Here is a 139,648-nt window from a genome sequence, read left to right on the forward strand (position 1 = left end):
AGTCATTAGATGTGTTCAAGAATTTCAAAGCTGAAGTTAAGAACCAACTAAGAAAGAAAATAAAGGCCGTCAGATATGACCGTGGAGGTGAATACTATGGTAGATATGACGGATCAGGTGAACAACGTCTAGGGCTATTCACCAAATATTTGATGGAGTGTGGTATCGTTCCTCAATACACCATGCCAGGGACTCCAAGCCAAAATGATGTAGCAGAGAGGCGAAAGCGTACTCTTAAGGATATGGTAAGAAGTATGATTAGTCATTCCACCTTACCAAAATCACTTTGGGGCGAAGCTATCAAAACTGCAGTTTACATTTTGAATAGAGTACCAAGCAAAGCAGTAGCCAAAACCCTATATGAGTTATGGACTAGCAAGAAACCTAGTATTAGGCACTTGCATGTTTGGGGTTGTCCAGCTGAAGCTAGGCCTTACAAGCCAAATGAAAATATATTGGACTCCAGAACAGTGAGCTGTTACTTTGTAGGGTATTTTAAAAGGTCAAGAGGTTTCAAATTTTATGACCCCTCATCTAGATCCTTCTTTGAAATAGGTAATGCTAAGTTCATTGAGGATGTTGAGTTAAGTGGGAGAGAACCATTAAGAAATGTGGTCTTTGAAGAGGAATCTGTTAGTATTCCTACGACTGGACATGGTCATATTATGTTTGATGACACTATTCAGAATGTACAGTCGATAACAGAAATTCAAGACACACCTGAAATTCCTCCTGCTCAAGTTATGGAACCGATTCAAGTTCATGAAGAGGTAACTCAAGAACTTCAAGAACCTCAAGTACAAGTGCCACTGAGGAGATCCACTAGAGAAAGGAGAAGTACAATTTCAGATGATTATGTTATATATCTCCAAGAACATGAGTTTGACATGGGTCTAGAAGACGATCCAATTTCAATTAGTCAAGTCAAACAAAGTTCTAACTTTGAAAAGTGGATAAAAGCCATGAAGGAAGATGAAATCAATGAAAGACAATGGTGTTTAGGACCTCGTAGAGTTGCTTGAAGGTGTAAAACCGATTGGTTGTAAATGGATTTTTAAGACCAAACGGGATTCAAAAGGCAATATTGTTAGGTATAAGGCGCGCCTAATTGCAAAAGGTTTCACTCAAAAGGAAGGCATTGATTATAAAGGAGACCTTTTCACCGGTTTCGTCAAAGGACTCCTTTAGAATCATCATGGCACTTGTAGCTCATTATGATTTAGAGCTGCATCAAATGGACGTTAAAACTGCATTTCTTAATGGTAACATTGATGAAACAATATACATGGTGCAACCGAAGAACTTTGAGTCTAATGATTCAAAGCAACTTGTATGTAGATTAAAAAGGTCCATATATGGTTTAAAGCAAGCATCCCGACAATGGTACTGAAAGTTTGATCAGGTGATTACTTCATTTGGTTTTAGGGAGAACACCGTTGATCAATGCATATACCTTAAGTTCAGTGGGAGAAAATTCATTATCTTGATGCTATATGTTGATGATATTCTACTTGCAAGTAGTGATGTGGGACTTTTGCATGAAACCAAGCGATTTCTATCTAGTAAATTTGATATGAAAAATCTTGGTGATGCATCTTTTGTGCTAGGTATACAGATCTATAGGGATCATCCAAGAGGTATACTTGGGTTATCACAAAAGGCCTACATTGATAAAGTGTTGAGTAGATTTGGCATGAGCAATTGTGCACCAGGAGACACACCTGTAGCAAAAGGCGATAAATTTAGTTTGCACCAATGTCCGAAAAATGAACTTGAGAAAAAGGATATGGAGAGGTTTCCCTATGCCTCGGCAATAGGAAGTCTCATGTATGCACAAGTTTGTACGCGTTCGGATATTGCGTACTGTTAGGAATTTGAGGCTAATCCAACCTATGATAATCACCCTAGAGGGGGGGTGAATAGGGTGATGGTCTCTTTTTCAAATTTAAACTAAGTAAAAATAAGAGACAATTTATATGCAAGTATATGATAAGCAAAATAAAGACAATTGCATATAAATTAAAAGAGTTAGGGAAGAGAGAGTGCAAACACGAGAGTTATAGTGGTTCGGCGCAACCCGGCCTACATCCACTCTCCTCAACCTCCTAACCGAGTGAGGGTTCCACTAGCTTGAAGCTTCAACCAAGCTTCCAATCTTCTTACAATTGGATTATGGTTCCAATTCACCCTCTTGGACTTTTGGCTCCAAGCACCCTTTACAATTCTCAAGAGATATCCCTCTCTTGAAACTTCCTCTCAAGGTTTACAAATAATAATCTCAAAGGTTTACAAAAATCCTAGCACAAGAACTTTAAGCTCAAATGATACAAGAAAAGCTAGGATTGAATGGTGCACTAAAGATATGCAAGTTATGAAATAATGGTGCACTCAAAAACACTCTTCCAAGGCTCAAATATAATCAAGAATGATTTGGGAAGGTTAAGCTCTTTAAACAATGAAGATTGGAGCCTTTTTATAGAAGAAAAAAACCAAACTAGCCGTTTGGGGTTCGACCGGTCGAGCTGGGGGTCGACCGGTTGACTAGCCGTTAGCATTTAATGCTTGGCAGGAGACCGTTGGGCCTCGACCGGGCCTCGACGGGGTCTCGACCGGACCTCGACCGGACGAGGTTTGACCTTGACCGGTTGAACAACCGTTCTGGAAGAAAGAGAATTTTTGCATTTTCGAACGGTCGACCGGTTACTGTTCATCCGGTTCACCCGATTTAGCCAATTGAGCCGTTTTTTGCTCAACAACCAACTTTTCCAACTTATAACCTTTTAAACAAGTTTGAAACAACATTTAACACAAGGTTTTAGTTGAAAACATGAAATCATCCAATTTTAAAGATATTTAAAACAAAATAACTCTTGGATGATTTAGGTGCATAAGTAAAGAAAATAATGCATGGAAATCCTAGTGCACCAACAACCTTACAAAGAGACTTAAGAAGCTTTGGTCTTGAAAAACTCTTCTCTTTGAGGTGGTCTTCTTCTTCATGATTTCTCCTTGGCTTGATTTGTCTTTGGATTGCCACTTTAGAAGTCATCTTGCCTAATCACACTTAAAATGTAGTCATTAGTTCTAAACCTTGTTTTGTTATCATCAAAATCAATATTAACCAAACCTTGGTTTCACACGTACATTGTTGGAATGTTAGGCAAATATTTGAGTAACCCAGGTATGGAGCACTAGAAAAAGGCAAAACGGGTTATGCGATATTTACAAAGAACTAAAGATTATATGCTCACATGCCGTAGATCCAGTCATTTAGAAATCGTGGGATATTCGGACTCCGATTTCGCAAGATGTCTTGACAGTAGGAGATCCACTTCAGGCTACATCTTCATGTTGGCTGGAGGAGCAGTTTCATGGAAAAGTGTTAAATAAACACTTATTACTTCTTCCATCATGGAGGCAGAATTCATAGCTTGCTACGAGGCATCAAACCATGGGATATGGCTACGAAATTTTATCACTCGGTTGCGAATTGTTGATGGGATTGAGAAACCATTGAGAATCAACTGTGATAATAAAGCTGCAAAATTGTATTCTAAGAACAACCGAAGTTCGTCAAAGTCCAAACACATTGACATTAAGTTCTTGGTTGTGAAAGAAATAGTTCAGAGTCTTCAAGTATTGATTGAACACATAAGCACAAACTCCATGATTGCAGATCCACTCACTAAGGGTTTGCCACCCAAAGTATATCATGAGCATGTCACACATATGGGTGTTGTACACATTGATGATGTGCTAGTATAGTGGGAGTTTGTATTTAGATTTTGTGTTTGTTTTTTTGATGTGATATTATGTTATGTTATCTGTACAGACTTTGTTTTTTTAAAAAAACACCATTGTGTTTGAATACTCTGAATTAAAATGATGACTTTCAAAAGCAGTTTAGCATCAAGTGTTGAAAGTGGAATTTGACTATTTTTAGTCATAAAGTAGGACCAATTGAAAATAAACATATTAAATATCACATTCTATGTAATTTCCATGCTACACATCCATACTTGATCCATGTTGCTAATTTTGTTAATGTTGTGATCATTGATGGGTCTAGTTAAATTATGATTAACGAAGGCCGCTTTGATCCTATGTTAACATAATTAGTAGATCGGATTGTTTAAGGATATTAAGATAGAATAGCAAGATGAGCTCAATAAAGTACTATCATGAACATTGTTTTGTAATATATGTGGTCCAAGTGGGAGATTGTTAAGATATGGACTCACATATCTCACAATAATTCATGATTATGCTATTCACATTTTCATTTGTTTTCTGTTCGTTCAAAAGTATGGGACACCTATGTGTAGAGCCCAAACGCCATCACGAGCCTTAGATAATGGGCCTAAGACTCGTGAGGCCCAATAGCCCCATGGGTATGGTCCCTAAGGCAGGAGGGTATAAAAAAGTCAAGTTTCTGTTCATTTTGGAATCAATAAGTTAATTGTTTTTATTTATCACTTAAAGTTATTATTAATTTTAAGTTATATTATTAAATTATTTTATCAAATATACTTAATTTATTTAATAATTTAAATTAAATTATTAAATCACTTTAAGTTATTAAGTCAATTTACCAAACACATTAAATGTTAGTTAAAATTCTTTTAATGTTAATATATAATTTGTTGACATTTATATTTGATATTACTCATTTTAAAATTAATATAAGATTTAAACCTAATATTATAAATATAATTACAAATAAGTTTACTTGAATTCATTAAAAAAGGAAAAAAAGAAAAAGAAAAAGAGAAGAATATGAGGATGATGATGAGATAGATATATAATCTTTATTACTCTTTAACCCAAACTTTTTATATTTACCCCTACATTTTTATATATAAATAATTCCCGGCATGCACCAAATGTGCACGTGTATGCCACTTGTAATCATATCATATATGAAATAGACACGTGTATGCCACCCGTAAATTCCATATGAATGTACAAATATTAATTTTTTCTCTTTAAGTATATTAAAATTTTAATTTAGCCATGCTTATCCCTCAGAAGTCAGGAATACACCAAAACAGAACCACTGGGTTACACAATTGTTTTTTTTTTTTTTTTTTCCTTCTTCAAATAGGATAGACATTGAAATCTAAGGTAGTCATGTCTACACGTAAGATGAGTACAACTTAGCCACGTGTGCATGTGAAAGAGCCACGTGTAAACAAACAAGGATGTTTTTGAGTATGACTGGGAGCTTCAAGCTGGGCTGACCCCAACTGAACAAGCACTTTGTAGATGACAGCTTTGATACGAGGCTGGCGAAAGATTCCAAAGGGATTTGGATTTTGGAATGGAATGTGTGGCACGTGGGTCGCGTTCCAGATCCCAGTCATCATTCAAGATCCTAGTCATCATTCACACACCCCTTCTCTTGACACGTCTCACCCACAGGTCCATCCCTCGTTCTTCCGTTTCTTCTCCCAATTAAATTCCTATGACACTCCTCTCTGTTTAATTACCAAATTGCCCTCCAGAATGTCCACATCACTCAATTATTTTTTTCATCAACTTGAAAAAGACAAGGGAATAGTGTCATTAAAATCAAATTAATTTGTCAAAGGATTTCATAAAATAATCCCCATTTTAAAATTTTAAAAAAAAAAAATATCACGCACCATTGAATCTATCAACATAACCAATTTAGAAATAAAATAAAAAAACATTTATATCAAAAGACAAAATAATCCCCTATTTGAAAAAATAACCCCATCTTTTTTTCATCAAATAAAAATAATATTATTTAAAAAAAATAAATTCACCTTTTTTCAACTTTGACAAATTAATTGGAATATTAGAAAAATAATATTTTCTAACAATAATAATATTTTCCGGTTAACGTATTACAAAAATGCATGCGAAAATTGGAGTAGCCGCATTAGACGGCGAGGATCGCGTTGACATGGGATCAGTTTATGACAGCCGTCCGATTGGCAAGGGCATACCAACACCTCCCTTTCTTTGGTCGAAGACTGACATAAATCCGTGGGCCATGCCATCACCTTGTCCTAACAGAAGGGTAAAATAGTAATTTTATCTTTAAGATCAGGAATCTCAAATGTGCCGGCGCCGTTATTTTAATGTCTGATTTATTTTTTCTGATTGTGGGCGCCGTAATTTAACACGAGATTATATTTTTGTACTATTTTTAAATAATTAATATTAGGTATATTTTAAGTTATTCCCTTAAAAGCATTAAAAAAAATTAAAATGAAGAAAAAATTTATATATTCATTTTAGTATTTTATTATAAAAAAAATAAAAATAATTATTGTAATAATTTTGTTTTACCCAAGGCAAATTGCTTCCCTGAAGGTGGGAAGCAGTGGGATTGGCTGAAAAAGGCATGACCCTGCTGTCTATTACAAATCTCTGCCGATTAGAGAGTAAATATATATGAAAATTATTTTTAAAAAAAAATTATTTGACAGTGTTCTAATTCTGGAAAATAAAGTTTCTTGAAGAGGCAAAAGCTCTGCTAACCGTTACTCCCACCACTCCTAGGGTTTCTGTATATGGTAATCTCACCTCTTTCCCTGCAAATTTTTGTTGTTTTCTCTTTGTTTAGTGTTTTTGTCCAGAGAAGAGAGAGGCGGTGGGCGGAACGCGGTGGGATGAAGGAGTTGAGGCGGTGGGATGAAGGCGGTGAGGCGATGGTTGTGGAGTTCCGATGCAGCAGAGCTAGGGTTAGGGTTTTGTGTATCTTCGATGAATTGCGGCGGAATCTTTCATGTGGTGTTGCGTTTGTTTGAGTTTGAATAATTGGTCGGATTGTAGGTGGTTTCTTGGCTTTTCTTGAACCTAGGGTTTTGTTGATTGAAATCTCTGGAATTTTGTTGCAGGATTGAGCGTCGGGGAGTGTGTATTCGGTGATAGAGCTCTCTTCCAGGTCGGTGTTTGTTTATTGATTTTCTGTTTCCCTGTTCTGGAGAATTCATTTCTTGATTTGATTTCGAATGGATTGTAATTGGTTGCTGGTTTAGGCGCTGTTTGGTCGCATCGAATTGGACAATTGTTGAATGTTAATTTAATTTCGAGTTTGAGCTTAATTGGTTGTGATTTAGGCAATGTTTGGTTGGATCAAATTGGACAAGTTCTTGGATTTTGAGTTCAGGTGTCATGCGTGAAAATTCAAAAATTCAAAAATATGTTGATAGATATTGGAATTATGTTGGTTGACGATATGATTTTGTGGAACCAAGCATGGTCTTAATCTTATTTATTTGTCAAATCCTGTATTGCATTTTAGTATAAATTGGAGTACTAGGGAGTGTCATTGTCATCTGTGGGTAGTACAGGTTTTCTAGTGAGTTATAGATCAATTAGGACTCTTTGTGTGTTGAAAATGAGGGTTTTAGGTGTGAGGAGTGAGATATTGTTGGAAAAGAGAAAATTGTGTCTTAGTGTTGGTTGAAGGTAAGGTTTTGGGAGTGAGAAGTGAAATATTGTAGCAATAGAGAAAATTGTGTCCAAGTATAGATCAATTAAGACATTTTGGGTTGGTGGAAAGGGTTTTGGGTGTGAAAAGTGAAAGTCTGTTGTAAGTGAGAAAATTATGTCTAAATAAAGCTCAATTAGGATTTTCAAGGTTGAGATAAGGTTTTTAGGTGTGAGATAAGGTTGGGAATTATTTTGGGTGAGAGATTGTAAATTTAGTTGCAGTTCAGTTTTTTTGAGTCTTTTGAAAATGGAAAATTCTTCGAGTTATTGGGATGGTGCTCAATCAGAGAGTTTGACACTATTGGATAATGATGCCAGGAATTCAATTTTGGAGCAACCAGTAAACAATATTCCAGAGGATCTTCTTCACGATATTCCAGAGCTAATGAATTTTGACGCATCTACTGGATGGTGCAACAACCCCACAATGGAGCAGTCGTATGCCTCTTATGAAATGTCACCTCTCCAATCAATGCCTTACTCTGATGTATTTAATTTCAGTGATCAAAATGTTGCTACTAACAGTGTTAGTGATGGCAGAGGTACTTTTAATGTTGCTGGGAGTTCTTTTAGCTCTGGAGATAAGATGCCTTTTCAACCCATGGATTCTCAATTTGGTTTTTCATTGAATTCCACAGAAGCAGACAATTCAAATGCTACAAGAAGTAACAACAGTCCTTTTCAACAGAACTTTGTTTCAGAAATTGGGTCAGATGCTAGGAGAAGTATCAGTTGTTTCCAACAGAATGTTGGTTCTGATATGGAGAATTGTTCTGATATGGGGAATTGTATGATTTCCAGGCCATTAGGACGTCCACTTGCTGAGAAGATGCTCACGGCTCTGTCTTTTTTTAAACAGTCATGTGAAGGAGGCATTCTTGCACAAGTTTGGGTTCCAATTAGAACAGGAGATCACTACATGTTAAGCACTTACGAGCAACCATACTTGCTTGACCAAACACTTGCAGGTTATCGTGAAGTCTCAAGGGCATTCACCTTCTCTGCAGAAGACAAATCAGGGCTTTTGCCAGGACTTCCTGGTCGAGTATTCATGTCTAAAGTTCCAGAGTGGACTTCAAATGTAGGCTATTACAACTTGGAGGAGTATTTGCGGGTAAAGCATGCTGCTCATCATGACGTTCGTGGATCTATTGCATTACCTGTTTTTGATCCTCCTGAGATGTCATGTTGCGCTGTTTTAGAGCTCGTGACTGTAGAAGAGAAATCTAATTTTGATTCAGAGATGGAAATGGTTTGTCAGGCCCTCGAGGTTAGTTACTTCATCCTTTTATATATTCATGTTTGATTATTCTTTTCATGTTGAAATCATATCATGCACCTAGAAGACGACATGCTACTTTTCTTTACCTCTTTTAAACACCTTTTCAATGCCTACATATCAACTTATTTCCCCAAGAATTTGTCTGCAATAAAAAAATCTATTCTTTTTGCCTGCTCAATTACATATTCTATCACATTCCTTAGAATTAGAGTTTATTTTCTTTCATGTGTTTCTAGTTCCAAACACCATTCATGTTATTTATGAACCATTTAAATTGATTGAAAATGTAATATTATACCAAAAATTTGTGTGAAACTAAATCAAGAACAACCTCAAAAGCTGTTGAATGTTTTGATATTCAAGCCAACTTTTTAGCTTAGATACCTCCAGTGTTGTGCACTAGTCAAACCACACTAACCTATATAAAGTAAGGCTCAATTGAAGTAGGCATTAAATGTGATTATGAGTTTATTTATATGTTTTTTTCCTTGTTTACAGGCTGTGAACTTAAAGAGCACCACACCACCTCGACTTCAACAACAAGTATTTATCATACCCCTCCATCTCAAGAAGGAAAAGAAAAAATAATTTCTCATGTTTGATGTTTAATAAGGAGGTTGTACTTCCTTCTTATGCTATTTCTTGTTTTGCAGTACTCAAATAACCAGAGAGCTGCCTTGGCAGAGATCACTGATGTTTTACGAGCAGTATGTCATGCTCATAGATTGCCATTGGCTTTGACATGGATTCCATGTAATTTCATCAGGGGAGATGCTGATGAAATAATAAGAGTACGTATTAAACAGAGTAACACAAGTTCAAGTGGAAAATGCATGCTATGCATAGAGGAGACAGCTTGCTATGTAAATGATAGAGAGATGCAAGGTTTTGTGCATGCATGCATGAAGCATTATATTGAGGAAGGGCAAGGTGTTTCTGGAAAAGCACTCCAATCAAATCATCCCTTCTTCTTCCAGGATGTAAAGAAGTATGACATCAGTGAGTATCCACTTGTTCATCATGCACGCAAGTTTGGCCTGAATGCTGCTGTCGCAATTAGGTTGAGAAGCACCTTCACTGGTAATGATGATTATATATTGGAGTTCTTTCTCCCCCTTAGCATGAAAGGGAGTCCAGAACAGCAACTTTTGTTAAACAACCTCTCAGGCACCATGCAAAAGATGTGTAGGAGCTTGAGGAGAGTTTCAGACACAGAGTTGCTTGGAGTAGAATGTTCTAAATTTGGGATTGAAAGGGGAGCACTTACAAATTTACCCCCAATGCCTGTATCCGGAAGTAACTCTCAATTGGAATCGTCAGAATTTGAATTCAATTTGGACAGGATGGCTTTGGATGCATCTAACCTAGGAGTTGAGGGAATGGTGGCAAGTGTTCCCCGTGAAAAGGTATATATTCATCTCAGCGCATACGCTATTTTTGTTTCTTCTCTCTTCTTAAGTGATATGCATTAGCATTTTGAATTATTGTTCGTGACTTATTATTATGAGGAACTCATATGATTCCTGTTTCATGCATTGCAATGATGACATACGCGATTTTCTTGTTTAACATTGTGGATTGTGAGCAGACCACAGTCTAATCATTTGATTTAGGCTTAATATTACATTACACACTATTTGATAAACTCTTTTGCTAAAGAATATGTCAATGTGATTCTGATAGATAATGTGTTTGTTTCTTTTCTTTTTTCTTTCTTTTCATTTTTCCCCTCAAATATATGATTGAAATGTCATATGCAAATTTCTGTTAATGATGTGCAGCTGTAACTCTTCTGATTAGCATAGGGAATTATTTGGACTGCTTTTGTCCCTAAGCAGTTTATGAAGGGAAATCACCGGTCCTTGGAATATGGTTCTGAGAACAAAAATGTATAGGAGATGAGCCTCACACTCTAGGATCTTATTATAATTACTCCTCCATCTTAATTTCTTCATTAATCATAGTTATTCGTGGGATGAGCATTTCATCCATCATAAAAAGCAAAAAAAAAATATGTTTTAGTCTATAAGATAAAACAGAGGGCATTAAGCTTCCCTATTTTGTTTCTTAATTCCCTGCATTGAGTTGTCTAAGTGTCTTACAGAAAACAAGTGGATCAAGAAGACAGCAGGATAAAAGACGGACAGTGGCTGAGAAAAATGTGAGCCTCAGCCTCCTTCAGCAGTACTTTTCTGGGAGTCTCAAGGATGCAGCAAAAAGCATCGGAGGTAAGATTCTGCATAATGCCCTTCTTATGTTAACATTTTTAATTAATAGATTATGGAAAATGAAAATGGTAAAAAACCCTTCTGGAGGGGTGTAAATGTAAAACAGTTTGGAAACTTCAGGAGACAATATGGAGTAGTCCCAACAACTAGTATAAATAAGATGTTATTTGGAAGAAGAAGTTGGCAAACTGTGTAGTCTGATATTGATTTTGATTTTATCTTTGTTTTACAGTTTGCCCCACTACACTCAAAAGAATCTGCAGACAACATGGGATATCAAGATGGCCGTCCCGCAAGATCAACAAGGTGAACAGATCACTGAGGAAGATACAGACTGTCCTCAGTTCTGTTCAGGGAGTCGAAGGCGGATTGAAGTTCGACCCAGCCACTGGGGGGCTCGTAGCTGCAGGCTCCGTAATCCAAGACTTCGGTGCAGGTCCCAACATCCTTGTCCAGGACCTGCCCGTTCTGCACCCTGGGCCAGCTTCCCAAGCAGCACCCTCAGCACCTCCGGCAATAGTTGTTGATGGTGAGGTGAAGCTGGAGGAAGATGATTGTTACGTGGTTGGAACCCAGGGGTCCTCCAGGAGCTTGCAGCAGAACCTGAACCCGCCCAGGCGAGAGCAGAAGACATCCAACATCGCTCTGGTCGACTGTAGCGAAGACTCCAGATCCATGGATTTGGAAAGCGGATCGTTCCGGTCAGCAGCCAGCCTCGACGCCATGCCTTGGGCTCTTGCTGATAACCCCATGCTCGGTTCCTACTTCGCCCAAACATGCAGCACATGGGGGGCCAGGAGCTCAACCACAACCTTCCCGGCTGCTGCTGCCGTTGCCGCAGCCAATGAGATGGACACCGTAGTCGACGGTGATCAACCCACGTCTTCGGGCATGACAGCCTCGTCCAACAGCTCTGCCTCAATGGTTCATGCGAGTTCCTCAAGCTCGCCAAGTTTCGAGAGGCAGCTGCCGGCGAGGGGGAAGACAAAGGTGGAAGACGGTGGGTCGAAGATCACCGTAAAGGCTACATACAAAGAAGACACCATCAGATTCAAGTTTGAGCCTTCTGCTGGTTGCTTCCAACTATACGACGAAGTAGCCAGAAGGTTCGGACTTCAGATCGGCACATTCCAGCTCAAGTACCTTGATGATGAAGAAGAGTGGGTGATGCTGGTAAATGACGCCGATCTACAAGAGTGTCTTGACATTCTGGAGGATGTTGGATCCCGGAGCGTCAAGTTTCTCGTCCGGGACACTCCAGCCGCCATGGGTAGCTCCGGAAGCAGCAACTGCTTCCTGATCGGTGGATCTTAGCGGGGGCAGGAAGGTGGGAGGAAGAAGACGGCCATAGGAGGAAAAATTTTGAGGGATCCAGACCGAATTCCGCGGCAAATAAGGAGTTGGAATTCGGGCATGGAAGGGGCATACCATATCCTGAAAACCCTCCTTCTCTTTGTCCGCTCCGTTCCAGCAGATGCCAAGCAGGTCGCAGATGCTTGGCTCTTGCCGGATCCGAGATCGGGAGAGATGAAGGGGAGAAGGTTGGATGACAAGGGCGCAGAGGATTGAGCCCCTGATGAAATCCCATGTTGTGAAATATATAGTGAGGGGAGGCGGTGGAAATACTGAGTGTAGTGTTGTAACAAAATCCATGTACAGTGTTTAGTCAAATAATGAATGAAAATACAAGTTTTTTTATGCAACAATCTCTTCATTTTCTTCCTGCCCTCATCCACTTCACTTCATGAGAATCTGAGTCCAACAGAAAATGATAAAAAAATAAATTAATTAAATTTATTTTCATGTCTCGAAAGCCTCGAAGCGGTAGTGAATGACTTCGCATGCGCAGAAGGCTTGGAGTTTACTCATTTATGAAGACAAGTTTGGATTCAAAAAAGTACATGGAGACTCGTTTCTTGACGTGAAATTTAAAAAATAAATAAATAAATAAAATAGAGGTTGGTTTTTAAATCTAAAACTTTAAGATTAATAATTATATTTTTATATTTAAAAAGGGGATATTATTATTATTTTTTTGGTTTTCTAATTTAGTTTAAATAATTTTTAAACCGAAAGATTCACCTGCTCATTCTTTTTATTCTTCATTATCAAATTAATATAAGAAATTCATTGAAAATTATTAAAAAAAAATCCCGAATTAATCAAATGAGGAATCTAATATCAATACATAATTTTGGGACATGCTCCTGCCTTGTTTCAAATATTTGACAAATTTTTAAAAATCATTTGAAGTAATTTCTTTTTTATATATATATAATATCTAAAGTGTTTCCAACCAAAATCACACTTAAATGAAAAGCTCATTTGATAGTGATTTTAAGAAGCGTTTTTAAATTTTTTAATATTTATATTTTTTTATTATTTAAATACTAGATATATTAAAAATGTATTTTATCATTACAAAACACAACTAAAATATAAGAATGTGTATGATAGTGATTTTAATAAGTATTTTTATTTTTTTAACACTTAAATATTGCATTAAAAAAAAAATTAGAATCACCACTAAACACATTCTTAAGTCTATGATATATAATAGGTGTTTTGAATGTATAACAGGAGTTTTGCATCCCCATGGGTGGATCCAAATAATCCACGTGATGCCATCGAAGATAGATTTCATTTCTTTCGTCTTTATATGCAGAGATAATTATGCTTTAGTCTCAAATTCCATATAATGGCGTTCAAAGGCTCTGCAAGTTGCGCGTAATTCAATCCAAAACGGAGGAGTTGGTATAAAAGTGGTTTATTATTAAAAACAAACTTTATGTTTAAATTAATATTAAAAAGGAAATGTTTGTATTTAAAAATTGTATTCTAAAAATTCTGAAAATGATTAAGGTTGAATTTTTATTATTATTATTAATAACCGAGAAACCTTCCGTGTTCAAAGCCCTTAAGACTCTCCATAGGGATCAAAACCTTATATGGCATGAGAAAACATTTATAGCTTATCAAGATTGGATTAATAAAAATTATTGGGCTTAGAGAAGGTTTTATGCTAGCAAAAAAATTAAAGATACATAGAAATATTAAGATAGAAGGGAATTCAAAACCAGTGATCAAGCGTTCATTAAGTGAGAATATTGTTCCTTGGAATATCCATGTACGATCAAAAAAGACTATCTTAGCCGAGGCTTCTGGGAATCAAAACGAAGCCCGGAAAGGTTCTCCCTCTGGGTCCAGCACACATGGCTCAGAGCTACGTTGCAGAACTGAAGGCTGCACCAAATAGGCCAGATGACATCGCAATGACAAGAATCCAGGGAGTAAGAAATAGAAAGCCAAAGATGGCATTGCGATGACGGATTTCCAGGGACTAAGAGATAGAAGACCAAGGATGGTGTCAATGATGACGGAAATCCATAGACTAAGAAACAAAAGACTAAGGATGACACTGTTCGGGGAAACGACGCGTGCAGTGGCCACTAACATAGTTTAGGTAAACATGAACGGTTCCCTCTCTGTGTAGAGTGGACACTGCCTGAGCTTGGATAAACGTGTACAGTTTTTCTCTTAGTTTGCAGAGAGTGAACACTGCCAGAGTTCAAATACACGTGAAGAAAAAATGAAAAACACAATTATATCCTATTTTGAATGCATTTTTCGATACAATGTGCAATTGTATAGCTTTTGCAAACTCTATATCATATTTTGCTTTGTGGCTCATAGTGCAGAGTCTGCAGACTAGTCAAGGAAGATATTGAGACATCGGCTTGAGCATGTATTATTGTCTATACTTGCAGATGAAAATTCGTATGTAAATCGCTATATCAAATGCTTATCATAGAAAAGTGTTAGAAAAGAAACCTGGACAGCTTCCACCCATTTGTAGAATGTCATACTGGTGTTGAGAGCCTTACCACCTTGCTGAGCAGTCTTGAAGAGAAAAACATGGCTCCATGGCAGGCAAAGAATTTGATTTTGAGCTTTGCCGTTGCTGAAGCCGTTGTTGTTGATGAAAAGATTGAGTACCCAGAAAGGTTTTCAACAATATTTCCTGTAAAACAGAAGACCAGATGCATTTACAGCAAGAGGTAGTCTTAAATCCTGGACATGTAGGGAGACTCCAACCATCTTGAAGAAGCAAAATGGTATTGTATGGACAGGTTCTATTTTCTCTTTGATCTGAAGAGTGAATAATATCATTCAAGTTTAATAAGAAACAGAATTTCAAATATCAACCAAACGTAATTACTTCCATTACTTGAATCATGGTAAATAATATCATTCAGATTTGATGTGTGAGGTTCTTAAGATTTCTATGTACCAAGTACCAGAGATCAAATTTCAAGGAATAAAAACCTCCAGAACAGATTCACCAGCTAATCCAACATTTTTACAATGTAAGCCTATCAACCAAACCCTAGTTAGGACCAAATTGGTTCTTTGAAGGGGTTAAGGACTTGAAGAAGGCACCACTCATTAGCATTCTCATTTTCTCGCCATCTTTCCACTCTTAATCAAACAATCAAACACCATAAGACCTTTCGGTGCATGCAACACTACCATCAGCAGGTGTGCGGTTCCTAGTGAGCTTGATCCTTGGAAGTTGGATGTAGAAAAAGACACAGAAAAGCAAATCATGAGGTTATGTACATGCAAAACCTCATCAGCAGAGTTTCTTATTCCTAATGAGCTTGATCCTTCGATATCAGATGTAGAGAAGCCATGGAAAAAGTCCAACAAGTTCATATGGGCTTTTCTCGATAACCTCTTGTTCATTTCCTCCAGCAACCACATGACAGGGGCCACTTCCAGTCGGCTTAGTGAAGGAAACCTTGGCTGACTTGTGGAAGACCTCCCACAGGTTCACGATACCTAGATTGTTCTACACACAATTGCACATTTGAATGCAAGATGTTTGAACTGCTGAAGACAAGATAATATGCATTTCTGCTTCCCATTCTTAAGATACTTCAATTAGGGCCTCTAGTCATTATAATAAGCCAAGCAGCTGCAAGAGATCAGACCCCGACCTCAGAACAAATGGTCATGCCAACTCCCATGTTGAGGAGGGTGTGTTTGTTTTTTCACACACCCAAGATGCTGGGCTCTTTGCACGGTATCTCCCACACGTCCTCATCAGAACCAGATTGGAGAGGAAATTATACTTTGATCACTACAATAGCCTTTCCAGATACTCCTCTTGGCTAGTCAGGTATCACCCAGCAAAGCCATGAAAACATGCTAATGATGAACTACTGTAAGCCCATCAACTCCTTCACTTTCTCTATTTTACTGCAAGTATAAGCAGACAATGTAAATGATGGTAGATTAACAAAAAGATTTAAAATGGTCACTGTATTATTGTTTGATGACTTCAAGAAACCATCCATACTACAAGTCCTGTGAAGTGTGTCTATTTAACCTTGTCCCATGTTCCAGTTAATATGGTCAGTCGCCCTCTACATTGAACTCAATTAACCACAACTTCAAATCTAGTAAAATAAAAGATAAAAGTATTTGACGCCAAAACATACTAATTGAAATTTGAAATTAAGACCTTAGACAATATAAATGGACATATTAATACGAAAAATCAATACTACATGCAAAGCATCCAATTGGAAAAGCTTTAATACCTCTTAGGAAGTGAAGGCATTAGCTCTTCAACTACCTGAACCACAGCTGAACCATGCATATTATCCTCAGAGGAAGTTTGCTTTGTCTTTGCATCTGTACAAATTATCAAAATCATTTACATAATTACACAATAAAACAATTTAGACAGACCACTTTCAAAATTACAGAATCAAATAATGGCCTCTCTCCTTCCATGACTACTGGTCATACCAGAATCCTGAAATCAAAATTAGCTAGATGGATCATCCTGTAGTCTATAGTTTCCCCAGAACTTTTATATAGTTTTCCAAGTAAATGAACCATAACTCAGGTGCTCAGAGCCATGCTTGGTGCTTGCCTATGTGGGACAGTACTGTTGCATTATAATGACTTTTTGCATAAACTGATGTTACTACAACATGTGAGAAGAAATCCCAACTTTTTTTCACAATTTTCAGTTTGTTGAGTTTCTACTTTTCAGCATGGAAAAAGCATGAATCCACCATATCCCATCTATTTGGATTTGGCTACACAGTCTTTCATTGCAATCATAAATAATTTGGAATGAATTAATTAAACTTATGGCGGTTCTCCATCATGGAAAATCTTGCCAGCATTTTATAAACTTAATATGTCAGAGAGATTCAGAACTCCTTCACACCATAGTACATGCGTGCATGCCCCCCAATGAATCAACCTCAACTGCCAGGAGGGCAGGCAGTGGAGGTCCTGAAGTTTATTTTAAGCGCCACACTCAATAGTTGAACCCTTCCCTTTTTTTTTTTTGTTCCCGCAATTCTAGGAAGTTATTATAGGTCTAGTCACCACATTACCGGACTACTTTGTCTTCCCTCTCAAATGCTGGGATGGTCTTGTCCAGAAAACAGTTTAACTTGCAAAATTGCAAACAAGAACAAAAAAAATTGTTACAATGAGTGGGTCTAGTTCCACTGCACCTTTTAGTTATCCATCCCACATCCTTCATTTTGATGTTGATATGCATCTCACAATATGGAGTGGATAAACAAATGGAGTAGAAAAGACCCATGGATAAAATAATAGTTGCACAAATCCTTTTCCACTGTAGTTTATTTCCTAGTTTAACAAGGTGTGCTGAATAAAGAGTACTTTTAATACCTTGAGAATCTTCTGGAATTGACTTGTCACCTTTGAGATACAATTCGTCAATCCTGTCCAAATCTAAGCCATCCATCTGTGCAAACTCATATAATAGATGACCAATAAAGTTGTAAGCAACCATACTTGTTTCATCACAAATTTCTTGAACAGCAAGGAATCTGTTTCTTTTCTCACATTGCATATTATGCATGAATCTTGCCTGCATAAATTTTGCTTCTTCGCTTGAGAAATCCAAAGGGGAAAAATCAAGTGGATTTGCTGAATCAACTTTAGATTCTTGTCCCTCAGCATAAGTTCCAGCACCATTTCCTTTAGGCATAGATGCAAATGAAATGGAATCAACTGGTTCTACTTTAACCATACTTCTGTGGTACTGAGTTCCATCTTGATTTATTGGGCTATTCAGAAATTTAGATTCCCAACATGGAGAGGAACAGACATTTTCATTAACTACTGAGGTAGGTGACTTGTAATCAACTAGTTGTGCATGCCCTATACTTTCTGCTAGGTACTGAGTTCCATCTTGATTTATTTGGCTGTTCAGAAATTTAGATTCCCAACATGGAGACGAATAGACATTTTCATTAACTGCTGAGGTAGGCGACTTGTAATCGATTAGTTGTGTATGCCCTATACTTTCTGCTAGGCTATTTGAATTGTTGCAATCAAATCTACAACTCTTTGGGAGTCCCATCTGCTCATCATCGCCACCATCATCACTTTCTTCTAAATCTTCCACATATGCATCTGCATAGTCTTCATCAAACTCTTGCTCAGGAAGCAAGTCCCACATAATCTGCTTCATCTGAGCACTCACACCCAGTACACATTCTATCTCTTCTTCCTTTTCCTCTTTCGAAAGAAATCTAGGTGGAGTACCTTGAGAGCTTCTGTTAATAATAGCAATAGCATCTAATAAAGACTTTGGAATGGTGTCCATATCACTGCACTCAAAAAGATATTCAGTCAACAGTTTCTTTATTGCAAATCGCAAAGACCCGTTTGAGATTTCAGCACTTGGATCTAGCAAAAGTTGCAAGTTCTTCAGCATCGGAAATCTTATTTTATTTTCAATTAACCAAATGGCGTTTCTTATATCTTTCTGCAGTTCTTCTATCTCTGGTGAGAACTGAAGAAACTCCGTAGCAGAGGCATTCTGATGGCCAAATTCTAGATTCAATGATAGATCTCCAATGGCCATTGCTTTGGCCAATGGTTCTTGTAGCTCATCCCCATTACCAAGATCTGAAAGCATCTTCAAACTAGTTTTCCTCACTTGTTTTATTAAACCTTTCCGAGACCATCCTGATCTGTGAGGTTTTAACTGAAGCATGCCTGGAATGCCTCTAAGCCTCCTGTGCATTGCCATCAGGGCCTGAGAAGGCATGCTCTCAAGTCTTCCCAGTACCTTGGTAACTGCAGGATGATGAGACTGGAAGGTGATTCTCAAAGGAATTGGACAATTCTCTTGAAAATTATGTGGATCCTTCAGCAATTGATATATTTGTTTAGACACACTAATCTGGTGACTATTGGTACTCTGATTTCTAAGTACTTTTCGGAGGTGTTCTTTAATCACCCTTTTCATCTTTCTGCGAGTTTTGTCAAACTTCAATAAGCCTCCTGTAAGTATCTTAGCTAGAAGGTAAAGCCCATTGTTTGTCATATTATCAAGCAGGTTGGAAAGTACCCTTCCAATACTAAACAAATCAAACTGTTGTTCATTATCTTGGACTGCATGATGCTCTGTTTCAGCACTACATGCGCCAAAGCCTTTTTCAACAAAATTTTTAACAGTCTCATAGAATACCTGAAAAGAACAAGAAAAAATTGGCTAACTAAAAGGAGAGCATTAAGATGTGCAACATCATCTGAGTCTGTTTAAATCTAACAAGATATACATGCGGCCAGGCTGGAAAGATGGAGGAAGTTTAAAACTACCAATACCAATATTTTACCAAAGACATATACTATATATCCATTGGGTGCATTTCATCTGAGTCTGTGGGCAGGACTACTTTCATGAGTACCTTAGGTTACCCAATAAACTTGTCCAATAGAGAAACTTCTTTCTCCGAATGTTGATATTTAACTGTGTACAAATGGATTATGCCCCCTTGTACTTTTTAATAAAAGATTACATGTAAAAATATGGTTGGTATGTGTAAGAATTGAAAAAGGAAGCCATTTCTTGATCAAGCTTTGATCTACAGGCAAGTTAGAGGCACCTAAAGTAGAGGCAAGGTAGAGGAAAACCAAAAGCAAAGAGCCAAAGTCCACAAACATAGAAGCAGTGAAGAGAATGTTAAGATGTTAAGGGATTGAGAGGTTGATTCTTAAGGTTTTACAGGATAACATAATTGTTGTATGAAACCAACAAGTATTTTCAAATTTCACAGGTAATACAAAGTAGAAGATGACAAGGGGTTCTCATCAAATGGGCATGGGATAGAATGAGGAAAAAGAACTTAATGTTATTTTTCAAAATTCTTCACCTCCATTGTACCAATATTTAATATAGACTTATGTCATCACTGCAATGCCCAAAATTACCCTGACCAGAAAACTATGATACACAAATCAAGGTCTCTTGTGAAATTATTATCAAGATATCACAGCCAGACATGTTATATCTAAACAACAAATGGTAAAATTTTTGCATTTACAACTAAAGTGGGATATATTGCTAATTTGCTATTATCATTTTAAAGTTTAGACGGAATCATCTATATACAGCATAAGTACCCATCCTAGCCTTTTAACCATTCCACTAATATTTTTATTTTCTTAAAACAAAGGAAATAACTTACATCATCCTCCCGGAGCAATGATTCAGACAATGACCTGCAGGCACCAAAACCATCAGTCATAGTTGAATAAGGATAATCCAAAATTTTACAGATAAATCATAATATGTAGTGTTTTATTTTATAGAATAAATATATTAGGTAGTGTTGGAAAGTCAAGTCAAAAGTTAAATTTAAAAATCAATTCAAATTTAAATTGGACTCAATTCATTTATAATGAAGAAGACGAATCTGAATAATGTACAAACTTTGCTGATAAATATTAATATAAAAATATTTCAATAATGGATATTATTAATTATTGTTTCTAAATAGCATGCAAGGGTCAGAATTAAGTCAAAATTAAATTGCACACAACCATCCTCAAGATGAAATTAGGGAACATCTAAATCAGCTGTTCAGATATAATTAAAATAATCCACATCAAAAGGGTAGAAAACACAATTCATCCATAATTCTTATATCATACAGACAAATCAAGAATCTTTTTTATCTGCCTTCATGAATGAAGAAGGTAAATCCATGGTACCAAGACAATTTTGTGGGGGTTTTGGCAAACACCTGACTTGAATGCATTTGGGTCATCATCACTTGTATAGCAGAGGCAAAGGAAAAGATTCAGCCAGCCCTCCTTCCCTAGAAAATTATCAGTGGTCATTGGAAGGGCATCAACATCATTATTGATGAATTTCTGCAACATCCTTACCAATGAACTCAAGAAGAGTCAGACCTACAATTGAAATTTTGCAAAATCAAAAGCTTTTTATGGATTCCTGCAATTTTCAACAAGAGTGGGTTGAAATCCATGAGTTATGCACCTAGGGAACTCGAGCCTAAAGAAGAAAAAGAAGCGAAACAAAGAAGAAAAACACTAAAATTTGTTCTCTTAAAAAGCCAAGTTCTTCTATATTGCAATGTAGTTTGTGTGTGTAAACTTTTATACTTTTTTCACCATTTTTTTTTTTTTTTTAACTTTTGATAGGTACCTTCCTTTTTCTGCATGGAATCAAACCTGAAACCGCCCTAACTCAATCACATCTAAGCCAGGTCTCGGGGGCATAGTTTTCCTCCAAGTTATTTGTCTTTTATTTAGTGGCTAACAAACCCATAACAATTTTGGCCCAGCCCATGATGATATAACATCAACCCAGTTCTAGAATTAGCAAATTTCCTAGCATACTTTTTTTTTTGGTAGGCAGCAAATTTCCTAGCACACACCTAATAGACTAAATTCAAAGCAAAAGTAAAACTAAAATAAATTTTGAAAGTGTTACCAAAGCTAGACTTAAACAAATCAACCCCCTCATTTACGATATTTTTCTCTTGGATAAGTGCTTTTCTCATCCAAAGGCTCCACTCACCACAATCTCAATTGCTTCAGCTTTAGAGTAACTAAGGAGTTCAAGTGGCATTTCTACCTTCTATGCTGTGCAGTTTATTTTCTTATGTGGTTGCTTATATGTTCCCAGGACTTTCTGCTTTCCTTGTTGTCTCCAACAGGAATACTCTTCCTTCAGTATTGTATTATTTGCATTTTTACTTAATAATTAGTACTTCCTCTTTTGCTTTCCCATGTTCATAGCATGTGTGCTACCTTTTTCTTTTTTGATAAGAATAGCATGTGTGCTACTTCACTGGCTATTACTAAAAGGAATTATATTTCAGCTGCAGAAGATCACAATCACTATATTCCACATGATTCACACATTTGAGCAAGATGAAAACCATATTGCATGAGTATAGAATCTATCCATTGTTATGGATCTCATTTTGTAATATGAGGAAAACTGACTTTTATTGTCAGTTCAGAATTTGAGATATTAGAAGCGTTCAACATGGCAATAGAAACGGGTCATCTGTGACTTTGAAAAAATAGCACTACACACTGAATTAGTGGCAAAAGGCATTCTTTCAAAAAAGGGAATTTAGGATCCCAGTTCACCTATCTGGACCATGTACAATGCAACAGAATAAAAATCCACTAAACCTAACAATGCAAGTATATAATCTCCTTCATATTTGATATGTTAAAATAAACTACACATTAATGGGACCCACAATAGTTATTGCGTTTATTAGAGGCTGTATCATAAGAATCAATAAGACATTGCAGTCAAAGGGGGAAAAAGGATGTGGAAAGCACTTTTTTTAATCAAAAACAAACTATTGTTAATATGAATTTTAAGTACAAGCAAAGGATAAGAAATCCTCTAAAAATACAAAGGATGATTAAAAAAAAGAGGAAATAACTAAGAGCAGTAAGATATTTATACAAATCATGGATGAAACAATAACATACACAAAATATAGCAATAATGTACAACTAAAGGGGATAAAAAAAATCCTCTACAAAGGAAATCATCTCCCTGGCTTGACATTTAACGAATCAATTTGCATCTTCATCAGGTAAATGAGAGGGCCAAGAGAAGGAACAACCCAAGCTGCTAGCTAGATTTAGGATTTAATGGACCTACATCTCATACTTCCTTCCGATAACCTCTCTTCAACTTAAACACCCATGAGATCTCTACAGATCTCCCTCCACAAATAAATTGCTAAGATCCAAAGTCCTAGCCTGCAGTAAGCCCTCCGCAAGAGCTAAGATTCATTGATATAAATCTTATGCAGTTAGCTATACTAGTCGTTCATATTTTGAGAAATTGCATATGATCAAGACAACAATTATTGATCATGTGCAGAATACAGAGATGAAAGCTGTTTAAGGTTTTAGATGTCAGAGAAGCTTCCATAAAACAATGGACTGTTGAAGGGGGGAAATCTAAAGCAAACATGTTCCTTAGTTTAAAATGTTACAATATATTTCCTAAAAGATCAACTCATCAACCTCAAGTTGATAACCCAAAGTCGTGAAAGAAATAACCTAACTGCAACTATTATTACTCATAGCCAACATCAACAATATTTCATATTGGAACCATGAAGATCTTGGTCTTAGTAACAGCTAGGAGAATGCCTTGGGGGCACTATATTATTGTGAGAAGCTGCAGGAGGAATTCAAATGGGAAGAAATCCAACACACATGCCTCAATAATGTGTCTACTTATTATAGTAAATGTTCCACAGTATCATATATACTGGCCCTAGCTGTCGTATCTGATTTTTTTTTTTTTTTTATCAGACTGTCGTATCTGATTTTTCCATCAACACCTGATGAACCAGCACATCTATTTGCAACTCCTTTTTTCCTATATGCAACCAAGGATATGTGAAACAGTGCCTAGCAAAAATGGACACACGTATGTATATGCAAGAGGCACCAAAAAGGGAAAAAGAAACAGAAAACACAAAGACAAAACAGCCAAGCTCAAACCAACTATCTACATGTTAGGCTGTCTAAGAAGTTCAACAATGAAGAATTTTTCATTTCAATGGAGCTCTAGAAAAATTTAGAAGGGGATTTAATAAGGTTGTTTTCAATTTCTGATCAGAAGCTCTTCCTCATTGAAATTGTGGCCATAACACTCCCTCCATATGCACCAAAACAAGCAAAAGGGAGCCTTTCACCATGCTTTCTTCCGCACCTTATTCAAGCCCTGAACCTTCATCCCAATAGGAGATACTTTCACTGAATAAGGGAAAACCCACTGCAGCTCAAAAATTGCTAATAATTTGTCCCACAATTTTTTGGTTCTATCACAAGGATTAGAATGTCATTTTATACTTCTTCACTAACTTTACAAAGACTACATTAATTTGCCACTCCTTGAAAATATTAGCACACAGATTGACCAGGACTTTGTCTATTTAAACACAAGTTCAAGCTTGATTGGTGAAGAATCTTTGGCATCTTGCCTTTCCTCCTTTTTGACCTGATCATGGAGGGTTGGTCTCAATTGTTAGTTTTTTTTTTCTTCACAGTGATGCTAGAATTTCATAAATTTAAATTTCAGGCATATAGCTGTAATGAGGTTGAAATTGATGAGATCCTAGGCTAGTTGTAGTTTCAGTTGTCTATTAGTTCGATTCCTCTCTGACCAACAGGTCCAGTATTAGATTCCAGTGGCTTGCTCTCAGTGAGATCCGTATTCTACTTGTGTTAGCCTGCACCAACCATCTTCAAAAACTGGTGTTGTTAAGGAGCTAGGGCTGCAATGCAGGTCTGTTAGTAAGCGCATGGTCACCAAAGCTTGTTATTGAGAGTAAACATGGTCAACCAAAGCTTGTTATTGAGAGTAAAAACACTCTACCTAGGTCCTAGCCAAACCCAACATGAATTGTTTAGCTCAGTACAGCCTAGTGGTGGGGAGAATGAAAACAATATTTGGATAGAATAGCAAGCATAGACTTCTCAGTCTTCTCTTAAATTAGACAAAACTGGAGGAGCTTTTCTGAAGATAGCAGGAAAGAGACCAAAAAATTGTTTGAAAACCTTAACATTTAAAGGTTGAAGATTACAGCACCTGGGATTTGAAGCCCACATTTTAAGGTTTTTGGAAGTGCATTGAAAAGGAATAGCCTGCATGATGAGACTCACAAGAGACGTACTTGACAAGGGTTTACAAGAAGGTGTAGAACTTTTGAGGGGTTGATGTTATCTGCATTTTGGTAGGGGGAACACATACTATAACAAGAAGATCTTAGAAAAGCAAGTTACCATTCATGCTGCTACCTCAACTTCCACATTAATGTTCTTGCTTTGCAGGAGGAAAAATAAATAAAAGGAAACACCAATAGAGTGCCTCAAAATGCACCGGAAGTATACAACAGTCATCTTAAGGCTCAACCAAAAGAAAGGAAGGGCTCCAGAAAACAACAACACTCACCCACAACAAGAACCCAACCAATTACCAAAGCCGATATATGAGTAATAAGATTTGTTTTTATTTTCTCGTAATTTTCTACATTGAGAGTGCAAATTGCACAGATTTGATTCTTAATCACAACCATTTCATGCACAAATGCCAGGGTTAGGACCATATCCAGGTCACCTTTCCTAGGAACCAAATTTAGCAAGACCTCACTGCATAGTGGCCCTTTTTCAGTTTCTATTACAAGTTTAGTTAAAGGGAAAACATATGGATTCTATATCTCATATACAAATTTACATGTTTTATATCAGTGGATATCGATAAATTGCTGAATTAACCTGATGCTAGTACATGGCAATAGAAACAGGAACACCAGAAGAAACAGGATGATAATATTAGTTTCTTCTATTCTGTTGTTCTACGAGAAATTCTCTTCAACACTCTTATCTATTTATTTTTGTAATATGTATTACATGATTACAAATACCTCACTACCTTCCTTTTAAAATAGGCCTAAGCCCCAGGGCAACAAAGACCATTCTACATGTGTGTGTGTGTGTGTGAGAGAGAGAGAGAGGGCATATAGCTTTAATAGGAATACAGACAACAGATATCCCAACATCTTTCAAGCTATTAGTGTACAATTACAAAAGAAATTAACCAGTTAACCCACTTACCAATTTTTTATGAACTTTGATACTTTTAACTGCCTTCTTTTAGATTTGGATGTTTCATGGATTCCCATCAACCACCTGCATGAAATTTAGATGACAGTTTTTATTTATGAGCAAAAACCAAAAAGGAAATATCATGAATAAATTACAAACCAAATTGACAACCAATTCAAGAAAATATGTTATATGTCAGGTTGAGGCTATGCTAAACCTGCATCTGTGCCCCCATAAGGTGTAATTAGGAGTAATATTTTAATTCAATCTTCTTTGGTTCATATCCCCACATAAGACTTGTCAACATTCAAGACTTCAGTTATCTTGATTCATCAATGTTGAAATGGAAGAGAGAGAAAGACCTAGTGAGAGAGTGTGTGAGAACGATGGAGAAGAAAGCTGGTCCCAAGGTGCGAATGGGGACTCAGCGACTCATCTCCAGTCAGGGGGTAGGAAAAGGAGTTTTGGGATAGAATCCAAGACTTTTCTGGTCGAGACAGAGAAGAAGAAGGGCAGGATGCAAATCTTTATAGTGGAAAGAAAGGGAGATGTTTCCTCTTGGATCAAGTTGGGGCCGGCAAGTTTAGGGCCGCTCATTGAAGGCTTGGTCTCTTGTTCAAAGGACATGAGAACTGGCTATTGGGAGAAACGCTGGCAAGAGAAGGGGAGATTTTTCTCCTTAGTACGAGGCGAAAATAAGGGGGGATGTTTCCTTCGATTGGGGGTTATTGATAGGGCAAAGAACAGGTTCAGTATCTTTGTCCCCAAAGGCAGAGGAGCAAAAGGAGGTTGGGTCCTCTTGGCGGAGGCGCTGCGTGAGATGGAGTCTAGCCCAGGCGGGCAAGCGAGACAAGAGGACAAGGACAAATTTTGGGTACCCATGTTGGGAAAACCCTTTGCGGAGGTGGTCAAGCAAAAATGCAGCACCGGAGACGAGGTGGTTAGGGTGAAAGTGGATAACGGAGCTATAAGTGCGAATTTGGAGAAGTTGAACCAGTGCCTTGTCGGTTGCTGGACCCTAAGGCACGGAGAGGGGGAAGATTTAAGGAGCTGGGGGACCCAAATGTCAAAAGTGTGGGGATTAAAGGGCAATTTAGGCTTGGCCAAATTGAACGACGGAAAGGTATTATTGGAATTTGAGATGGTAAAAGAAGCCGAGAAAGCCCTAGCTGATGGGGAAATAGAGGTCAGCGGCTTCGTCATGCGACTGGAAAAATGGAGCCAAAGGACGGGATGTTTGTCGGAGGAAGAGAAAGAAGGAGAGGCCTGGGTAAGGATTGTGGGTCTTCCCATTTCTCTATGGAGTCGAGACATTCTGAGCAAGATAGGAAAGGGGTGTGGGGGTTTTGTGGATATAGATGAGAAAACGGAGAGGAAGGAGGAGCTACAGTGGGCTAGAATTCGGGTAAGGATAAATGGAGGGAAAATCCCTAAAATGGTGGAAATATGGGTTGAGAATCTGTGCTATTCCCTTTCTTTGTGGTGGGAGACGAGGCCGACGATGCGAGTGACGTCGACCGTCGAGAAAGGTAAACCCATCGGAGCAGATGAAGAGGTTGAGGGCGTCGGAGCAGATGGAGAGGTTGAGGGTGAGTTACAGCCACGCGAGGGAAAGCGCGTGAGGGAGGCCGAGGGAGGCTCGAGGCTCGAGGAGCAGTTGCAGACTGTGGATGGGACGCGAAGATTGACTCCTGGGTCGGGGCGGTCCACGGAGTGCTCTCGTGGGTTGGGTGCGCTGCAACTAAGGCCCAAGGGCGTGGGGATCATGCAGAGTGGGCCTTCAGAGATGGGCTTTGTGGTGAAGCCTCGTGGGTCGGAGGGTTTAAGCCCATCTTCTTCCTCTGTGGTCTCTTTTGGGCAAAAGGAGAAGGTGGATTCCAGACGGATTAAGGCCTGGAAGCCCACGGTGGACATAGGTCTGGTAGCAGATGGTCAAAGGCCAATGAGGGAGCCAAGTGACCATCTTGTTGAGGCCCAAAGCTGCGGCCCAAGCGCGGGAAGCCCAATCTATGAATGTTCTCTGTTTTGGGAAAAGGATGGGCTGCGGAGGCTGAGAGAGGCAGAGTCCTTCCACACAGAGCAAACGAAGACTGATCTCGCCCTTGTAGAGGAAGCAAAGAGGTACGTTCAGCCCGATTGCTTAATCCCTGAGCCTCCTCTTTCCCCTTCTTTTCTTTTTGGTCGGACTCCAGTGGGGGAGTTTTGCGACCTTTCTGGGCCTGGAAAGAAGCGTGATGAGGATGAAAATCCGCTCCAAATGATCATGGGATTGGAGTCCCCATTGAGAGAAGCTGGAGAATGTTGGGATTTGGTGGAGGTTAGCAAAAGCAGCACTGTTGATATTGGAAAGGATTTGGGCTCTGATCAAATAGTGCCACGAGTAAATAAGGCAGGGGGGGAGCTTAGCTGGGAGAACAGCGATTTGGCCAAGTTCAGTAATTTCCTGGGGTTTTCGACAGAAGGATTGGAGAAGGACATTATGGAATTTTTGGTTAAAATTCGGAAGAGAAGGGAAAGAGTCCATAGCAAGAACATTCTGGAGAAATCCAAATTTGAGAGGGAGTTGAAAAGATTAGAGTGCTCCATTAACTATGAAGGGGGGAAGAAGCAAAATGTTGGGGGGCAAGTAAGGGGGTGCCAAATTATGGAATTTAAATGAAGCTACGAATACTGAGTTGGAATGTCCGTGGGGCCAATGACAGCACCAAAAGAAGAGTCATTAAGGCAGTGATCAGAAGTCAGAGGGTGGATCTTTTTTGTCTTCAGGAGACCAAAATACAGACATTGTCGGAGGGCGTGGTGAGAAGCTTGGGTTCTGGTAGGTGGGCAAATTGGGAGGCTTTAGATGCTCTGGGCACTGCGGGAGGGATTCTGGTGTGTTGGGATAAGAGGTCTCTGGAGGTGATGGAGACAGAGGTGGGGAAATTCTCAGTCTTGTGTAGGATTAGGAATGTGAAAAATGGGATGACATGGATATTTACTGGGGTGTATGGTCCTTTCCCCAAAGAAGACAGGGATTGTCTGTGGGAAGAGCTAGGGGCAATTAGAAGCTTGTGGGAAGAGCCATGGTGTTTAGGGGGGGATTTCAATGTCATCTTGTCCCAGAGTGAAAGGAGTAGACAGGGAAGGTTGTTGAGGGCCATGAGAAGTTTTGCCCAAACTGTGGATGACTTAGAGCTCATTGATCTTCCTATGCAAGGGGGTATTGCCACTTGGAGTGGGGGAAGGAATAACCAATCCTGGGCAAGACTAGATAGGTTTTTGGTGACTCAGCAGTGGCTAGATATGTTCAGTGGGGTAGCCCAATGCAGAATGCATAGACCCACTTCCGACCACTTTCCTATTTTATTGATGGGTGGGGGGTTAAGGAGGGGCCCAACTCCGTTTAGATTCGAGAATATGCGGCTGAAAGTGGACGACTTTAAGGGTCTTCTCCGGGGGTGGTGGCAAGGGATTGAGGCAAGAGGTAGGGCCAGCTTCAGATTGGCCTACAAGATGAAGGTTGTGAAACAAAATATTAAAGTTTGGAATAGGGAGGTGTTTGGAAGGGTGGAAGTCAATAAAAATTCTGCCCTTCAGCAGCTGGAGTACTGGGATGGAGTGGAAAGTGAGAGGAGTCTGTCCATAGCTGAAGCTGAGCAGAAAAAAGAAGCCAAGGATGCATTTCATAAATGGGTGCTAATGGAGGAAATTCATTGGAGGCAGAAATCTAGGGAGCTGTGGCTAAAGGAAGGGGATAGGAATACCGGTTATTTTCATCGTATGGCCAATGCCCATCGTAGGAATAATTCTTTGGACAGGATTACAATTAATGGGGAGATGCTGACCGAGGATCAAGAGGTGAGAGAGGGGATAGTGAATGCTTTTCAGAAGTTACTCTCAGAGGAGCCGGGGTGGAGAGCGGATATTGAGGGCCTGCAGCTCAAACATCTTAATTCCCGGGAAGCTGAAAATTTGGAGGTGCCTTTCTCTGAGGAGGAAATTCATTTTGCACTAATGGAGATGAGGGGAGACAAAGCTCCAGGCCCGGACGGGTTCACAATGGCCTTTTGGCAAGACTGCTGGGATTTGGTGAAGGAGGAGGTGATGGACTTGTTTAAGGAATTCTTTGAGTATGGATCCTTTGCCAAGTCTCTTAATACCACCTTCTTGGTCCTTATTCCCAAGAAAGGAGGAGCTGATGACTTGGGGGACTTTAGGCCAATCAGTTTGCTTGGGAGTTTGTATAAACTTTTAGCCAAAGTCCTAGCAAATAGGCTAAAGAAAGTGCTGGATAGGGTGGTCTCAGTTGACCAAAATGCCTTTGTGAGAGGGAGACAGATTTTGGATGCTTCTCTAGTAGCTAATGAGGTGATTGATTATTGGTATAAAAGAAAAGAGAAAGGGTTGATATGTAAGTTGGACATCGAAAAAGCTTATGATAGTATCAATTGGAACTTCCTTATGAAGGTGCTTCGGAAGATGGGATTTGGGTCTCGGTGGATGGATTGGATGAGGTGGTGTATTTCTACCGCCAAATTCTCTATATTAATCAATGGGGTTCCAACTGGCTTCTTTTCGAATTCAAAGGGGTTGCGGCAAGGAGACCCCCTCTCTCCTTATCTTTTTGTATTGGGTATGGAAGTGCTTAGCACCATGATTAGACGAGCTGGTGAAGGGGGCTTTATTTCAGGCTGTAGGATGCGGGGGAGAGAGGGGGAAGAGCTGACTGTTTCGCACCTCCTCTTTGCTGACGACACTCTAATTTTCTGCAAAGCTAGAAGAGAGCAACTGTCCAATCTAAGCTGGATTTTGGTGTGGTTTGAGGCTGCCTCCGGCTTGAGAATTAATCTGGCTAAGAGTGTCCTTATTCCGGTGGGGGAAGTGGATGAGATGGAGGAGTTGGCGGCTGAGCTAGGTTGTAAATTGGGGGCTTTACCCACTGTTTATTTGGGGCTGCCCCTTGGAGCCAATCATAAAACCTCTTCTTCTTGGGATGGGGTGGAAGAGAGAATGAGAAGAAGACTTGCCCAGTGGAAAAGGCAATATATATCGAAGGGGGGTAGCATTACTCTTATTAAGAGCACTTTGGCCAGCATACCCATCTACCTCCTTTCACTTATTCGCATTCCTAAGGCTGTGGCAAAAAGGATTGAAAAAATCCAAAGAGATTTCTTGTGGGGGGGAGGAAGTGTGGAGGGGAAAGTTCATTTGATTAATTGGCAAGTGGTTTGCAGCCCTAAGGAGGAGGGGGGATTAGGCATCCGAAAGATAGATTTGTTGAACAAAACACTGTTGGGCAAATGGGTTTGGAGATATGCCTATGAGAAGGATAACCTATGGAAAAAGGCGATAGGGGTGAAATATGGTCAAGAGGGATGTGGGTGGAGGACTAAGGAAGTTTGTGGGCCTTATGGGGTGGGGTTGTGGAAGGAGATAATGAAGGAGGCTGATTGGTGTTGGGAGAGCATGGACCTTAAGGTTGGGAAGGGGAATAGAGTTTTGTTTTGAATGGATAAGTGGTGTGGCAATGAGGCGCTTTCTCAATCTTTTCCTCAGTTGTTTACTTTGGCGGGTCATAAGAATGCCAAAGTTTGCGAAGTGTGGGATTCTAGTCCGGGTCAAGGAGGTTGGAATCTCAGTCTGGCTAGAGATTTCAATGATTGGGAGATAGATCAGATAGGAGAAATGCTGAATCTTCTGAAGGATTTCAGGATTTCTCAGGAAGAGGACTCAGTGAGATGGAAGCGGGAAGGCAACGGCGTCTTTGGGGCCAAGGGGGCCTACAAAAGTTTGAGTGGCTACTCAATTGGTGCTTTTCCGAATAGACGCATTTGGATGGACAAGGTTCCAACAAAAGTGTCTTTTTTTGCTTGGGAGGCAACGTGGGGGAAGATCCTCACTTTGGATAAGCTTCAAAAAAGGGGATGGCAGCTCCCTAATCGGTGTTATTTATGCGGCTGCGAAGAGGAAAATGCGAATCATATTCTCTTACATTGTACAGTGGTTAAAACTATTTGGGAGATTACCCTTGTCATTGTTGGAGTTCAGTGGGTGTTCCCAGAGTCGGTTATAGAGGTGCTTCTTAGCTGGAGGGGTTCTTTTGTGGGAAAAAAAAGAAAAAAAATATGGAAGTCCATACCGCTGTGCATTTTTTGGACGGTTTGAAAGGAAAGGAATAGGATAGTATTCAGGGGAGGGTCTTTAGATATTCAGAAATTCAAGTATTCTTTTGTATGTAACTTGTGGAGTTGGGCTAAGGTGTACATTGGTGAGGAAACCTACTCACTGTTAGGTTTTTTGGAGTGGCTTGGGACCACTTGAGGGTGGGTGAGGCTGTTACCCTTTTTTTGTTGTTTTTCCAACCTCTTTTGGGGCTGTTCTGTATACCCCCTATATACATGCGGCTTTTTTAGCCTTTTCTAATATATTTGATTGTTTACCTATCAAAACAAAAACATTCAAGACTTCAGTTAATGTCCCTCTATGATAGAGAGAATGAAGCAATATTTTATGAGGTTGGGTTTTGCTGAAGGGAGTAGAGATCATGGTAGGGTGAAATAAAGTCTATACTACAAAGAACAAAATGGGTTTGGACCTTGGGAATGTAGCCTTGAGGAATAAAGCTTGGAAAATGTTTGTGGAGTTCTCTAGGGAAAACTTCCATGGATGGGACACCAATGTTGTAGTAACATGGCTGCACTGGTGTTGTGGACAGCAGTCTCCTAGTACTTCATGGATTTGATTAATACATTCATTTTTCAATTAGGGATGGTGTAAGATCCATTTCAAATAGGATCTGTGTTAAGGAGATTTTCCTTTTTATATTCAATGTCCCTAACTTTTTCTTGTGTCAAGGTCCAGTGTACTTTTCACTGAGACAGGCCAAACCTTTTTACATACCAAGCCACTCAGATTGTTTCTTCCCTGTTTTAAAATATTGGCCTAATCTTTGAGTTTCTTTTTATGCTCATTGTCTATTTTGTTCTCCTAAGCCAACAACTAATCCACACAATCAAATCACATATGTCCTATACAATGTTCTTAGGTGTTGATCTCAGTTCATATCAATTGCCCCCAACCCAACTACATACCAATTGATATCTCAGGAGTCAGGACAAGTTTAAATCTCTCAACGTGATTAACAAAATCTCACTGCCGTTGGATACAAATAATTAATGCATCACTACTTATTATCACATCACACTATTTATCGCTTACACATTTGCAAATGTATACCGATACCAACCATACTTGTTTCAACATATCAAGATATCACCATTGCTAGTCATTTTCATTAACCCAGTTTTTCACTTGTGATCTTATATATACAAGGCAATAATCAATATGAGATATCTCACCAGCAACTAAGATACTCGCAAAATGCTAAATTTTTGTACCTTTCCCATCTCTCCATCTAAAACTACCTATCTCCACAACGCAATTTGGTGACGGCACCCATGAAATATAAAAATCAAATTGCAACCACATTCAAAAGATAAGTTGGAATACAGGAAATAAAATTGCAAAGATATTCAAACAAATTAATTCAAATATTTAAAAAAGAAAATGCAAAAAAATTCAAACAAATGAATTCGAATACAACCATGATGTTTCACACAAAAAAAAATCAAATTGTGAACACAATGAAACAAATGCACGCGAATCCAGAAAGAAAGTTGCAAAAACATTCAAACAAACAAAGTCGAATACAAAAACAGATTTCGAGGAAGATTAGGAAATTGTGACCTCCTTTTGCATTTCAGCTCCTCCTCTCCCTCCTCTATACGTGAAAACAACGATTCCCAATCCGTTCCATAGAACTCCATCTTTTCTCGCAAAATCCAGAGAGAGAATGACAGAATTTAAAGAGAGATATTGCTAGGGCTAGGGTTTAAGGCAGAGGAGAGGTTTAGGATGGCGTTTCAACTTTCAACATCTATTGATTTCCAATTAAAAACAAGAATTAAGATATTTGTAATAAGTATAAATTTATTGGGGAATTTTTTATTTTCAATTTTATAATTCTATCAAGTATTTGATGAAATTTGTAATAAGTAAAAAATTAATGGGGACATTTTCTATTTTTTATTTTTTTATGAAATTTATATAATAAAAAAAATATAATTTAAAATTTCAATTTTGTAATTTTATCAAGTATAAGTATATAATAAAATTTTTGAGTTCTTAAATTAAAAATATTTTTAAAACAACCACATAATTATACATTTATATAATTACTTATAAATAAAATAATAATAAATTATATATAAAATAAAAAAAAAAAACTCTTAAAAACTAATTTTAAAAAGATAATAAATTTTAAAATTTTGAAATATATAAAAAAAATTGCTCCTTCAAATTTAAAATTTATAAAATTGATTTTTAAAAACAATTTTATATAATTTTTAAAAACAATTCTTTATCATTTTATAATTTTTAAAATTTTAAATAAAAGAATAAATAATATAATTTTAAAAGTAACGTATAAATAACATATGCACAGCACCTTTCAATCAATTTTATATAATTTTTAAAAACAATTCTTTATCATTTTATAATTTTTAAAATTTTAAATAAAAGAACAAATAATATAATTTTAAAAGTACCGTCTAAATAACATATGCACATTCAAGCACCTTTCAATCACACTAAACATTTTTGCATTAGTATTTCTCTAATTCAATTCCAATCTTAACTTACTTAAGTCATGTTTGGTTAATCAAATATAACATAAAATATGATAAATATATATATATATATATATATATATATATATATATTATCTCATCACTTATCATGTCCTATATCTATCCAAACATTAGATAGGATAATACATTTTTTTTTCATTTCTTCTATATAATATATATTAATCTTATATTAAGATATGGAATATGTATATTTCATGTATTACAAATTTATTTTTCATCAATTTTTTAATTTTTTATATACTCATTTTACAAAATAAAATTATTTTATTATAAATTAAATTTATGATTAAAATCATGAATTTCATTAAATATAAGAGAATTTTCATTTTTTCTAAATAAAAAACAATCCAATGCGATATAAGACTTAACTTTTAAAGATTAAAGAAAATGAAGGATTCAATCCAACCATGCCTATCAAACATTTTAAGCTAATTAGAATATCATATCCATAACATATATCTTTTGTTTTTTTTTTTTTTCTATAACCATGTGTCCATGCTAGCCTACGTGCACCTTGACTAATCCCACAAAACCCTAAAGTTAAGACGCGAGTAAATCCTCCAATGACCTTCAGGGGATTGGAACTGATGACCATTAGAGAGCAAACCCAAAACCAGACCGCTACCCCTCATCAATCAAATGTAGCCTTAACTCATTCAAACCTTGTCCAAGCCAATCAAATTCAATTCCGGCCCTAACTCATCCAAACCTTGTCCACAACAATCAAAACCTTGGATTAAGGTCAAGCGAAAGAAAACACCTTAAACCCTAATCACAAGATTAGCAATAATCCGTTTAAACCTTGTCCACACCAACCCAAACTTCGACTTGGCCATGGGAAAGACCCGCCCAAGCTGCACCCTAGAGGAAACAAATAAATGCCAACCAAAGCTTACCAACATTATTTGTATGCAAGCAAATTGGATCAAAAAATGGTCATATAATCCATATCCTCAGTACCAGGATTGAGCCCATATCACCAAGGGCTTCCTCCCCAGGCATTCTATTATCAGAATATATGAATTGAAAATATGCACATCCTGATGGTACAATTTGCTCAGCGTCTCACCATAAGTGAACATTCTCAAGTTTCCCACTTCCATAGTCTGGTGATATAGGCCATTTTCAGAAGAAAAAAAAAAGGTTCACCAACATGATCTGCAACAAAAACCCTATATTCATTAGCAACTAGCTTCAGTCCATGCACCTACTGTCGGTCCAACCTGAATGAAAATCTTTGAGATTTTTTTTTCTTTACACCAAACCTCCGCATGGCTGGAAATCACAAACCAAATCTTTTCTGGGAACAAGTTTGAGCAACAAAACGAATCAAGAATAAATAAGCCGGAAAAAAGTAAGTGCTACTATACATGCGAGAAGGACTACTCCAAAAAAGATATACACGAATCTGGCCACACAAAGTAAGTCTCCAAAACCCCACTAATCCAAACTGGCTCCACCCTCAAGCTAAATCTCTTCAGCACAACAGTGTACTGAGAACAAAAAACAAAAAAATGGATACAAGGAATTTCAGCCGACCACCATCACAGCCTGCAGCAGAGTGTAACATGGAAACGTCAACCATTTTGTCTTGAAACAAAAGAAGGAAGAAGAGACGAGAAACAGTCTAAATTGTTGGAACTGCTTGAATCTAGCAGTCTGCAACAGTAAATGGTGTCCAAATAGAAGACAAATTGTAACAACAAATGTTTGTCAATACAGCAAAGGACTCCTGCTTTGTTGATTTCGTGCTCTAGTGTTGGGTTGAGGAGGCATGTGTTATTTTGTAATAGAAACTAACTATGCACCACCCATGAGATCTAAGTAAGACATCTCTAGTGTTTGTCATGTTGGAAAATTAAAAGCACTCCAGCTTTGTTGATTCTGTGTTCAAGCGTTCGGTTGAGGGGTCGTGTTTTCTTTTGTTTCACAAGCCATTTGAACACATAAATCCATTATTTGAATGAAATTGTACAAGACAACAAAAAATAAAATGCATTCCATTGTACACACACAAATGGTCTTCATCAAAACCAATGGTTAAAATGGAAAGATGATCTCACATCTGGAAAATGCATAATACAGAAAAGGCACTTGGGATCAATGGTAAGAATGGATTCCCAAAACCTCACTCAATTTAATGCCTATATCATTATGTTATAGCAGCTTAAATGCCATGTAAAACAGTAATAATTGATCTCATTTCCACAGGATATCAGAAGGCTGCCTCTCAAAAAACATGCCTTTGACATGTACTGCTTATTTTTGGCAAAAAGAAAATCTAGCTTTCTCTTAGCAATGACAATTTCATTGCACCACATCAAATAGATTGACCCTGTTGTGTTTTGGTTCTCTATTTTATGCATTTAGATTTGATAGAGTTTGCTTTTCTAAAAATGGAAAAAAAATTGATAGATTGAGAAAGCTAAAAATTGCACTAGGTAATGTTACAGACCAGAATTTCCTGAAGTCTGCGATGTTGGTAGAGCAGGCAGTGACATCTCTGCAAATTTTGATAAGTGATCAGTAAGAAATGTACATTGAAACAAACTTGTAATGATAGCACTTCAAAGATAAAAACCATAAGTTTATTTGATCTAATATAACAACAAATGAGGAAATGAACAAAAATGATTCTTTGTCAATCAGTTACCCGGAGCACAAAGAGACAAGGACGAAATTGAGGTCGATGAAGGCCATGGAGCTGCAATATTATCACTCAAGTCACACGTAAAGCTGAAGCCTGTTGAATTGTCAAAGTCCACATCTGCAGGCAAGCTTCGAAGTAGACATCCTGCATTTAAACCTGACCACAGTTCATTTCTTCTACAGACCCAAACAAATATTTAATTTGGCATACACTAAAACATGGCATTTTCAAAGGAGTTACTGGATTTTAAGCAAGGGGAATGAGGGAATGGACAATCTTTTTTTTCACATAAATACTCTTCAAAGCGTGTGAAGCTATTAGGAGTACTTTAGGAAGAAGATGAATTGGCATGGTAACAACCAAGAAGAATTTGGAGATTTGCTTCATTTTTATCAGTCAGTACAGATAAGGATAATGCCTACAAGACTACCACTATGATTAATAATACTCAAACAGGCTTTTAAGGAAATACTAAATAAAAAGGGAGAAGGAATCGAAAATCAAACCTTGTTGTCCATATGCTGCCAGATGTTAAAGTACCGAGCACAACAACAGAAGGTGACAAAAAACAGAGCAAGAAAAAACATATCAGATAAGCTAAGGGAATGAGTCTCAATAAAAGATTTGAAGGATAAAAATTATAACCAAAAACATGTACCTTGAAGACTAAAATCTTTCAGATCAACATCACAAAGCTCATAAATATTTGTCATGACCCCACCTTTTTGCAACATGGAGCCAAACATTGTTGCGCACATTATTGCTTGTCTATTTGTGATTAACATTTGTTTCTGTATCCCCGCAATGTATGTATTTAATGAGCTACAGCAGGAAGGACTTGGTGCAGCAATGTTACGGCATGCTTTAATCACATCCGTAGGCTGGCTAAAATTCAGAGGGCAAACTGCATGTGCAAAGCTTGCCTCAGTAAGGAACTATTCAGAAAAAGGACTAACGAATGTCAAAATAGTAAGAGATATAAAATAGGACATAATACATTTGATGCTGTAATGTGAGCCTGTTTAGGGGGAAAAGAAAGTTTAGGCACACAAATTGGGGTACACAACAAGAAGGTTAATTTGCTAGTATTCTCCTTGTCCAGGTAAAGATCATTCGAATCCTCATCTAGAAAATGGAAAAGAAAATGATCGGCTTTCACTGATCCTTACTAGATTGTATAACATCTACCTCAATTATAAGAAGCAATAAATGAAAAGTCCAAGAACTTGGTTCAGAAGTAAAGCCAGCCAACATCTCCAAACCTCAAAACTAGCCACCTCATGAACAGTAAGCAAAATGATGGGTGTGAAGTTTTAGTCTACAAAATTGGATACCATCTTCAACAAGGACTATAGCCAATGGAACTGTTAAATAATCCAGGAAATGTACCTCTAGATAAAATTGACACTGATGAACACCGGCTAGTCTAATATTTGAAAGCTACATGGGAAAATGGATAGGTGGTGCATATATAACAAGGGAAAAGCCATATAGTTTTATAAATGTTGACAGGAGTATGATACTAGGGGCAGATTCATTTGCTTACATGAGAATTTCTTCAGGAAGAACCAGCTTCATTATATTCATAGAAACTTTCAAACATGAACATTGATGAATTAATGATACATACCATCAACAACCAATATAGTTGACGACATAATGATGCATGTCTAATGACCTTCGTATACATTTTTACATTATTTTTATTTTTACAGAAAAATAACATTAAAGATGCTCACAAGTAAGGATACAAGCAAAAAGCATACAAAACTAAACACCATACCTTTGTTAACTTTGCAGGCAGACAATATTCGAAATGTAGTATTTGCAGCATCTGATGAGAGTTTTCTAGAAAGCCATGAAGATACCACTCCCTTACAATCATTAAGAACGTCAACATGACTAGTTTCCCCTAATATATTTTTATTGTCACTCATCACTGAATGTCTTACTGAGATCTGAACTGCAGCATCCATAATTGCGGGCCGGCAAACTGGCCTACAGCACTCTTTAAGAGGATCAACAGTGCTGCAGGCCTCCAATAATTTGCTTGTATTTACTGTTTTTTCAAAGGTACTTACATCCTTTATAGGACAAGACCCACCCGTAAGGTTTGATGACTTCACAGAGCAAATTGTAGGTATTGTACTGTTTGCTCCTCTGCTGGCTAATATACTAATAATATCTGAAAAACAATCATTAGCCATTCCATCTTGCAAAACTAATTTATCAGAATTGGTGCTGTAGTAACCCTGAAAGATGTGGAGTAAACTACTAAACTGTGGACAACATATTACATTTCCGACAAGAGATGCCAAAGGTAGAGAACAATCAGATGCTGTTTTGTTCAAGATACTTGAAATAGCAGAGAAATTTACAGGGCATTTCCCTGTCAAGACTGGCTCATATGTAGCCGGAAAGGATGGATACATTGGTGGAAAAGATTCTGTAGGAGATGGAAGATGTGGAAAAACAGCAGGTGATATTTCTATGGGTTCAAAGAGATCAGTATTAGGTGGTTTTGCTAGCTCAGTCGTGGAAGATACATGACTATACTCAACAAGTGTCAGCAGTCCCACTACATCTTGGAAACTGGATAACCAGATGGTGAATAAAAAGAACTGGCCGCACAAAGAACCTGCAACCAGATATGACCATTTCTTCAGTGTTTGCATATCCCATGAATCAAAAGAAAATAATGCACAGGGTGCAATCAATAGGTAACAGAGTGTGCACACATCTCTAGAAGAGAGAGAGAGAGAGAGAAAGGGAGGGGGAGCACATACAAACGCCTAATCCATTAAAGAAATAATTAACTGTACATCCAGCAAAATAAAATAAAAAACTGCAATTTGAACTAATGTGGTAACTGGTTTGCAGATTTGGTAAGGTCATAGGTATCAGATCACAGTAACCGCTAATGCATGCAACCAGCAAAGACCATGGATCACAGATAAAACAATTCCATATAAGTAACAAAGGCAGCCTATTTTGACAAGGCAACACCTTAACATAATGTCAGTTTCTCCCCTTGCCCTTTTGAAATAATGCTTGGTAAAGTGGGAACTTTTTGTTAATAAATGCCAATAACTTACCCTTATGACGAGTAATGATCTGTAGACAGTCCATAGTTCCACTAACCCTTTGGCAACATTGAGATCCACAAAATAAAGCCCTATGCTCCTTGGCTGTATGTCCAAAAACAGCTCACAGCAACATACCAACACCTGTGCCAGCTTCAGCTATGAGAAAAGAAGGAATTTGTGTCTCGGGAAAAGCCATTGGAAAAAAAGAGCAAATAAAACCACTTCTGACAAGAGCAAAGTATAGATTGAGTAGTGTAAAAGGAGCAGTGGTAAAAGAAGCTCATTTCAAATAAACAATTAAATCTATAAAGATGACCACTACCAGGCTGCCTCTAACATGATTATTTAACTAGACACAAGCTGGCGCGTCTACCATTGCTGATAAGACAAGAGAGTTTAAAATGAAAGGACAGAACCAAAAACACGATGCTTTCTAAAGCTAAGCTAAGCTATTCAATCCAACCTAAATCACAATGAAGTTTGAAGTAAATGTTTTTTATGGTTTCGTCTTTGCAAAACCTCCTTCAAACCACATAAGCCCCTCTAATGATTTTAGTAGCTGGATTGGTTAAAATCCTAAATAGTATGATCAAAATTACTCTTTGTTTTCAGAAGTGTTGCGATTTCCAGTGTTCTAGTAGCAATATAACCAGTATCTATCATCTAATTTTGTGTTTTACTCCCCTAATAAGACTTTTTGCAATTCAATTAAGAATCCAACTTTATACATGCACAATATTCTCTTATTGGAACATTTTTTCTATGTACAGTCTTCCTATAATTCTTCTATTGAGCATCATAAGCCCATATTCTTTGTTCCAGAAAAAAGAATTACCCAAAAAAACCTGTGAACCATTTTCAGGATGTAAGAACTACATTCCATTCTGTTAAGTAAATTGAATTACTGCAGACGTGGCTGAAAATATTTGCAGTAGCTAGTTTTACCATAAAAAGAAACAATGGAAAAAAGCTGGTACTGAAAGATAATAGCATTGACCCAGATCAGACACATCAAGACTTAGAACCTGAGAAACACCCTGTTTGACTGCCGAGAAAATAAAGGAACTTCAACTACTCCACTAATAAGGACCCAATACAACAAAAATCCCCCATTAGCCTTAGCTTGACAAAATTACCTGCCACACTTGTGTTTAGTTTTCTCTACTTATTTTTTTTTCTGGTAAGCCAACAATACAAAAGGTTCTAACTACTCTTTTCTTTCATTTTCCACCGTTTTTAAGCAACCAGGGGGAAAGTAAACTAAAAAAAAAACATAATAGCATAACACTCAAAACCTGCAAAAAAAAAAAAACTAGATCAAACCCTTGTTCAGACCACTTGGTATAAATGATAAACCACCAATGATGGAACAAAAACAAAAACACTTGATTAGCATAAACGATTTCTTCTAAACCCCTGTGTGACTGCAGACAAAACTGAGAGAACAAACAAACCAACAATGATAACAAAAATCCAATTCTTGCTGTTTGTATCATCAGAGCTTCCAGAAATGAAACCAGCAAAAATAGAAAGAAATGGGAAAATAAAAACTAGAAACCAAGACTCAGAAATGTCAGTTTCGATAACTTCCCAGATTTTCCCGTCAACCAAACAGATTGATGATGCATTTTCATGAAAACGCAACTGAGTTGAACCCAGAAATATTTTTCTGGCTAGGATTAAAAAAAAGAAAGAAAAAAATCAAAACCCAACACCCGGAATGTTAATTTCTACAATTTTCCCTGCATTTTCTCGGCAACCAAACAGATTTGATGATGCATTTTCATGGACACTCGCCTCAAGACGTTGAACCCATAAACCATTTTCCAGGTGGGGTTAAAAAGGAGAAAAGAAATAAAGAAAAACCCAAGACCCAGAACGCTAGTTTCCAGAACTTTACCACATTTTCTCGCCAACCAAACAGATTTGATGATGTACTTTTTTCCCAGGGAACGTACCTGAAGATGGGGAGCCCAGAAACCATTTTTCAAGGGGAGAAGGTGAGATCATGCCGTGGGAGGTGGTTTCCGAAACCCTAAGTTGGTGACTCGGTGACTGACTCAGTGTGGACTCAGGTGTGTGAGAGGTCAGAGGTGAGATTGTGTGTTGTTCAGTGTATGAACACTGAGACAGATAAACCCCAAGTGGGGTAACTCTACTTTCCCCTTTTGGTTCTTGTCCATGGTGAAGTGAAATTCACGGCTCTGATCTTGCCACGTCGTCATTTTGGGAAAAAGATTGTGGGTCCCATCCAATGTGGCACAATCTTAACGGATATGAATCTGACTATTATTTTTTGTATCAAAACATATATTAACTTAAATTATATGAATCTCTCCTAAGATTTTAGTGTATACATGAATCTACTCTCTCTTTGCTATGTGCATTAGAAGGAGGTGAGCTTGGATACAAGTGGCTCTACTTCATAATGGTTTTTATGTGCCATTAGAAGTTCTTTTCAAAACAGGTCAAGTTGTAGTTTGACGTCAGTATTATGATAATGAAATTAATATAGAGACGGAAAAATCATCTTAATATGAAAAAAGTGTGACTTTTATAAAACTCGTTACATTAGCATAACAATAGCGTCATAGCGGGGAACAAACTCTCAGAACAATCATACAAACCATCAATCAAACCTACTTATACTTGACACATGACACTTATTTTGATAAATAACAAATGTTCATAACTGCATTAGCAGAACAATAACATCATAATAGGAAACGACTCCCATAATTATCAACCTAATTATGTTTGACATATGACATTTATTTTGACAGGTAGTGGATATTCTTAACTAAATTAGTAGAACAGTAGTATCATAACGAGGAAAAACTCTCATAACTGCCAAGCAAACCATCAACCTACTTGTGTTTGACATATGACATTAATTTTAACAAGTACTAAATATACTTAACTACATTGATTAAAATGTAGTGCCATAACGGGGAATGACTCCCATAATCGCTAAGCAAACCATCAACTTACTTATATATGTTCAACAACCATCAAATCATATCATACTATAGTAATTGCATATCATTATAGTGAAATTCAATTCAAAAAAAAAAAATGTGGTATGATAAAAGTTTTTAATTGTACATGGTCTTACCAACTATGATTTGAGTGAATCAGCACATGGCTTGGAAGATACTCATTTATCATGTATTATATAACAACAATGGGCTTATTTAACCATTAAATAATACAAAAACAAATTCTTAAATATATTTTTATGTTTTTTTCTCTCAAAACATAAAAGCAAATCATTTTCACTAATTTTTCATGGAAAACATGAATAAAATAATTAGTCTAAAATTTACTTGTGCTTTTTTCAAATATAGTTTTTATATATTTTTTTCTCAAAATATAAAATATAAATCATTTTCACTATTTTTGCACTGAAAATATGAATAAAAATAATTATTTTAAAACCCACTTGTGCTTATATATATATAAAGTCACATTCTATAAATATGGTAGATAAAAAAAATAGTAAATTTAAACAAGCTTTTATATTTTTCCTTCAATAAAAATAATTGAATTTGCATATAAGAAAAATTGAAATCATATTCATAATGAAGGATGGATGTCTACAACTAAATGACTAGAAGAGTATATAATCATTTGAAATTAGACTTAGACCCAAACAAAGGAAATGAAAGAAGCAACACCAAATTTATAATATTGATAAACTAAGATGAGTGAAAAATAACCCATATAATAAGATGGTTAAAAACCCTCAAGATTAGGGTTTAAGTCACAGTACAATGATTTTGCAAGAAGACTAATCTTAAAGGTGGATGTAACTTTCCATGGTTGTCCAAGACAAACTCCTTTTCAAATTTTTAACACTTTCAAGCCAAGTGGCATAGGCCCGTGACTTCTTAAGATGTTCAATTTATCATAATCACCTCATTGAAATGGGTCACAAATCCTTTAGGTTATGTCTTCAATTTGATTTTTTTTTCCTATTTATCAAATTAGTGTAGGTAAGGGATTTTGCCCCCTTTTCTTCTTCCCTCTCCCCATCCCTTCCTTTCATGCATTTTTTAAATTTTGATTTTCCTTTTTTTAGTAATTAAAAGTCAGGTTTGTACTCAACAAAAATATGATAACTTATAAAATGATTGCTTACAATTATTTCAAGGGATTTTTTTTTATGATTTTTAAAATTTTGTTGAATATTTAATTTTTTATGAGAAAATGCTTTTAAATATTAGAAAACTCTTTTAACCTATTTTAAAATTTTTTATTTCAAATATTTTTTTAAAGCATTGTTTAGGAGATATCAAGTGTTTCTCTTCCTAGCATTATAAATGATTTTTTGACTTTTTAATAATGTTTTCTAAAATTTGTCAAAACGTTTTGATTTTTTTAAGAAAAACATTTTTTCAACTAAAAACACTTTAAACTTTTAGAATATGTCGGATAGTAATTTTAAGAAGTGTTTATAGTATTTTTAATAATTGAAAGATAAAAGTTTTCAAATGTTGAAAAGATTAGAAAAGCCTTTTAAAATCACTATAAAATGCAATTAGTTTAATATATGTGATTGTTACATTCTTGGTAAAAGTAAGCCATGGGTTTACTTGATAGTTTGACAGGATGGACAATGGAGGGGGGGTGGTGGGGTTACTCATGAGTTATCACAGGATGCCATTCCTGTTCTTCAACAAGGCATTACTTTGTTCTTTCTCACTGGTCAGCCTCTTCACTCAAATCATGAAACACTGCTTTAGATGGTTTTGAATGAAACAGAGCATCATAGGTCATATCTTTGTGGTCTGATTCCATTTTTTCTTTTTCCCTTCTTTTTCTCCTTTTGATATTTTCTTAACCCATTTCTGCCTTTATTTCTGTTGATCATCCAAACCTAGGTGACTCTTAATTATTTCAAAAACACTTCAAATAAAGATACTGTTTGATTATTTCACACTCCTACTACTGCTTCCTCCATTCAAATGACTCATCTGGCAGAGTGAATGATAATTTTACCAAACAGATTGTTATTAGACAGTGACTATAAGAATGACTATGTTTTCCATGATCTAAAAATTTTCAGATTTGACAAGGAAAATTGAAAGCCTGCAGCTTCTACTTTCCCCCATTTTCCAAAACTTTCATCCTAGCCAAGCAGATCAACTGGATCCATATCCAATCCTCTAAGAGAGTAAAGGAAAAGGTAGAAGAGGTAAAAACAGTGCAACTAAGATCTGGCATTTTATTTGGAGCTTTTGATTTGAACCTGATAATATAATGTTTCCTCATAAAAATGGTGCTGATAACAACCCGAATCTGAACCATGTAATACACAACATCAAGACAATCCCAACTATCGAACTGCACATCTACCAGTTTGGCAAAATTCTTAACCCTAAAAGCAAGAGTTTATTATACCCATTGATGAAAAACAAAAGCTTCATTAGTGAGTTCTGAAAGAGTCATCAAGGGAGAATCTTGCGTCGTCGGCGGAGAGTCTCCCTCTTCACGTACATCTTCTCCATTTCATTCAAGGGCCGGCTGGATCCATCTGGTTGGCTAATAAATTTCCAGCCACCACCATTTCCACGCTTTCCTTGTGGCCCCAGTTTCTCAACCATGATATTCCATCCTTCCGCAGATCGCCTCCGGCTGTATTTATGGCATTTCACCTCCCCTGCCATCTGTACAGAAGCCAGACCACATCATTATGAAGTTTTAGCAAAGGATTACTGAGAAAAACTTTAGAAACTGAAAAGTACAGGTTATGCTAGATTCATATAACACAGTTTTGGGCAGCTTTTATGGGTTGTTTGGCAGGGATCATTCACAATCAAGAGTATCTCCATATTGGGTGGTTTGGTACCAGGAGTCCTTTCATTCGTTTGTTTTCAAGTTTTTAATTCTTTCCCTCTGCTCCAGCTATTTATTCTCCTCTATTATCATTATTCCAATGTGCTTCGGGAATAAGAAAAAGAGAGAAAAAAATATGAAGGATTTTTCCCTTCAAAAGGCCATAATAATAACAGTACAAGCAGCATCAGTAACTATGATATAATAACAATGAAGTGAGACCAAGCTTCATTTTTTTATCTCTTTCATTTGTGAGGGAGAAGGCAGGTAGACAGGGCTTACTTTCTTTTTGTTGAAGTTCATCTTTTGAACAAATTCTTGATATAGCATTTCATCTTCCTTCTGTGATATTTCATGATGAACTTCATCTGGATCTCTAGTGGTGCCATCCCAACCTTCAGGCATAACCTTGAAGTCGGGTTTGTATGGAAGGGATGCTACATGGAATTCCCTGTCATGGGAATTAAAAAATCTGCAGGAGGAAACACATTAGATAAAGGAAAGATTTTGAAGTTTTGCTTCCAAATTGAAGAATTCATAGTCTCATTCCTGCAGGCATTTCTCTAATTCTTCTTTTCCTTTTTAATTATAGAGTATTCCAATTCAGTGAATGAGCCTAAATGAATGATGAAATAGCCATCATTTCCGTTGAATGTATAGCTTTTTGCTAAATAATATTCATACCAACAGAAAGGCCAGAAAGGAAAATATACACATTTGCTGCTATCCTAGTGAAAACAATTTTAAGTGATGGGAAAATTTTAGTAATCACCTTGCTACTTTCATGCTTCAATCTATCATTGGCATGGGGAAAGCTATTCCATTGTGATTCAGAGGTGGGAGCAATTGAGCCCAAAGAAATAGTGAATGATCTTATCAATCTAGAAGCATGTGTATTTTCCTATGAAAACCAGTTACACCTAGTATGGTTTGTCCAGGGAATCAGGTGAGATAATTGCTTCTCAAACACTTCATTTAAAATCTTGTTTTGGGATTGCAACCCTCACAAGTAGAATTGAAATTCCACCCTAAATCCCCAAGGGCTGACATTTTGTTGGGAAAAGGGAAACTACAATGCCTGAAGGAAATCTACAGCTTCCAACTTGCAATGTTTACAAATAGAACCTAAGACGACACATATTAGGACCATCTATTCTGATTTCTGCATCCATTTAGATAAATTCAGTATTTTTTTTTATAGGTAAATATTTTGCCCCAAGGAATTGAACCTGGTACCACCCACAATCCCACCCAACCTGTTACCACTTAAGCCAGGCTTGAAGGGCATCAATTTTGTGTTTCCATAGAGAAGTTCCAGACAAACAATAACACAACAAAAAGAATTTGAAGAGTAGAAGCTCTATCAGCTATCCATTTTTCGCTTCCAATGTTCTCATTCTTGACATATTCAGAAGAACCATTTGCACTCCAAATGTGAAACACATGTAGCTATTAGCTGAATGCAAATAGCATTGCTCTCTTCTAGATGCAAAAGAATGTAAAACAAGTAATGCACATCATTTACGGCTTACTCAGGACAGGTATCGAGCAAGAGCTCGACAGAGTCATCCAGAGGGTGCCCGAGCTTTTTCTCCTCTTCCTCCTCAAGCTCCTTCAGCCACAGAATGGCATGCACTCTCTGCCTCATGATCCTATAATCTTTGGCCAACTTCTCAACAGTGTAGACCTCTGGATTCTCCTTGTGCAGTCTATACATCTCTGCCTTCTCTGAGTCCTTCAGATAAGAGCCTCTTGCACCAGGCTCGCGAACCTGCTTCAACAGCACAGACATGTTCCTCATCCTCTCGCCCCATCCATCAACATATGCCTTGCCCTTTCGGTTCTCCGCCTCAAGTTCCGCCAGTTTACTATCTAACTCATCCATTTCTCTTAATACGGTTCGGGGTGGTCCGCCTCCTTCAGAACAGGCAGCAGTGGAATCAATCTGACGCCCAACAGCTTCTCCATCAAAATGGTCCTTGGTCAGTCCAGTAGACCATGATGACTCAACATCCCAACCCAAATCATTAGGAGTTTCTGGTGTTTTCCCCCATTGATCACCACCTTCATCTCCATCCCCACCACCAGATTTCACTGAAAATACCCGAGCCTTTGAAAGCTTAAAATTTGATGCGAACGTTACATCCCTTGATGTGGTTTCTTTCAGAAATCCTACTGCACTCGTGCTACGGGAAGCAGAAGAGAGCTGCAATAAAATGCGATGCAGATTCTGCATCTTTTTCTTATTCTATCTTGCCTGCAATACCTCTTCTGAAATGGGAGAATAACAGAATAGCAAATAGTGAGAACCTAAAAACCAAAAACTCACCACAAACCCTGATTCGGCATTACCATAATATATGACACGGAAAACCCTAATCTTCTGTTTAGTTGCTGAGAAAAATGAGGAAAACATAAGAAAATGATGCATAAACCATAAACTTAAATATCTGGTTTGTCGCTTAGAATGCTGAGGAAAAGAAAAGAAAATAAAACAAAGCATAGAGTTAAAGTGATGCATTGGAAGCGAGTGCACATGAATTTTCCCTACTAACAGAAATTGAAAAAAGGCCCAAGTTCCTAAGCCTCCGATTGGTTGCCAAGAAAACCGAGGAAACTGAAAGAAAAAAGCAAACTGAAAATTTTATTATAATTTCCAAAAAAAAGTGGAAATTCCAGCCCAACCATGCGAAATGAATGCACTTCCATTCTTTTTTTTTTCATTTTTCCATACATTTTCTCGGCAACCAAACGAAGCATGAAATGAAACCAAAAGTACATGACTGCAGAACTGTGGAAGACTGAGAGAGAAGATGACAACGTTTCGATTGATCCGTTGATGTTGTAAATACATACCTGGGCTGATCGGGGTTCAGGGTTTTGATTCGACGAAGAAGACGTTGAAATCGCAGTAGCTAGGGTTTTTCTTCAGACCAGGGGAGACCTGTTTGTTGGGCCGGGTTTGGGCTGGGCTGGCCTTTTTTTGGGTTTGTGTCTGGGTTTGCACCAGCCCAACTTAAAACCCGAAACCGGCTATGAAATAGATTATCATTTAGGTTATGTTTTGGTTCGGGGAAGTTGGAAGGAAATAATTTTTTTTTAAGGAAATGATTTTCTGAAATTAAAATTTTAAAATTATATATTTTAAGTTATTTAATTTTTATATAAAAAAGTTCAATAAGTTTAAAGTAATGTTTATAAAATTATTTTAAATATTTATAAAATACTTTTAAATTTTTGAAAACTCATTTTCATTACTTCTTAAAATTCAAATAGTTTTCATTGCTTCTTAAATAAACATTCGACCAAAGATTATCTCAAAAACATATTTAGATAAAACACTATTGTGAAAATTATTTTAAAAAAAATCAATACCAAATGCACTCCAAGGTTTTTTTTTTTTTTTTTTAAATATTTTTAGAAACTGCATAATATTTTTAAAAACCATTTTTTCTTTTTTAAATATGCTTTAAAAATATATATTTTTTTATATATAATAATTTATTTTTAATTATTCTTTATATTTATATAATTATTTCTTAAAACAATTTTCATAAACACAAGTGAAATTAACTTAAACAATTGAAACAATATTAGAAACCAAAGTCTATAATATTTAAAGTTATATATTTTTACTTTTAAAATAAAAAACTTTCGTATAAAAATAAAAAGTATGGATTTATCTTATGTTTTTATAAAAGAAAATTAAAAGATAAAAAGTTTTTGAAATCATTATTTTTTCAATACAAACCTTTAAAAATTCTTGTATTTTATATAAAATTTATTATTATTATTATTTAATGATTTTACAAAATAGGAAATAAAAAGTGTATGTATTGACATTCAATTATTTAATTTTTTATTATAAAATGTTTATACACAAAATATAAACTAGCGTTTGAATGTACTTTGTATTATTAGTTTTTAAACTAAAAAACTTATATATAAAATATTGAATTATTAATTTTGACAAACATAATTTAGATTATATTTAAATAATAAATAGATAAATAAATATATAAATTACAAAGAGATGACTCGAATCTATGATTTACTATCTCTTATTAAAAACTTATGAGATTTTAACTCAATATATACGCATGCTCTTCAACATAAAATAAAATATTTGAGAATTCAAACTTTTCTTGTTTTTGGGAGGTTATAACTTCTAACTGTTTTTATATTTTATATAAAATTTATAATTAATTTATAATTTTTAAAAACTACTATTTTATGGTGTAAAAAGTTAAGAAAGACATCATATTACTTTTAAATTTGAAGATAAATTATTATTATTTAAATATTAATTATCTTTAAATTATAAAGTATTTTAATCTTTATAAATTTTTTAATATGCGAAATTTTACTTTAATTAATTATTTTATTTTTTAATTATAGGATATATTATTCTTAGAAAAATGGTATTTTAATTTTTATAATTTTAAATACACAAAATTAATAAATTTACATAAATTAAATAAATAATTTTATAATAAAAAATAAAGTATTTTAATTTTGTAATTTTTATAAATCATTTATATAAATTATTATGGATTAAACTTATAACCTTGTTCGGTAATATGATCATTTGGAGTGTAATTGAAAATAAAAATTTTTATGTATTGAAAAAGTTAAAAATAATACTTAAAATCACTGTCCAACGAACTTTAAATTCTTATTTATAAATTTATAAATATATCGTATTGTTATGTTAAAAAAAATTATTTTAATTTATTTTTTAAATAAATTATTTTAAAAAATAAATCCAGATTCAATAACACGAGGAAACTTTTATAATTTTATTTGTAAAACAAAGTCTGGTGGAAAAAAATCAGGAAATTTATCTCACATCTTATTTTCTTCATTTTTTCATTCCTTTTCTCAGCAACCAAACAGAAGTTTACTCTGATATTTGCTCTGCATTATGAAAATTTGGGGTTGAGATAAAAGCGAGGGTGCACAAGCCATGGTCTTTGCATAGGAACAATGAAGAACAACAGCAGCAGCAGCAGCAACCACATCGCAAGCCTCGATTCCAGATTCAACCAAACCCTCAGAAACGTTCAGGAGTAAGTTTTTTCTTTAGATTTTTTGAATACCCGTTTGGGGAAAAGGCTTGGATCTTTGAAATTACGTGATATTGTCGAGAAACTGTCTCTGGGTCTTGTTGATTTTTGATGTTTCTTGGTGGGTATCAGTGGGAAAAGGTGTGATTCGTGGGATCTCTTTGTTTGACTGCTGGAACAACGAGGGAAAAATAAAATTGAAGTAAAATTTTGAATGGAATATTTATTGTCTGGTTTTAATTGCCATCCAATCAAGTGAAGTTAATACCAAATTATTTGGTTTAAATTGAAAATTTTATCTCAATTTTATTTTGTTTAGTTTCTTGGCAAGTAAAAAGAGGATGATTCAATCTGGGAATGCATACTAGGTGTTGTTTTATTTTCATGCGTGCTAGCTCAAAATTAGTAGATTCAGTTTACTAAATTTTATTATTGAATTGGGTTGTTTTAGATTTATAGATTTATGCTAACAACAGGTTGCAGTGTGTGCTTAAACAATATGAAGCCCAACTGGGTTTTGATCCTTTTGAATTGAAGCGTTGATAATTAATGAAAGGTAGGTTGTCATCGTAAGTTTGATCTTTTGCTGAATCGGTGCTGTCAGCACTAAATTTCATGTTATTTACATGGTTGAAGGGAAAAATGCTGATGTTTTAGATGTTTGGAAGTGTTTTTCTTTCCCTTCATAGTAAGTTCTTGGACCTTTTGAACCTGAATGAGATGATAATGGTGGTATTCCTCTCTTTCTCTCTCTTCTTCCTCTATGGTAACTAGGTGAATAGGTTGTGTGTTTGTGTTTTTGTTTTAAAAGTTTAAATTATGGTGATGATTTTGCTTGTATCTTATGTATTTTCATTTATCTGTAGTGTGATTTTCTCACTTCATCCTTATTAGCTATTCAATATTATCTTTACATCTTCTGATTTGTTTTAATCTGGTTTCTTTGCATCCTGTTTCACATCGAATAGTCTGCTCTGCATTTATCTGTCTCAGGCTGCCAACCAATTTGTCTCCTCACTGCTTTTGTTGCATTATCTAATGTTCTATTTGTTTTTGGGATCCTATCTGTTCATAATGGAAGAGTAATGTTTGATATTGACCATATGATTTGTTTTTGTCAAATAAATTGGTCCTCTGTATTTTCATTCACGTGCTTATCAAGAAGGATAGTTTTCTTCAGGGATGACCTAGGTTATTTGTAAAATTGTATTTATTCTATTTATTTGCAGCAGTTGTGCACTGCTACTATCTTTTCCTTGAACAAATCATGTGATTGTAATCTTTATTTTATTTCACTATGTAGGTTACTTAAAGGCCGCAGTTTCCCTGGTAAAGTATTACTAACACGGAGATCGGACCCATTGGATAGCTCAAGTGTTCAAGAACGCAGTCCAGATGATGAAAGGAGTTTCTCAGACAATGATACTGGACCTAGTGATCGTATAGACAAGTCTGTTGAGGTAGTGTTTGTTAATTGTAATAAGTTTTTTTTGCTTCCAATGTTAATAGTATTGATAATTAATAAATTTTGAAGTCCGAAACTTTACATTTTTAATTCAGGAAGAAGATGAAGGCACAGGCAAGCCAAATAACACTGCAACTGCTAATAAGTTAAAATCTTCAAAACCAAATACTGAGAACACGCCCAAAGACGTTCCGAAATCCACAATGGGTGCTAGAGCTACAGATTCAGCAAGGGTTATGAAGTTCACAAAGGAGCTATCCGGGCCAACTGTCATATTAGGTATTGCTTTATTGTTTGTACATTCACTTCTGTTTCTGTCCCATTGATAATCTAAGGAGCATACATATGTCAATGTATACATCTCAGATACAATGGGGCCGCTTGTAGACTGAGACATGGTGGTGTTTGAGATGGTATATTATCATGTATGAAATAGTGATGTATAATCAGCATTGAGATGGTAGCCAAGTGTAACTCAGTTGCTAGTTGTGTAAATACAAAAGTTCATACTACTAACCAAATTTTACTATGAATTTGGTGAGTAGTGTTATGCAAAAATAAAGTTGAGGCTTTGGTAGCTTTGTAGTGTCCATGTGTGAATAAGTCCAAAGAGGTTTCGCTTTTCATGCATTTGTAGTTTTTGACTTAGATCACACACTGGTAGATTTCCTTCATCGTTTTCAGCTCTTTTGCTGGCCTTCTGTGTCTTTTTTATGTACTTCTTATGCTTAATGCGTTCATCCAAAAATGAAGGAAAAATAATAATTACTGCATTGGCATGAAGTCCCTGTCTCGAGGAAAAAAGGAATATTAATTTTTCGCCATATTCGTGATGTGTGGTGGCATGATCCTTGTCATTTTAATATTTGTATTCACTATTTTCTATGGTCATTGTTAGTAGTTTGAGTCAACCACTTCTTTCAGTGAATTGCATTCTTATTTTGATTGAAATTATCTGCAACCATTTTCATCTTTTTTTTTTGGTTATCTCTAGCAGTTCCATATCTCTTCTACCTGGGATCTTACTATAAATTTGGGCCTTTTTTCCCTGATTATTTCTATTTCATTGTGTAGAAACATTGCGTGAGTTATCCTGGAGTGGCATACCACCATATATGCGCCCCACTATATGGAGGCTTCTTTTGGTAAGTAAATACAACTATTACTCTTGTGAAAATTGATGTAATTCATCCTTGCTCTTTGATTATGGGATTGAATGATATGGGTGGGTCCTGAGGAGTTACACTTCATGTATATATTCTTTTCTACCTACTTTTGGATGAGAGTTCTATTTCTCTCGTGATTTTATTAGTTTTCTACTCTTTGGTTCCTACTGATTTGGACTAGAGGGTTAGTTTTGTAGAGCTTGCTTCTCAACTTGAAGGGATCATTACATTTGATCTGAGTACAAGCATACCTAGTATGGTCTCTTATTAACAGTGATTGTTATTGGACTATATCTGTTTGTTTGGTTGAAGTTTAAATATGAACTGACAACAGGGATATGCACCACCTAATTCAGATAGAAGGGAGGGTGTTCTGAAAAGGAAGCGCCTTGAGTATCTTGACTGTGTTTCTCAGTATTATGACATTCCAGACACTGAACGCTCGGATGATGAAATCAACATGCTACGCCAGGTATATCTAATGCTAATTGACCACCCAATTATCACTTCTGTCCAATTCTTTATGATGATCTCTTCTAACCATGTGCCTGTATTGCCTATGTTGTTAGATTGCTGTTGATTGTCCAAGAACGGTGCCTGATGTTTCTTTCTTTCAAGAAGAGCAAGTTCAGAAATCCCTGGAGCGCATTCTTTATACCTGGTTGGATATTTTACTTTTCCTTTCCTTGTGTAGTTTCGAATAGCTTGACATGGTATGTAAAACACACATAGGAAGGAAGAAAAATGATCACAACTATGTTGGTGAAGACAATTGAATCCCATATGAAAAAGAAGGTTGTTCAGTTTCCATTTGAATGTTGTATCAATTGATTGGATCTTTATTGATCTGGTTCAATGTATATCTGTACATGCACTTATGTGTGTGGTTTACCTATCTATCAAAGCTATTCTTATATTCCCTTTAAGTAATTTTAAAAACCTCACAGTGCTCTTAAAGAGCGGCACCTAGTTCTATACCCATGGTACTATCATATTTGAGGTTTTGGGAGTTTTCTCTGTTAGATGTCAAAGTCCATGCCTATGTCCTTGTTACATATTTTGCCAAATGGATCTGAGCCCCAAACCACATGGCTATGGCTCTGTTGCTTCATAAAACTCATGTGAGACTAACACTGACTAATGGCTTCTTTCCATTGAAATGCTTCTCTGGAATATTTCACTTTTTTGTTGCCCATCAGGATAGTTATTAGGGTGGATCCTTTTGACCGTTTGTCCTTGATCTGTGTGCACATGGAGGATGTATACGAACATTGTAATATAATTTTCCAAATTCTAAAAGTAGTCATGAAAAATATGCAGCTTGTCAGTGCAGTAACCCATTTTTATTTCATAAAATGATATATTACTGTGGACATTGTGAAGGATTCCCCTTATTATTCTTGAAATTTCCGCATCATTCCAAAACTCCATGTATTGTTTCCCCCTATTCAATCCCATCCTGCAAACTTTTATTGTTACACTGACTTGTCAACCTTTTCACTATATTTCCTGATTAGTTCCTGAATTCCAACTCATTCTTGGTGTGGAGTACTTTTATATCTCAATATTTTCAGTATGATAAGGAACTGGCTAACATGTGGGTTATGGTTTTGAAGCTGTCCTTGTCCAACTATGTTCCGTATATTAATTTAGTATTGGTTGTAACCTTGTGTAATTTTTCCTGATTTGTTTCCAGGGCGATTCGACATCCTGCAAGTGGCTATGTTCAAGGAATAAATGATCTTGTGACCCCGTTTTTAGTGGTTTTCTTATCAGAATACTTAGAAGGGAGCATGGATAATTGGTCTATAATTAATCTGTCTCCGGAGAAAATCTCTAACGTAGAAGCTGATTGCTATTGGTGCCTATCAAAGTTGCTCGATGGTATGCAAGACCATTATACATTTGCTCAACCAGGAATACAAAGACTCGTGTTTAAGCTGAAGGAATTGGTCCGACGGATTGATGGTATGCCCTTTTGTCGATGATCAAGGAAATTTATTGCTGTTTTTCATCAATATTACTTTCAACAATTTTCCAAGAAATAGTTCAGAAAGAATAACTAAACAAATCTTACTTATTTCTTAAAAAGTCAGGTAATTTGCTTTTATTTGTCTTGATTTGGACTGCGGATGGAACTGTGAGCAGGTAGTTAGGTTGAAAGCTGAAGGCTCTACTTTATTCAGAGATTTGTTTAAAAAGGGTAGCCTTTTGTGTTGTAGAGGGCTATGGTTTGGGTTGCAAATGTGGTCAATGTCCAGGTAAAACAGATCTGGACATATCAAAAGGGATTTAAAGATTAGTGAGGTTTAGTAAGTAGAGTTGTCAAATGGTAAAAAGGTTGAGGTGGATTTGTGGGAGGTTCCATATTCAAGTCCTAATGGGGACAAAAACTTTTACCTATCAAAACAAGATAGTTTGCCATATTTCAAACATCTAAAAAGAAACAGACTGAAACAAAAATAAGTAGTGAAATTCAGGAATCATTTGTGTTATTAGGTATTTTAAGGAATGAATAAGTTGGTCTCATATTTGTATGAGGATGGTTAATCTATACTGTAAGTAGATTTTACGCTTTGCATCTACAGTTTTGTAGAGTCCCTCTCCTTAATGTGCTTAAATGTAGGGTTTGGAAATTGAATTGGATAGGACTGGTCGGTCTTTGAGCTAGGCTCATTACAGTCCAGGGTTGGAGTGGAGCCTCAGACCAGTTATTTAAGTGAAAGAGAAGACGGAATGGATGCTAACTCAAAACCATAAAGAAATTTCAGATACTGCTTAGTGCCTGTTTAGGAGGGATTCTTGTAAAGCCATCTTTAGTCCGTAGTGCTTGTCTGTAGCACTTCTATCAGAAACACTTTTTATGGAGAATCAGTTTGTGTTTTGATACAAACTATAAAAAAAGTCTTTTAAAAGTGTTTTTGGTAATGTGATATAAATGGAAAAAAAATGAAAAAAAAAAGGAAAAGAAACACCTACCAAGTGTTAGTCCAATAATCGCTTCAAGTGATTCTCTAGATTTTTTAAATTGATTTTTAAAATTTAACCAAGCACATAATTTTTGTGAGAAAAGCTCTTCCAAACATTAGAAAGCGCTTGTAAACCTTTAAGAATTACGCCCAAATAAACTCTTAATCCCTTACAGCTCGCCAACCCGATACAAACATCTTCCTAGTTGTGTATTATTTTGAGAGAACATGTTGATAATAAATGTTCTAATACAAAAGGTATTACTTCTATGACAATGTTTTAGTTGCAAACAAGAAGAGTATAATTTGGATAGTCAATCCATAGGTTTTAATTGGAAGGGAACTCCTGTTTCTCCCAACTTTTAACTGTAATGAAAAATGTATTTCTTGTTTTCCCCCCCTTTTCTATAAGGCACTTTGGCTGAATGCATTTTTAAATTTTGCTACCATGTCATGGTTTTTGACCCCATACAATGTGTCAAAATGCCATCTTTTGAATATCACTTTCATTTTTGTGGAATCTATTTATTATCTTTTCTCCCATTTATTGATGCCCATATATAGTCCTGCCATGCCCACTTCAAGTGTCTGATTTTGAACTGCACCAGAACCTGTTTCAAGGCACATGGAGGAGCAAGGGCTTGAGTTTCTTCAATTTGCTTTCCGTTGGTTCAACTGTCTTCTAATACGAGAGGTTTGTCTCACTACTTGCATCACTAGTTTGTGCTCCAAGTCATGATTTCCTCGAGTTTTCTTTTCCTTATTTAGTCCAGAGCATGGGTCAATCTTAAGAACTAAAGGCTGCAAGTTGCATCAACAGACATACCTAACTGAGATATGACCTTGATTGGTGCTTTTATCATTTAATAAGAAGAACTATTGACATGTTTACTGTTTTGTTAGATACCTTTCAATCTTGTTACCCGCCTTTGGGACACATATCTTGCGGAGGGAGATGCGTTGCCAGATTTCCTTGTGTATATATTTGCCAGTTTTCTTTTAACGGTGAGATATGCTTAATGCTCTTCCTTATGCTGTTTGGTAGGAGAAAAACTGAAGACAAGTGTGTGTTCCATAGCTTTATCAATATGAGTAAAAACTTGCTTTTTTTTTTTTTTTTTTTTTTACTTTCACCGTTTGTAACTGTTAAATTTTCTGAACCCAGCACCTCAAAAATCTCCCAACCCAGAATGACACATAATCTTATAATGCCAAGGGGTAGTAACTAAACCTGTAACATTGAAACCCATCTGGGGCAAATGGTTAAAGTAGGAAAGCAAAGCGAAGGGATATTGAGGATTTTGTGACCTTCAGAAGCCTCAGGCTAGAGAATTAGTATTCCCCTTGTAAGAAGGGGTAATTCAGGATGCAGAAATGTACACCTGCTTGGGCAAGATAGCATTATCCTCACTGGCTCCAATATTAAACCCCTGCTGTCACCTTCATCCAAATGACCATGGCTAGAATGTGTTGCTACAGTTGAATCTCCCATACCACAAAAACTTGTTTCTTCATCAAGCACCTTCGAAAGAGTTCCATCTTGTAGGATTATGTTTGTGTTTTTTTTCCTTGAGATTTCTTTGCACAATTAGAAGCTAGATTAAGCATGAAACACTTAACCATGTGTACACTGTTTTTTGTTTGTTTTCAGTGGTCGGATACGCTTCAGAAGCTTGATTTCCAAGAGCTGGTAATGTTCCTTCAACACCTTCCAACTCATAACTGGACTCACCAAGAGCTCGAGATGGTGCTTTCCAGGGCTTATATGTGGCACACCATGTTCAACAGCTCCCCCAGCCACTTAGCTAGCTAAAAACAAGTAATATTATTCATCTATTAACAACCCCGAAATTTTCTTTCCCTTGTCTTTAAATTTTTGTTTTTCCTACTACTTGGTTCGATACTTCAACGAGGTGGTTTATTATCAATAATCATGTGTTCTCATTTGTGGCTTGTAACATCTGTATTTTCAACATTTCCTTGTAGATTTACCTTCTCCCAAAGAAAGAAAGTTAACTCTTCCTTCGTGTAATGGTCATTAATTTCCATGAACAAAGGGGTTTTAAGGAAACATAATCTGGTATTTTTATTAGTTTTTATGCCTTTTGCCTGCATATTCTCAGTGGAATCCCCTCAGAAACCTGCCATTTGATTTCTTATTTTTAACCAATTTTTGGGTTAGGAAATTGAATCATGATCATAATGCTGCATACTGTGTATTATTGCATAATAATATATGCTATAAATAAGAAATTTCTTGCAAAAGTTTCTCAGAATGATACATGAAAACTTGTGAGTCATATCCTACATTTGAAAATATAATTCCTTTACAACAATGCATCATCAACCATCTGGTGCTGCAAATATAATCTTTGACTAGTTATCCCAACCTTTTCCCAGATCAAAGCTCCCAGGTGAGGCGAGGCCAGGGGGAAGTTGATAAAGTAGGTTGAAACTTAGTCTGTATCACCTTGAACCTTGCTTGGTCTGATGCTGATATTAATTAGGCTCTAAAGAGGGTTTGGTGAGGTTCATCACCATTTAGCAGCATAGATGTTTCTCCAACAAGAGCTCAGCCAGCTTGGTGAAGTTCTGGAAGTTGTCAAACAAGGTTGACCGACCGTCTTTTTGGCTGGAAGAGTGCAAAGAACCCACAATCAGATACTTCAATAGGCCTAGTTCAAAATGAGTAAACCCACACGCAACATTGCAATGCATTAGGTAGAGATGCAGTGTTCTGGTTTAATTGCCATTCATTGATGAGAATGAGAATCATTCCTAACAAATTCGTAAACTTTGAAGAAGAAATATACTTAGATCACAGCAGCGGGATACCTCAAACTGATTATTTTCGAAATGGTAAGATTGATATGAAAGGCTTGAGGCAATGGCTAAATGAATATCTGCTTACACTGTGACTCATACATTTTCATCCAAGGCCCAAGGATAATTACATGAAACAGAGAGAATAGACACGAGTTTAAAAGCACAATGCCTAGAAACAAGACCAAGATGGTGACAAATGAGAGTGAGGATTACAGATGACAGAGAAGAGAAGAGTTCAAGCAGACAGAAAATTTCTAGTCGTGCCATCTTATGCGAATATCATCCGCTTTGAAACCCTACTAGTCTCCACATTTTAAAATGCATCTGCATATTTTCGAGGGACTGGCCTTTATGGGCAGCATAAACTTCGCTCTCCTAGATGAGATGGACATCATAATGCCTCTATGGATTGAGTGTCAAAAACTTCTTTTCCCAGGCGATGTGGGCATTGTGACTACATGTTTTAGAAGGGTTGCCCTAGATGGTGCTAGAGACTTCTCTTCCCAAGGTGATGGGAAAACCCTATATGGGCGTTAGAAGCTTCTCTCCCCTAGGTGATGTGAACATCATTATCCCGGCATCTTATCCGTGAGAAATAACAATCCAAGCTCCCCTGCCTGGAAAAAGGATGCTTAGGGTGAATCTACCATTCACTAAACAAGCCACAAAATTCATTGAATATGTTTGCATAGACAAACATGTGGCAAATATTTCAAGATATAGTTAAGATCAGATGGATTGTAGGTTTGTATTCATACTTTCAAGGAAGTCTAAGCTTGTAAATAGTGTAGAGCAGAAAGAAAATGAAAGAAAGTGAAAATGAAATGCGTGGAGAATGGGGTTCCTTACATATTTCTTTTCTATTTCTTCAAGGAATTTCTTAGGATAATCGACATACTCCTCACATTCCTTCTTTACACCTGCAGCAAGCTCTTCTTCTCCGGCGTTCTCGAGGTTTCTGATCAAAATAGTTAAGGTCAATTTGTCTGGAGCACAGCCTGAAGCCTTCATCAACCCATACATCTCCATTGCCTTCTCTGTCATACCCACTTGCAGATACGCTCCAATCATCTCAGTATAAACCCTTGTATCAGGTTCCAAGCCTTCCTTCTTTAGTTCAGAGAAAAGCCCTTCAGCCATTTCAATCAGTTTCTTCTTTCCCAGAATCATAATCATATCAGAGTACAGGGATAGATCTGGTTTGTACCATACTTCCTTCCGGATAAATTCAAACACCTATAACCTGATTCCTTTTCAGATCAAGCCACATAATTGAAATGAAAAAAAAAAAAAACCCGACATATACATTATATGCAAGTTTAGGCTGTATCAAGGAAGTATGTTTGTTTGAAAACGGTCTTCTAACTAAAAAAACACTGAATTTTTTTACTGAAAATGGTTGTTTAAGAATTTATCTCAAAAACATTTGAGGTGTTGTCAAGTATTTTTTAGAATGTTCTGAGAAACAAGTGAATTGAGTTTAAGCATTGTACATAAGCGTATGATTTTATAAAAATTAATCTGAAAGAACCGTTTGTCATATTTGAAATATTTTCAACAAATGGTTCTCAAAAGCTGAAAAGTAAATCATAGAAACCTTTATCTCTACAGTATAAACAAAAATTTGACAGAAGAACAAACGACTTCAAGTAGGAACAACATTTCACAGGAAAGAACTATAAACAAGAATGAAAGAAGAGAAAGAATTGAGATCAAACTTCAAACCCATTGAGACATCTTCAACTTTTCATGGAAAAGAATTATAATTAACAGGAACGAAAGAAGAAAAGCAGAATTGAAGCCAAAATCCATATGGAGAAGAGCAAAAATACCATAGAAGCCCTAATCAAATACAAGCGAGCGAGAAACATTATAGAAGAACAAGCAGCTCCACAGAGAATCAACAAAGAAGAAAAGTAGAATCAGAGACAAACCCATATGGAGAAAATCAGAAATATCGCAGAGCCCTCACCTTTAGGGTTAAGTCCAATTCACCTTGCCTCTGCAACTCGGCCAATGTATCCAATAAATCCGACTTCAAGAGCCTGCTGACCCTGCTACTGAAAACCTCCTCCAATTTAATGGAAGATTTGGCCAACTTGAGGGACTGAACAACTTGTATGGCTTCTGTGGACAGCACCCTTGACCTCCACAAGGGCTTCCTGGGTCCACCCCTCAAACCGCAGGCGATTTTTGGGAATTGGGGTTTATGGGTTTGTGGGTTTTGGGGGAATCTCAATTGGGGAAGTTGAAATTTGAGAGAGCCCATTACAGTACACAACATCAGAATGCAGTAGAATTGAGAATTTGAATATCTGGCAGTATAGAGAGATCTTAAATATCAGAAATACCCCTTGTGTTTTCTATAATATCTTCGGACCTCCTCTCTATCGGGAGTTACGGATTTCTCAAATATCTTTTACTCCCCTGGGTTTTTCTGATATATAGGAGAACTGTGGATTCTGAGAGAGAAAAGGGGGATGGGGTTATCAGCTTCGAAGCGAGTCAAGAGTAGCCTTCAGAACTCGCCGAAGTTTGACTCAGTCTGCGACTCGGTCTACTCGGAGTGTCTCGACCTGAGCGAACACGCCTTCGCTGGCGTTCGTCCCTACCAGCTCTCCGGCGCCTCACTGCGGCTCCACCAGTCCCTCTGCGATCACCACCCCCTCATCAAGCGGTGGGTTCCATCTCCTCCGACTCAATTACAGGTCGACCGCGCTCTCCGAGTTGTAACTCGCTCCGGAGACTCGGTCCAGGACCAAACGCTAGGGAGGGTCGAGTTCAAGGCCTTCGAGGTGGAGCTCTTCGCCGACGCCGTCGTGGCCGGCGCAGGACAAGCGTTGCTGCGGCGAGTGCCGATTGGAGTGGCTGGGATTGCAGGAGTTGGGTTGGTGGCTAGGTCAGGGAAGGAGTTGGTGGCCACGGCGATTGGGGTCTACGCGCTTGGTGTTGCTACGTCTGTTTATCTTGGTTTATCTGGCTAAGGTTGTATACGTGGCATCATCTTAGGCTATCTGTAAGAACAAGGCGTCCATGAGCCGTTGATTATTCAATGGCTCTGATTTGGAATGAATACTGATTGTAATTATCTATTTTAAATTAAAATAAAGTAAAATTTTTTTCTTAAACTAATATTATTATAAAGGAATAATATTATTTTAAAATATTTATTGAATTTATCATATTTTTTTCATTGATGAATGTAAGGGGGAAAAAAACATACTAAAATAATAATGGATTTGACAATGATTTTAAAAAGTGTTTTCAGTTTTTTTAATACTTAAAAAATAAAAATTTCTTAAGACCCGTATAATAGTGATTTTAGGAAGCGCTTTTAATATTTCTAATATCTGGAAATTTTTATCATTCAAGTATTAAAAATATTAAAAATACTTTTTAAAATCGCTCATAAATACACACTTAGAGTATGTTTGATAGTGATTGTAGAAAACGTTTTTAATAGTTTTTTTTGTTTGAAAGATTAAAAATTTTAAATGTTAAAAATATTAGAAATACTTAGAATGAGACCTCTTGGAAGTAAGCGATTTTAGGAAAGTATATGGGGAGGAGAAGGGGATTGGTGTTTAAGAGGAGGGACAAATATGAAGTGAGGTTGTAGAAGACTATTAGGAATGAGTGGTAGGAGTTTAGTGAGAAATGATAGGAGGGTGAGATTTTGGAAGGAAAGATAATGTGATGATAATTCATTAGAATGGATATGAACAAAATTTGGGGTGGGAGGTTGATATTTTATTGAAATCCTTTGTTCTCTAGCCAAAATAATGACTAAGAGAGTTGGGAGAAGTAGAGGTCTTTTTTTAAGAGGTTGCAAGGGCAATTGATTAGAAAAGATGTACATGACATCATGATTTGGTGGGATTCAAAAGTGACATTTTTACAATTAATTGGCCATAGTTCTCCTCAACAAATTGTAGTATGGGCATTGTATGGAACCCTTAGTCCCAATGAAGGTATACTTTTGCTTAGGAAGTTTCATAGGAAAATTTTTTGACTTTGTATCAACTCAAAACAAGGGATTAAAGATTGTCGAGTAAATTTTTTTTATGTAAAGGAGATGAAAAAACGGTGGATTTTAATAGATAATGTTTTTAGTTAAAAACGTTATTTTTTAATTTGTATGGATCTTTAGTAGGGAAGAAGAGAAAGAAAAGACGAAGAACGACTCAGGAGAGAAATAAGAGAGTACATATTTCTAGAATGCATCAAGTACGCATGAGAAAGAGCTCCTTATATTTGTTTGATATTAAGGTGAGGGAGTAATTTTTTGTATTCTTTTTTGCCTTTTTAATCTTCGATGCTTTGTATACTTCCTTCTTTATGCTCTTTTGGTTAGCACTTTTAATAGATCTTTCTTCTTCTTCTTCCTTTTCTTTCCCCCCAAACTTTCCGGAGGTGTGTGCTTTTAAGTAGGAACAAATATATTCTTAACATGAAAAGGTTTTTATACAACAAAGAAGAAATGAATTAATGGAAGTATACAAGGCAAGTGGTTACATAAGGGACCTCATCCTCCAGCTCCTGTGTTTGGAGACTAGGAAAATCCAACAAGAAAATATAAATGGAGATTGCAACCCTATCCATCTTTCATCCTGACTCTTACTCTTCATCTATTTCCAGGCCTGGTATGTATTCCAAACTTACGTCGAAAACAACTGGACTGTTTGCAGCAACCCTTGGCCTGCCTGGAGCTGAGGTAAGACCTTTCGGGAATGCCAACTGATCAGAAGAAACCACAAAACAAATGAGTTCTTGAACCCAGATTAAAAGAAAACGGAATTTCAGAATCTTTAATGTTTATTTTCCCACTAGCCAAACAAGCAAGCTATGCAAAGTAAATGGAAAATCAGTTGAAACCCTAACAAAATCTGCAAACATACAATTACAGAACCATGGAGTAGGAATAAATTGCTCCTTTCTGCTAAATGGACCCTATACTCTTATGTGGGCGACATACATAGATGACAATAGCTGCAGACAAATCACAAATTTGTAATCACAAGGCCGAGAACTCCGAGACAGAATTCTGATCACTGTTAGGACTTAAATCCACAATATGAAGATGCATCTACTATAGGGTTGTTGATCAACCAAGAGAATGAAGTTAAGCAGGAAAAATCCTTTTTTCTCTTTCTTTCTATTGGAAATAGGGCATCAAGGAAGAGACTTACTGGTCCTGGAATGTAGATTCGGCGTTTCCCTCCAGTTTTCATTGTTAGTATCCCTTCATCAAGTCCTTTGATCACCTATTCTACTCATTCAAATTAGTAAACCATTTCAGTAAGTAGTAAAACTCAGTAAAAGCTGCTTATAGATCTTACCTGACCAGAGCCAACCCGAAAAATATAAAGCTGACCTTTCTCCAAGGAACTGTGAAATTGGAGATAAAAAGTTTGAGAGTTAGAAATGAGATTTGCATGGATGTTGTTTCTCAAGCACCTGTAGTGGGCAAGTGGCATCCATCACAAAATGAAGCCCAAGATAATAGATTGTTGATGCCAACAATCATGATGACTGGACTGTTTAAGTCGAGTTTATCCTTAATTTTAATATAAAATATTCATCCCATCTCGTATTTACAAGCCACATGTAGAACAATTAGGGTTCTTATAGAGACCCGAGGATTCAGCTCTAATGTCTAGCTTATTGATAACTAAGAATTACCAACATAATTCTTTGATGCAAGAGTAAAATAGATTGAGTGAGATCCACATATAATCAATGAGCTTACCTGTCAAAAATTTGTCCAGACGGAACCATGGCAACATAGTTTGCAGCCACCTGTGATTATAAATGAAATCAGTGTGGGGAACAGTCATAAATATGAAGCAAAAACTAGAAAGGCCATCATTAAATAAAAATGGTCATATAGTTTAAATCACAACATTGAAAGCATGATTGTATCTTATTGTCATGCAACTTAGCAGTTGTAGCTATAGTTCTGTCATACTTTTCAATTGAAACCGTAACTAAAAAATGATCCAATCAACCACAAAATCTTGAGCCTTTTTAGACAATAAGGAGATGACTTGATAGCTTAGGGAGGGGATGCCTTTTCTTAACACCTCAGTTGGCATACAACTTTTCTAGTTTGAATTAGTATATGCTTGTGGAGAATCCGGATAAGAAAGAGGGCCCATCATGACAATTGATCACCAACCTCACCAACCTGCCCTTTCCAACTCCTTGACATAAAATTAAAAAAAAAAAAAAAAAATTCTATCTTGAACATTGCCAGCTTCATCTAATTTTAACTTTGGATCATCAGTCTCAGAATTGAAGTGCAATAGTAAGGAAGGTATCCTCAATGTATTGCTTAAAATTGAAGTACAATGGAGCATGGAAATCAGAAAACAGTGAGGTGACTGGAAGATATCATGTTCATATCTAACTATACAGAAGCATGGGTGGGAGCAGGATTCAAGAAATTTGAAGCATCATCCTCTGTGTGTGCAGAGGCAATGGCTCTTCATGAGAGTCTCACAGGATTCAAGAATTCTATGGCAAAGCTAGTGGTTGAAGGAGATGTAGAGAGCTCTTTGAACTGGAAAAGAGGAAAGAATAAGGCATTTCATCAGCTGATTTTGATGCAATTTTAAATAGTTAAATGTCAATGTGTCACATATGGGTGGTGCAAACTTAGGGTGTCGGTCTGTCAGAAACTGACGAAAGATAGAGGTCCCCAATCATAGAACAAAATTTAACTGTTTCATTAAACTACAGATTTTTGAGCACACAACATCCCTTTATTTCTACATTGGCAAATGAAGCAAGTTTTAAAAAAATCAGTATCATTTACACACCTGAAAACCAATTGGTGGACTAGGGCCTTCACCAACTTTTATATCCTTATACTGCAAACCAGATTCTGTAGTTACCATAGGTACCTTCATTCAAGAAAAGAATACGTGAGCTTAGTACCAATCATCATCCATAGAAGTCAATTATCAATGTTAACCACAAGGTCCTTAAGATTCCCTGCGTAACAGCTCAAGAGCTATATAAAGATGTTCAATGAAGTCACTTCAAAGAATTTTTGTCTTATTGACTAAAAATATTTTTTGTATAAATATCCAAGCATTTGCACATGAAAAACATTCAAACAATTTTATTGCAGTGGATGAGACCTATACATGTAGAGTTGCCGCCCAAACATGGCCGTGTTGTATCTGAAAATGTATCAGTGACAAAACAGGATGATTCCACCAATCTTAATAACTGCAGTCATGTGGATGGTAGAAAACTCGTGTTGAAGAGGTACATGGACATGGTTCCAGGTGACTGTAGCAACCCATGACTCAGAACTCATCATTTGAATGCTGAGGACTTGAACATAATATATTTTAATAGAAAATATGAAGGAATCTGTATTATACTAAGAAAGAGCTGTACAGAGATCTAAAGATTTCTTGGACTTGGATCAGCAATGCAATAGGCTAAGGTATGAGGCAGGTTGATTGTAGCTTGTAAAGCATGAGAACTAAGCCTCAAAAGGGAAACTCAAGGCTAACACACAAGAAATAATGATTACAACATTAGCTCTAGGCATGGATAAAGAAGGCCAACATAGGCATAGGATTAGAAGGCCTTTAAAATCTTGTACATGCATGCTCTCTTATGAAAAAGGAAGTGTATCTCTTGACTACCTCGGACTTTGAGGTTTGAGCCTTAAGGGATTTGAGCTTCTATAGCTATCCTCGAGGTGTTTCACTTAAACCTACAGAAGATGATACCTCATTCATGTTCTAAAACTACAAACTTGAGGTTGTCAATTAAGTAAAACAATTCCAAGAGGAAGCTACCTAAAATATGGAAATGCAGCAGGCCATGCCAATCAGAGCCTAAACCATCAAATTCTAATATAGAATTATTGAATATGAAATATGTCTTGAAAGGATTTTAATATCCATCATTATATCAAGAAAATAAATGATGCAGCAGTGTAAGCTAATAGATAACCTAAAAAAAAACCGTCTTGTAGGTCTTGCTTAGGCAAGAATCTTGATCTATGAGGTACAACCATACACAGTAAGGCAAAACTTAAATCATGAGCAGTGCACCTTGTATGTTGTTTACACTTTGAGGAATGAACGCCAAGTATTTAGCTTCTAAAGCTATGTTTCAGAGGCCTTATATGAACCTTGTCAAGCGCTACCTCAGATATATTCTACTTTGAGTTAGGTTTCAAATTTCCTTCCTCTGATTTGAGTTGTGTCCCTGTCTGTTAGTCTCTTAGGCTTTGTTTGATTCCTGAAAAGTACTAAAGAAGGGAAAAAAACTAAAGAAAATGATATTTTTATGTTTGGATACAAGAGAAAAATGTGAACCAACCCCGCACCAAGAAAGGGAAAACAAGAAAAAGGAAAGGAATGAGGGAAATTTTCCTTAACAAAAAAGTGGGAAAAATTTGGGAAAAGTACATTCCTCAACAATTTAATTTCCTTTCTTTCAACTTTTCCATAGACAACAAAACAAGAGAAAAATTATATAAAGCTTTTTTACCTTTTTATTTTTCCTCTTGATTTTCTTTCTCTCAAACTTTTTGAAAACCAAACATAACCTTAAGGAAATTTAGATACGAGTCTATATACCATTACCATCCGACTGACTTAAAGTGTGTTTGGTAGTGATTTTAAAAAGCGTTTCTAGTATTTCTTATACTTGAAATTTTTTATCTTTCAAGTATTAAAAAGATCAAAAGCACTTCCTAAAATCACTGCCAAACACACTCTTAAACTAGGAAAATTTACATAATATACAACGAGATTACATCTAAATGCTAAATGTGCCAAACAAGGGAGCTATGTAATCTCACCATACATTTTCAAGCTCTTTCTCACAAGCATCATCACATAGTCTTGGCTTATCCTCTGGAGGCAATCCAGCTGCCTTGGCATCAAATGAGTCTACGAATATACTGGAAACTCCAAGAACCAAACCAATTGCTTCCCTGCGTTTTAACATCAACCCATCACTATACTCTCCTGTCCTTGAAGATTTAACTACTACTTCCAAATTCGAGCATCGAATATTTAGACTGCGAATTTTGTCTCCAGGAATGCTTTGATGAGCAGGAAACAAACTTCTGGCAAAACCGGAACCTACAATTATAGAAGTATTAAGAACATAAAGTTTAAGAGCAAACAGTACAGTTGAAGTTATACTTAAAGATAGGAAAATTGTAGCAGGACATATTTAAGAGAATCTAATGGTTGATGTTTAAGCACAAAACTGAAGACTGACCTGGAAAAGAACACTAAAACATGCAACATTTTTCAGAAAATAAAAATTACCTGTTACTAGTTTTGCAACATGAATGACCCAAAAAAGGACATGGAATTTTGAATGAAAAATCATTGGAATTCAAAGCAAATCAGAGAAATCTAAAGCTGCGTTTGGTTGCAGATAATTGGGTTTTCTTGGGACTATTCCAATTCTGTAAAATTTGATAATCTAACCGATTTTGGGCTTTATGGGATTGAAATTGAATACCGGACCCCTTCGAAGCCTCCAATTCTAATTCGAAGAACCCAATTCCATGCAATCAAACACAGCCAAGAACAGACCATAAATCCAGCAATGCCTCTCAGAATTTCAACAATCTACAATTGGGTTCGCTCAGGAATTCCAAAATGGGTAAAATCTGAAAATCCAGCAAACTTAGAGTCTATGGAATTTAAATTAAATCCCAAAACCCTTTGAAGCCTCCGATTCAAATAGCCATTTTCCATACACCCAAACACCAACAAAACAGAGGATATTCCAGCATTGCCCCTTAGAATTTCAGCATTTACATCAAACAGAACCAAACCCATTATCCAGAACACCACACAAACTCAACGAAGACAGTGACTAGAGAAGAAAAGAACCCAAAACACTACTGACCCCGTTTGGTTGCTGAGAAAAAAAAAAAAAAAGGAAGAAAGAAACAGCTACTCAGGACCCAGGAAAACTACAAGCTGCACTACACTGAGCCTCAAACAACAAACAAAATGAGACCAGTCATTTTTTTTTTCTCAGAAACCAAACACGTTAAACAAGTGGAGAAATATAAGTGAAAATTACCAAGTGAAAGCAGCAGAGATGAAGGAGAAGAAGCCATCCTCTGAAACCGAATTGGGTTCGAAAGTGGATAATGAAATTCTTTATATACCCTGCACACAATACGCTTCCTTCTTTCGCCCATTGAATTACCGTTGTAGCCTTTATCTATACTATTATTTACTATTTTTGTAAGAATTTTAAATGTTTTTCACCCAAAATATTTAAAAATATGAGTAAATTTCATTCAAACCCTCAGAATTAGCGTAAAAACATTAAGTGACCGTAGATTTCAAATTCCGTTAATTAACACCCTTATAAATTTATTTTATTTATTAAATTTATTTTTTTGAGAGGCTTTAAATAAAAATATTTTAGATAAAAGATTTTAACAATTCTCTAACAATTAAATTTTATTATTTAAAAATAAAATATATTAAATAAAATTTATATATAAAATACATTTATAAGAGTTAACTACAAAATTTAAAACTTGTGATAGTTTAATATATTTATATTAAACTTAAGAGATCTTAATAAAATTAACTCTTAAAAATATTTATAATTATTAATAATTTTACGTATCTATAAAATTTCAAAAAACTTTTAAGAATATTGAATGAAAATAGAATTCATAAAATAGGATTACATATTTTGAAAACTTGGTATAGGGAAATCACGGGTTTTCTATAAGAGTAGTGTATTTTTTAAAAATAATTTTAAAAAATTGTAATATAAAAATAAAAAATAATTTAAAAATTATGGCCATTTTTGAATTTTCAATAGCATTGTGATTTCAATGAACTCATTTTTTTTTTTAAAAGAAGAGTATAATTGTAGACCCCCATTTGGGGCTCATTTTCTGCAGCTTGCTTTTAGCCAGGTGTCACCATCTGGGGGAAGCCACGTGTCACATTTTGACTAGCTGCCAGAGAATCGCAATAGTGGAGTTGGAGGAGCAATCAGGGGTTGACACCTGTAAAGGTCATTCTGAGAAAATCTGCTGGCCGTTAGTGCAAGCTGGAGAGGAGCTGCAGGAGGGAGGGGTACGTTTCTGTTGAGGAGTAGCAGGCCAGCCAGAGAGGGAGAGAGGGGTCGGAGGTTGCTTTTGCGAGGTTGGTTAGAGAGGATTTTTGGAGGAGAGGAGGAGAGCTTTTGTTTGGGTTGTGGGGAGAGAAGGGGAAGGTGGCTGCAGCTGCAAGAGAGGTGGTCTGGGCTGCCATTAGAGATTTTTTGAGAGGGTATGGTGCTTTTTGAGGAGCGGGAGAGAGGTTTTGGATGCTGGGTCTGAGAGATTTTTTAGAGGCAGGGGGAGAAAAGGAAGAAAAGGAACCGGGAGGATAGGGATTTGAGGAGGCTGCTGGTGAGAGAGTTACGGAGAGGTAAGCTTGCTGGTTTAGTCGACATTGGAGGAGGACTTGAGGCGTTTACAGCTGAACAGAGCTTTACCGGAAAAGGGTTCTCGCAGGTATGAATGCAGCTGATTTCTTGTTTGGTTTGGATTCTTATTACTCCTCTGCATTTCTTGTTGATATCTGGATATTTGTTGGTTTGTTTGGGGTGGATAATGAAGGCCACTTATTGCTTGTTGAAATATAATCCTGCAGTCATGTTTACCAACATTAATTTTAGTATTGCTTTGCTTCTATTGTGAAAATGTTCATAGTTGCATTTGAGATGGTCTTTCTCACCTAATCAGAAAGCTCACTGATGACCCATGAAGTGAAGCCTCTGAAAATCACTCTTACTCGTTTTCTTTTGTGTTCTATTCTCTCTGGATTCTTTTTTTTTGTGGCCACTATTTGTTTCTATGCCTTGCTCAATGCACTGGCTGCAAAAGGGTATATCCAGGTCTGGCTGCGCACTCCCACAGAGATCTATTATGGTTGAAAGGAACGTATTGGGCTTTGAGAGTTATTTTGCAGAGGTTGTTTTGGTTGAAGAAGCAAACAAGCAGAAGACATCCAGAGAGGAGACTTGTTTGAGCCGAGAAGGAAGAAGAACACTAGACATGAAAAATTGCAGGCAGTTGGATAAGAAGATCAGTTGGAAAATGTCCGGACGCATGGAGCTCTAATATGCTTGGCACATTCCTTCTGGGGATTTGGGATGACACAATGGTGCCAAAACTAGTGCCTGTTTTGTTCCCATGCTCACATACAATTGTTTCATCTCCTCAGATTTATGACAAATCTTCACGCACAAAAGCACCTTTAACAGTTTATGCTTGCACTTCCATGTTGAGTGTGATGACTGGTGTATATAAGACAGAAACCAGTGATTTGATGATGTCAATGCTTAAACCATGGATGGATCAGTTCTCTACCATCTTAGAGCATCCGGTGCAATCCGAAGATCCTGATGGTCGGGGCATCAGAACGGGGGTTTTAAAGTGTCTGAATCAGTTTGTTTAGAATTTCTCAAGCCTCACGGAAACAGAGTTCAAGGTTGTTGCAAATGGATTAAATGAGTCCCATCAGAGAAAAGTTGTTGGTTCCACAGTCTGGTGAAGAATAAGATAGGCACTTTATCTTTGCTCAACAATGATGTCTCATCAAGAATGGTGGACCCACCTGGGTTATTTCATGTCTTTTATTTTTATATGGGATTGTCTCCTCCATCAAGTTGACTGGTTCTTCAGCGAAGAAAATCAAGCTATTCCTGCTTCTTGATCTCTGCATCCTATTACCTAAGAACAAGCCCATCATTGTTACAGTAGCATAATCTCATATGGGTTTTTAACGGTGGCTAGTACAAAGGCTGTTGAGTGGATGCTGAAAGTCAATGCTCACTATGGGCTTTCTGCTCTGACTGTAGTCCTTGCTGTTAATTATGTTGATAGGTTTCTGTCGAGTTCGTGTTTTCAGAGAGATAGGTCGTGGATGAGTCAACTCGCTGCTGCCACATGTCTCTCTTTGGCTGCAAAGGTGGACGAAACCGATGTTCCTCTTCTCTTAGACCTGCAGGTAGGGAAGGCTGCTAGGGCAAGCACAAGCTCCCAGAGTCTCAGCAATGGGCCACACCTTCTGAGTCAGCAGCGTTCTTTTCCAGGTGATATGGGCATAGCAGATGATTTGGGCTTTTTCAACTAGTGCTTGCAGGTTTGAGCGAACGCAGAGTTACCATGTTGGAGCCAATCATGATGAAGTGTTCCAACGGAGTTATGGCTTTTCTGGCAGCCATTGTGACCACCCACTGAGGGATTTTATTCCACAAGCTAATCCATCACATAATGCAAGGGATAAATGCCCCACATTTGCCACAGCCTCCTAGGGATTACAACTTGCTGCCACAAACCACAAACTTTCCATTTCAATCTGCCTCAGGCGAAAGCTCTTCAGCGTATCAAGTGACAGTCACTGCTGGTGTCCCATTGGCAATGGCAGCAGGCATCCCACGTATGGCCATACAAGACGTTTCCACCAAGCTCATCATCCCTGGATATTCATATCCGTTTCCTGTAGTTGGGCATTTGTCCCAATTCACGTGACTTCAATGGAGACTGTATTGATGGAAGATGTCATTGCTTTCTTGGACTTCATGGTCATGATTGCTGTGTATACGAATGGATGCTTGGGCATGATAACTGCCTACAGAAGGTCTAAGCCATATGCAGATCCTGATGCAAAGAAGATTGATGATCAGGGCGATGAGGAAGTGCTCAACAAGATGCCGAGGAATCCAAGAAGCTGCTACCATACCCACTGACCATCTCTTCATGCTAATATCATACCCACAGTTACCACTCCAACATATCCAATGTCATATACCGTTCAACACACTTCATGGACACCATACCCATTTCTTGTACACCCATTTCTTCTTCTTACCACCTTTCTCTCTCTACACCACAACCATACCTATATCACTGCATTCCCTCATATTTCCAACACCTATCCCCATATCTTCTTACTCAACCCGATGCCTCATCTCTCTCACTATATCCCATTACCCATTCCACTAACTTTCAGCTGATATCCACTTTGCCCATTAGTGTGCCTACTACCCAACTCATCTCTCCATTCCTCGTGCCCATCTCCTACAATTTATCTATCTTAATTTCACCACCACCTTCCAATGCCCACCCGTCCATTTCTCCCACTACCCGGTTCCCTAAAGATACTCATATATGCCAAACCTTTTACGCCCGTATTTCACACCATGTAGCCTGCATGAGGAGTTTGTGGAAGTTTCAGCTGCTGGCATTGACGAGAACGTGATTGGACAGTTTGGTATAGGATTCTACTTGGCTTACTTGGTGTTTGAGAAAGTGATTGTTACTATCAAGCACAATGATGACAAACAGTATGTACAAGAGTCTAAAGCTGGCGGAGCTTTCGCGGTTTCTGAGGATGTATGGAATGAACCACTTGGACGCGAAACTGAGATCAGATTTGCCTTTCAGAGAAAAAGCTGGGAGTACTTGGAGAAGGCCAAATTGAAGGAGTGGATGTCTGGTGGTGTGAATTCACCTGTTCGTGCCTTCAAGTCAGTTGGTGGACAACCTATTTTGATTGATTCTCTCAAGGGCTCTCACATGTGAGATAGAGATGGCAATAGTAACAAGCACAACGATGTCAATGGCATGGTTTCTGAGGCTAGTATCATAGGCGGCATCCACCAGGCTATGTTTGATAAGGATATCTCTTCACTTGGAACTGAACCTGATCTTGGAAAGGTTTCGTCACCTGGTTTGAACCGGGCTGTTCAGAGTTTGCTCATTGGTAAGTCATCTTTAATTGGAGGGAGGAACAGAACAAGGAGACTGACCTTATTCATATTATGGATGCCATGATGGACTTGTTCACCATTCCAATAGGAATCTTCATTTGGACTTCAACTCAGGTTTCAGCATGTCAACGTGGAAGCAATAGTGACTCGACAGGTGAGAAACAAAGTGAGAAGAATCTACAGCAGAATGGTTTTGTGGAAGTTAATGGAAATATCCCATTAGCCAAGTATGAGAACAAGGAGAAACCTTGAGATAGAGAAGGAGTTGGGCTCTTGATAAAAGGGATGCTGAAATATCCCAAAAGAACGTTTTGGAGGTGGAAAAGAATAATGATTGGGTGCCTAAGTAATGAGACTTGCGAGACATAGTGAAAGCATGGTATCCAGAATGAAAACCTCTCGCCAGAAAGCTCATAAAAACCTTTGAGGAAATTCACTATATCCTTTTGTACCGACTTAGGGAATTTCAGTCCAGAAATCATCCATACTTGCTTCCATACTCCTTTCATACCCACTGCCATGCTATCCCATTCTCCATACCACCCTCCTCATGCATTCCCATTATTCCTATTACTCTTCACACCCGTCCCCACCACCCACTCCACTAACTCCACACCCATGAGCAAGACCCGTACCTTTAATACCCACAGCACACTCATCACGTTGCCGGGTTCCAAGTCCATTTCCAATCGGATTCTGCTTCTTCTTGTTCTCTCTGAGGGAATGGACAATTTGTTGAATAGTGAAGATGTCTATTGCATGCTCGGAGCACCGAGAACCCTTGGGCTACAAGTGGAAGAGCAAAGTGAAAATCAAAGAGTTATTGTGCAAGGGCATGCATGCTCATTATTGTGAGTAAGAGAAGTGGATGGCCACAAGCTGGTGCTGGTTCAGAACCCATGGGCAAATGAAGTTGAGTGAAAGGGTCATTGGGCGGACTCATCACCAGGTGTGAGCACCAAATCGTCCTGCTCTCGGTGCTATTGAAGCGGGAGTTGATCAGTGAGAAGATTGAGAAACCTGACGTTATACATGGACAGGTCAGCCAAAACAAGAAAGAGGGAGAGATTCACTATACTCAAGACCGAATACCAAAGGGTGATTGGAGATGGGGTTTCTACATATTCGGTTTTTAGGCTATTCGATGGACATAATGGATTTGCAGCTGCTATGTACTCAAAAGAGAACTTTCTAAACAACGTTTTACTCGTTATCCCTCCAGAACTTGGTAGAAATGGTGGGTGCTTCAAGTCTCAACCTCTCAATCGGATGAACCCTGTTCCGTAGATGACTTCCCCACCTGGTGGACCACTGGTTGAAGCCCTGTGCCTGGGCATAGCAAGTACAGTGAAACCACCTTTCCAATGCAGCATCAGTTCATGGTGGCAGCAGCAGTATCACCACCACTAGCAGCAGTAGCAGGAGCTCCTATGGAGATGGCAGCCAAAGGCTTATTTTGATTAATTGAAAGAGGGGGTTTAGACTTCTCTACCGTTTGGTTGGCCCAGAAAAAGAATTGATGCCTAGTTCACAAGGTTCCTCATTCGCTTGGTCGCCTTTGGGTACTTTTGATCAGTTCTCACCCGTCTCCAGTTTCAATACTCTCATTACCTTGCGGTATTTTCCAGCTCCATTGGAGTTTCAGAAGAGGCATGCATCTGGCAACCGAGGTGTCCCCAAGTTCAGAATTCTACTATTGCATGAGTTGCATGGTCACTTTTTGACGTGCAATTGTGGTGACCGCGTACCCTTTATTTTCATTTCATCATCCTTATTTTAAAATAAACCGTCAAATTCCAATTTTCAAATGGTTTCTTAATTTCTAAATTCTTCAAATAATTTTGACTTTTTTTTTAGTTCTCAACCTTGGTTTATTTTTAGGACCTAAAAATCCTATTTTCAATAAAATTTGGCCGTCATTTTCTTTTTGGCGAGCCACTTTCGAATTTTTCATGATTTTAAAATGTTTTAAAAATAAGCAAAGATTTAATTTTGTAATTCCGAATAATGAGATTTATGAAATTAATTCATGCAAAATAAACGGGCTTTGGTGGGGGCCCTACATATGTGATTTCATGATTGATTTACTGATTAGTTGATTGGCTTTCCAGACATGATTGATTTGCTCTATTCTTGATATGCGCTTAATTATATCTGTTTATTGTTCACTAACCATGTTTCACGATAGCGCATTTGTGATTGCCGCCCAGGTATGCATCTATTCATATTTTGCTCATTCTTTATATATGCTTTGCCTCTCATATTGTGCATGATCGATTTGAGTATTCATCGGTTTTCTTGTTGATGGCCACGTCAACTTCATTTTATTAGTAGAGACCCGTCTTTAAGGACTTAGAGGGGTGCTACGGTCTTTACCGTACCTTCCCGATAAGTAACCTGACCCCCAAACCCGATCCGGTTTTTCGTAGATCACCTTTTCCAAAATAAGGAGTCACACTTAGGGTTTTTCTTTCTTATTTTGTTTACCCTTTAAAAATAAAACAAAAATAAGTGGCGACTCCAAGTCATTTTCAAATAATCAATAAAAATCAATTTTTCAAATAAAAATCGAGAGCTCGCGAGCCGAAATGCGGGGTCCACAAAAATATAAAAATAAAAAAAAGGTGGGAAATGTTTTATTTATTTATTTATTTTTTAAATAACTGTATTTTAATAATATTTTTTAAAAGAACATTTTTTTAACAAAATTCCAAATCAAGGGTATTTTTGACAGAAAGCATATATGAGAGAGAAATTTTAAAATATAAAAATCTATTTTTATTTTTAATAAAAATTATTTTCCAAATAAAAAATAATAAAAAATAAATAAATATTTATTTATTTTTTTAGAGCTGCTAATACTTGTTTATTTATTTAATATTTACACTTAGAAGTATGTAACTTGCTTTTCAACTGGGAATCATTCTAGGCTATTTGTTAATAACACCCCTCTTCAATCCCTCTAGGGTTTTGGCATTTGAAGGTTTCGCAGTGGTTAGTGCTCTGTGCCCTTTCTGTCTGCTCTTTTTCTTTGGTTTGTTACCTGAGAAAATGTGGGAAAATCTGTTTATTCTGGAAACTGAAAGCACCACAAAGCATAAAGCTCACAACCCTATTGTGGTCTCTTTACTTTTGTTCAGTTTTCTCAGCAACCAAATGTAGGGTTTCCTGGGTTTTGGGCGTTCTTGGTATTATTGTTGTTGTGTTTTCTATGCACCTTCTGTTTGGTTGCCGAGAAAATTAGGGGAATTTATTTATTTATTTATTTCTTTATTTATTTTTATGCTTATTTATATGTTTTCATTTTGTTTCAAAAATTATCACGAGAAAAGGGGAAGTTAGTTTACCCTGCTCGAGGTTTCCAAGCCCCCAAAAAATGTTCCCACTTTCCCACCTCTATTGGGCTCACCATCAGCAGGTAACTTTCCCGGAAATGGTTCATCTAATCTGTTTATTTTCCCAGAAAAACACAGGGAAATTAGTGAAATTAACATTCCGGGTCTTTTCCTTTTTTTTCCTTCCCCTCAAGCCCACTCGTAACGATTTCTAGGTTGAACGGCTTCAGTTATTTTCCTCGGAAAATTCAATATAAGTCTGCTTGGTTGCGGGGAAAATATGTGATAACTAAAGAAATTAAGCATTCTGACTCTTCGGTTTCTAAATTTTTTATTTGCTAATTTTACTGTTTTCCTTTCTGGAAATTAAGACGTATGAACAAGGTTCAGAACAAAAATTTTACTCTGGGAACCAAAACTAAAATAAAGCAAGAAGATTAGGCTTTCCTGCAATCTCTCTACATTTGCTCAGATTTTTCAGCATCCTCACTGAGCGTTTCCTTTATTTTATGCATTCTTGTTATTAACATGGCTATGGCTATATTAATTGTGCCTGAAGTAAATGCTCTTCAGGTCAGCTGGCTGAGAGCAGGAGAAAACACCATAAAATGAATTAGGGGCGGGCTTATTGTGTTTGTGTTTTCTGTTTACTGAGAAAGTTGAGGAGGTGAAAGAAAATTTAACCTTGAAGCTTATTTGTATGTGTTGATTTTTTTTTTTTTTTGATAATAATATGTGTTGATTTTATTTCAAGAAAAACTAAGAGCTCTCATGAACTTAGCCTCAAAAGTATAGGCAGGCAGAGTTGATTTTTCCTTTTTCCTGGGTCCCAAAATAATTAAAAGAAAATGTGATAGCTTAAGAGTTATAATTCTTTTTGTTTTCATATCTTTTTCTGAGCAACCAAACATAGGATTTGGAAAATCAGTGAAATATTTAGCCTTTGTGCTTAACAAATATGTAATGAGGTAAGGACAATTTGTAGCATAGTAATTGTTGTTGCTTATTAATTCGACAAACTGGTGTTCTTTGTTAGGAATGATGTGCATGCTGTTAATTATTGCCATGGAAGTCGATTGTTCTAAATCTTCTTTCATTGTATTATATCAGATTCTTTTTAGCTGCTAGCTTCTGAGAGATAAACTTGCAGTAACGATGGAGAATACTCTTTTTGGGGACATATTTAAGGTCATTCAAATTGACCCAGATGGGAAAAAGTTTGATAAAGGTATATTTTTGAAGGATTTTTGATGTTTCACTTGATTATTTAGTTTGATATTGGCTATTTTTATTTCTGTGAAGTGCTTAAACAATGACTACCCTTGCTACTAGAACAAAGGGAGGAAATGTTGATTTCTTTTTGGGTTAGAGTTCTCTCTCCTCCTTTGCTGTCCTAGTCAAATGTCAACTGGTATCTCTTTGTTGCAAACATAATGGAGCTATATTGTATTGGATCATTTGATACTCTTCACATAACCATGTTTCTTGATTAAATTATGCTCCATTTGTTTTGGTATATCTTCATGTAGTCTTTGTTAGCCTGATGAAATTTTAATTATTTTTCTTTAGAATAATTTGTTTTTATATAATGAGCCAACTTTTATTTTATTTAGTTCATCATGGGAAGATGTCCTATTACTGATTTTTGAATTTGTGTTGGTGTGAATTTATTTAGAAACTGGGTTCAGTCTAATCTGATGAGATTATCATAGGATCCATACTTGGTTGTTAAGTAATGACCTGTCTATGCAACTAAGAAATTAGGATACCTAAGCATGGGGAATCACACACTTGATAGTTGATTCACAAAAGCTTCTTGTCCATGCACATGGGTATCTATATCAGTAAGCCTCCATTTGCTTATCTATATGATGAAATGAAATGGTGTTCTGATACTGTTCCACATGTTGTGCCTGATTATAATTTTAAATTTGGGGTGGGGATGAAGATTTTTGCTCCAATTATTCTACACACCCTGTTTGAATGTGCTTGGGTCCAGCTTATAGGCTTATTCAGCCAGGTTGTGCTAGTCTTCTTTGACAAGCCCAATTAATTGTAGTTCCATGCTTAGGCTTAGACTATTCACCTATTGTGGCCCAACCCACTTGTGTAATTAAGTGTTAGATAATTCTTTTCTCATAGGTAATATTTCATTTTTGTAACTTTTTATTTTTATTTTTATTTTTGGTTTTTTGTTTAGTGGTTCCCTACTATGACTGAAACTCGCAACCTCCCTCATCCCCTTCCCAATCTCATTTTTTTTTTTTATTCTTGATAACTGAGGAACCTTCCATAGCCAAGCCCTTAGGATCCCCTTTCCAATCTCTTACAACTTGAGACAGGCTTCAATGATTAATTCTTATATTCTTTTCTTGGGACCAGGGCAGATGGTGGTTTATAGTTTTAAATCTAAGAAGTAGGATTGTGCTAGTTCAATCCTTAAACTCACTTTTAATCAACATTGTGTGCTTTCTGCTTGTCAATCAAAAGAAAAAAAAAAAGTAAAATGAGCTTTTTGTGGCCATTATGTGGTTTTCCCATATGCCAGTCCAGCCTCAGAAAAACAGGACCATAGTAATGACTGTAACTGAGGACATGTGAGAAAGATTTAAACCCTAGTCAATAAGGATGTGATTAGGTAGGTGTGAAACTGTCAATTATATATATATATATATTTTATAACACGAGTGAATGAATTTGAGGACCTGAGTTTGCTGGTCTGATGGTCATGTTAAGGTGGAGTTGCAGACATAACATTACCAGTTAGATCCTAGTCATGCAGGTGTAAACTATTGGGGCCATATGAAAATGGTGAAAAAGAAAAAGAAAATGCATTGTTTGGGGGGGGGGGGCTTCTGAATAATGGCTGAGCGATTATGATGTGGAAATAGCCTGTAAGTGGAGGCTCTTTACCCAGTGGAAGCCCCATCTTCAGGGTTCTGGTTTGGTGAATTGGTATTTTGGTAAATAACCTAATCTTCAATGTTTTGGTTTGCATGAAGAGGCTATGCCTTTCGACCTTTTAGGATTTTCTATATGGTCTATTAAGTTACTAGCTACTCGAGTCTTGCAAGTTGCAATCTTTTAGGATGGTTGGTTGAATAAGATATTATGCATCATGTTTCAAATTCTTGTAATCTTAGATTTCTGGTTTTGCAAAACCTCTTTGACTCCTATCTAAATTGATGGTGCACAACATATAAGGCTTGATGGAACTTTAACCAGATGAGGAAATGATTCTCTTTAGTTTTTCGTATTGAACTCTCTTAATAGTATTTAAGAGTACTCTTCTTAAATAAATTATTTCTCTTGGAGTTTGAAGCTAACAATTCTACAAATATTTTGCCTTAGTTTCGCGCATTGAAGCCCAGAGTGAGCAGCTTGACATGTACATGCAGCTTGATGTGAATACTGAGATATATCCTATGCATGCTGGGGAGAAATTTGCAATGTCATTAGCCTCCACACTGGATTTGGATGGAACGCCCGACACCGGCTATTATACTCAGGTAATCTTATTCTTCTCATGGGTTCTAATCACCTATTATTTTGGGCTGAGCATGATGAATCAAATTTAAGTATAAACTTCTCTCTAATACTTGGATTATCTTTAAAATGTTGGATTGTCTTTAAATTTTGAGTTCCTTTCAACAACTTTCAAAAATTTTAAGCCTGATTATTCAAGTTTGATAATTGTTCATGGGGTAATGGTTTACATATTGCATAATAGCTTGCGACTTGCATAGCATTGTAACCATGACAATGTTTAATTTACCTCCAAAATGTTTAATGATGGGATCATCTCATTTGCATGGTAGAGGATTACAGGGACACGTTTATCATGTACTTAGTATAATTCAACTTTAGGATGCTAGGATGGATGAGCAGCAAGATGAATGATTGAATGGGAGATGATGCAATTTTGAGAATGTGGGGGACATGGTAATAGGTGAAATGTTGTGGAATGGTGGTTTATTTGGCTAGAACCAAACGATTAACTGCTGCAGTAAGAGTGGTATGTTTCGAGTGTGTCATTACATGAGAAGTCCAAGAAGAACTCTTGTTTTTTTCTAACCAAAATATATAAGAAGAAAAGAGGGATATATAGGACTTAATAGTATAGGACAACTCTTTTTGTTAAGCTGCCTCTACAAAGAATAGCACTTGAGCTTGAGCCTCAGGAACTAAGATAAGTAGTGGTGTTGCCATCTCTTTTCACTTGATAGGCAAACAATAATATATATTAATTAAAAAAGAGCCTGAAGATAGCGCATCAAGGTACATATGATGCATGCAATTAATGCCAAACAAGCAGGCAAAAAGGAAGATGGAAACCAAAAAACAACCTCCCTCTCCTTACTTTGAACTCAACAAACCAACCACCAAAGCCTATCATTGACAGAGTGATTGTCTATGTACACTCTAGCCCTATAAAAAAATATACATATTAAGGAAGACTTAATTGCTTGATCTGACTACTCTACACCTTTGGAAAACCTCCTATTTCTTTCCTTCTTGAAGTCCACAACAGACACAAAAGAGAAGCCCTCCAAGCCTGCTTTGTAGCATAGAGGGTGGTTAATCAGGTGGAGGTTATCTTGTCATAGCTTGTCATGTAGCCATTTATTATTCTCTTTGTTTCTGTCTTTAGGAAGATCTCTGTCCTTTCTCTTCTGCTGTACTTGAACCTAATACAAATTCTTTCTTTTTTCTTTGGTTTCTTCCTTGATTATCAAATTATCATAACCTAATGTTATCTGTGTGCTAAATTTTACCCAATTTCAGGCTGGGCGGAAGTCACTTGCAGACAAATTTGAGTATGTGATGCACGGGAAATTATATAAGATCTCAGAGGAAGGCTCAGGACCCAATGTCAAAGGGTATGTGTACATATATTTTATGCATTTGCTTATGTCTTGCATTTTGCAAGTGTGTTTCTAGGTTCAGAGTAAACATATCTACTCATATGCACATACTTTGTGCACCTGGCTTGAAGCCATAGCTTGTAAACTATAGAAGTAAATGCTTAGGATGGTCATTGTGCTTAATTTTTTCGGTTTAGACAATCTTACAAGTTTATTTATTCAAGATCACACGTCCCTAAAACTATTCAACTGACCTGTTTTATTGTGTCACTTGGGATGCTAGGGACCTTTTTGGCAATCTTTTTTAACAAAATTTTATTTAAAAAGTCCAATATGAAAGCCAGTTTTGTCAACTTATTCTTCATGAGGGCACGGAGAACTTCTGTAAAATGCAAAAATTTCTAGCCTGTTCTCTGTGTTTCCAATTTGAAAATACCTTAAATTATTCTAAAGATGTACCCATTTTTCAATTCAAACACTTGTCAACCGACATTGTTTTTGAAGTTTGAAAACTCGATTCTGTAATGAAGAATAGAAAATTGTTTTTAAGAACAGTTTTCAATCATCGCGGTAGATCTTTTGGCATGTTATCTAATTTGGGGTTGGTGTTTTGATTTGGTGGTCAGGGTGATATATGTTTCATTTGGGGGACTGCTGATGATGCTGAGCGGAGACCCTGCGAATACTGCCAAGTTGGACCTTGATCAGAGGGTGTTCCTTCTCATAAGGAAGGTGTAGATGCCTGTTACAATTGTTGTGCTTTTGCCCAGAAGCAGAAGCTTACCTCCTGCTTGCTTTTACCCATTTGCACATATCATTATCAGAATGTCTGAATAATCATTAGACTCTCGGACTGAGAACGTTTGTCATCAGATGTATGCATCCACTGTACCAAATCTTTAACTGTTTCGATTACCAACAAAAGCCCGAATAAGAGTGATTTTGAATTATTTTCTTTTTACTGTTTTTAAGAATAGAAAATACGGTATTTAAAAAAAATATTTTTTAGTTATTTTTCATTATTTTTTAAAGATTGTTTTAAAAATAATTATATTAATATATAGAATGATTAAAAATAAAATATTAAACATAAAATTTATTTTTAAAAATATTAAAAATAAGTTAAATATATTTTAGATTTTCAATGAATTTTTGTTTTACAAAACATAAAAGAATAGTTCTGAAAAACTGCTTTTTAGAACACTTTTTGGGATTGGATATTTGTTATAAAAAATAATTATATATTTGAAAAATAATTGAAAATAAAATTTATTTTTAAAAATATGTAATAACATATAAAATAAATTAAAAGTATTCAAGCTTTTAAATAAATTTTTGTTTATAAAATTTTAAAGAATAATTTTTAAAATAACATTTCCCAATCTGTGTAGAATTGTTTTAAAAAACACCTCTTATTAAATAAACATTCTCAAATAGAGCCTGGTGTTTGATGTGTTTTTTAAAATTTTTGGAGAATCGCATGAGCCAAGCTAAATTATTTTTTTTAATCATGTTCTAAGAAAAGGAAAATTGTTTTATTAAAAATAAGAATAAATAATGGGAGTAATAATGAGAGTTAGAAAATTTTAGTTAAAATTGTTTTTTTTTGTAATTATTTTCATATTTATCCTATTATTTTTAAAACAATCTTTAAAAAATAATTAAAACATATTTTCAAAAAACACCATGTTTTCTAGTTATTAACTAAAACATGTGCCTCCTATTTTTTGTTTTCAAAAACATGTTTTCTACTTTTGCCATAAAACATTTTCTTAAAGGTTTTTCATAATTTAGCAATTTTTTATTTTTAATTTTCAAATAATATTTTGTTAGAATTTTTAAAATGGTAGACATCCCATCTTTCTTCTATTTTTTTTTTCATTCACATCTATTTTAAAAATCTTAAAAAGGGAATAAAAATAATTTTTTTTTCATAAATATTTTTATGCTATAAAAATGAAAAATCAAACTATATTTTTATTTTAAAATTATTTTCAATTATTGTCATCTCATTTTCGCAACCTCAGGCCCTCAAACACTGAAGGGCCTTAAACCCCACCAGTTACCTGTGAGAAACAAGGAGAAAGTAGAGGAAAAACGCAGAAACAGCAACAAATTGAAGAAGCTATTGAAAGTTAATCTCTCTTCAAAAGGGTTTGTATGGTTATTTTTTCTTTTTCTCGGGAGCCAAACAGGAAAAAAAAAAATGAAAATGTAAAATTTCAGCTAAAAACACTCAGGTACTGAGCCCAATTCATCAGTGGAGTAGGTTTGAAGAAATAGTTTGGTTCTAAAAAATTTGCCTAAATCTTTGCTGAAGAGAAATGGGTAGGGTTTTTCAGTTTTCTTTGTGTTCCTTTGTTTTTGGAATTCAAGCTTTTGTTCAAGTGCATTTTATTTTATTCTACTGTATTGGCTTTGAGTGATGTATTTGGCTTCTTCTGAGCTTTTGAAAGGTATAACTACATGTTTAATAGAAAGAACTATTGAGTTTGCTATTGGGTTTTTTATTATGTTTGCCATTGTTATTGTTATTGTTATCCTGCTTCATTTTCCCATGAAGTTTAAAGACCGAACTTTGATCCCCTCTTGTAAGCATTTGTTCCGTTGTGCTTTGAAGAGCACCTAGCCTGATCCTGTGGCACAAATTGATCCTTGAAGCTATCTGTGGTTGTTTTATTGGAATCATTATCGATCGATTCTATTTGGGTTTTGATTTCCCTGAATTTGCTTGGATCCATTTTCCTTGTTAGTTACGATGATTCTGTGTGTCTGTCATTGTTTATATAGTGGGAATTCGGTATTGGGCATTGTGGGGCACCCTAGCAGCACGGCCTTTTGATTATGTCAGAGAGCACTGCCCCCTGACTAAGTACACAAATCTTTTAAGACTTTAGAATGCTTTTGTACCTTCTTATTTTTAGAAGTTGGAATTGTAATAGTAGATTTGAAATTTAGGCTTAGGGTTGAAATTTCATAGAACTTGTTTTATAGGAAATAAAATCTTCATATGAATATTTTTGAATCTTGACTGGGTGCATGCGTTTTGGACTTTTTTCTTTTTTCTTTTTATCTATGCAAGTGATTTACAATGTAGACTATCAGTTCTGCAGCATGATTCTTGTTTTTCAGGAAGCTCATGTTTGCTGTTGTTTAGTGCATTAGAACCCACTCTTATTCTTCGCTTTCTTCTTTTAATTTTGTAGGTGAATATTTGTTGCCAAGAGATAATTTTGCAGTGACGATGGTTGAAACATTTTTTGATGATATTTTTGTGGTTGACGGACAAGATCCAGGTGGTAAAAAATTTGATAAAGGTATATCTGTTAATGTTTCCCTTAATTTTTCATTGAATTATTCAGTTTGATCCTGGCTCTTCATTCTTGTTGTTTCATATTGAGTACTTAAATGTTATATCCACCTGAAACAAGGGAACAAGCATTTCGCTGCTATTGAATTGTGGTCCTCTAGCTGGGTTTCTGGTCCTCCTGAGTGTTTTCAAATGTTAACTAATATCTTTCTATTGCCAATTGCTTTTGAGTGGTTTGAACGTTCTGGCCTTTTTGTGCATTTGATTTATTATCTCAACACGTTTTTTTTCTTATGAGATGTTTGGCATGACATGGGAACTGAATTAGACCATTTTCGTTAATACATACCTGAGATAAATCAATTTTAGCATCTTTATTGATGTTTTATATTTATTTATGAGATGATTGGTCTATCCTTGAGATTTCGATAAAGTCTTGTGCTTATAGGAGCTATAAATTGACTTCATTTTGGATACCAGGAGGAATCAAATTTTGCTCTTTTATGTGGCCAAATAACAATCAATGAATGCAGTTCCCAAGAAGCCAACCCGAATGGGTTGGATAGGTCTTGCTAGTTCTAGTTCTCATATCGTATTTTGGAGAGCATTTCAACAAGTTTTTTTACTTTTCTAATCACTTCTTTGTATTAATGGATTTTATGGGTTAAATAAGTGATCTCTGTTTTATTTTATTAAAGTGACTATAGTGATGTCTCCACAATAAGCTGCCAACTTTTCTATTATATGGTATTTGCGCTGAATATTTGAATATCAATTATTTTATCAATAAGTGATAATATAGAAGTTAGGAAATCGCACTGAATTCATTTAAGAGGCTATTTTTGTTTGTGTTATAAGTTTCTGATGGACCATGTGCTTAGCCTGAAAAATGAAATGAAGGAGTGTATCAAAGCAGTTGATGAAGCCACTCCCTCAGGTCTTGTTTTCATTATTCAGTAGATCCTTTTTAACTTGCAGAGTGCAGCCTATTAAGGATCTATAATAAGGTGTTGCACATGTCAGCCCTTTAGGCCTGGCTTATGTGGTAAAGGGTTGGAATGGGGCTGCAGGAGGTTCCAAGTTCAAATCCCAGTAGGGACAAAAAATAAAAAGAAAGTTACCTATCTTCAGTCTTGCTTCGGAGATTTAACCAGGATACAATTGATTTGAATGCTCTACTAAAAAAAACAGAAAGAAAGCTATAATGGGTTTTAACTTGATCAACAAACCTTGCTGGCTTCTTTGAAACATACTTGAATGTTTCTGTTCTATCAAGCTTACAGTTCCATGAATTTGTTTCTTTAGTTTCTCGTATTGAAGCATCGAGTGAGCAGTATGACATGTTCATGCAACTAGATGTGAACATAGAGGCATATCCTATTCAGGCTGGGGAGAAATTCAGAATGGTGTTAGCTCCGACTCTGCATTTGGATGGAGCAGATGTCACTGACTATTTTACTCAGGTAATCTTATTCCTCCCATGGCATCCATATCTAGATCTCATACAGGACTTGATGGTTTTTCTGATCGCGTGATATCGATGATTTACATGGTGCCAATAACCATGCCAATCTTTTCTTTATAATGAGTTATTTTGCAAGGTGGTAAAGAAGCACCTAGTTTGTGGAAGATAACTAATGATCAAATTGGAAATGAAAATATTTTTAAAGGCCTGTACCTCTTATTTCTGTTGTTTGCAATACAACATTGATATACTTGCTCAATGAACACTTCCCTTGAGATCACCTGCATCTAGAGGCCATCTACAGCTACTACTACTAAATCAGCATGACTCACATGCTTCTTTAATGTTTGTCTTGACTCTTGAACGATTTTCCATATTTTCATTCTGAGATTTAGCAATTTATCAAATTATTATATGCTCTTACACAAATTGTATCCTGAATCCAGGGTGAGCAGAAGTCACTTGCAGACAAATTTGATTATGTCATGTATGGGATAATATATAAAGTCTCAAATGAAGGTTCAGGACCTGATGTTAAAGGGTACATATCCATCCTTTTTAGACATTAGTATGTTGCATTTTGTGATTGCCTGTCTTGGTTTCAGAGTACACACCTGCTTGGGCTTTCTACATTTTAGATTAAAATGTAGCTCCTAAACCGCTTAGAGTGGGAATCTTACAATGGTCACCATTCTCATTTTTCAGCATAGACAATTTCCTAGTTACATCTATTGGTAGGCCATGAACCCTGCAAGTATGCAGGTCTATATGGTCTAGGATCTCACTTCAGGTATGAGGTGATCGTTTCAGAAAACAATAAAAAGATATTTTTTAGGCGTAAAAAAGTAATGAGAATCAAGGTGGCCTAAGCTCTGTTTGGTGCAGCTCTTAAGACTTCTTTAGCTCTTGTTGACTCTTAGAAGAGAGTGATATTGGAATAAGATGGTTTTGCTGAAGATTTTATTGTAATGGGTTTTAGAGTTTAAAGTTTTTAGTATACATTAAACAGATACTTCATAGGTTTTGCTCTTGCCATCTAATTATGTTGCTTACTTCATTGTTTCTTGTTCGCTTTTGGGTTTCAGGGTGATATATGCCTCATTTGGTGGCCTTCTGATGATTCTCAAAGGTGACCCCTCCAATTTGAATAAATTAGAAGTCAATAAAAGGTTATTTCTTCTCATGAAGAAGGTATGAATCCTAGTAAATGTCTCATGAAACTTAGGTTGCTCCTTCCTGTATTTACATGTTTCAGCATGGAAAATGTTTGCCCTTGAACTTTTGGGTTGATCTTCAGACTTATACAGGGTTGATCTTCTTACCTATATATGGAATAAGAGGGTTTATTATCAGCAATATTTTTACTCATTTTTTTTCCTTCTACTTCTCTGTTTGGTTTGATGGAAATTATTTTCCGAAATTGTTAGATCTAGCCAACATAGATATGAGAATGTCTTCTAATCGTTAGTACTAAACAACATTTATGAAATTAATTACTGATGAATAATTCTAAAAAAGATATTAACATATTTGAACATTTAAAAATGAAGCTTTCATTCAATCATGTTGTGTTGTTACACAAATCTAAAAATTTCTACCGAAAAAACAACTAATTTATTTTGACCTAAGAATCATCTTGTTGAGGAAGGAGACTGATGTATGTAATCCATAAAAAAGTTACAAGTAAGAAAAATAAATACATCCTCCAAGGTGTGGTCTTGCATTTGCACCTACTATCATGAATCTCTCTTCCACATTTGTTGCAAAATTTCGTTGTGCGTCTACACCAAAAATCAATTCAAGAATTAAGACGATGCTAGTTTTCTTATAAAAAGATTGTATAATATGCGTTGAAGAATTGATTGATTTCTCATACAAGATATTTATTACATAGTGTAATTATAAGAATTTATTCTCATCGTCACATTTGCAGCCAATTTTACTCAACCTCACATGCTTTGTTTCAAATCCTTAAACCCTCGGTGCTAAACCCTAAAATAGTAGGGTTTCTAAACCCAAAGGGTATATGTTTGGAATGTCGCTATATGGAATGAGAATGGGAAATTGATTCCATTTCCCACTCGTTGTTACGTTTGGTTATCTTTTAGAAATAATAATAGGAAAAGAAATAATTTATTGTCATAGAAATTAAAACGCACTCTTGTTAGGATTTTGATTCATCTCTTCCACATAATATCGTTATTATATTCCTAATTTTATTTTATTCCTATTCTAGCCTAACAAACACACCCTAAAGTCTAAACCTCGGTCCAAATCCAATCATATAGTACACAAACTTTGCCACAAAGGATGTTTAAAATTTAATTGCTAAGCCTTGAATAGGAGGGTCTTTAAAACCCTAAACCCTAAAGTCAAAAATTCGATGCAAAATGTAATACGTATAAACCCTCGACACAAGAATTAAAACGATTTGAATTCTTGTAGTTGATTTAGTTGTAGAGTATGCAGTCAATAATTAATTCTCATTATACAAGATATTATTGTCCTGTGATTCTGAGGGAGAAAAGTGGTAGACAAGAAAAGAAAAAAAACCTTATTAGCTCCATTCTAGATGATATGGTAGATGTTTAAGAATTGATCACCATTGCATTGGCATCGATCATTATGAAGCTTTCCTCCACATTCATAGCAGAACTTTGTTGACCATCTACATCCAAAATTAAATGAACTATCAAGAGCAACTCGTATTATGGTTTGGACTATTTTACCCTAAATTCCATTTGAATTAACTCAACTTGGCATGAGTTAATTCAAACGGAATCTTAAACCATGAACCCTAAAGTCAAAAGGAAAGCAGGATTTATAAGCTTAAATCCTAAAACCCTAATCCATAAAGTCAAAATGAATGTAGGTTCTTCTAACCTTAAAACCCAATTAACAAAATTCTAAATTCTAAACCTTAATGCAAATTGTTACCACAAATCTTGTATGGAAAAGATATACAAGATGCAATAGGAGAGTGAAAACTCAAACTTGGCACGAGTTGAGTTTTTAGACCTTGAACTCTAAACCTAAAGTCAAAATAAGGTATGATCTTTTAAACCTTAAACCCGAAACCTAAAGTCAAAATAAAGAATAATTTTTTAAACTTAAAACCATAAATCCTAAAAGAAAAAACAAGAATATGCGATCTTAAATCCTAAAACCCTAAATCTTAATGCAAATCGATTATTGTAAACCCTTCTATCGAAATAAGAAAGAAAAAAACTCAAAAAGAGAAAACAAACTTGCAAGATACATTGGGGCAACCTTCAACAAGCTCAACACAATGACCACAACTAGGACATCTACTCCACTTCTTGGTCTCCACAAGCTCCCCAAACAACATATCATTCACATCTCTCATCTCTTCCCTCTTATCACATCGATAACCCGAATGCCATGGACTCTTACACTGAAAACAAAAGAGCTTCTTACAATTTGGGCACTTTGATCTCCTAACATTCCCCCCACACTCATTCACTATCAACACTGAGCAAGTTTGGTTAGGGTAGTAGCATCTTTCAAACCCTAGAAGGACCACCTTCTTGCAGAGGAGGTCGGACCACTTAGTGAAGAGTGTTGCCGGAAGGATAGGCAGGTAATGGAGAGGGTTTAAGAGATGGCCACAGTCTAAGGCAGGGCATGCTACATCGGGGACGTACTAGTCTTCAACCTTGACTTGAATGTAGCTGGCCATGCAGTCCATGCAGAAAGAGTGAGTACAGTTGTGGTTGTTCTTGAACTTCTTGTTTGATGAAATGGGTTCAATGCATATCTCACAGGCAAGGGTTGAATCATCATCTTCTTCTTCATCTTCCTAGTGTTTCTGTGAATTTTTCTGTAATAAGTTTCCCATGGTGAAAGTGTCATGATAGTCAATTCCTGGTCGCTGATGAAAGCCTTTCGCAACCAAGCGTGCTTTGTGCCTATCAACAGAACCATCAGAGTGGCTTTCATCAACGACTAGGAATTGACTATCATGACACTTTCACTCCTGTGGTGAAGCCTGCTACAATCTGTTTAGTTCTTAGCCTTGTTGTGAGTCGTGGTTGGTCTCTACGACAACTGGATGTAAACAATGCCTTTTTGCAAGGTCATCTCTCTGAAGATGTTTATATGTCTCAATCTCCAGGTTTTGTTGATTTAGATAATCCAACTCATGTTTGCAAGCTTCGGAAAGCAATTTATGGGCTTAAACAAGCTCCACGAGCATGGTACCACGAGCTTCGCAAATTCCTTATTGCTTCGGGTTTTCACAATTCTCATGCCGATACATCTTTTTTTGTTCTAAATACTGGTGGTAACCTTCTCTATCTTCTGGTTTATGTGGATGACATCATTCTTACCGGAAATGATGATACTATGGTTCACAAGTTTATGCAGCTGCTTGCGCACCAATTTTCTCTAAAAGATCTGGGGCACTTATCATATTTTCTTGGTGTGGAAGTTATTCCAAATGATCATGGTATACTCCTCTCTCAACGAAGTTACATTGTTGATCTTCTTACTCGCACAAAAATGATGGATGCTAAACCAGTACATACTCCATTACCTACCAGTCCTCCCATTACATTGCACTCAGGCTCTCCCCTCAAGGATCCCACAGAGTATAGAACAATTGTTGACAGTTTACAATACTTACTGATCACACGGCTAGACATTGCCTTTGATGTTTACAAGCTTTCTCAATACATGCATCAGCCAACTACAGAACATTGGATCCTTGTGAAACTTCTCCTGCGCTATCTATGTGGTTCCTCTAGTGATGACATTCAGCTTTACCATGACTCCCCCCTCTCTCTACATGCCTTTTCCGATTCTGATTGGGCTGGAAACAAGGATGATCTCATATCTACGAGTGCCTATGTTGTTTACATTGGCCGTAATCCTATCTCATGGAGTTCCAAGAAGCAAAGAACAGTTGCTAGATCCTCCACGGAGGCTGAATATTGGTCGGCAACTGCCACAACTGCAGAGCTTAACTGGGTCAGTTCTCTCTTGACAGAACTGGGTGTTGTTCTTCCTCAATCACCTGTGATTTATTGTGACAATATTGGGGCAACCAACTTGTGCTCAAACCCAGTTTTTCACTCCAGGATGAAGCATGTTGCCATTGGTTTTCATTTTATTTGTGAGCAAGTTCAAAATGGCACTTTACGTGTTTCTCATGTTTCAAGTGATGATTAGCTTGCTGATGCCCTTACCAAAGCTCTTCCCAAGTCTCGGTTTATATCTACTACTTTAATGAGAAGCCGTAAGTGGTATATTCCCTTTCCTCTGTTCCTTTGTTCCTCTGTTTCTCTCATTGTTATATATCTCACAGAATCATCATCTTCCTGGTGTTTCTATGAATTTTTCTGTAATAAGTTTCCCATGGTGGATGCTTTCTTTGAGCTTGCAGTTAAAGATAAGGGTCCTTTTACTTGTTCTTATTTTATAGATTTTGTTTTGTGTGGATTTTTTTTAGTCTCCTCTTAGGATTAGAATTCCATATCAAAGACTTTTTTAATACCTGAAAACGTTTTCATGTAAAGATTAGAATTCTATTTTCATTTGAAAACTGATTTTGAAAACACTTTTTTAAAAAAAAAAAAAAATTAAAACATGTTTTTTCAATTTTGATAGCAAAAATTCAAAAAAAAAAAAAAAAGAAAAAAAAGAAAAGAGTACAAACTTTTTTTTAGTAAACTAGAAAATCTACCTTTACAATTCAATCACATCTTTTTTATTTTTTTAGACAACTGATGAACCTCCCATAACCAAAGGAAAAACAAATATTTTTTTAAGAAAAAAAAAAACAAAAAAAACATGTATGAAAACCGAAAACAAAAATTGTATTTTGTTCTTAAAAATAGAAAGAATATGTTTTAGTTATTTTCAATTGTTTTATTTCAGAGTTATTTTAAAATATAATTATATAAATATAAAAAATAATTAAAAATAAATATTATTAAAACATATTTAAAGAATAGAATATTAGAAATCATTTTTTTTAAAACAGTTATAAGAAATAAAAAATGTTTTCGATTACCAAACAAGGACAGAGTAAAGCAAACTTGCATTGGCCACCACAAGTTCAACACAATGGCCGCAAGTAGGACATCTACTCCACTTCTTGGCCACCACAAAAGCTTCCCAAACAATTCTCCATTCATCTCTCTCATCTCCTGCCTCTCACTGCACCTACACCCTGGAAGCCATGGACTCTTACACTCAAAACAAAAGTCTCTCTTGCAATTGGGGCACCCCCATCTCCTTCCTCCACTTTTACTACTACCACTCCCCCACACTCGTTCACGATCAACGCCGAGCAGTCATGGTTCGGGCAGTAGAACCTTTCAAACCCCACCACCACCTTCTGCTCCACGAGCAGATCGCACCATTTCACGAAGAGGCTCGCCGGACGGATGGGCCGGCAGGCGAGAGGGTCCAGGAGATGGTCGCAGGTTAGGCCGGCCATTTGACGTCGGCGGCGTTGTCGTCTTCCACCTTGACGTGAATGTAGTTGGCCATACAGGGCATGCAGAAAGGGTGGGTGCAGTTGGGTTTGTTCTTGAATTTCTCGTTTGACGAGAAGGGTTCAATGCATATCTCGCAAGTGAAGGTTGAAGAAACATCCTCTTCTTTGTCTTGTTGAAGCTTCCTCCATGAATTTCCCATGGTGCATTCTTTTTGGATGTGTTTGGATCATGGGAATACTTTTATTGAACCCTCTTATATATGTCTTTTTTTCTTTCCTATTGGAAAATTTTCATAGAAAGGAAGGTAGGAAATTTATTTTGATTTTTTTTCTTTATTTATAAATAGATCTATTTTTTATGAAAATTATTATTTAGAGAAAGTTCCATTCATATTTTCCAATCTTACCTTATAAAAAGCTAGGTAGGTAGGAAAATTTTGATAACTAAAAATTTCAAAAGGAAAGTCAACCATTTATTTTTATATTTTCTTTATTTATAATTATATCTAAATTTTATAAATAATATTATTTATGTAAAGTATCCTACAAATATTGATTAGAAACATGAATTCAAAAAGTTTCCCTTTTTTTTTTTCAAAATTAATACTTATCCTTCTATTTACTTTTACAATCCATTTTACTTGGATATATCTTATGTTTTCTATTTTTTTTAAATAATAATATTTTTTATATAAAACTTAATAACTTTTGTATAAAAATTATCAACTTACTATATTGTTTAAAATTACTTTTAAAATTTATAAATTTAAGATGTTAAATAAATTTAGTATCTCAATTTTTTAAGGTAAGTTTCAAATTATTTTATATTTGAATAAAAATTATTATTATTTTCTATTTTTTTTCCAAATACATAATACTCGCCCAATTGTATAATAATTTCTAAAATTATGGGATGTTTATTAACTATTTTTTTTATAACTAAAAGACATAAAATGGATTGTTTTTAATATCTAATAATTTTCAATTGTTTTTACTCATTTTTTAAGAATTATTTTAAAAAATAATTATACAAATATGAAGAATAATTAAAAATAAAAACTAAATATAAAAATTATTTTTAAAACTTATTTAAAAATATAAAATATAGGTTAAAATATTTTGAGTTCTCAAATAGTTATAAATATAATATAACAGTTTTCAAAATTTGATTTTCAGAATTATTGTAAAAATTAATTACAAATCAAGGTATAAATTTCTAGGATCTTAAAGTTTCAACTTTTGTCGTTTGTGGGGAGCATTCAAGTAATGTTTTGTTTGATTTAAGAAATAATATATATATATATATATATATATATATATATATATATATATATATATATTTAATTTTATTATTTTAATTACATATTTATTATTATTTTTAATGATGCAACATGTTATAAATGATAAATGATACGAAATTTTAATCTAATAAGAAAAAAGAAAAATAAGGGTTAGTTTTAGAATTATTTTTTAAAACAGTTTTCTATTTTTTGAAATAAAAAACATAAGAAATATGTTTGATAATAAAAAACTATTTTTTATTTTTAAGGACAAAAAATAAGTTATTTTTAAAAAACATCTTTTACTTATTTTATATTAGTTTTACTTGTTTTTTAAAAACTATTTTAAGAAATAATTATACAAACGTATAAAATTATTTAAAAAATAAAATATTATATATAAAAATTATTTTTAAAATAAATTTAAAAATATTAAAAATAGGTTAAAAACATTTTAGGTTTCTAAATAAACTTTTTTTTATAAAAATTAAAAAATAATTTTTAAAAACAGTTTTCAAAAATTATTTTTTTAAACAATTACCAAATAGGTCATAAGTCTATCTTTCATTTTACTGTAATTATAATTGTTTTAAAATTATAAAAGACATTTTTTTTATATATGAATTAAAGTTGGTTGAATCCTTTGCTCAAGTCCGACTTGAATTGGGTAGGATAAAAATAATTTGACCCGAGAAGAACACATTTTAAGCATGGTATAAATTGGATCGGGTCGGATCGGATCAACCCACTCGAGTGAACCACCGGTGACAACGGCCCAATAACTGGTCTTACGGTTCAACAGTTTGGACTGAGCCGGTCCAAAACACTGAAAACAAATTATTATTACCCTTGCTTTGGAAAATTTGAAATTATTTTCTGTGTTTTCTGCAACATCATCTGAGCCGATTCTATCCCGAGAATGCCCCTGAATTCACAGATAATTACTGGGATGCCCTTGGCGTCTGCACCAGCTTCTTCGACCTCTGACAGCGTCTGTGTCGTTGGGCAACCTCTGACGTCGTCGTTTTTCAATGGTGGAGGTGTGTCTCTTTTGTTAATCTTCATATCTGAGTTGCTGGGTGTCCTAGAAAAAAATGGTTTAATACTTAATGTTGCTTCTGCTTTGTTGTGTTTCCATGCATTTTCATGGCTACCAAACAGAGCATTAGTCCAATTTGGGAATTTTTATCTGGGTAAGTGCTATTTTCCGGAGAAAATTGTATGCTACACGTTGCTGTTGCTTTCTTCACATTTTCTTGGCTAACAAACAGCGCAAGTTGGGGAAGCTTAATTTTTGGTATCTGTTATTTCCCCAAGAAGATGGTATAATATTTAATGTTGCTTCTGTTTTCTCGATTCTTTTTCTTTTTTCCTTTTATGCATTTTCATGGCCACCAAACAGAGAGCATTAGTCCAATTTGGGAAATTTTATCCTGGGTAATTGTTGTTATCCAGAGGAAATAGTCCAATACCTCTTGTTCCACTTGTTCTGTTGGGATTCTTTTTTCCTTCCATACATTTTCTTGGCTACCAAACAGGGTACTATTCAAAATTGGGAAATTTTACCTTGTTCAAATGCACTTTGATACACACATGAATGAGAATAAACGATGTATAAGAAAGTCAATTTGGGAACTGGGTTTCGATACTTCAGATTGTTGGAGCTATCTTTGTTTTATATCATTCAATTTGATGTTAATATAAATTTTTGTAATGAATGAAATACCTTGTTATCAGTGGTGCCAGTTCGAAACTAACATTGATATTGATTTGCTTGCAGTGAGAGTTCTAAAAGTTAGGGGAACACGGGTTGCTAATTCCAATTGATCCCAATGTAGTAGACATGGTGCTGCTGCTCTTGGTGCTCGAATGAGCCTTTTGGATCGATTTGCTAGAGTTGTCAAGGTGAGAGTGACAACTCTTTTATGTACATTTTTTTTCTTTTGTGATGGTTTTATTGATATACCCTCATTCCACAAATTGTTACCAATGCAATCTTACTTATTACTTGATTTATCTTTCTGTGTTCTGATGTTAGTCATATGCAAATGCAATCATTAGTTCCATGGAAGACCCGGAGAAGATCTTAGAACAAACTGTGCTTGAAATGAATGATGACTTGATAAAAATGCGTCAGGCCACAGCACAAGTAAGCTTGATGATCTCATTTTTGCTTGTGTTGCTTAACGTTAATAATTCTTGCTTCTTCGTTGTTCCACCTTTTTATTTTCCCTTTATTTCTTCCTTCTCTTCTTCATTTTTGTTTTCTCTCTTTTTCCTTTTCTCTGTCCTATATGATGACAAACTGTCTAGAAACTTAAAGCACAATGCATAGTAAAGATAGCGAAAGGAAGCACCAAGCATTCTCAATGGATTATGGCAGCCCTACTTTTATAATTTTAAGTTTATTTCCCTTTCTACATTGTGTTTATGTAAAATTCATTGCTTCTTTGAAGGTATTGGCATCTCAAAAGCGATTGGAAAATAAATATAAAGCGGCACAACAAGCTTCTGAAGATTGGTAAAATGTGACATGTAGGTGCTAAATTAATGGCCCAAGTATGGTGGTGGATAAATGTTATTTTGTGCTTTATTTTGAATATAGGTACCGTAAGGCTCAATTTGCTCTTGAAAAAGGAGATGAGGATCTTGCACGGGAAGCTTTGAAGAGGCGTAAGTCTTATGCTGTAAGTTGACATTATCTTTGAAGAGTATTGGAAGCAAATTTATTATTTAACTATTTATTTACTTTTTGTTAGAAATTGGGGCGGAAGTTTTCTATATGATAATAGAACTGCACTATAGTGATAAATTACCTATTTCTTATTCTTACATCTCTTGGCTTAACAAATAGTTTGCTTTGAAGGGACTTGTGCATTTAGTGATTAAAAAGATAGGCTAGATCTTGCTTGTCCATTGCAAGATTCATCGACAATGAGGAATTCCCCTTCCTAGGAAGAGGAAAATTCTTTTCTCCTTTGTAATTAATTTTATCAAGTTGATCTAGAACCAAAAGAATGAGGGCCTCTTATATTTACAAGACTCAAAGAAAGATCTGAACCCTAAGGCCTTGGGAGACTCTTCAAAAGCTTCCTAAATCTTATATGCTTCCCAGACAACTCCAAAAACTTCTACTGAACTTTGAAGAAGTCTGAACAAAGCTTTTAGAATGTTTCAAACTCGTTTGTCTTATTTTACATCTTCTATATAAAGATTAAATAATTTAAATATGGCTAAGTTTCTAACTAATTTTAGTTATATTTTATTTTCTTTTGTGTTTTCAATTGTAAAACCAAATATAAGAAAATCATTTTTCTTATCATTTTTTCCTTCCCTTTGCACCTTCTTGGAACCAAACATGGCATAAGGGTCTTAAGCTGTTGAGTTTGTAGAATTTTGAGCAGCTAGCTGCTGTCTCTAGAAAGTTCTGCCCACTATGGGGCTCATTTGTGTGGTGTGCAATATATAGGAGTCTTTTTGAGGAAATTTCTACACTTCGTCAAGGGATTATACTAATTAAATTTTAATATATATTTTTTTACCTTAGTATAAGTATCTGTTTCCAAGCAATATAGAGTCAACTGTTATATGCTGCTGGTTTGTTGAGAAGAGATGGTGTAACTGGCATCTTTGTTCCTTTTTTTACAGGATAATGCTAGTGCTTTGAAAGCTCAATTTGATCAACAGAAGAATGTCATTGAAAATCTCGTCTCCAATACACAGGTATGCTAGTTGTTATCCTGCCTGCATCATTTATGCCCTCCATGATTTGTTTCAATGAAAAACATGTCTAAAAATGCCAATATGTGTAGCAAGCTGTTGTTGTGCCATGTGTTGATGTGAAATATGAATTATTAAATGACATCTGATAAAGCCAAATTGTCTTGCATTTTAAAAGATGAGTAGAATGAAAAGAAAACGTAGAAGTTTTCATAAAGCAAGAAAAATACTTTTTCTAGGACTTCATTGGGTAAAAAGGTATAAACATGCCTTGTGTGTCAAATTTAGGATTATCTGGTTTTAGATTTGTCAAGAAGCCTGGGGGGTGGCTATGTTAGCATTGAAGCACATCATAATCATTAAAAAATTGGCCCCTTTAAGTAGATCTGGCATAAGGATAACTATCATGATATGATGATTTGGGTAGCCATGTCCTGACAGATTGCAGCGAGTATTGTGATGATGGTAGTGGTGACAATGCTGGTGGAAAGATGATTGGTGGAGCAGTGATGGTGGAGATGGTGATGGTAGTGGCGACAATGGTGGTGAAAAGATGATTGGTGGAACAGTGATGGTGGAGATGGTGATGGCACATGGTGGGGGTGTGGTGGGGATGGCAGTGATGAAGCTAACCAATTTCTCACAACCTTGAGGATCTTTGAAATGGTACCTTCCTAGTTGGAATTTGAGCTAAAATTTGGGTCCTCAAATTCCCACTCTTAAATATAGCCAACAAAATAATAAAGGATTTCAAACTCGTTTTGGCACTCCCAAATTTTGTCCCTGAATCTCTCATCCAATGCATCCTTAAAATTGCACTATTTTAGCTTTGTTGACAAGTACATTATGCATTTTAATGACTTGTTATAGTTACATTCCATGAACTCCATTTTGTGTAGCTTTTGGAGAGCAAGATACAGGAAGCAAAATCAAAAAAAGATACCTTGAAAGCACGTGCTCAGTCTGCCAAGTTCGTTTTCTTGCACCATTTTCTTCACTAGCTTTCAAAGTTTCCACACATGATAGCTCCTTACTGTTGATGAAATTGCCCACGTGTGTTCCTTTAGGACTGCAAGCAAAGTGAATGAGATGTTGGGGAATGTCAATACAAGTAATGCACTTGCAGCTTTTGAAAAGATGGAAGAAAAAGGTAAGAAACTTGATATTGGGAATTAATCTGGTTCAAATCATTTGTCTGCATTTGGATGAGTTGTGATGCATCAACTAATGTCTTCCTGAAGAAAACCTTATGCCATCTAGAAGATGCTTTTGGCTCTAGATTCCAATCATCAGGACCTGGACCATCCACCAATGGCTATAGTATTACATGCCATACTTAAGAGCAAGAGATATTCTGATTGTGAGATTATATCAGCTTATTGTAGCTTATAGAATGTTTTAAATTACCATATTTTGATGTCTCCACTGTAATTAACTTGTTTTACCATCATTTCATGGCACATATAGAAAAATGCAATGATCAGCTGAGGGGAAAGTTGGGAATTTTCTGAAAAGCTAAGTGGAGAACGTGATGTTCCCAAGGAAGTGCAACTGAAAACGGTAAAAGATAAAACTAAAAGCTACACCAGAAAATGCTACATGCACAAGGATTGCCAATTCTGTAAAAGAGGAATGCGTTAAGAATTACTCTCTTACCAAGGCACTACAAAATTGTACTTTTAGACCATCTTTTCCATCCGTCTTTCCTTTGATATGACTCAACAACAAAACACCAAATGCATTGATAAACGTTCATAACAAATTCTTCCTATTCTTGTCTCATTACTTTTCCATCTAAGCATCCTTGTTTTTATGACAATGCTGTTTCTTGATTACCCAACATTCTGTAAATTTAGCATGGCTTGTTTTATAATAAGAGCTGGGAAATAAAATTATAATTGAAATCCCTTTTTACCATAATTTATTTTGTTCTTTTAACAAGTATTAGAATGAAAAGATTGATAATAGAAACCATGTTGTTTTTGGTGTATGGTCATAATTCATGGTACCTTCAATGGTTGTTCTTCCACTCCTGGCTTTTTTGTCACTCAAAAGTAACTGAAACCGCAATACATTGTACAAAAAATTTGTTCCCGTTGTTGGTTGATGTGAATCAAATTGGGTTCACCATACTGAGCTCAAATTCTTAGTGGCAACTGTGATGAGAAGTTTTTTATTTCTTTTCTTTTTCTTGATAGTGTTGACAATGGAGTCCCAAGCAGAGGCACTGGGCCAGTTAACTTCTGATGAGCTTGACGGAAAGGTAGCTGTTATCTCTCTTTACTCCTTATTCTTTTGTCTCAATATTAAGAAATGATCTCCCAAGTATTAAAAAAATAAAATGAAATAAAACAAAAAAGGCAACAGTTAAACTAGTTAAGTATATCGACATTGATGAATGTATTAAGGAATACAATGTTGAAACAAATTAATGAGCTAAACTTGGTATCCTATTAGTACTCTGTTGATTTCTGATGAGAAAAATGCTAGTTTGGAGATTGAATTCTTCATAATTTAGTCCCAATCTCTTCCCAAAAGCAAAGTTCAAAGGTTAATTTCTTGGAGTTCAAGTGGTGCCCGATGTGCCAGTTTGGTAGATTTGTCTTCTTCGTCTACATTAAAAAGACTATGACATGTGGACATGCCACACAAGGGTAACTATTGGCATTAGTTGAAAAGCACAAACATGTGTCTGTGTGTTGAAGTGGATTCCCGCATTTGATGGTAACTTGCTGCAAGAATTGACTTTGAGTTCCTGTTCTATACAATTTGTAAGTTGGTTTTCTATCTTGCAGTTTGCATCGTTAGAAAGCTCTTCAGTTGATGATGATCTTGCAAACTTGAAGAAAGAACTATCTGGTAGCTCAAAGGTATGCCTTTGTACATCATTTCTGTCATGGAAAAATGGAACTTTCTGGTTGGTGGAGCTATGTCTTTAGTCATATTTAGTTTGATCCCACTAGGTTGAGTCCGAAGGATTTATTGTTACCTAGCCTATTGTTGCTTTGGGACTAGTTAATTGTGATAATATTTTCATTCACTCTGTCAGGTTGTCTAGAAAAATGGAAAAAGTAAATAAAATTTGAAAATTTTAAAAGTATTTAGTGTTTGAACAGTTTTCTTTTTCTCCTTTTCTTGGAAACTAAACAGAGGTGGCACTGAAAAATGAAAATTCTAAAAATATTGAATGCCTTTTTACATTATTTTTGCCATCTCTCTATTTGCTGAAAAAGTGGAGCACAAAGAAAGAGAATCCATATTTTATTGCAAAGTTCCCAGATTCTGTTTCTTTTGTTGTAGATTCACAATCTTTTTCAGCTTCTCTTCATTTCCATGACAGCCAGGGACTTAGCTCTCTTATTTTTTTGTTCCTGTTTCGGTTTGGTTCCAATAGAAAGGTGAGCTTCCACCTGGAAGAGCATCTGTTAGCAGCACAAGCATGGCATTGCCATTTCAAGACACTGAACTTGAGAGGGAGCTCAATGAATTGAGGCAAAAGGCAAAGGATTCCTAGATTCCTACACCCCCTTGCACAAGTCCCGGACTCGGTTCAGAAGCCTTTTCATTTCACCAACAGATTGACTTTGTATAGCTCAAGGCCAAAATTGACTTAGAGGCTGTAAATATTTTTGTCGGGATATAATCCATATGGATTTACAGGTTTGAAGTCAGATGGTGCATGCATCAATGCATGATATGAAACATCTTGATGTGTTGTAATGTATGTGCATCTGTTGCATCAATCCTTGTTTTAGTTGATGTATGCACACTGCCTATTAATGTACATTCTGAATGATTTTCCCAATTACCATGTTTTGGATCTTATCAATGTAGTCACTGTGACTGTCGGCCTGCAACTGCAGGATTTTACAACCCTAGAGCCAACTGATGCTGTGGGGCCCTCCAACAGAAGCGTGGTGGCGGGCAACGCAGCAATGATGATTTGGCAAAGTAGTGCTACACGAGCTGCTTCCAATTTGACTAACACGGTATGCCACCTTTTTCCTTTTATCCCTTTTATGTAACACTGTCATGTTGAATATATTAAGTTCTTCAAAATTGAATTTATTTCTGGATTCTTATTGAAGTTCTTGCCAAATGAGATAAAAAGATAAGACCTCAAGTTGAAAACTAAATACTGAATCATTTGAAGATCCTTTATAGTTAGTTTTTAAAGAAATCCCATGAACATGAGAATTGCAGTTTCTTCTTCAGTTAATATCAGATTGAAGTTATTGATGAATACGCAAGGTGGGTTTGGTGGTAACTCAAGGTTAGCGAACTTTTTCCTTTAAAATTTTGTGTTATTATTTTTCTTTTTCGAATTTAGCAAAGCTTAAGAAAACTTAAGTTTCATTACTTAAATAGGGGTTAGTTTTTTCTATTCAAAGAAGTTAAATTTACGGAAAAATTTAGGATGCTTTGAGTATGATGTCAGATTTGACATTCATGTACAGGTTAAGCTAGAAGGGTTCAAGAGTTAATAATAGAGATCAAGCCACCGACCATCACAAATAAGTGGTTCAAAAATTAAATCATGGTATAAGAATTTTCTTAGTCTTTAACAGGACCAAAATCATAGAAAAGAAGATGGGATGTGTATAAGGGAAAAAAAAATCATGGCAGAATAGTATCAAGACGCGTACTTTGAGATGGCTAAAATGATATGTCAGGAAATACTACTAGTCAGAAGGAAATCACAGAGAAAAAATAAGTAGGAAATCAACCCACGTGTGAAGGTTGATGAGACAAAGTCTAATAATGCTGCTGAAAATCATCAGTAATTTTTGGAAAGTCCATTTTTCTGGGTTAGTACTCAGCTAGAAGGGTTCAAGAGTTAATAATAGAGATCAAGCCACCGACCATCACAAGTGGTTCAAAAATTAAATCATGTTATAAGAATTTTCTTAGTCTTTAACAGGACCAAAATCATAGAAAAGAAGACGGGATGTGTATAAGGGAAAAAAAAAAATCATGGCAGAATAGTATCAAGACGCATACTTGGAGATGGCTAAAATGATATGTCAGGAAATACTACCAGTCATAGGGAAATCACAGAGAAAAAATAAGTAGGAAATCAACCCAAGTGTGAAGGTTGATGAGACAAAGTCTAATAATGCTGCTGAAAATCATCAGTAATTTTTGGAGAGTCCATTTTTGTGGGTCGGTACTCATGGGTGTCCCCCATTTGATGAATGGGGTTTGGTGCGGGATCAGCCTGAATTGGACTTACATTCAGTTCAACCAATGTGCATTTCCTTGATATTAGACAAATTGAACATCATTATTATAGGGAAAAAATGGATTGAAACCCAAGATTAGCGGGTCAAATTTGGCCATTTAGTGGTTCAATGTGACTCTGTTGAAAACAGCCCCTTTGAACATTTTTTAGCATGTGGTTTGAACATTTTTCTATTTTTTGTAGAGCATTTTGAGCATGTGGTTTGAACATTATCATTTTTTGACTAATCTACTAATGAGAAGCATCATAGAAATGTTGGGGGTCTTTTTTTCATACCAGCTAGGCATTCTGCATAGAGGATATTATTGTATATTAATCCTGTATGAACCATCTAAATACTTGTTTCCGTATTTTTATTTATTTTTCTCATTGGGATTTTGTTGGGGGAGGGGGTAGGTGGTAGTGCAGAATATGAAAAGTTGTACAAAAATTTGTTCCCATGGCAAATGAGATTCATAGCTTGATCTGGTCTGGTCAAGTAGTGACACACAACCTGATTGAGGTTAGGCTGCTGTGTTGGACTAGGGCAGGGTTAAGGTTCCCGTTGGGCTTCCAAATCTGTAGTCTTACTGTCAAACAGGCTTGGGTCTAAAAGTATTAAGGGTATTATAGTCATTTCACAACCTTAGGCAACCATCTAAGGGGTTTCCTCAAATAATATTAATTGTCCTGGGATGAGTCCGTTCAAAGACAACAACTAGAGCAGCCAGTCAATTCAAGGCTCCAAACCTGGACTCATATGGCATGACATCCATATCTAATTCCCCCATGTTCTGATATTATCCCTTCTCAGAGCAAAATGACCAAAAAACCAGCCCTCTAGCTGTCCAGAACCCAGGTCACGAATAGGCTCCTTTTGGTCTCAAATTTATGGAACTGACCCCTGTGGAATTATTCAAACTTGGGAAACAAATATACGCTACACCCAGAAGAACAAAGCCTGCATGACTATTTCAACCATCCCTAGTCAACACGTATGCCTTAAGCCCTCCTAAATCCCTTATTTCGTTCAAACTTTGCCATTGAATCCAAGGAGACCCGTACAGACTCCAGTCTATAAATACTTGAATCACATTCATGTTTCCTCAAACACATTCATAAGCTTTCACCCCTCCAAACCCACTGATAGAACCTGAAAAAAAGTTCTTTCTAGCCCTCTTGTGAAGATGAGTTTCCGGTCTGCAACTGCTCTGCTGATCATTGCTGTTATGTTTGTTGCCATTTTCAGCCAAGCCCAGATTGAGGCAACAAGGGTGCTGGCTGAGGACTTTGCTGGTGCAAACCACCTGGCGACGTACCCGTCTGTCTACAACAAGGCCAAGTACACCATGGCATGTTGGCTCGAGCGGTTGGCATCAGGGCCGAGCCCCAAGGGCCCTGGTCACTGATCAAATTCTCCATTGGCGCTGTGAAGGGTCCTCAGGCTTCTACCTGGAGGACAAGCCCATAGCATACTTGTTTGTCATATAGGATACAAAATCAAATATTTTGTATTTGCATTCTTTTGTAACTTTATACTGTATTTTTATACATGTAAGAAGAAGTATACGAATTACATACACATGAATAAATCAAATTCCTTGATACAATTTTTTGAGTTATTAACTTATTATCCCTAATGCCCACAAATCCTGATTGGGAAATTGTACATTTACTTAATGTTTGGTTCCTAAAAAATTTGAAGGAAAATATGAGAGAAAGAAAATAAAGAAAAAATTTTAAACTCATTTAATTTATTTTCCTCTATTATATAAAGATTAAATAATTTTAAAATACATAAATTTCTAATTAATTTTAATTATATCTGATTTTCTTTTATATTTTTCATAATAAAACTTAACATAAGAAAACTATTTTCCTTAGTATTTTATTTTTCCTTCTTTGGTACTTTTCGAGAATCAAACATAACCTTCTTAATAATAAGATGCCACATAAAAATAGTAAAATATAATAAAATTAATAGAGCTTTTTCTTTTCTTTTTAGCTTTGGGGTTAGATATCGGATAACTTGCATTATTTTTCTTATATTTTTTTAAGCAATCTCACAGGTAAATGTTCTTGATTTTATAAAATTTATATGATATTTTACTTACAATTTTTTGGAAAAATAATCCAAGAATGAAGAAATAAAGGGCCTATCTAGGAACCATTTTGAAAATGGTTCTCAAAAATTAATGTTTGATTTTGGATAATTGTTTTTTCTTTCTTTTTCTTTTTAGTTTTGTTGTTAGATATTAGATAACTTGCATTATTTTTTAGCATAACAATGTTATATTTCTTAAGCAACCTCATGAGTAAATGTTCTTGATTTTATTAAATTTATATGATACTTTACTCGTCTTTTCCCTTTTTGGAAAATAAATCCAAACAAGAATGGAAAAATAAAAGTTTGGAAACTATTTTTAAAAATAATTTTTCGTTTTCTAAAATAAAATAAAATAAAGTAGAAAAAATATTTGATAATTAGAAAATATAAAATAGTTTTTTATTTTTAAAAAATGAAAAGTAAAATGTTTTTAGAAACAAAAAATAAAATACTTTAAGAGAAAATTTATGAGTTGTTTTTACTTGTTTTTTAAAAAATATTTTAATAAATAATTATATAAATATGAAGAATGAATGAAAAAAAAATCATTATATATAAAATTTATTTTATAATATATTTAAAAATTTAAGAAAAAAGTTAAAATATTTTATATTCCAAATAGACTTTTGTTCTATAAAACATAGAAGGATAATATTTTGAAAAAATTATTATTAAAAACTATTTTTAAAAAATATGAGCATGTTTGACAATGTAATTTAAAAACATATTTTTGTTTTTAAAAATATAAAACTATTTTAAAAACTCTTTTAACACTGTTTTGGTAATTGTTCTTCTTTGGAACAATTTTTAACAAATAAATAGAAATTATTAAAAAAAAAAAAAAAAAGAGAATGTTTGACCATATTTTTTAAAATTAAAAAATAAAAAAAAAATTTAAAAAACAAGTTTTAGAAAAGATGAATTAAAGGTATCCATATTTTAAAATAGATTTTTAAAAACACTTTCCATATAGAGTCAAAGTATTATTGCTATTTGTGATTGAAAGTTCCTTGATTTTACTTTATCAAAGAAAGTTACTTGATTTTACTTTAACAAAGAGTGACACTAGTGTGAAAATTTTGTTTGGTTGCCGAGAAATTGAGAAGTCTCTTTTTGATTTTTTTTTTAAAGCCGCATGTGTTTGACTCAACTAATCAACTAGTTGAATTATACTTGAACAGTTTGAATGGGAGTTTTGCTTTTCCAACAAGCAACCTGAGCTTCCTACCCCCTTTTTTTTTTTTTTTATCCCTCCAGGCTGTGACTTCATCTTAATAATTTATTTTCATTTTATTTGGTTGAATTTTTTTTAAAATAACAAATTTATCAAAAATATTTTTTGACCTAAAATAAAAACTTAAATTAAATTAATTAAATTATCAATAGGCCTCTATCTTTGGTTCTAATTTATTTATTTATTTATTAATGTTCTCTTAATTTAATTTACCCTGCTAGCCCTTATGATTATTCATAAATTAATTTATTAATACAATTATTAATTTTAATAACATTTTTAATATCATATATTATTATTAATTTATTATATTTGACTCCAATTAAGTAAGCTTGGTAGTTGAATTGTGGAACTTTGAATGGGAGTTTTTGCTTAACAAACAAGTAAATGATATGTTTTTATTTTAAACTAATTTTAGGCATTTAAAATCTTATTTTTCATTGTCTTTTGTTAATTTTTAAATAATAAATTCAGATTTTTACATGGTTTGGAATAAAATGACCAAATTGCCCTCCATCCATGATGAATTTCACGTCATGAGAATCGGCATTTCAGTCAATTTCAAAAGTTTTGACGACACAAGCCATAGACTCGTTCAACGGTAAGTGCCCACGTATTCAATTTTACTCATAGGAAATAGGCCAATTTCTCTTTTTGAATGTTCTTGGTCAACACGTAAGGCTCTTAAACCCTAAGATTCATTCAAACAAGTGAATATGGTCTAATCCCAACCACACCAACTTGGCAGTCCAGACATCTATAAATACCCAAAGCCTCATTCATTTCCTACATCACAAGAGCAAAAACCTATCTAGAGATCCCATTACAACCTACCTCCTTAAACCCTAAATCTTTGTTCTCAACATAAGTTTGTCGATTTTTTAGTCTATGATGATGAGTTTTACACGATCGAGTACCACTTTTTTAGTCATATTAGTCATATTTGTTATTATTATAGGTCAAGTTCATGTTGAAGGAGCAAGGATGTTGTTATCGGAAGAGTTTAAAAGTGCAACTGATCTTACAACATCATCTTACGTTTACGAGAAGGCTAAGTTCACGATGGCTTATTGGTTAGAACGGTTAGCATCGGGGCCTAGCCCTAAAGGTCCCGGTCACTAACCAACTACATCTTCTGAAAAATACTCAAAATAGTGAAGAACATAATTCATGTAGTGTATTTTTTATTTTTATTTTATATATTATACAATGTGCAATTGAATGAAAATAAATGAATAAAATTATTCTTTTCAATTATTTGCATCTTGATCATTACTAGCTGCTTGCTGCAATTTTTTCGAGTTCTTTTTTATGTACTTCTGTTTGGTTGCTAAGAAATTGTAAAAATAATAGAAAATTAAATATTCATTTTCCAACAAATTTAATTGTCCATCTGGAAAATCAAATCAGTAGTTGAAGAGAACATGGTATATGTTTTTGCCATTTAGTGTGAATGAGTTTCAATTTTCCTTATCACCCTGTTTGGTTGCCGGGAAAAAGAGGGCATGTGTACCTTTTTTTTTTCAAAAAGGAAATCAACCAGGCAAGCCAAGCCATTGAATTAGGTGAGTTTCATCATTGTTTTTTTCTTCCCTTTTTCACAAGCAACTGGTTTGAATAATCCTTTTTTTTTTTTTTTTTTTTAATTTTGTGGATTTTTAGAAATAAATTTGCAATTTCACATGTTGTTTTGACTAATTTAATTTTAGTATTAACTATTTTCTTATTTTGGAACAAAAAATGACCAAAATTGTCCCTCAACTATGTTGACTTCAACTCATGAATAGGGTCATTTCAGTCAATTAAAAAAATTTGGAAATCACAAACCTTGGTCCGATTCAAACAAAGCCACTAATATTTAAGGCTGCATGACTCTTTCAAAGGTCTTGGTCAACCTGTAAGGTTCTAAAACCCTAAAATTCATTCAAATTAGTGGACATGGTTCAAACTCCAACTGCACTAGTACTAAATTTCCTAGCTGTATAAATACTCAAAAGGAAATTTTTAGACACAACTCTACCTTCTTAAACCCTAAATCTCCCTTCAAAAAGAAGTTTATCAGATCATTTACAATTATAAAATTCATGCAATCAAATAATATCTTTCGAATTATTCTAATTATTTTTGTTTTTGTTTTAAATCGAGTTTGTATTGAGGCGACAAGAGTATTATTAGAGGGTATTGTAATTTTCATCTAGTTATGAGAATGTTAAGTTCACTATAACTTACTGACTCGAGTAATTAGCATCGGGGCCTAGCCCTAGAGGCCTTGGTCATTAACTAACTCATTTTTTAAAATTATGATGATTTTTACATTTATATGTTAGGATATATTACGATATGTACTCCTGTTATATGTTATATAAAATGAAATTTTATATATAGTTTTATACTACATTTTTCTTAAATTCTTTCACGTGGACCGAAATTTGTTTGATGTCCTCATAGTCTAGTAAGAATTTATGTTGCTTTTATCCATCTATAAATCCAATTCTTATTTTTGCTATTTATTAGATATTTTATTTCATATAACATTACTCCTTGTGGATTAAAATGACCAAACTTATCCTTAAACATGATGAGTTCGCTAATGAACACAAAAATATTTCTGTAAATTCAAGTTTTTGAAATTCATTGCCATTGATAGACTCATTTTCATTAATTTCAGTTCATTAAAAATCTATGACATAATTAATGTTGGTTTATTTTTTAAAAAAATGCTAGATTTAAGGCATAATAGTTTTTTTTTTTTAATTTTTATGTTGAAAAATATATGAAATACCAAAAAAAAAAAAAAAATACTAGCGAATCTTCAACCCAACTTCAGGCCCATTGGGCTTACGGAAACCTCTGGGAGTCTGAGAAGCTGGGACACAGCTAGTCTCCATCTTTGCCTTCTCTCGCCTGCAACTCTCCCTATCCAGAAAATCATTCTTTCAGTCATCAGGTAATTCTTCTAATCTTTGAATTTCATTATCTGGGTGTTGTTTTCTTCGTAATTTTGCCTCTTTTTCTCTCATCATTTTTCCACCTTTGGCTGTGATTTTTCATATAAATTCCCATATATCATTATGGTTGTTGAGATTGTTTTGGAGGTTTTATTCTTTGGGTTTTACTAGGGTTCTGTGATCTGTTTTTTTTTTGTAGATTCTTGATTATTCATTGTTTCAGAACATGGATCTTCTTGAATCTTGATTTACTCTCAAGTGTTTTTCTTTCCTCTTTTTTTCGGGTGGGGTGTTTAGTACTTGAATTATTGTTTGCTTCAACATGTGTGTCATTTTTTACTTGGTGAATTTCCCTTCTTATCCTGTTTGGTTGCCTAGAAAATGGGAAGATAAGAAAGGAAATTCAGTCCCTTTGCAACTATTTGCCTTGGTTGTTATTTTATTTATTCTTGGTTGGATTTGATTGCATTAACAGGCATAAATTCATGATCTTTTATGTTAAATTCAACAATAAGATTCTTTGTATATGAACTCATTCAAGTACATCAAGCTGTCATACATGGAATTCTATCACATTTTTTGGATTTCATGTATTTAAACGAAACTCTTAGCAGTACAAATTTACATTTTTGAGGTTTGAGATTATCACTGGCTCTATGAAAATCTTTGATGAAAACCCAAAAGAATTCTTACCTTTTATTAATGTTCTGGGAAGCCCCTGCATTTATGATTTGTTTGTAATTAAAATTCATCTGCAGGTTATTATGAGGCTTCGGTTCATGCTTGTCTAAAATACCAGTGAGGCCATTTCTCGTTGTTTTTTAAAGCCCATGGACTTCCCTTGAGTTGGAGAGTGAAATTGCTAGTCATATTGAAAGAGAGTTTATAATTTTATGTAGGAGGATTTGCCAAAATTCAATTTGTATTATCAACTGCTAATAGGAAACATTTAAAACAAATAACCAACATCTGCAGCTATGCCCACTGTCGACTGTGTAATAATAACAAAGCCAGATAGAGAGACTTTTTGAGGCTTCAAAACTGTATTTCATTTTTTCCTTTTGGGGAAAAGAAGACTTTTCAATGCTTTGGTTGTGTTAAAACAGCTGACAGATACTAAAAGAACTGGGATTCAAAGAAGGATTAACAGATGATCCATGGACTCACTTGGTTTGGTCCCAGTTTATAGGCATTAAAGCAATCTATAACTAGTTGTAAAGGGAAGAAAGCCTGGTTACTAGTGACATCCTAAGACTAATGGAAGCTGGGATAGGAGCTGTAAATCTATAGAAGATGGAAGCTAGAAAGGAAGGGAATCTAGTAATACGTAGCTAGACTACATGAGGGATAAAGATAAAAGAAAGAAGGATAACTACTAGCTACAGAACATTTTCCCAGCCTTGTGTATTTTTCCCCTCCTTTTCTTTGTAAATCTGTGCATCTAAACATTGAATACCAGTGGTTGTTTGGTTCTAAGCTTTTAAATGGTTGTTACCTGCTATTTGTTACAGAAATGGTTCTAAATGGAGCTGCTCCCCCAAGAGAAGTGCAGCTGCTGCTGCTAGCCTGCGTAGGAGGAGGACAACTAGTGTTGGGGCTGCAGGAGGAGCAAGTGGGAATATGCTGCAGTTTTACACTGATGATGTCCCGGGACTCAAGATTTCCCCCAATGTCGTTCTTGTCATGAGTATTGGTTTCATAGCCTTTGTTGCTACTCTCCATGTCATGGGTAAGCTGTACTTTGTGCGAAGAGAGGCTTAAAAAGGTGCAGCAATGGAAGTCTCAGTTCAGAGTCAATTTTGAATGAATTATTACTTAATAGGTAATGAAATATGAATTTTGGCTTTAGTTCTCTTCTTCTACCTTACATGTGTGTGAATGTCTCTTAACAAAAGCAGAAATTTTTTTATCCTAGTTAATGAAAGGTAGTGGCAAGTTGCAACTGTATGAAATGATTCTTGCTCCAACTCCTAAAAGCTAAAACCAATAAGATTTGAGATTGCTATTGTTTTGATCATAAATATCATCAAGGAGTTTGGTATGAGTGATGTGCCGTTATTGGTGTGGAGATGATGACCAGCCACCTTCCATGACTTTAAAAGTCATGTACACATTAAGAGGCCCCAATCATACCATGTAGATATTAACCATGACTATTAGGGCCTCTATCTTGGATTTGAGAAGAGCCCACTCCTACCCTGTAGATATGAACTGTGACCGTTAGAGCCTCTGTCACATGGGGTTGTCGGGGCCGGTATTCATGTGGAACTTAACTGGCCCCATAATGAATTAATCAATCCTCGACTCAGTTGATGTTTGAATATAAATAAAAAAAAGAAAGTGTTTTTCATAGTCTCTTTTAATATATTACGTAAAATAATTTAATGAATTAAGAGCACAATTAAAGAAGGGAAACTTGTGTTTTGGGTCGGCCATTTGGGAATAATTTGGTTTTCAAACTCAAGAATTGGAAATCTGAGATACAACCGTTAATGTGGAAAATAATTTGGTTTTTGTGCACTTTGTGTTGACTCCTTTTTTTGTGCCCAAATTGCTCTCACCCAATCTCCATGTTAGCATTCATGGCCCAAAACATAAGTTTCCCAAAACACAAGTCTGTCTTCAACTTTCCTCCCCTGTTTTTCTTCACCGTCTTCCACTGAAATTTAGTTGTTGCTCGCCATCATAACTTGTCCACCGTCACACCTTTGTGATTGTCTGCAGCCACGAAACACATCAAAGTCGGCAAGGCTTCGTTGCCGTTTACCTTGTTCGCCACAACTCTCTTGGAATCACATCCTTCCAACATGTGAGTCTGTGACTTCCCATTTTCTATTTGCTAAAATTATTTACTTTTCTTCTTATTGATTTTGTTCCTATTTGGATTGTCTTAGTTTGTTCTTGATTAAACCTTAAATTTTTTTTGATATGGAAAATTGAAAGTCCTTTGTGAAATTTGCAATTCAGAAACGAAATCCCTAAAATCCCAATTGGTACCTGAAATTTGCACCATGAACCTCTGATTGCAAAACACAAAATGGAAGGTATATTGGTGCTTATTAATTGTATACACGTCTTTCTTTCGTTCTTTTTTTCTTTTGAAATAATTGTTATCAGAATACTTGTTCTTTCTTGTAATTTTTTTTTATTCCATGTGGTGTATATTTGATATGGTTTTATGGAGGTCATGAGTTTGCAATTTTCTTGTCTTTTCAATTTGATCTCTTTAATGCACATTATTTCATTAATTAATGAATTATTTTGTCATCTTAAAGTTCAACTAAAATCTGTTTTGGGATTCCTTTGTTTGGTTTCTAAGAAAAGAAACACTTGTTGAATTTTGAATCTTAAGTTTTAAGTTGTTTTTGGTTTCCAAAAATTTTAGAAACTTGTCTTAACCAAGCCAAATAGTTGTGGCATAGTTGAGTGGAAATTTCCTTTTTCCTAGTCCAGAACTAGTCAAAATTTTAAAATGTAATTTTAAGGAAAATTTGTTTGAATTGAAAAACCAATAGCAGCTAAGAAAGGAACCTTTTCTGGTTAAATTATTGCTTGTTATATTTGAGTTATACCGAGTTTTTGACATTATCTGGGAAAATAATCATAGGTTCCCTTCCCATCCATCCCCTCTTTTTCTATTTTTATCAATTTATATGTGCTTGTTTATATTGAAATATTGAAATTTAATGGGTTCTTTGTGACAATTTATTCAAGGTTGCCCATCTCAGTTAGCCACTATGATTTACATAGCAATTGGAGCATTCTACCTAACCACTGAGCAGCTAAAGAACTCACCTTCCAAGAAAGATGATATAGATGTAGGGATGGCAGTTTTATGGGCTATCCGGGTAACTCGCCTCACCCCTCCCTTATTAGGACAGGTATGAGCAGGTGATAATCAGGGATGAAACGGGTTTGGGAAAATTTTCAAAACTTGAATAGGCTGGGATGGGTTTTATACTAACCCGCCCCACCCTGCCCCGCCCCGCCCCACCAAGTTACAAATTTAGTCTTCAAATTTTATAAAATACCTAACAACTCCTTATAAATAGTTTCTTTTTTCATTGCCCTAGATCATCCATTGCTTTCTTCTCATCCCTCTCCTCTCATCTTTGCATATTGCCCCTTTCTACTTCAACCTTTAGAAATCCATCTTTAAGGATGAATCCAATAAAAACAATAAAATTGAGAAACGTTTGTAGAGAAACCCTTTTCTCTTCTTCAAATAGAAGTGGAATTACAATGATGATTGGCTCCATTGCAGTAGTGACAACTTCGACATTCATCAAGTGCCAGAGCCTTCAGCCTCCATTTCAAGCCCTCTCATCTTTTAAAGGTGTTTTGATTTGGTTTCAACCGTAGTTATATTTTAGGGTTTTGTCCTATTGGATTGTGTACAAATATTTGATTTTTTTTTTGGAAATTTTGGATTTTTTTTCCTTTCTAATTTGAGTTTTGGTTTGATAATCAACTTGCATCCCGTATTGCTCCAAGTGTGAATCTATCTATCTCAAACCCATTTATTTATTTATTTTTCCAATATTTTCTTTCTGAAAGCCATTGTGATCTCTTGAAATTTTTGTGGTGTTTTTTTTTTCTTTTTTTAGAAAAGTGTATAGGCATGAAAATTGTGAATTTGGTCATTGGGGATTTTGTTGATTGATGTAATATTGTTGGTTTTGGGAAAATCATCCTCCCCACCCAAACAAAAATACATATCCTGGTTGAGACATACGAGGACGGGTTTATCATTTTTTTTTGTAAATGGGGAGGGGTACTCATCAACATGCCTCGACTCAGTTTGGGACGGGGATGGAGAAAGATTATATAATTGGGATGGGAATGGGATGGGGGTGCCCCATCCCCAACTCACCCCACTGTCATCCCTATATAGATGAAGCAATTGAAACAACCCTTAGAATTTATGGTTGTGTTCTCATCCAAGAAATAGGCATTTTACTGAGAATGTATGTTGTTATATGGTTCTTGTTATTTTTTAATAAAAATGTAGTTGGTACATGCAATTCTTATATCTCCTATTTTTCATTTGTTTGTTTACCTTAATCTTATCATGTTAGACCTCAAGCAGTAATGGCCATTGGCCAGGTTTTGTTCCATCGCTTCTACTGCAATAGGTCATTTGCCCGTTTCAATGTGAAGGTTTATCCCTCCTAACTATCTTTCATTTTCTAGTTTGCTAAAAATAAATTTTGAATCCTTTATTTTATGCTGTTATGGTTTCCTAAAAAATTGGGAAACTCACCTCCACTAGACTTGACATTTGGATTTTTAAGAGGTCTTTCCTCTCTTAGATATCAAGTGATGGAATTTCTAAAATTTGAAAGTTTAAGTTACATTTTTTAGGGTGTAGCTCAACTGAGAACAATGCTATATCTCTATGTTTTCTCCTCTATTTTATTAGAAGTCCTGATGTGTCTTCTTCCTACAGCGACACGGACAGCTGAACATCTTGTTTTCTTCCTCCATCTTGTTTTTTTGTTATCAAATGTGAACATCTTGTTTTCTTGTTGTTAAAGGTGTTTTTTAATTTTTTTTTATTTAAAAAAAAAAAAGAAATTATTTTTGAAAACAATGGTCAAATACATCATAAATATCTTGGAGATCAGTGTCATAAAATAAACAAGGCATGTATGTTCTAGAATAAGACAAGTGTACTAGGATTTGATTGGAGTGAAGTAGTTCACGAATTTCAAACACAAGTGTTTCAGTAGTTGGACCCAAAAGTACCATCAGCGAATTTCTTGATAACAACTTTTGGTTCCAGCTGCCTAAAAAGTAATTAATAACCATAAAGATTGAAACAACATAATTGGGAAAAGCTAACCCCAGAACTAGCAAGTGAGATTATCTCCCGGCAAAACACCAAGTTCATTGCAGTATTCTGTAAAATACTCGACACGGGCATGGACAGCAGCAGTGTTTCCCCCATCGCATTCGTTACTGTTAATAACCCGAATGGTCGCACCGAACCCTTGGCCTATGACAGAGTGCACATTGCTCATCCAAAACCACAAGGCAGTCTTAAATGATATGCTAGCATCGGTTGCTACTATTTCAGGATTGTTCAAGCCATCAAACCCAATGCTAGCGCCAGCTGCACCATAGTTGTAGTTCCATGATAGTTGAATGGGTCCACGCCCATAGTAATCCTTCCCGGACACACATGGAAACTGTGTGTCGGTCTCATCACAATAGTCCTTCGAGGCACCGTTATCCTCCTCTGTATAACAAAAGTCTGCACATATACGCACACAAACAAAATTTAAATTTAATAAAACATTCTTTTTCCTATGCAAAGATTAAAAAATTTAAAAATATATAATTTTTTACTATTTTTAATGATCATTGATTTTCTCTCACTAATTTCTTTAGTGAAATCAAATATTTTTCTTAATATTTTTTCCTTTTTTAATACATAACCAAACAAAGCCTAAAATTCAATATGATATATTTTTTAAATAATTGAAATATAAGACTTTTATAACGTAAAAAAAAAAAAAAAAAAAATGATAAAATCTTACTTCCAGTCTCATGTGTAACATGTGCAAAGAAGGCCGCTATCTCATAGAGAGAATCATCCACATAAACTTCCCTGCCAAACCGAGGATACGACTTCAAAGCATCCAGAAACGCCGCCCGGGTGTAGAAGTTCTTTCCGGCACAGCTTGCATCGGCTTGATCAATAATCCTATCAAAGAATCCCTCTGTCACAACAGCGGGCACCGGGATATTACTACTAGGTCTAGGCGTCGTATAACACGAACCGGACTTGCAGCCGGTGCCGCAGTAGTCATCGCCGGTGCCACAGTAGCCCCATCGGCTGCAGCACAGGCCAGCGTCACAGCCGCAGTTCTGAGCCAGCACGGGCCCCGGAAGGGCTCCGGCGAGGAATCCGACGATAAGGATTGCTAACAGCTTTGCAACCATGCCTGGAGGAGTAAAAGAATGAAGAGAAGGATGTGAGAAATGGGATGATAAGATTGAAACCTTGGTGGGATTTTTATAGGGTTATATGACTCATGAGTACGTCACGACAAAATTTAAGGAAACTGACGACTTTTGAATATGTGATAGGGTGAGGAAATTAATTAAACTCAATCCATACTATGCCCTGTTTGGAAATGGTGATTGTAAAATATGATTTATAGACTGTTTTAAGAGGGTTAGAAGTGTTTGAAAGTATTTTTATTGGAAAATTTTGCGTCTAACAAAGTGAAAAAAAAAAAAAAATTCATTAGAAGTGATTTTTTTTCTTTTTTTTTTCCTTGGAAAATTCGAGTTCAAAAAATGGAAAAAGAAAAACATTGATAGGGTGCTTTCAAAAACCTTTTAAAATGAGATGAAAATGGTTTTTGAAAACAAAGAAATTTTAGTTATATTTTTTGAAAACAATGAAAATGGGCGGCACCAGTCGCCACCGGTGAGAGGCGGCAGCAGCCGTGGGTCGCTGGCAGTGGAGGCGGTGGTGATGTGGAAAAGGAAGGAAAGAGAAAGAAAGAGGGAAGGGAAAGGGAGAGAGGGGGAGGTTGCCGGCCGGTGATGACGATGTCAGAAGCAGAGGAATCCAAACGGAGTGAAATAAAAAACAGAGCAAGAACAAACAAAGCAAAATACCCATTAAGTAATAGCTCTATTCCATGGGTTGTCAATGAGCTTTAAAAACTGGTGGGAATGTTTGAGTGATCTTAAAACATGAACAATGGTATAACTATATGCAATACACACAGGTGAAACAGAGACCAAACGAAGAGAATGGGAGACAGTATTAACACATTCAACCATCAAAACAAAATCCAAATATCAGTGAGATGGTCATACCTGAGCAATTCCCCTTGAGCGATGTTGATTGGCTTCCAGCAAGCTGCAATCCCTCTCCTCTGTTCTTCTTCTCTGCCAGAAACTCTGCAGCAATCTCTCCAAAACCGGGTACCTCACTCTCATGAGCTCTGAATCTGCTTCCCGCCCCTCTGGTTCTTTCCTCTGCCATATCCCAAAAGTGGGTATCCTTTCCACCACCCTCTCTTCTCTTCTCTCACTCAGTGTCTTCCCTCAAAACAACTACCTCCTTCTCTCTGAAATTGCTCTCTTCATTTATGGCTCCCTCAAGAGTGAAAACAATGGGCTTCCCTCTCAAGAGCGAAAACAATGGTTTTCCCTCTCAAGAGCCAAAACAATGGGTTTCGAACTTCCCTCTCTCCCTTCATTTGGCTTACCGTAAAACAATGGTGTTCTGGGCCTAATTGATCCCTCTCACTCTCTCTCTCCGTTTAGCTTATGTTTTGGCGACCAAAAATTAAGATTTGATTTATATAACTTATATAATTAATGAAAAAAATATAAAATATCAAAAAACTAAAATACTTGTTTACCTTTCATATAAATTTTTATGTTTTTATTACATTATTATTATGATCATAGTAATTTTATTTTAATCATTTGAATTTTTTATTATTTTTAAAAACTTTTTTTATTATTTAATTTTCTTTAAAAAAAATTATGGCTTTGAAAAAGAAGATGTGTAATGTGATTAGGGTTTGAGAATTGGGAGAAGCTTACTAATAATTTAGACCAAATCGTACCTTTTTCTTTATCTTTTCAAAACCTGACAATGACTTGAAAGCAGACTGAGCACGTATCTTTCTCTGACTTTTCTTCTCGTATCTTGCTCTGCTGCATTCCATGGTATTGATTACTCCAAGCTGTCGGCAGATGTGTGCGTCTTGTGGTAAGTGAATCCGTGCTTTGCCAAATATGGGCCTTCCAACCTTGTCAAGCTAGGGTTTCGGCGTGTGGTCCAACCAGACGAGAAGAAGGACACTGACATATACAGAGTTACTTCAATTTTTATTTTTTTTATTTTTCGTGAGTTTGATAAAAGAAGGAGATGTTTGTGAGGAATTAATTTGAAAAATCAACAAACATACGTTAGAACAAATAATTTTTATTGAAACCATTTCTCGAATGAATTTCTTAAATACTGAATGTCGTATCTTTGAAAACTTATAAGTTATGATTAAAAAACCTACAAAATTCTTCAAATCATATCCAATTAAATCGGTCATAGAAAGAGTTTCAATTAAGAATGTACAAGATATTGAAATATCATATTTACTGAAAAATATCATCTATCAAATATTAGCATAGACATTTTTTTACATCTTATTGCTTTGTACTTGAGTTTCATTGCTTTTGACTTTTGTGCATCTTATGAAATTTCCGTTGTAAAATAAAAGGATATGCCTTGTTAAAATTTTATTAGGAAATACTCTCATCTGTTGCAGCAAAGGTCTGCGGCACAGCCACAGTCCTGACCTACCACCCCTCTAGGCAGTGCTTCGGCCAAAATTCCGGCCAGGAGGACAGTCAGTGAGAGGTTCCTTAGGGTGAGGGATGCCCCATTTTGGAAGGATATAGCAAAAATGTGTCACTTGAATACAGAGTATGATTTATGGTGTAGAAAAGGAAAATTGCTGGCTCAAGCAGCACTAAGTGTATGTTTCATTGTGTTTTGAACTCCTCATTTGACTGGTAGCTGTCAACACTATCATGGCTTACTTAATTGCTCTCTTTTACAGTCTTTATCAAACTGTTCTGTTTCCCCACTCAGTTAGTCATAACTACCATTCTCAGAATGTGATCTAGTCATTTTGTTTTGTTTATTGGGTAAAACTTGCAGGAGCAGGAAATAGGAAACTCCCTCTTGATAAGCCACTTACTGCCCTCCTGGAAGATTATTGGAAAGATTCCTTGCTCGCCATGGAACTTCCTCAGCTACCCATTTTGTCCCTCCAGGTATCCTTCACTCTCATACACTGATCAAGGGCATTTTAATAATTATGTGGTGTTAGTTAATGTGGGAGGAGATGCTGAGAGACCCATGTGAAAAAATGGTCAAGAACATGCAGAATCCATGTAAAACACTCGGTGTCAGGTTTGGGAAGCTGTCCAGTTATGTGGTCCTTTCTTGATGTTATGGGTCTAAAACTTGGGGTACCCCTCCCGGGCCAGGTTGTGTGGTCCACATAGAAGGGCACGAGCAGGTATGATCTAGGGTTGTGAACGTGGTTGTCCTATCCCAGCTGTAGGTTTCTTCGGTCTTTACAGGCTTTAGCCATTCCTTCAAGATCCCAAGTCATCTTACTGTATCCCATATCCGAATTGAAAAGGCCCCATTAGCTTTTATACCTCTCTGTAGATGAGACAGAGGTCTGTGATGCAGAGAATACGAGAGCAGTTGGTGGAGAGACAAGCCAGTTAATGTGAATTAATGCCCGACTCTTTTCAGAATGTTTTTGTGTCTTTGCAGGACCCATCCTGGAAATGTAATCAGTTGAGTAGTAAATTAGATGTAATCCCAATTCTAAACAAAAAAGACAAAAATAATCGTTACATTTTTGGAGGCTAAAGGCCTTTTTTTTCCTAGACATTGAGACCATGATAATTTATACTTTCCATCTGTAGTGACAAACAGAAAAAGTAAAACCGACGAAGCTTCAATGCCTTCAGTTCTGGTGACAGTTCTGGTGTTTTGGCTTCAATGCCTTCGGAATCAGCAGACTAGATCCATCACAACCAGTGATTTTTTTTTCTTTTTCTCTCCCTCCTGTTTTTTTATCCTTTCTTTTCATATGGTCCACACACATCACACAGCTCACGTGCATCCTCACAAATCCCAAAACAAAAAGAAGGCTTTGTTTTCTACTACCAGAGGGTAGTCTTGCAATGCGTTTCCAAAATCAGGTCAAGTACTGATTGGATTTTTATTATTTTTAAAAACCTTTTTTTAAATTTAATTTTCTTTAAAAACATTTATGAAGGATTAGGGTTAGGGCTTTGAAAAAGAAGATGTGTAATGTGATTAGGGTTTGAGAATTGGGAGAAGCTTACTAATAATTGCCGATGGCGACTTCAAATGGTACTGATGTATTATACCAGTTTGAACATGAATAAGTATCGAGTATTATACTTTTGGACTCTTCCACGTGGTTGGTGCCCTCGGTGGGTTACAGTCTTTAGTCTTTACAGATTACTTTTGGACTTTTAAGCATGAGGCAAATTGTGAGTTCACGGGCAAATTTCAAAGAAAATCTTCTTCCACCGGGCTCTAACCTTGTTGCATCCGATCTGGTGTTTTTTTGATAGTCATTTCAAGCATTGCTCCCATTGGGCAAATTTCAAAGAAAATCTTTTTCCAATTATAACCTTGTTGCATCCGATCTGGTGTTTTTTTGATAGTCATTTCAAGCATTGCTCCCATTGGGCAAATTCCACCAATCATCTTTCCATGAAATATGGCTACATCTTTCAACAATTGGGGGTCGATTTCATTGTGACAAAAGTGGACGCTGAGCTGAAAATGAAATTTGATTAGACGGGGAGATTTGTGTGACTTGCAATAATTAGTCGATTCGTACTTTGCCAAAGGTGGGGCTTCTGATTCCATTTCTTTCAATGATCGATCTTCACACTGTGTAATATTTGATTCTATTTTAATTAAAGTCTATCAAAGTAAAAAATTCTCAATTTAAATCTATATTAAAAATATTTATCAAAATAATGTGTCATAAACTTTATTATTATTTTTATTTTTTTTATATTTTAAAATCACAGCAATTGTGATTTTTTATACTAAAAACAAAAACAAAATAAAATCATGTGGATGTGGATGAGCATATGACTAAATCATGACACTTTTAAAGAAAACACTTTCTTTGACCTTTTGTAGACCCCCACGTTCTGGTCACCTGGGATAGATGGTAGTTTATTATAGGGAAGGGGGGGAGGGACCGGCTTCTAAGGGCGAGCTGCTGGAGACGCGTGGCTGGGGGAAGCTGACCATCACCATGGTGGTGGTTGGGATAGCATTTGGCTGAGCAAGGAGCAATGAGGTAGGTATTAGCTTGTGGAGGAAGACAAGAAAACGGGGGAAGGGGACTACCTTTGGCAAGAGGGGAGATTTTTAGAGCAGGAAAGAGGTAACTGGCCAAGGAGAGGAAGAAACAGGCGGAAGAATCGCATTGATAGGAATCGACACAGGTACTTGTTTCTACAAGCTATCGGTTCTTCCATGTACATATCATTTTGTTGAGTTTTCTGGGTATCATTAGGTTCTGTTTTGATGTCAAGATGTGTTTATTGGTATCTCTAGTTTGTTTCTATAGAATCCGGGTTTGCTTTCACTTGATTCACCCTTGATTTCTAACCTGTTTTGTGTCCTCTGTTTTGAGATTTCATATGAAACATTGGCATTCACTTCTTAGTTTCGTTTTAAAACTCATTTGAAATCTGCTTCAGCCCACTCCCAAGCTCATGGATTGATACATGAAATAAGGTTTGCGGGGTTCCATTTTAGTTTCCTATTATTTGTGCTCTTTTTATTGCTTTTCCCCGTTCCTGGTATTTGATTAAGGCCTTTTCCATTTTCCTCTCTCTGCCTAGAAAGTCTGGGTCGAGGCGTCCTTTTCTGGAGGATGCATGAGAGTTTCCCTGTGGTTTTCTGCTCGACATAACAAATCGGCATCCCTGCTCTGACCTTTATTTGTGGACCTCCAAGCGCTGATTTTGATGGTGACTGTATTCCCTTGTTTCACCCTCAGTCTCTTGGGGCAAAGGCCAGGGTTTTAGAGCCATTCTCGATGAAGAAACAGTTGCTTAGCTCTCATAGTGGTAACCTCAACTTGCAGCTGGCCATGGATTCATTGATGTCTCCAAAAGTTCCCTTTGAGAGATATTTCATGAACTAAACAGTCGCTCAGCAATTGGTGATGTTTGTTTCTATGTTCTTACCGAGGCCCGTTTTGTTGAAGTCTCCTTGTTCCGACCCTTGTTGGACCACCTCGCAGATACTGCAGACTGCCTTACCTTCTCATTTAGATCGCATTGGAGAGAGCCTTTGTTGATGGAAGGTTTATTTTTAGAGGGCCTCAGCATCAACTTGAGGGGTTTTTTCCGTTTCCAGGGAGGTCACACAAAGTACCCCCATACCCTGTGTCTATACCCGGTACACCCAGCAAACCCATTCCATATATATGGCCGCCCCTCACACCCGACATGCCCATCACCCATCTCTATGCGCATAGCCACCTTCCTTTCTCAACCTACAAACCCATTTTCTTCAATATCCATTAACCCATTTCATCTCTCACTACTCACCATCTCTCATATCTTCTCAAGCCCATTCCATATATTCCATGTATATCATCACCCTTCATACCCGCATCTTATACCCATATCCTCATGCTTATACCCGTGTCTCACACCCTCATGCAATATACCAGTTTTCTCATCACCTTTTTCTCTCTCTACATCACATACCCTCCATACACTTTGATTTCCCACCGGTTTATATCACTCCATATCATCAATCCCACGCATACACAGTCCAATCCTCCATGCCGCATCCATGAAACCCGCCATCCACTCCCTCATTCACGTGCCCACCATCCAACTCATCTCTTCATTCCATACCCATGAACATGTCCAGTGCCCTTCATGCATGCCGTCACCCTCATATACCCATTTTCATACCACCAATTCCACTTCCCCCCATTTCCCTCGACTTCTCTTCCTTTTCCAATTCCTCTTCCTCCGCCTCTTCTCCAGTGATGCAAGATGTGCGGCGCTTCCGGATGTTAACGGAAGGTGGCGTCCGCCTAAAGCTCACTCCCACCACCACCTCCCCGCTAGCCATCAACATCTCCAAAGACCCAGTCATCATCTTCAGCCATCCCTCTTGCTGCATGTGCCACGTCATGAAGCGCCTGCTCTCCACCATCGGTGTGCACCCCACCGTCATCGAGCCGGATGATGAGGAGATCGGAGCCCTCATCGCCCACTCCGTCACTCCCACTGTCGCGACCCCGATGAACCCACCGCTCATGTCATCGAAATCCACCGCCACCCCATTCGCCGCCACCTCGCGACATCCTCCAGGCTTTCCGGCTAGCCCGTCCGCCTCCACCCTTAGTTGAGCAATGGAGGCTGGTTGGAAGTGGTGCATGTTGGAAAGTATACCTCCAGGCCCAAAATGTGAAAAGAATGCTAAGGATGCAGCCCAATAGATTGGTAGTTGGGCTTCCCACCATGTACCACCAAAATGTCCCAGGCCCACAACCATTCCTTGAGGTTTCTTTCCACCCAAGGCCCATTCCTAAAAGCCCAAGTTTGCATAACCTTTACCCTAAACCCCTTTCTGAAAGCCCATTAGTTCCTTTTATTCATTCTTTCTTTCATGCACATGCACACTATATTATTCATTTATATGTTTATTCGTTTATCCAAATTCTACATTCTCGATATCAAAATTTGATCCTCCGTTACCTATTTATTCATTTATTAGTTGTTAGTATTATTATCATTATTGTTTCCTTTCAATTTTCAAGTTTAACTTTCAAAATCCATATTCTCATAGTGTAATTGCCCAAAGTTCTCTTCTTAAACCTAATTTTCAAAGTTCTCATTTTAGAATAATTTTTGAATTCTCAACTTCCAGAGTTAATCGTCAAGATTCAAAATTTTAATCTAATTACCAAAGCTCCAATATTTAAAATTTAGTTTTCAAAAACTTCAACTATCATTATTATCATTATTATTATTCTATTTAGTTACTTTAAAATATCCTTTCTTAAACAATTCCAGTTTTCCAACTTTTAAATTCAATTTCCAATTTGAAGAAATTCCAAGATTCCCACTCATTCATTTAATCATTATATTCGTTATTATTTTTGTATTTATTTATTTCAAATTTTCTTCCTTTAAACAATCCTAATTTTTTGACTTTCGAATTTGATCCCAATTTTCAAAATTTCAATTTTCACGTCAATTTATTTAATCATTATCCTTTTACTTATTTATTTATTGAAACTTAAAACCCCAATTTTTAAATAACTCTCTAGAGTTCCAATTTCTAAATTTGATTCCAATTTCCAAAATTTTAATCTTTATATCAATATATTTAATCATTATCACTTTATTAATTAATTTATTTGTTTAAATTTAAAACTCCAATCTTTAAATAACTCTCCAGAGTTCCGATTTCTAAATTTAATTCCAATTTCCGAAATTCTAGTTTTTGCACCAATTTATTTAGTCGTTATCATTTTATTCATTTGTTTGTTTATTTTTAAAATCCAATCTTTAAATAACGCTTCAAAATGTTGATTTCTAAATTTAATTCCAATTTCTGAAATTCTAGTTTTCGTATCGATTTATTTAGTCACTATCATTTTATTCATTTATTTATTTGTTTATTTTTAAAATTCAATCTTTAAATAATTCATCAAAACTCTGATTCCCGAATTAAATTTCCAAAATTCCCTTTTTTTATTTACTTAATCATCATTATTCTATTTATTTATTTCAAAAATTCCTTCTTCGAATGATTCTAATTTTCTGATTTTCGAATTTAATTTCCATTTTCAAAATTTTCAATATTTATGTGCATTTTTCCCAAAACCCTAATTTCTGAACTTAATTTCCGAATTCCAAAATTCTAATTTCCTTCAAATTTAACCTCCAAAATTTCAATCCTTAAATTTAATTTTCAAAACTTCAATTCTCAAATAATTTGTTAATTTATTTCAAATTTAATTTCCAAAGTTCCAATTTCTTAATTAATATTCAAAACTCAACTTTCAAATAATTTTATTTCAATTTTCAAATAAATTTCAAAAATCCAGTTTCCTCTCGAATAGTTTTAATTCCACTTTGGTTTTCAAGTAATCTTCTGTTTCTCTTTATTTTACATAAGCATGAATAAAAATTTCATAATTCCAGAATGATGGAATTTGTGAGACTAATTCGTGCAAGATCAATCGGGCTTTGGTGGGGGTCCAATATATGTGATTTTATGATTGATTGATTGATATACACGATTGATTTATTCCATTCTATGACATGCATGCGATTATTCTGTGTTTAATTGCTAACATTCTTTTTCATGGAAGTAAATCGGTTCATCGTTCAGGTACATTCTTTGCTTCTCCTATTCATTCGGTTATTTTGTTCTGAGTGATATTCATTTGGTATCTATGGTCAATTAATCAATTGTCATGATTGTTTCATTCTATTAGTAGAGACTTGTTTTGGGGACTTAGAGGGGTGCTACGGTCTTTACTGTACCTTCTCGATAAGTAACTTGACCCCCGAGCCCGATCCGGTTTTTCACAAACCACATTTTTCAAAATAAGGAGTCACACTTAGGGCTTTCTTTCTTATTTTATTTACTCTTTTAAAAATAAAACAAAAATAAGTGGTGACTCCAAGTCATTTTTAATAAATAAATTATTTTTCAAATAAAAATTAAACTCGCTATCAAGTGAGAAACACATGAGCCGAAATGCGGGGTTCACACCTTTATTTTGGATTTTTGCAAAATCACCGATTCAACAAGGGATTTCGCACTTTTCAAGCAATCGTTTTTGTGATCCACAACAAAAATCCAAAATAAAGGTCAAAGCAATTGTTCAACCAGCAAATAAATAAAATATTAAAATAATATTTTAAAAAATAAATTAATTATAGTTATTAACAAAAATATAAAAAATATTTTTATATGGTAACAATTTTTTTCATAGTGTTTTAATATCATTAATATATTAATTAAATGTTAAAAAAATGTGCATTTATCATAATTTTTTATATCATTTAATACAGTTAAATTAAATATATCATAATTTTAATATTAAATATGTTTTAAAATTAGATATATTATAATTAAATATTACAATATTCTTATTAAATAATATTTGATGTAATTTAATAATCAATATATATTTATCAAATTTATATTTTTATATTGACATATATAATATTATTATCAATGATAAATTATATTATATATATTTATTTTTATAAATTTTAATCAATTTAGGTTTAACGATATTTTATGTCAAAATATTCATCGATATATTTTCGATATATTCGTAAAATCGAAGTACCGATATATCCGTAATTATCGATATTTTTATCATTCGTTGTTAAGAGAAAAAAATAATAATTATAAATTATTCAAAAAAAAAAAAGAAAAAGAAATTGGTTTGGGTTTATTTCATTGTTTTTAACAAAAAGAAATAAGTATTGGGTGTTATGATAAACTCTAAAATCACTGTCTATGCAAAGAAAAATCTATTTATAAGTATTGGGTGTCTATGGAATAAACCCTAAAATAAACTTTTATGTAAACATGTTTTTTTTTTTTTAAAAAAAAACAACAATTGGAAAATTCAAAAGGAATTGAAATCAACTTTTGCTTTTATTTATTTATTTATTTCTACACCATCAATGGCTAGGTAAGGATGTAATTTGGGTGAGCTTGCTATCCAAATGGTTACTATTCAGGCTGGGCCAAGTTAAACATAAGGGGCGATTTTGGATTTGGTCTTCGAACTTAGCCCACATGCTTGGGCTCGGTCCTATGATTTTGGGTTTAACCTATTTTATTAACATATTGTGTTAAGAAAGTACATTGTTAAGTTGTTAATTGAAGTTGCTTTGACATACACATACAAAGACAATTTTGAATTATTAAAGCTTTGAGTGGGCTTAGTCCAATTGTAGGCTTTTGGGCGAGACTAACCCAACTATGGGATTTTTGGGTAGTCCAATCAAGTCAGGCTTTGGATGGGCCTTGAAAATAAAAGGGGGCTTAAGCCCCCTACCTAAATTCGGGCCCAAGTCAGGCTTTAGTCTATTGAGCTTTTTTGAGCTTTGGGCACTGGTTGGGCTCAGGCTAGCTCGTTGAGTTTTGGACTTTCGGGTGAAATTTGCACCCTTTGGGGTGCACATGTAATTGGATCAAGTTAATTTTAGCTTGGTATAGGGAAGGACCAATTTGGCTTCAATTTTGAGAATTGGGCTGGTCCATGGGCTGTTGTTGAGTTCATGCTTAGGTTAAGTTTAGAGATGGATTAGGTTTGTTGGAAATCCTGAATTACTCGGGTCCCAGTCCGAATCAATAAGGCGTATGCAAAACTTTTGCTCGAGCTCTCTACATCTAATATCTAACAAGCGGAAACATATAAATATAAAATATGTAAAAAATTTAACACTGACTTGATTATTGTTCGATAATAATTTTTAATGAATAAATAAAAGTTGTTTTTATTCATTTTTAAAAACAAAAGAAAAATATGAGTCACAATGTTTTTTTAAATAAAAAATAGTTTTTAAAATAAAAAATAGTTTTTAAAATAAAAAATAATTTTTAAAAAATGAATTTCAAAAAACATGATCAAACACACTAACTTTTAAAACAGAGTTTTAAAAACACTTTCATATACGGTCAAATTTTTTTTGCTATTTGTGATTGAAAATTACGTGATTCTACTCCAACAAAAGAGTGACAGTAGTGTGAAATCTTGTTTGGTTGCCGAGAAATTGAAAAGTCTTTATTTTTTTTTTCAAAGCCGCAGGAGTTTGACTCAACTAATCAAGTAAGCCTTACGAGTTGAATTATATTGGGACAGTTTGAACGGGAGTTTTTGCTTTTCCAACAAGCAAACTGAGCTTCCTACCCTTTGTCTTTTTCCCTCCCGGCTGTGACTTCATCTGAATAATTTATTTTCATTTTCTTTGGCTGATTTTATTTCAATAGCAAATTTATAAAAAAGATTTTTTAACCTAAAATAACAAAATTAAATTAAATTAATTAAATTATCAATAGATCTCTATCATTGGTTCTATTTTTTTTTTCTCTTAATTTAATTTATTCCTTCCAGCCTTATGATTATTTATAAATCAATTTACTAATATTGTTATTAATTTTAATAACATTTTTAATATCATATATTATTATTAATAATTTATTATATTTGCCTCAACTAATTAAGTAGTTGAATTGTGGAACTTTGAATGGGAGTTTTTGCTTTACAAACAAGCAAATTTTAATTTTTAAATAATAAATTCAGATTTTTACATGGTTTGGAATAAAATGACCAAATTACCCTCCATCCAATTCTAAAAATTTTGACTACACAAGCCATAGACTCATTCTGAAGTAAGTGCCCACGTATTCAATTTTACTCACAGGAAATGGGCCCAATTTCTCTTTTTGAACGTTCTTGGTCAACACGTAAGGCTCTTAAACCCTACCAAAACCCTAAGATTCATTCAAACCAGTGAACATGGTCCAACCCTAACCACACCAACTTGAAACTCCATACATCTATAAATACCCAAAGCCTCATTCATTTCCCACATCACAAGAGCAAAAAACCCCCTCTAGAGATCCCATTACAACCTACCTCCTTAAGCCCTAAATCTTTGTTCTAAATACAAGCTTCTCGGTTTTTTAGTTTATGATGACTTTTACACGATCAAATACTACCCTTTTGATCATATTAGTCATATTTGTTATTATCATAGGTCAAGTTCATGTTGAGGGAGCAAGAATATTATCAGAGGAGTTTAAAAGTGCCACTCATCTTACAACATCATCTTATGTTTATGAGAAGGCTAAGTTCACGATGACTTATTGGTTAGAACGATTAGCTTCTGGGCCTAGTCCTAGAGGTCCTGGTCACTAACTAACTACATTTTTTAGGAAATAGTGAAAAATATATGATTCATGTAATATATTTATTATTTTTATATATATATTATGCAATGTGCAATTGAAGTAAATAAATAAATAAATTTATTCTTTTCAATTATTGGCATCTTGATCATTACTAGCTGCTTATTGCATTTTTTTCAAATTCTTTTTTATGTTTTTCTATTTGGTTGCTAAGAAATTATAAAAATAATAGAAAATTAACTATTCATTTTCCAACAAATTTAGTTGCGCCCATTTGGAGAATGAAATCAACAGTGAAAGAGAACATGGTGTATCTTTTTGCCATTTTAAGAATGAAGAAGTGTGAATGAGTTTCAATTTTCCATGTTACCCTGTTTGGTAGCCGGGAAAAAGAGGGCATTTGTACCTTTTTTCCAAAAAGGAAATCAACCAGGCAACCCAAGCCATTGAATTAGGTGAGTTCTATCATTATTTTTTTCTTCCCTTCTTCACAGGCAACAGGTTTGAATAATCTTATTTTGTGGATTTTTAGAAATAAATTTGCAATTTCACATGTTGTTTTGGCAACACTTCTAATAGACTAATTTAATTTATAGTATTAACTATTTTCTTATTTTGGAAAAGAAAATGACCAATATTGCCCCTCAACTCTCTTGACTTCAAGTCATGAATAGGGTCATTTCAGTCCGTTACAACAAAGTCACTAATATTTAAGTCTGCATGACTTCTTAATTCACAATGATGAATTTCGTTTTAGTTATTTTTGTTTTCATTGTAAGTAAAGTTTACATGGAGGCAATAAAGGTATTATCAAAAGGATATTATAAGAAAGCTAAGTCCATCATGCCTTGCTGGTTCGAGCAATTGGTATTAGGGCCTAGCCCTAGAGGCCCTGATTATTGACGAACTCATTTTTCGAAATTATGAAGATTTTTGCGTTTATGCGTTGATGATATGTATTTTTGTTATATATTGCATAAAATAAAGTTTTGCATATAATTTTATGTTACATTTTTCTTAAATTCTTTCATACGGACCAATTTTTGTTTGATATCCTCATATTATAATAAGAATTATGTTGATTAAATATGATTATGAGACTTTTTTAATTATGAAATTTTTTATTCTTTGTCATTGATAGATTCATTTTCATTAATTTTAGTTCATTAAAAATTTATGGCATAATTAATGTTGGTTTATTTCAAAAAAAATTATAGATTTGAGGCATAATAGTTTTTATTTTTGTTTTAATTTTATTTTTTATTTTTTATGTTGAAAAATATATGAAATACCAAAATAAAATAAAATAAAATAAAAAAGATACACGCCAATCTTCAACCCAAGTTCGGGCCCATTGAGCTACGGAAACCCTGAAACGCTGGCCCAATAGGAGAGAGCTAGTCTCTCTTTGCGACTGCAACTCTCTCTCTCTAGAAAATCTTTCAGTCATCAGTTAGATCTTCAAATCTCTGAATCTCATCATCTGGGTGTTGTTTTCTTCTTAATTTTCCCACTTTTTCTCTCGTCAAATTTACACCTTTGGCTCTGATTTTGCTTGCGGTTTCTGATCTGTTTTTGTGGAGATTCTTGGTTATTCATTGTTTCAGAACATGGATCTTTCTTGAATCTGGATTTGCACTTGAGTATTTTTCTTTCCTTTTGTTTTTTGGTGGGGTGTTCAGTACTTTAATTATTATTTGTTTCGATATAAGTGTGATTTAGTGTGATTTTACTTAGTGAATTTCATTTATTACCCTGTTTGGTTGCCTAGAAAATGGAAATAAAAAGAAAGGAACCTCAGTCCCGTTCCAAATTACCCTCCATCCAATTCTAAAAATTTTGACTACACGAGCCATAGACTCATTCTAAAGTAAGTGCGCACGTATTCAATTTTACTCACAAGAAATGGGCCCAATTTCTCTTTTGAACGTTCTTGGTCAACACGTAAGGCTCTTAAACCCTACCAAAACCCTAAGATTCATTCAAACCAGTGAACATGGTCCAACCCTAACCACACCAACTTGAAACTCCATACATCTATAAATACCCAAAGCCTCATTCATTTCCCATATCACAAGAGCAAAAAACCCCCTCTAGAGATCCCATTACAACCTACTTCCTTAAGCCCTAAATCTTTGTTTTCAATACAAGTTTCTCGGTTTTTTAGTCTATGATGATGAGTCTTACACGATCAAATACTACCCTTTTGATCATATTAGTCATATTTGTTATTATCATAGGTCAAGTTCATATCGAAGGAGCAAGAATGTTATCAGGGGAGTTTAAAAGTGCAACTCATCTTACAACGTCATCTTATGTTTATAAGAAGACTAAGTTCACGATGACTTATTGGTTAGAGTGCTTAGCTTCTGGGCCTAGCCCTAGAGGTCCTGGTCACTAACTAACTATATCTTTTAGGAAATAGTGAAAAATATATGATTCATGTAGTATATTTGTTATATTTTTTTATTTTTTATTTTATATATTATATAATGTGCAATTGAAGTAAATAAATAAATAAATAAAATTATTCTTTTCAATTATTGGCATCTTGATCATTACTAGCTGCTTCTTGCAATTTTTTCAAATTCTTTTTTATGTTTTTCTATTTGGTTGCTAAGAAATTATAAAAATAATAGAAAATTAACTATTCATTTTCCAAAAAATTTAGTTGCGCCCATTTGAAGAATGAAATCAACAGTGAAAGAGAACATGGTGTATCTTTTTGCCATTTTAAGAATGAAGTAGTGTGAATGAGTTTCAATTTTCCTTGTTACCCTGTTTGGTTGCCGGGAAAAAAAGGGCATTTGTACCTTTTTTCCAAAAAGGAAATCAACCAGGCAACCCAGGCCATTGAATTAGTTGAGTTCCATCATTGTTTTTTTCTGCCCTTTTTCACAGGCAACAGGTTTGAATAATCTTATTTTGTGGATTTTTAGAAATAAATTTGCAATTTCACATGTTGTTTTGACAACACTTTTAATATACTAATTTAATTTATAGTATTAACTATTTTCTTATTTTGGAAAAGAAAATGACCAACATTACCCTTCAACAATGTTGACTTCAAGTCATGAATAGGGTCATTTCAGCCCATTACAACAGAGTGACTAATATTTATGTCTCCATGACTCTTTCAAAGGTCTATGGTCAACATGTAAAATTCTTAAACCCTAGAATCCATTCAAATAAGTGGGCACGGTACAAACTCCAACAACACTAGTCCTAAACTTCATCGCTCAATAAATACTCAAAAGGTCATTCATTTTAGACACCGATCCTATCGCCTTAAACCCTAAATCTCCTTCTAAAAAAGAAGCTTATCGATTTTTAATTCACAATGATGAATTTCAAGTAATCAAATAATATCTTTTGAATCGTTTTAGTCATTTTTGTCTTTATTGTAAGTCAAGTTTGCATCGAGGCAATAAAGGTATTATCAAAGGATATTATAATGAAAATCACCTTACAATATTTGTTTTTTACTTATAAGAAAGCTAAGTCCACCGTAGCTTGTTGGCTCAAGTGATTGGTATTAGGGCTTAGCCCTAGAGGCCCTGGTTATTGATGAACTTATTTTTTGAAATTATGAAGATTTTTGCGTCTATGTGTTTATGATATGTATTTTTGTTATATGTTGTATAAAATAAAGTTTTGTATATAGTTTTGTGTTACATTTTTCTTAAATTCTTTTATGCGGACCAAATTTTATTTGATATCCTCATATTCTAATACGAATTATGTCAATTAAGCATGATTATGAAACTTTTTTAATTATGAAATTTTTTATTCTTTGCCATTGATTGATTCATTTTCGTTAATTTTAGTTCATTAAAAATCTATGGCATAATTAATGTTGGTTTATTTCAAAAAAAATTCTAGATTTGAGGGATAATAGTTTTTTATTTTTATTTTTTATTTTTTATTTTTTATGTTGAAAAATATATGAAATACCAAAAAATAAAAATAAAAAAATAAAAAAGATACACGCCAATCTTCAACCCAAGTTCAGGCCCATTGAGCTATGGAAACCCCTGAAACGCTGGCCCAATAGGAGAGAGCTAGTCTCTCTTTGCGACTGCAACTCTCTCTAGAAAATCCTTCAGTTAGATCTTCAAATCTCTGAATCTCATCATCGGTGTTGTTTACATCTTAATTTTCCCTCTTTTTCTCTCGTCAAATTTACACATTTGGCTCTGATTTTTTCATACAAATTCCCATACATCATTGTGGTTGTTGAGATTATTTCAGACGTTTTATTCTTTGAGTTTTCGGTTTTGCTTGCGTTTTCTGATCTGTTTTTGTGGAGATTCTTGGTTATTCATTGTTTCAGAACATGGGTCTTTCTTAATCTTGATTTGCACTTAAGGGTTTTTCTTTCCTAAGTGTGATTTAGTGTGATTTTACTTAGTGAATTTCATTTATTACCCTGTTTGGTTGCCTAGAAAATGGAAATAAAAGAAAGGAACCTCAGTCCCGTTCCAACTATCTGCCTGGGTTGTTATTTTGTTTGTATATTGGTTGGTTTTGATTGCATGCGACAGGCACAAATTCATGATCTTTGATGTTGAATTAAGCAATATGATTCTTTGTATAGGAACTCATTCAAGCGCATCAAGCTGTCAATACATGAAATTCTATTACATTTTTTTATGGCTTCATGTATTTAAAAGAAACCCTAGCAGTAGAAACTTACATTTTTGAGGTTTGAGATAATTTTTACACTGGCTCTAAACCCTAGCAGTAGAAACTTACCTTCTATGAAAACCCAAAAAGAATTCATACCTTTTATGAAAGTTCTGGGAAGCCCCTGCATGTATGAGTTGTTTGCCATTAAAATTCATCTGCAGGTTATTATGATGCTTCGGTTCATGCTTGGTCATTTCTCAATGTTTTTTTAAAGCCCACGAATGTCCCTGGAGTTGGAGAGTGAAATTGCTAGTCATATTAAAAGAGTGTTTATAATATTATGTAGTCATGTTAAAACAGCCAACAGATAACTAATAGAACTGGAATTCAAAGAAGGATTAACAGATGATCCATGGACTTACTTGGCTTGGTCCCAGTTTATAGGCATTAAAGCAATCTATAACTAGTTGGAAAGGGAAGAAAGCCTAGCTACTAGCAACATCCTGGGACTAATGGAAGCTAGGATAGGAGCTGTAAATCTATAGAAGATAGAAGCTAGAAAGGAAGGGAATCTAGTAATTGGTAGCTAGACTACATGAGGGATAAAGATAAAAGAAAGAAGGATAACTACTAGCATCTGAAATATTGAATACTGGTGGTTGTTTGGTTCTAAGCTTTTAAATGGTTGTTACCTGCTAGTTGTTACAGAAATGGTTCTAAACGGAGCTACTCCCCCAAGAGGAAGTGCAGCTGCTGCTTCTAGCCTGCGTAGGAGGAGGACAACTGGTGGGGCAGCTGCAGGAGGAGCAAGTGGGAATATACTGCAGTTTTACACTGATGATGCCCCGGGACTCAAGATTTCCCCCAATGTCGTTCTTGTCATGAATATTGAATATTCTCCATGTCATGGGTAAGCTGTACTTTGTGCGGAGAGAGGCTTAAAAAGGTACAACAATGGAAATCTCAGTTCAGAGTCAATTTTGAATGAATTGTTACTTAATAGGTAATGAAATATGAATTTTGGATTTAGTTCTCTTCTTCTGGCTTACATGTGTGTGAATGTCTCTAACAAAAGCAGACAATTTTTAATCCTAGTAAATAAAAGGTAGTGGCAAGTTGGAATTGTATGAAGTGATTCTTACTCCAACTCCTAAAACCAATGAGATTTGAGATTGCTATTGTTTTGATTATAAATGTTATCAAGGAGTTTGGTATGAGTTATGAGTAATGTGCCATTATTGGTGAGGAGATGATGACCTGCTCCCTCCCATGACTTTGAAAGTCATGTACACATTAAGAGGCCCCAATCATATCATGTAGATATTAACCATGACTGTTAGGGCCTGTGTCATGTCTATAGGTGAAGTCCACTCCTACTTTGTAGATATGAACTGTGACCGTTAGAGCCTCTGTCACATGGGGTTGCGGGGCCGGGGATTGTAATGAATTGTCATGCTTGCGTGGAATTGTAATGGTACTCCCTCCTCACGGCTTTAAAAGTTGGCCCCCCTCCTATCATGTAGATATTAACGATGACCAATTAGATCACTGTCATGGTTAAGAGAAGCTTATTATGTATATGGTGTCAGAAACTTCTTTTCTTGACCGATGTAGGATCTCACAAGGTAAAGTTGGAAGAGCATCTATGCTTTATGGGATATTGCAAATGCACATGGAAGGGAGGATTTGGAGGGGGCTACATCAATTGTACCATTGCTGTTGCAATGAAAGGATCTATGCGTTTATGTTACATGGATTGATCTTCCTTAGGTTCATTACTTCTGTGGAGCTTTTGCATACCCCATCTATGCATGTTATCTTCTATATTTTTGTACTGCATTTGGTAATTGATTTTCAGGTTACACTTGATTGGTTCCAGCACTTGAACCAATTCTCATTCACTCATTTAAGAACCAACACAAAAATATAAATCAAAACCCAGCAGTAACCCATTTTGACCAATGCCATATTGGGTCTTACTTGTAAGAGCTGATGGGTAGATGGACAAACTCCAACTGAAGAACCAAGTGCCTTAAGAAGGAAGGAAAAGTTTGGTTTCAACAGTAGAGGCTGACCGTTGTAACACTCGTGCTGACCTTTTAGTATGTTTGTTTATGTCTGAACCAATCTTGTATATATTTGGGTTCTTAGCTTTCATTCATTTACTGATATAATATTTTAATATTTGACTGTTTTCAATACTCTTCTTTTCAACAAAAGTCATTGGTTATGTTCTAGAAAAGCTACAAAAATATGCTAGGAGCTTTTATTATTTGTCTAAACTACAAACACTATAGCATCTGGACAACCCTCGGTAGGGTTCCATACCATTTATTTCCTTTTAGGTGATATCCTAGCAAGTGAGATTATCCCCAGGTGTGACACCTAGTTGATTACAGTATTCCGTGTAGTATTCAACTCGGGCATTGACGGTGGCTTGATTTGCCCCATCACATTCCAGTGCACCGTTAATGGCTCGAATGGTTGCCCCAAACCCTTGGTCTATGACTGATTGGACAAAGTTTACCCAGTACCACAAAGCTGTCTTGAATGACACAACTGGGTCTGATGCCACAGTTTCAGGAGAGTTCAAGCCATCAAATCCTATGTCCTCTCCGGCAGGCCCGTAGTTGAAGTTCCATGATAGCTGAATCGGTCCACGTCCATAGTAACCCTTCCCAGCCACACATGGATACTGGGTGTTGGTCTCATCACAGTAGTCCCTAGAGCTTCCATTGATCTCCTCTATGTAGCAAAAATCTGCACACACAAAACTTTTAGTCAATATTTGTTGTTTCAACTAGAGAAATTAAGATAGTATGTCTCGAAAAATGGGTTCAAATCTTACGTCCAGTCTCATGGGTAACATGCGCAAAGAAAGCAGCGATCTCACGCTTAGAATCCTCCTCTGAACCAACCCTGCCAAACTGAGAAAACGAGTTGAGAGCCTCAAGAAACCTCGCCCTTGAGTAGAAGTTCTTCCCTTCACAACTCGCATCAGCCTGATCAATTATCCCATTGAAGAACTTCTGTGTCACGATATCTGCAACCGAGACATTGTTGGTACTTGGGGCCGGATTGCAGGGACCCTCTTGGCACCCGGTGCCACAGTAGTCGTCGCCTGTGCCACAGTACCCCCATCTGCTGCAGCAAAGGTCTGCGGCACAGCCACAGTCCTGACCCACCACCCCTCTAGGCAGTGCTCCAGCCAAAATTCCGGCAAGGAGGACAGTCAATGAGAGGTTCCTCAGGGCGAGGGATGCCATTTTGGAAGGATATAACAGAAATGTGTGATCTGAATACAGAGTCTGAAACTAGAATGGTTTATTTATAGTGCAGAAGAGGAAAATTGCTGGGTCAAGCAGCACTAAAGTATCGGAGATTAATGTCGGCCATAAAGATTTCTAGAGGGCGTAAAACTTTGACCTTGCTGTAGATTTTTGATTAATCAGACTTCTGACTTCAGAAATGTCAGGATTGGTTCTACTTGCATGTATGTTTCAAAAGCCTGATTAGATTAGATTAGGAAGATTGTTAAATGTTTTTGATATCAATATGATTACCGACTTTTTTTTGGGGTTTAGTTTTTGTTTTATGTGTTTGTAACGGTTGTCTGATAAAAGCTAGGCTTTGTTTGAATCCTGAAATATATTAAATATATTAATTCAACGATTTTAATTATTGAAAATAAGAAAAGAAAGAAATTGGTGGTCTAGATTGATAGTGGAAGTCAATGGAATTAAAGTGATTTGGATGCCAACTATCAAAGAATTGACTTCTTTGGGTAGGTGATGTGATTTGGATGCCAACTATCTAGGAATTGGATCTCTTTGGATAGGTGATTTTGCACTTTCATTGGATTGAGTAGACTTTTCATTCAATCATTTTTGTGATCCACACAAAATATTGAAAATAAAGTTCAACACCCTAGTTGTTAAGGAAAAAAAAGTGATAATTAGAAATTATTCAAAAAAAAAAAAAAAAAAACAAAGAAAAAGGAAAAGAAAGAAAAATAATTAGTTTGGGTTTATTTCATTTTTTTTAACAAAAAGGAATAATTAAAAAAAAAAAAAACAACTGAAAAATTCAAACGAAATTGAAATGCAGAGGTTCAGTTATCAAAGTTTCATTTGAAAGGGAATCAACTTTTACTTTTATTTATTTATTTTTTCAATTATTTAGAATTCATATATCTCCAAAATTTTCTTATACCATCAATGAGTAGGTAGGGGCATAATTTGGGTGGGTTCAGGAGGATAAGCTTGCGAGGGAAATAGTTAATATTTGGGCTGGGCCGAGTTAAACATAAGGGGCGGTTTTGGATTTGGTCTTCGGACTTAGCCCACTTGCTTGGGCTCGGTCCTGGGATTTTGTGCTTCACCTATTTTATTTTTATTTTTAATTTTGTAAATAGTATGCAAAATATTCGTGTAAATAAAAAACAATGTGATGTGTTAGGGTTTGAATTCAAAATTCAAGCGAGAAAAACTCTTCTATAAAAGCCTTTACAAGGCAGAAAAACTGAGGGTGAGTAATCTAGAGAGAAAGTAATCAATGTCAATTCTTTTGTGAGACATTGGTTTTCTGACTTGTGAAAATTTACCAAGTGTTGGAACAACAGTAAAGAATAATTTTGTAATCCTTATTGAATAATAATACAAGTTGTGAAGGATTCACTTTTGTTGGAGTGTTTGGGAAGGTTAAGACGGGTCCTTAGTCTCACTTAGAGGAAAAAAATTGGTGGCTATTTCCTTGTCACACCCACCAAAATAGCTACAAATTGGTAGAGGCACATGAAGTGGCCCAAATGAATAAATTTTTAAAATATTTTTGTAAAACATTCCTTTACATTTGGTTATAATGGAAAAAAATGGTAGAAAAGAAGAAAGGAAGGAAATACTAAAAGATTTTTCTCATCATTTCCTTGCAAAAATGGTAGAAAAGTTTGAAAAAAAGTGCATTCTTCCTAATTTTCATATTTGAATTTCCAAAAGTTTTATTCCATCACACCCACAGCTCAGAGCCAGTGCCATCTCGGGTAGAG

The 139,648-nt window shown here is 35.6% G+C and overlaps 15 protein-coding genes across 43 annotated transcripts; 8 read left to right on the top strand and 7 right to left on the bottom strand.

Moving 5' to 3' along the window:
- The first annotated feature begins 6,349 nt into the window (after positions 1-6,349).
- LOC100262961 (protein NLP9) lies at positions 6,350-12,680 on the top strand. Of its 10 annotated transcripts, XM_059737188.1 has the most exons (9): positions 6,355-6,545; positions 6,870-6,916; positions 7,786-8,009; positions 8,106-8,175; positions 8,269-8,737; positions 9,248-9,292; positions 9,403-10,155; positions 10,854-10,977; positions 11,210-12,680. In XM_059737188.1, exons 3-9 carry the CDS (start codon positions 7,853-7,855, stop codon positions 12,289-12,291), a joined length of 2,700 nt encoding a protein of 899 aa, XP_059593171.1. In that variant the 5' UTR covers positions 6,355-6,545; positions 6,870-6,916; positions 7,786-7,852; the 3' UTR covers positions 12,292-12,680. The 10 variants fall into 10 exon arrangements, with proteins under 10 accessions (XP_010650663.1, XP_059593168.1, XP_059593169.1 ...); XM_059737185.1 differs by having other exon boundaries at positions 6,354-6,762; positions 8,106-8,737; XM_059737186.1 differs by having other exon boundaries at positions 6,354-6,545; positions 8,106-8,737.
- A 2,489-nt stretch (positions 12,681-15,169) lies between these two features.
- Positions 15,170-33,900, bottom strand: LOC100247589 (uncharacterized). Of its 3 annotated transcripts, XM_010652369.3 has the most exons (6): positions 33,676-33,893; positions 25,957-26,031; positions 20,514-20,547; positions 17,701-19,513; positions 16,584-16,677; positions 15,170-16,239 (listed from the first exon to the last, which is right to left on the bottom strand). In XM_010652369.3, exons 1-6 carry the CDS (start codon positions 33,753-33,755, stop codon positions 16,200-16,202), a joined length of 2,136 nt encoding a protein of 711 aa, XP_010650671.1. In that variant the 5' UTR covers positions 33,756-33,893; the 3' UTR covers positions 15,170-16,199. The 3 variants fall into 3 exon arrangements, with proteins under 3 accessions (XP_010650671.1, XP_019075786.2, XP_059593172.1); XM_019220241.2 differs by lacking the exons at positions 15,170-16,239; positions 16,584-16,677 and having other exon boundaries at positions 17,133-19,513; positions 33,676-33,900; XM_059737189.1 differs by lacking the exons at positions 15,170-16,239; positions 16,584-16,677; positions 33,676-33,893 and adding an exon at positions 21,072-21,240 and having other exon boundaries at positions 17,133-19,513; positions 25,957-26,029.
- A 2,048-nt stretch (positions 33,901-35,948) lies between these two features.
- On the bottom strand, positions 35,949-42,522 carry LOC100252574 (uncharacterized GPI-anchored protein At1g61900). 2 transcript variants are annotated; one of them, XM_002273814.5, is made up of 8 exons: positions 42,332-42,522; positions 40,383-40,514; positions 39,071-39,925; positions 37,946-38,191; positions 37,794-37,808; positions 37,291-37,431; positions 37,093-37,140; positions 35,949-36,188 (listed from the first exon to the last, which is right to left on the bottom strand). In XM_002273814.5, the coding sequence occupies exons 2-8, from the start codon at positions 40,414-40,416 to the stop codon at positions 36,115-36,117; spliced, it is 1,413 nt and encodes a 470-aa protein (XP_002273850.1). In that variant the 5' UTR covers positions 40,417-40,514; positions 42,332-42,522; the 3' UTR covers positions 35,949-36,114. The 2 variants fall into 2 exon arrangements, with proteins under 2 accessions (XP_002273850.1, XP_019075764.1); XM_019220219.2 differs by having other exon boundaries at positions 40,383-40,529.
- Positions 42,523-45,580: 3,058 nt separating this feature from the next.
- On the bottom strand, positions 45,581-49,240 carry LOC100247465 (protein GAMETE CELL DEFECTIVE 1, mitochondrial). 2 transcript variants are annotated; one of them, XM_010652371.3, is made up of 5 exons: positions 49,068-49,186; positions 48,564-48,605; positions 47,744-48,482; positions 46,494-46,683; positions 45,581-46,042 (listed from the first exon to the last, which is right to left on the bottom strand). In XM_010652371.3, the coding sequence occupies exons 3-5, from the start codon at positions 48,445-48,447 to the stop codon at positions 45,824-45,826; spliced, it is 1,113 nt and encodes a 370-aa protein (XP_010650673.1). In that variant the 5' UTR covers positions 48,448-48,482; positions 48,564-48,605; positions 49,068-49,186; the 3' UTR covers positions 45,581-45,823. The 2 variants fall into 2 exon arrangements, with proteins under 2 accessions (XP_010650673.1, XP_002273888.1); XM_002273852.4 differs by lacking the exon at positions 48,564-48,605 and having other exon boundaries at positions 49,068-49,240.
- Positions 49,241-51,001: 1,761 nt separating this feature from the next.
- On the top strand, positions 51,002-58,969 carry LOC100242329 (uncharacterized). The gene is made up of 10 exons (XM_002273888.4): positions 51,002-51,280; positions 52,581-52,737; positions 52,838-53,021; positions 53,817-53,887; positions 54,243-54,380; positions 54,478-54,569; positions 55,605-55,876; positions 57,486-57,571; positions 57,781-57,882; positions 58,529-58,969. Exons 1-10 carry the CDS (start codon positions 51,198-51,200, stop codon positions 58,688-58,690), a joined length of 1,347 nt encoding a protein of 448 aa, XP_002273924.1. The 5' UTR covers positions 51,002-51,197; the 3' UTR covers positions 58,691-58,969.
- Positions 58,970-59,071: 102 nt separating this feature from the next.
- On the bottom strand, positions 59,072-61,987 carry LOC100264450 (pentatricopeptide repeat-containing protein At1g62350). Of its 2 annotated transcripts, XM_002272763.4 has the most exons (3): positions 61,676-61,987; positions 60,553-60,939; positions 59,072-59,509 (listed from the first exon to the last, which is right to left on the bottom strand). In XM_002272763.4, the coding sequence occupies exons 1-3, from the start codon at positions 61,985-61,987 to the stop codon at positions 59,480-59,482; spliced, it is 729 nt and encodes a 242-aa protein (XP_002272799.2). In that variant the 3' UTR covers positions 59,072-59,479. The 2 variants fall into 2 exon arrangements, with proteins under 2 accessions (XP_002272799.2, XP_010650674.1); XM_010652372.3 differs by lacking the exon at positions 59,072-59,509 and having other exon boundaries at positions 60,378-60,939.
- A 196-nt stretch (positions 61,988-62,183) lies between these two features.
- Positions 62,184-62,831, top strand: LOC100264616 (uncharacterized). Its single transcript, XM_002273969.3, has one exon. The coding sequence runs from the start codon at positions 62,184-62,186 to the stop codon at positions 62,685-62,687; it is 504 nt and encodes a 167-aa protein (XP_002274005.1). The 3' UTR covers positions 62,688-62,831.
- A 1,290-nt stretch (positions 62,832-64,121) lies between these two features.
- On the bottom strand, positions 64,122-69,865 carry LOC100259438 (peptidyl-prolyl cis-trans isomerase FKBP16-3, chloroplastic). The gene is made up of 7 exons (XM_002274026.5): positions 69,787-69,865; positions 68,542-68,822; positions 66,525-66,608; positions 65,453-65,502; positions 65,043-65,091; positions 64,893-64,967; positions 64,122-64,440 (listed from the first exon to the last, which is right to left on the bottom strand). The coding sequence occupies exons 1-7, from the start codon at positions 69,821-69,823 to the stop codon at positions 64,321-64,323; spliced, it is 696 nt and encodes a 231-aa protein (XP_002274062.2). The 5' UTR covers positions 69,824-69,865; the 3' UTR covers positions 64,122-64,320.
- Positions 69,866-77,346: 7,481 nt separating this feature from the next.
- On the top strand, positions 77,347-83,643 carry LOC100254322 (DNA-directed RNA polymerases II and V subunit 8A). Of its 4 annotated transcripts, XM_010652374.3 has the most exons (6): positions 77,396-77,487; positions 77,826-77,911; positions 78,939-79,056; positions 81,180-81,337; positions 82,614-82,708; positions 83,320-83,643. In XM_010652374.3, exons 3-6 carry the CDS (start codon positions 78,984-78,986, stop codon positions 83,429-83,431), a joined length of 438 nt encoding a protein of 145 aa, XP_010650676.1. In that variant the 5' UTR covers positions 77,396-77,487; positions 77,826-77,911; positions 78,939-78,983; the 3' UTR covers positions 83,432-83,643. The 4 variants fall into 4 exon arrangements, with proteins under 4 accessions (XP_002274171.1, XP_010650676.1, XP_059593174.1 ...); XM_002274135.4 differs by lacking the exon at positions 77,826-77,911 and having other exon boundaries at positions 77,347-77,487; XM_059737191.1 differs by lacking the exons at positions 77,396-77,487; positions 77,826-77,911 and adding an exon at positions 77,494-77,651.
- Positions 83,644-84,699: 1,056 nt separating this feature from the next.
- Positions 84,700-88,851, top strand: LOC100249225 (DNA-directed RNA polymerases II and V subunit 8A). 6 transcript variants are annotated; one of them, XM_010652379.3, is made up of 5 exons: positions 84,700-84,847; positions 85,900-86,010; positions 87,309-87,466; positions 87,915-88,009; positions 88,554-88,851. In XM_010652379.3, the coding sequence occupies exons 2-5, from the start codon at positions 85,938-85,940 to the stop codon at positions 88,663-88,665; spliced, it is 438 nt and encodes a 145-aa protein (XP_010650681.1). In that variant the 5' UTR covers positions 84,700-84,847; positions 85,900-85,937; the 3' UTR covers positions 88,666-88,851. The 6 variants fall into 6 exon arrangements, with proteins under 6 accessions (XP_010650681.1, XP_059593178.1, XP_010650678.1 ...); XM_059737195.1 differs by having other exon boundaries at positions 84,752-84,827; XM_010652376.3 differs by lacking the exon at positions 84,700-84,847 and adding an exon at positions 84,882-85,021.
- Positions 88,852-95,890: 7,039 nt separating this feature from the next.
- LOC100250774 (membrane-associated 30 kDa protein, chloroplastic) lies at positions 95,891-105,762 on the top strand. 7 transcript variants are annotated; one of them, XM_019219697.2, is made up of 12 exons: positions 95,891-96,251; positions 96,373-96,404; positions 96,992-97,116; positions 97,273-97,360; positions 97,668-97,732; positions 97,817-97,898; positions 98,860-98,934; positions 99,831-99,901; positions 99,999-100,081; positions 101,130-101,194; positions 101,727-101,801; positions 102,276-102,756. In XM_019219697.2, the coding sequence occupies exons 4-12, from the start codon at positions 97,277-97,279 to the stop codon at positions 102,420-102,422; spliced, it is 747 nt and encodes a 248-aa protein (XP_019075242.1). In that variant the 5' UTR covers positions 95,891-96,251; positions 96,373-96,404; positions 96,992-97,116; positions 97,273-97,276; the 3' UTR covers positions 102,423-102,756. The 7 variants fall into 7 exon arrangements, with proteins under 7 accessions (XP_019075242.1, XP_019075241.1, XP_019075238.1 ...); XM_019219696.2 differs by lacking the exons at positions 96,373-96,404; positions 102,276-102,756 and adding exons at positions 102,795-102,920; positions 105,402-105,762 and having other exon boundaries at positions 95,892-96,251; positions 97,250-97,360; XM_019219693.2 differs by having other exon boundaries at positions 95,895-96,251; positions 97,250-97,360.
- Positions 105,763-108,477: 2,715 nt separating this feature from the next.
- Positions 108,478-112,289, top strand: LOC109122555 (uncharacterized). Its single transcript, XM_059737118.1, has 3 exons — positions 108,478-108,601; positions 110,299-110,440; positions 111,953-112,289. The coding sequence occupies exons 1-3, from the start codon at positions 108,478-108,480 to the stop codon at positions 112,200-112,202; spliced, it is 516 nt and encodes a 171-aa protein (XP_059593101.1). The 3' UTR covers positions 112,203-112,289.
- A 3,806-nt stretch (positions 112,290-116,095) lies between these two features.
- On the bottom strand, positions 116,096-118,728 carry LOC100266390 (endochitinase PR4-like). Its single transcript, XM_002274383.4, has 3 exons — positions 118,281-118,728; positions 116,984-117,391; positions 116,096-116,697 (listed from the first exon to the last, which is right to left on the bottom strand). Exons 1-3 carry the CDS (start codon positions 118,447-118,449, stop codon positions 116,294-116,296), a joined length of 981 nt encoding a protein of 326 aa, XP_002274419.2. The 5' UTR covers positions 118,450-118,728; the 3' UTR covers positions 116,096-116,293.
- Positions 118,729-122,291: 3,563 nt separating this feature from the next.
- On the top strand, positions 122,292-124,700 carry LOC104879492 (uncharacterized). The gene has a single exon (XM_059736628.1). It carries the CDS (start codon positions 123,932-123,934, stop codon positions 124,430-124,432), a length of 501 nt encoding a protein of 166 aa, XP_059592611.1. The 5' UTR covers positions 122,292-123,931; the 3' UTR covers positions 124,433-124,700.
- Positions 124,701-136,848: 12,148 nt separating this feature from the next.
- On the bottom strand, positions 136,849-138,000 carry LOC100256098 (endochitinase EP3). The gene is made up of 2 exons (XM_002274501.4): positions 137,453-138,000; positions 136,849-137,364 (listed from the first exon to the last, which is right to left on the bottom strand). The coding sequence occupies exons 1-2, from the start codon at positions 137,868-137,870 to the stop codon at positions 136,958-136,960; spliced, it is 825 nt and encodes a 274-aa protein (XP_002274537.1). The 5' UTR covers positions 137,871-138,000; the 3' UTR covers positions 136,849-136,957.
- Positions 138,001-139,648: the final 1,648 nt, after the last annotated feature.

The sequence above is a fragment of the Vitis vinifera genome, chromosome 5 (genome assembly GCF_030704535.1).
Source record: "Vitis vinifera cultivar Pinot Noir 40024 chromosome 5, ASM3070453v1".
NCBI lineage: Eukaryota > Viridiplantae > Streptophyta > Magnoliopsida > Vitales > Vitaceae > Vitis > Vitis vinifera.

Bases quoted from the DNA above. Each gene is read 5' to 3' on its own strand.
- LOC100262961 (XM_010652361.3), top strand. From the start codon at position 7,853: ATGAATTTTGACGCATCTACTGGATGGTGCAACAACCCCACAATGGAG. The intron at 8,738-9,247 runs GTTAGTTACTTC...CCTTGTTTACAG, and splicing joins TGGTTTGTCAGGCCCTCGAG to GCTGTGAACTTAAAGAGCAC. The intron at 9,293-9,402 runs GTATTTATCATA...CTTGTTTTGCAG, and splicing joins CACCTCGACTTCAACAACAA to TACTCAAATAACCAGAGAGC.
- LOC100247589 (XM_019220241.2), bottom strand. From the start codon at position 33,755: ATGGAGTTCTATGGAACGGATTGGGAATCGTTGTTTTCACGTATAGAG. The intron at 26,032-33,675 runs GTCACAATTTCC...AATTTCATGCAG, and splicing joins GAGCTGAAATGCAAAAGGAG to GTGGTTGATGGGAATCCATG. The intron at 19,514-20,513 runs GTAAGTTATTTC...TGTTCTTTTCAG, and splicing joins CATTGCTCCGGGAGGATGAT to GTATTCTATGAGACTGTTAA.
- LOC100252574 (XM_002273814.5), bottom strand. From the start codon at position 40,416: ATGGACTGTCTACAGATCATTACTCGTCATAAGG. The intron at 37,141-37,290 runs GTAACTGATTGA...CAAAATTTGCAG, and splicing joins CTTGTCTCTTTGTGCTCCGG to AGATGTCACTGCCTGCTCTA. The intron at 36,189-37,092 runs GTCTGTAACATT...ACTCTGCTGCAG, and splicing joins GCAGACTTCAGGAAATTCTG to GCTGTGATGGTGGTCGGCTG.
- LOC100247465 (XM_002273852.4), bottom strand. From the start codon at position 48,447: ATGCAGAATCTGCATCGCATTTTATTGCAGCTCTCTTCTGCTTCCCGT. The intron at 46,684-47,743 runs GTAAGCCGTAAA...TTCCTCCTGCAG, and splicing joins TTGCTCGATACCTGTCCTGA to ATTTTTTAATTCCCATGACA. The intron at 46,043-46,493 runs GTAAGCCCTGTC...GCTTCTGTACAG, and splicing joins TGAACTTCAACAAAAAGAAA to ATGGCAGGGGAGGTGAAATG.
- LOC100242329 (XM_002273888.4), top strand. From the start codon at position 51,198: ATGAAGAACAACAGCAGCAGCAGCAGCAACCACATCGCAAGCCTCGAT. The intron at 51,281-52,580 runs GTAAGTTTTTTC...TTCACTATGTAG, and splicing joins ACCCTCAGAAACGTTCAGGA to GTTACTTAAAGGCCGCAGTT. The intron at 53,022-53,816 runs GTATTGCTTTAT...TTCATTGTGTAG, and splicing joins CGGGCCAACTGTCATATTAG to AAACATTGCGTGAGTTATCC.
- LOC100264450 (XM_010652372.3), bottom strand. From the start codon at position 61,987: ATGTTGTGTACTGTAATGGGCTCTCTCAAATTTCAACTTCCCCAATTG. The intron at 60,940-61,675 runs GTGAGGGCTCTG...ATCAGGTTATAG, and splicing joins AATTGGACTTAACCCTAAAG to GTGTTTGAATTTATCCGGAA.
- LOC100264616 (XM_002273969.3), top strand. From the start codon at position 62,184: ATGGGGTTATCAGCTTCGAAGCGAGTCAAGAGTAGCCTTCAGAACTCG.
- LOC100259438 (XM_002274026.5), bottom strand. From the start codon at position 69,823: ATGGCTTCTTCTCCTTCATCTCTGCTGCTTTCACTTG. The intron at 68,823-69,786 runs GTAATTTTCACT...CTATAATTGTAG, and splicing joins ATCTCTGCTGCTTTCACTTG to GTTCCGGTTTTGCCAGAAGT. The intron at 65,503-66,524 runs GTGTGTAAATGA...TTATAATCACAG, and splicing joins GTCCACCAATTGGTTTTCAG to GTGGCTGCAAACTATGTTGC.
- LOC100254322 (XM_002274135.4), top strand. From the start codon at position 78,984: ATGGAGAATACTCTTTTTGGGGACATATTTAAGGTCATTCAAATTGAC. The intron at 79,057-81,179 runs GTATATTTTTGA...ATTTTGCCTTAG, and splicing joins TGGGAAAAAGTTTGATAAAG to TTTCGCGCATTGAAGCCCAG. The intron at 82,709-83,319 runs GTATGTGTACAT...TTTGGTGGTCAG, and splicing joins TCAGGACCCAATGTCAAAGG to GGTGATATATGTTTCATTTG.
- LOC100249225 (XM_059737193.1), top strand. From the start codon at position 85,251: ATGAAGTTTAAAGACCGAACTTTGATCCCCTCTT. The intron at 85,285-85,899 runs GTAAGCATTTGT...TTAATTTTGTAG, and splicing joins CCGAACTTTGATCCCCTCTT to GTGAATATTTGTTGCCAAGA. The intron at 86,011-87,308 runs GTATATCTGTTA...TTGTTTCTTTAG, and splicing joins TGGTAAAAAATTTGATAAAG to TTTCTCGTATTGAAGCATCG.
- LOC100250774 (XM_019219693.2), top strand. From the start codon at position 97,081: ATGAGCCTTTTGGATCGATTTGCTAGAGTTGTCAAG. The intron at 97,733-97,816 runs GTAAAATGTGAC...TTTTGAATATAG, and splicing joins CAACAAGCTTCTGAAGATTG to GTACCGTAAGGCTCAATTTG. The intron at 101,195-101,726 runs GTAGCTGTTATC...TCTATCTTGCAG, and splicing joins CTGATGAGCTTGACGGAAAG to TTTGCATCGTTAGAAAGCTC.
- LOC109122555 (XM_059737118.1), top strand. From the start codon at position 108,478: ATGTTGTTATCGGAAGAGTTTAAAAGTGCAACTGATCTTACAACATCA. The intron at 108,602-110,298 runs GTCCCGGTCACT...AAAAAATACTAG, and splicing joins ATCGGGGCCTAGCCCTAAAG to CGAATCTTCAACCCAACTTC. The intron at 110,441-111,952 runs GTAATTCTTCTA...TATTTGTTACAG, and splicing joins ATCATTCTTTCAGTCATCAG to AAATGGTTCTAAATGGAGCT.
- LOC100266390 (XM_002274383.4), bottom strand. From the start codon at position 118,449: ATGGCAGAGGAAAGAACCAGAGGGGCGGGAAGCAGATTCAGAGCTCAT. The intron at 117,392-118,280 runs GTATGACCATCT...TTACTCCTCCAG, and splicing joins GCTCAAGGGGAATTGCTCAG to GCATGGTTGCAAAGCTGTTA. The intron at 116,698-116,983 runs GTAAGATTTTAT...GTATATGTGCAG, and splicing joins TGTTACACATGAGACTGGAA to ACTTTTGTTATACAGAGGAG.
- LOC104879492 (XM_059736628.1), top strand. From the start codon at position 123,932: ATGAACATGTCCAGTGCCCTTCATGCATGCCGTCACCCTCATATACCC.
- LOC100256098 (XM_002274501.4), bottom strand. From the start codon at position 137,870: ATGGCATCCCTCGCCCTGAGGAACCTCTCATTGACTGTCCTCCTTGCC. The intron at 137,365-137,452 runs GTAAGATTTGAA...TTGTGTGTGCAG, and splicing joins TGTTACCCATGAGACTGGAC to ATTTTTGCTACATAGAGGAG.